This window comes from Zonotrichia leucophrys, chromosome 4 (assembly GCF_028769735.1).
Source record: "Zonotrichia leucophrys gambelii isolate GWCS_2022_RI chromosome 4, RI_Zleu_2.0, whole genome shotgun sequence".
NCBI lineage: Eukaryota > Metazoa > Chordata > Aves > Passeriformes > Passerellidae > Zonotrichia > Zonotrichia leucophrys.
This window is the reverse complement of record NC_088173.1, coordinates 66,881,674-67,017,962: the sequence shown is the minus strand read 5'-3', so window position 1 is coordinate 67,017,962 and position 136,289 is coordinate 66,881,674. Positions and strand designations below refer to the sequence as shown.

General features: G+C 45.6%; 3 protein-coding genes and 1 long non-coding RNA gene across 8 annotated transcripts; 2 read left to right on the top strand and 2 right to left on the bottom strand.

Moving 5' to 3' along the window:
* Positions 1-16,623: 16,623 nt before the first annotated feature.
* On the bottom strand, positions 16,624-35,785 carry RPIA (ribose 5-phosphate isomerase A). Its single transcript, XM_064711999.1, has 9 exons — positions 35,523-35,785; positions 29,473-29,533; positions 27,435-27,490; positions 23,296-23,355; positions 22,008-22,072; positions 21,639-21,707; positions 20,992-21,133; positions 20,424-20,523; positions 16,624-17,808 (listed from the first exon to the last, which is right to left on the bottom strand). The coding sequence occupies exons 1-9, from the start codon at positions 35,703-35,705 to the stop codon at positions 17,711-17,713; spliced, it is 834 nt and encodes a 277-aa protein (XP_064568069.1). The 5' UTR covers positions 35,706-35,785; the 3' UTR covers positions 16,624-17,710.
* A 10-nt stretch (positions 35,786-35,795) lies between these two features.
* LOC135447147 (uncharacterized) lies at positions 35,796-40,933 on the top strand. Of its 2 annotated transcripts, XR_010440009.1 has the most exons (4): positions 35,796-35,901; positions 36,333-36,501; positions 37,678-39,516; positions 40,655-40,933. It is a non-coding gene; the product is annotated as an uncharacterized LOC135447147 (long non-coding RNA). The 2 variants fall into 2 exon arrangements; XR_010440008.1 differs by having other exon boundaries at positions 37,678-40,933.
* Positions 40,934-42,393: 1,460 nt separating this feature from the next.
* EIF2AK3 (eukaryotic translation initiation factor 2 alpha kinase 3) lies at positions 42,394-86,215 on the top strand. Of its 4 annotated transcripts, none has more exons than XM_064711992.1 (17): positions 42,394-42,740; positions 50,035-50,164; positions 65,299-65,493; positions 67,715-67,845; positions 69,886-70,120; positions 70,370-70,532; positions 71,406-71,543; positions 72,084-72,206; positions 72,751-72,971; positions 73,339-73,451; positions 74,525-74,647; positions 75,847-75,996; positions 77,021-77,789; positions 81,645-81,812; positions 82,345-82,446; positions 84,714-84,776; positions 85,824-86,215. In XM_064711992.1, the coding sequence occupies exons 1-17, from the start codon at positions 42,478-42,480 to the stop codon at positions 85,998-86,000; spliced, it is 3,264 nt and encodes a 1,087-aa protein (XP_064568062.1). In that variant the 5' UTR covers positions 42,394-42,477; the 3' UTR covers positions 86,001-86,215. The 4 variants fall into 4 exon arrangements, with proteins under 4 accessions (XP_064568062.1, XP_064568064.1, XP_064568063.1 ...); XM_064711994.1 differs by lacking the exon at positions 42,394-42,740 and adding an exon at positions 48,941-49,057; XM_064711993.1 differs by lacking the exon at positions 42,394-42,740 and adding an exon at positions 49,303-49,363.
* A 1-nt stretch (position 86,216) lies between these two features.
* On the bottom strand, positions 86,217-104,360 carry LOC135447146 (probable G-protein coupled receptor No9). Its single transcript, XM_064711996.1, has 7 exons — positions 104,294-104,360; positions 103,310-103,437; positions 97,214-97,324; positions 96,826-97,107; positions 91,750-91,926; positions 88,350-90,095; positions 86,217-86,339 (listed from the first exon to the last, which is right to left on the bottom strand). Exons 3-6 carry the CDS (start codon positions 97,288-97,290, stop codon positions 89,423-89,425), a joined length of 1,209 nt encoding a protein of 402 aa, XP_064568066.1. The 5' UTR covers positions 97,291-97,324; positions 103,310-103,437; positions 104,294-104,360; the 3' UTR covers positions 86,217-86,339; positions 88,350-89,422.
* Positions 104,361-136,289: the final 31,929 nt, after the last annotated feature.

Genomic DNA, 136,289 nt, shown 5'->3' with positions numbered 1-136,289 from the left:
GGGTGAATCCAATTTGTTCTTTCCATAAGGCTCCAGGTTTGTCCAAGTTCGTGTAGCTTTTGAGTGGGAAGTTATGTGAGATAAATCCTATTACTGATGTGGGAAAAGTAGGAATAAGTTGTTCCTGGTCCTGCTCTATCCATCTGTTTGATCAGCAAAATGGGTGCAGAGATGGATCAATAGACAAATAAACGAATTACAGCAGACAGCATTTGTCTGTGCTTGGCCAGCCACCTGGCTAAATAGCAATATTGATCCTGTAAATAATGACATCCCTGAAATACCTCACTTACTCCTCAAGCAATAAATACAGGCCTTAGGGTGTGAATTTCTCCAGTGAATTTTTCTTGGAGAAGGCAGCTATCCAACACAGACTAACAGCAACATGTGGATTCTCTCTCTCACATTGGTTTTATCTTATCTATTTCTCTTAGATTAGTCAAATGAAGACTAGAAAGCATCAGGCTTTTTTTCTGCCTCATTTACTGAATATTTGGTAAAGAAAAAGCACCAGCTTTTCTTTCTGTCTCATTTACTGAATATTTGGTTTGGAGCTCCGAGTATTATTACTTATTACCCAATATTCGGTTTGGAGCTCCGAGTATTATTATTATTAGTACTCAATAAATGTTTGAGTTTTCTAAGCATTCATCAACTAAACAAAGCTTATTTTCCCCTTTGTAACCAAAATATTCCCAAACTGGATGACTGAAATAAGCTCCAAGAGCTCACATTAGGCACCTGGTGACTGCACCACTTTTGGGCAGCTGAGTGGGGGAGCTGAGTTAAAACACAGAACATCTGGAGGAAGGATCCCCTCTGTGAGCTGCCCTCATCAAGGCTTGCAGAGAAAACAGGCTCAAGGCCAAGTCAGTCCTGGTCCAGAGGGATCCAGGAGTCCAGAGGGAGGGTCTGGTGGGATCAGACCAGCCAGGGGCTCAGAGGGGAGGGCAGGGGCTGGCCTGTGCTGGGTGGTTCTGTGGTTGCTGGTGTCCCCCTTTGTGACATTGTCCTTTGTGTCCCTTTGTGACAGAGGCATGTTCCAGGGCTCTTTGTGACACAAGAGCCCTGCTGTGCCCAGAGGCCATTGTGACCTCTGGCGGGTTTTTGGGCACAAAGGCCTGGGGTGCCACTTCCCCAGAGCGCCTTTCTCAGGAGGCAGCAGTGGCCTGAGAACCTCTGCAGGACAGCACGACAGACACACCCAGCAGGGAGAACGTGAATCCCAAATCCTTGCCCACTGCTGAACCTGAGGAGGTGAAGGATGGGGCAGGATGGAGAGGCTGGTGGTGGCACAAGGCTGTGCCAAGACAGCCCCTCCACGCCATGCCTCCTCTGTCCCACAGATGGAGTCCAGGCAGCCCCAGAATGAGCAGCGCTCCCCAAATGCCCGTCCTGAGGCAGCAGCCCTGGGCGAGCCGGTGTCCTCGGCAGGGGCACGGAGCCGTGTCCCGCCCCTGCAGAGCCCCTGCTCTCCCCCAGGCCCCTCGTCTGCCCCGGCCCTCAGCGGGCCTGGCTCGGGGCTGGAAGCGCCAGAGCCCGGGGAGGGCTCCTGGTCCAGCGAGGAGGAGCAGAGGGAAGTCTGCTATCCCCTCCGGCCGTGCCCGGGGTTAAACCACATCGAGCAGGAGCTTTCCCAAGGGGAAGTCAGCAGAACCCCCAAGCCATCCCAGGGGGAAAACAACAGCAACAGAACATCCCCGCAGGAAAACCTGCGCCGGATCACGATCAGGACAATCTGGGTCAACCCCGACTTCCCGGAGCTCCTGCGGGACTTTTTCGAGGAGGAGGAGGCAACTCCTTCTACCTCCGACGAGCAGGTGCCAGCGGCAGGGACACAGAGCCCTGGCCCGGGCAGCCCCCGCTGCTCTCCCTGCTCCTCGGGGAGCCAGCTGGCGGCCCAGAGCCTGGGGCAGCTGCGGGGCATGGAGCGGCAGCCCTCCCGGCGGACTCTGCAGGCTCTCTGCACCCTGCTCTGGTGCTCCTGCCTGGAGCTGCAGCTGCATGATTAGTGCCCACTGCCAGACTCGAAGCAGTTCACTTGGGATACTTCGGTGGTCAATAAATTTTTTAATGTTTGCAAAGGGCTCTGGAGAATTGTCACTGTCTGTGGGATTCACACCTGAGAGAGGCAGTGAGAGAAGCAGAGAAAAGAATGATCAAAACAATTCTTGTCTCATTCGCTGCTCCTGTGTTGTGCCAAAGTGGAATGCAATATGGAGATTGTTTACCCAGAGTGATGGTGTTTTGTTTCCTTGGCCTGTCAGGGCCAAGCACGTGTCCAAACTGTCTGTCAGCAGACAGTCACAAGATTCTGTGCAGATTGAGCTGAGTTGGGTGCTTTGTGCAGATTCAGTTTAGATGTAATGTAATATGGTGTAATATAATATAGAATAATATAGTATAATAAAGTAATTAATTAGCTTTCTGATAATATGGAGTCCTCCTCATCATTTCTCCCTGCCACGGGGTTACCTTGTTTACTATAATTGTCCCTGGTTACTGCACAGAGACTCAAAGCACCCAACACCTTTCCTGCAGGAGCACATGCCAAGAGAAGATGCTGATTTGCCAGCAGCGCTCAGTGAGCCACCTCCGGACCCAGATGGGTTCCAGCAGCACCAGAGATTTGAAAATCAGTGTTTTCATGGTTGTTGTGTCCAAGACAGCCACCAGTCACCACCTCACCCATGAGAGCTTCTCTGGGAACAAGTGGCAAAGCACAGAGGGCACCTCTCCACATTACCTCCCTGAGATCCTCTGCCAAGTTATCATGCAGGTGTCCTGGGAATCTCCTGGACCTGTCTTTTCCCAGGTAACATCTGCCCAGTGGAACTGCCCCACAAGGACAAGGGTGGTTGGGTTGGCAGTGTCCTGAGAGTCCTAAAAGAATAATTCCAAAATGCCATGTCCTGGCTGGAACAATAATGAACAATATCCTCTGACTGGTGTCCAGGATTCTGGGCACTTGAAGTGAAGAAATGTCACTTTGAGATAAAGGAGCTTGGATGAAATATTCCCTGCTGACCTGGAATATGGGAGATGTAATCAACTTTACTTTCAGTTCACTGTCTCTAGAACATCCATGATTTTTAAGGCTCAGGTATTAGATTTACTCCAGGGAAAAACATCTCAGCTAAGTAACCAGATGGGTTTTCCTCTTCACAACTCAACACAGGCCAAGCTCAGCTGTGGAGAGGGAACATGGAACTGTGCCTGCCTGCCTGCCTGGGAGCTTAAAAACATGTCCATCTGATTTTCAAAAAAAAGAATCGTACCTTTTTATCCTTTATACATGGCCCAAAACTGATTTAGTTGAAAAACAGAAAAGGCAAAAAAGAAAAGGAAATTGCCCAGGCAGGATGGATGAAATGACACTGAACCTCTGAGCAATATTTAGATGTGATTGTGACTGTCACATGTGGCAAACCTCCAGCTGTACAATGCAATGAGCAGAGAAGATTTTTTTCCTAATGATTCCACAGCTGAGGCTGTTCAATCTGCTACAAGTTTCTTGCTGATTTGCTTTGAAAGTGATAAAAGCTCTTGGCCAGCCTTGCTGGTGCTGAGGTGTGGGATCTCAGGACCTCAGTCCTGAGGACAGGAGGACTTCACCGGGGTGAATGGTGAAGGGATTAGCTAATTAGAGGGTGAGACACAGGGTTTAGGATTTATGTACAGGGGGGTTTAGAGAAGTAAGATGGAGGAATTGGGGCGTGTCCTGTCCTTCTTCTTCTTCTTCTTCTTCTTCTTCTCCTCCATCTTCTGTGGTGATGGTGGCACTTTTGGATTGGTTATTACTAAAAGTGCACCCGACAATAAGAATAAATGGTATTGGGGAAAAATGATAAATATTGTACACGTAACAATGGGTATAAAGATAGGTGACTGTCCGGAGGGCAGCACAGTGTGCTCATGGCTGGCTGCTGAGCAGAGCTCTGTTCGGCTGAAAGAACATCTTTTAGATAAACAATTAATAAACATAAAGACCGAAAGAAGAACTGAAGCCTCTTCTCGTCCTTCGATACGCGGGCTGTCCCAAGGCCACTCCGGGCCTTTCCAGGCCCTTCAAACAGATCAGAAAAAACCCGACACTGAGGCCGCGGTGTTGGTGAGGCAGAGCATCCCAGGAACTGGAAATGAAGCCCGTTGGGCATTTGTGGGCATCAGAGGTGTGAATTACAGCAAAGCAGCTCCTTGAGCAGCTTCCAAGGATCAGATGAGGGAGCAGCAATGGCCTTGGGCTGCTGGGCAGCCTCTGGAAGGAGGCTGGGAAAGGCTGGATAGTCAGGGCTGTCACAGCAGCACATCCACAGGAAAAGCTCAGAGCCTGAGCAGGAACCCCCAGTGCAGCCCCAGAGCCCAGCCAGGGTCAGCATGTGCTGCTTGAGCTCTCAAATAAGGACGAAAGAAACGTTTCATAAATGATAAACCACAGCCCACCTGCAGAGAAAGCTGCAAGTGCCCTGTCCAAGAAGTGGTGGCTGTGGCAAAGAGGCTGAGTTTTCCCAAAGTGCTCATATGCAGCGGATCATACCCCAAAAACCCTCTCAGTAAAAAGTGTGATTATCTGCTTGCTCTTCAATTAAACAAGGTTTTGGTACATTACTTATGAGCTGTTGGATTTGACTCTTCACTCTTCCACCCCTCACTAAATTACTTATAAAAGTCAAGGAAAGAATTATAATCTCCTCTTCAAAAAATAATACTCATTTAAGGGTTAAAGGGAGGCAGGACTTGCTTTTTTTCCATGCAATAAATTAAGATAGTAAGAAAAGCATTCCAGTGTATCATCTAGATTTACAGCAGGGTTTTTCAGTTTCATTTGTCATTGCCAAATACATTACATTGGGATTAAACTGTACAGGTTATTAAATACTGATTACAAGAAGCCAGCATGCTGTGGCAGGCAAATAAAACTCGCAAGTTACTGAAATTAAGGCTTTGAAAATGTTTTAAGGGAATTAATGTTTAATTAGAGATTTTGATCTATGAGGCATTCTAGTAATAGCTTCAGTAGGAGATTACACGAACCTGTGAGACATTTATAAGTAGAAAGGATACTTGATGTAGTATTTTCTTTAATTAATCCTGCACTGGAAGACCACCATGAGGGAATTTAGGGTTTGGTGTACAATAAAAAAGATTCCAGTCAGCAGGCACTTCAGCTTCTGTAGGGTTTTTTTGCATTATCAAATTCATGTGCACATAATTTTAACAATACAGCATGAGATGAACTTTGAATTTAGTGTGATTAAGAATATTTTTAACTCTACATCCCCAAGGAAACTTGGATATTTATGTGTTAGGAGGTTTAAGATCTGAGCTATTTGGATTAATAGTCGCTTTTTTTCTCCTGCTGAATTTCATCTTTCTGTTACTGACTTCCAGAAACAACATAAATCATCAAAAGCATTTTGCTTTCCAGCATGATTGATGGTTTTATCTTTCACTCAGACATTCTTGTACAAAGTCTTCTGTTTCCACTAAAGAAAATAGTTTATGTTATTTCCTCTAGTCAAACCCAGTGACTGATCCTTTTCTGTTTTGCTCACCATATTTAATGTTGATGGTCTGACATGACTTTCACAAGGCTGGAAGTGTCATTAAGGAAGTGTAAGAGGTGTTTGTGTTGGTAGGTGTAAAAATACAAACAGAGAAGTCTCATGCTCTGAAAAAAAAATTCCTGGTCCCAGCTGCCATGGTTATGGAGTTACAGGGATGACAAAACTCCCGTTACAGTTACTGGAAGGGGAAATTAATAAAGTTCACAAGTTTTCAGTACAAAAACCCAGCAGTTTTAGGTCTTTAAGTTCATCTTTAATCTGAAATGCATCACCTTTCTGCTGATGTACTGAGTGAAATAAAGCTCCAAAGACATTTTTGAGGATTCGAAAAGCTTGACAAATTGGAAAAGTCACTTTGAAAATGAGGACATCTTTCCTTTTCCTCCTCCTTTCCAGGTGCAGCTGAACCACACACAGTGTCATTACACCATTTTTTGTTAAATCCATACAGTTAAAAAATGGATCAGGCTTTATGTTTAAAATATATTAATACATATTACAGCTTACTAATATTCCTCACAGCTAATTTTTATCACTGGTTATGCTATGCTGATTTTCTCCTCATCACTTTAGCTGTAATTGTTTGGTTTAATATCCAGAGCACACATCCTCTATGCTGCCTGCTTAATTATTTTCACCTCTTTGTGTCACATTTCTCAGATCAGTAATTATGTCAGATCATAAACCCCATCCTACAATGACTATAACTTGATAAATAGTAATACTTTCTATATAACATGGAATAAGGTGAGTTGGTTTAACAAAACCCATAATTTCTTTCTAGTTAGTTTAATTAATTTATCTTAATTATTTAACCTATTAACCACAGGTTAATGAAATCAAATCTGATGCGCTCTCTTACTATATTTATATTGCCTTTTTTTTTTTTCCTGAGTGGAACTAGTGTTTCATTACCTCAGTTGCTCATTAATTTTAGTGCTGCTGTTGCTCTTTCTTGAAACGTTTGTTTCCTCCAGGGCCAAGTTAATCCATAATTCAGAGTTAATGGTAAATCTCCCTGCATTACCCACCACGCACAGCCCGAAAGGCAACGGGAGGGTTGGCTGGATCACATCAGGTAACAGAACCCACTGCAGGAATGCACCCTGAATAGCCACCACCAGCCTGCCTTGGCTGTAAAGGGACACCTCCTCCCAGCTGCTTTTGATAGCAATTTTTATCCCAATGCCATCTTCTAAAAATATATCCCTGCTTTTCTTCCCAGGGTGCAAGGGAGCAGGGTGGGAGAGAAGTGTGAGCCTGTTCCTAAAGGCTTCTGTCGCTCTTTTGAGGAGCACCTTGAAAAGCAAAGCCCAGAGCAAATGGCACAGTGAAACCAGCCAAGGTGGAAAAATCAAATTCAGCAAACTCAGGTGCAGGAGCTCTCAGGAGCAGCTGCACTGCCTCTATCCAAGGAGGTGACAGGGAGCTGCAGTGCCTGCCCTCAGCTGGAGATCCACCACAGCATGCTCATCTATGAGCTGTTGTCTCTCCAAAAACATATTTATTAATGGTGATGTGTTGTGGTGTGTTGCAATATCCTGTTTTACCTTCTCCCTTCCCCCTCGCCCCTCGCTGAGTGTGCCCTGTCAATCAGGCTAACATACCAGCAAGGCGTCGTGTGATAGGTGTCCCTAGTACCTTGAGACCCTGCCCCTTCACCTGGTTGGTGGCTCACCTGTCCCCTCCCCTTCCCTGTCCTGAGCTTAAAATGTGAATGAGACCATGCGGCTTCATTCTGTTACCAGCAGTGGCCCAGTGCAGACGTATCTGTACTCATGGAATAAACATCTGGCTACCTTCTAGCAGAATCCATTCCCTTTCTCTCCACCATCGCCAGAAGCTCTCTCCTGAGGAGAACGGAGTCCTGTCTTGTGCCCCGCTGCACTTTGCCGCCAGCCAAGGTACCTCTGGGGTTAAACACCACAGTGCTGCCTCTGGCCAAGCAGCGAAGGTCAGAACTGGCCTAGGCACCATCTAACTGGTTATATTGGGATACTTATTCCAATATATATTGGCGTCCCTGTGGGTGGCTCGACTCTGCAGCCCGAAAAAGGACTCGCAGTTCCTCAGAGAAGCTTCTGCCAGCCGTGCATCCAGCTGAAAGGAGCCTGGCTTCAAGACTCCCAGCTAGAGACTTTGGGAATACTCCCAGAAAAAGTTTCGTGGACTGTTCGGCGCCTTTGGAAAGCCCTGCTTCATTGTGGTGAACAGATTTTCCAGAGGGAGAAAAGGGCAGCCTCTCTTGCACCCAGAGAGAGGTCCTTTTCCGGTGGAGACCTGCCTGCCTGTACCCAGCCTACAGCTTCCATTTCACGTGAGTATCTCTGCTTTCGGTAGAGCAGAAGCTCAAAAACAGACTCTGCCGCGAGTTCTGTTCCTTTTTTGCCTTTGCATTTTGGCTGCGCAGCCCCACAGACGAGAATTCATAGCGTTCTAGTTTAGCTTTCCTGCTGCGTGTTTCACTGTTTTTTAGAATTCGCGCCGGAGCGGGATCGCTCTCTGCCCTTCCCCCCCCGGCTCAGCAGCGTGTTCAGACACGTGTTAGGAGACTCTCTTTCTCTTTCTCTTTGCGGGGGAGGGGGGGGCTCTCTTTCCACGTGGCCGGGGGACCTGCGGGGTCGGGCGTGTTCTCTGCACACGCGGCGGCGGGGGGGGGGCGTCCCGGTTTCGGCTGCCACGTGGCGTGGCTGCTGCCTCTGCTCCGCGGGGGGGTTGCATTCCACGGCGGGGGAGGCTTTGTTTCTGCCTCGGTTCGGCAGGGTGTGCCGGCTCGGCAGGGCGTGCCCTGCCGCCGCTGCCCGGGAATTTTAAAAGCAGTATATACAGCTGCATTGTGAAGCTTTTGTCTGCTCGTTATCGCTTTCTATCTGTGGTTTTTTTTAGAAATTGGTAGCTGATTTTAGCTTTGTTTTTGGTCAGGCGGGATTAAGTACTTTGCTTTTTAACATGGGTTCCAAACTTAGCATTGTACAAAGGGGAGTGTATTATCATATTGTTAGCATTTTAATCAAGAGTAATGTGAAATTCTCTAAAGGAAAATTGAAACAGTTTATAAGATGGCTTTTTCTGCAGTTCCCAAACATTTCCCCTGAAGAAATCCACAATATTCAATTCTGGGATAAAGTTGGGAATGAATTGATAACCTTAGGACAATCTGGCAAATTACCCTCAGCTAAATTTGTGTTCTGGAGTTTGCAAATTCGAACAGCATTGCTCAAACAAAAGGAAATGGAGAAAAAGCCAAATGTAAAGCCATGTGCCTCTGCTCTCCCTGTTCCTCCCTCTCCCTCTAAAACCCCTAAACCTCTTTCCCCAAAAAATCCCGAGCACGTGTTAGCTTTTCGGAGAGCAGTGATGTCCAAAATGGCCCCCAGTCCCTAGGGGGTGCACAAGATGGTGGGTGCCACGTGGCATCTTCCCAAACCTGGTCTTCTTCTTCCCAAAATCCTCTTAAGCATCCCAAAATTCCTGCCCCATCCCCCTCTCCTCCTGTTCCTCGTGACACCTTCCCCCCTCCCCCGCCTTTCCTGCAGTACCCTCAGCTCCGCCCCTCTACTCCTGCCAGGGGGCGGCTGCTGACGTGATGTCACCAGGTGACCCCGCCCTCTGTTCCCACGGTATCCCCGCCCCCTGCCAGCCCCTTGACCCCGCCCCTTGTTCCCACGGTTTCCCCGCCCCTTGCCGGCTCCCTGTCCCCGCCCCCTCCCCGGGTTCCCACGGTGGGGACACACCCACTGCCTGTCCCCAAACCTGTAGCTGTGATCCCAATGCTTCTGATTCAAGGGATACAGAGCAGGGGACAGCAGACCCAATGCATGGTGCCATGTTGTCACTGGCCCCTGTTACGTTTCAGCCTGCAGCTCAAGCTGGAGCAGCCCCAACTGCTAATTGGAGTTCTTTTGGACGACAATTGATTAAAGAGATCTGTAAATCTCATAAAGAATATGGTCCACACAGTCCATATTTCCGTGGCCTTTTAAATTCTGAATTAAGTAGGACTATTGTGGTTCCACATGATTTAAAACAATTGTTTTCATGTCTCATGACATCCACGGAATTCAAATTATGGGAATCAGCATTGAAACAACTGCTAAAAGATGCTCTCCCAAGCTTACAGGCTGATCCAAACACAGCAAAAGACAACAATGGTAACCTTATTACTATTGACCACCTCTGTGGTGAGGGTCAATGGTCTTCTCCCTCAGTCCAAGCTGCTGCAATTCCTGCAGAAACACTTGAGAAAGTAAAAGAAGCAGCTGAAAAGGCATTCTTTTCCCTTCAACCTGAGGGGCCTTTTGAGCCCTATAGTAAAATCAAACAACTACCATCAGAACCTTTTGTGAAATTTGTAGAAAGGCTAACTAGAGCCATTGAAATACAAGTTAAAAAGGAAAATGCAAGGGAAGCAATTTTAGAAGAAATAGCGTTTACAAATGCAAATGAACAGTGTCGAGCAGCAATCCTGAGCCTTCCTATGGAACCTTCCCCTACATTAAAAGATATGCTTCTAGTCTGTAACAGGAAAGTGCCTCTGATGAGTGTTGCTGAAGACTCCAGACCAAGGCTGCTGCCAAGACCACCTCAGCGTGTTGCTGTTGCCAGCCCTGCACCTTCTCTTTCAGCACAGCAGTACCCTGGGCAGCAGCGGAGACCGGCAATGGTTGAGCCCACTAAACCATGCCTGCTTTGTAATAAGCTAGGACACTGGAGTAACCAGTGCCCCCTGAAAAGGGAATTTGATGAATTTAAAAATAGCAGGGGAGGAGAACTGCAAGCCCTCCCTGGGGGTCAACAACAAAAAAACGAAGAATAAAGCGCCAGCCTGCCAGGCGTGCAGACATAAAAAGAGCAGGCCAAGAGAATAAGGGTAGCAAAATAAATCAAGCGCGCAATAATATTAACATTTGTGTAAGTGAAGCAGGTGCTTCAAAGACCAAGTCTGCTAGTCCACTGTTAAATGTGAAACAAAATAACCTTTGTTATGATTTAAGTGATTCTGTATTAACCGCATCTTCTGTCAATGAGCCTTACAGGTTGCAGCTGACAGAGTCACTCCACCTGAAGGACACTGACTGGCATATTGTCTCTGTAAATCCTGAACAGAAAGGTACTTGGAACCAAATTCGTTGTAAGTACATCATCACTGGGGACAAAAACACACCACAAGAGATCGAAATTGCTCCGGGACTGACAACATCAGATCCCAAGCAATTTGTTCTCAGCCTGCACTGTTTCCACCCACCCCTGTTTCTTCCTAAGGGACAAATTGTTGCTCAAGCTATCCCTGTGCCATCTTTACCTGAAAATGTCGATAAACAAGGGCCCACAGTCGCCCGGGTCCAAGTTATTGGGACAGATAAACCCAAATTGTGGTGCAATGTCAGTGGGGGTGGGGAGTCTAAACGCATTGAAATGCTTGTAGACACAGGTGCAGACTGCACAGTGATTCCAGTACAAGACTGGCCAGCACACTGGCCTTTACAAAATGTTGCTGGTCACCTTCGAGGTGTAGGAGGTCTGCAATTGGCAAGGCAATCCAAAAGCATTATTCAATTTGAGGGTCCAAACGGACAATTGGCAAATATCCGTCCATTTGTGTTAGATTATTCAGAACCTTTGTTAGGGAGAGATTTAATGGCCCAGTGGGGTGTCACAATTAATATTCCAGACTCTCCACAGCATTTTTGTGCAGCAGTCATTAAACAACAGCGCCCCACCCAAAAACTTAAGTGGAAAACAGACGAACCAGTTGATGTGAAACAGTGGCCACTCAGTAAACAAAAAATAAAAGTGCTTGAGGAACTAGTACAAGAGCAACTAAGAAAGGGCCACATTGTGGAGACCATGTCCCCATGGAACTCTCCAGTGTTTGTCATCCAAAAAGCTGACAAAAAGAGGTGGCGACTTCTCTGTGACCTCCGACAAATTAATAATGTAATTGAAGATATGGGTTCTCCCCAGCCTGGTATGCCATCCCCAACAATGCTTCCTCAAGATTGGAAATTAGCTGTTATTGATATTAAAGATTGTTTTTTCCAAATCCCATTGCACCCTGACGATGCACCGCGTTTGGCATTCTCTGTCCCTTCTATCAATTCAGAAGCTCCTATGAAAAGGTACCATTGGACCGTTCTTCCTCAGGGCCTAAAGGTATCTCCAGCTATCTGCCAGTGGTATGTCTCTTCCCTGCTTTCCCCAGTTCGTGCAGCCGCAGAGAAGGCCATCATCTACCATTATATGGATGATATCCTTGTGTGTGCCCCCAATGATGATTTACTAACACATGCGCTTGACCTAACGATCGATGCATTGATTGTTGCAGGGTTCGAGCTCCAGGAACAGAAAATTCAAAAGATGCCACCTTGGAAGTATTTGGGCTTAGAAATTGGAAATAGGACCATTGTTCCTCAAAAACTAGAAATCAATCCAAGGATCAAGACCCTTGCGGATGTCCACAAGTTGTGTGGGTCTTTGAATTGGGTAAGACCATGGCTTGGTCTGACTAATGAAGACCTTGCCCCTCTTTTCAATTTACTGAAAGGGGGAGAGGACCCAGGTGCTCCTAGGTCTATTACCCCAGAGGCACGGAAAGCTCTAGAAAAGGTTCAGATTGCAATGTCCACAAGACAGGCCCACCGATGCCGGCCTGACCTGCCATTCAAATTTATCATCCTAGGTAAGTTGCCACACCTCCATGGAATTATTTTCCAGTGGGAGGAAAAACAAACACCTAAGGCAAAGGACACACCAAAAAAGGACCGGGACCAGAGGGACTCTCTCTTGATCATAGAATGGGTTTTCCTCAGTCACAAAAGGTCCAAGAGGCTGACAAAGCCTCAAGAGCTGATAGCAGAACTGATCCGGAAAGCAAGGACCCGGATCAGGGAGTTAGCAGGATGTGATTTTAAGTGCATTCACATTCCAGTTGAGTTAAAATCAGGTCAAAATACTATGAAAATACTGGAACAATTGTTTCAAGAAAATGAAGTGTTGCAGTTTGCTCTGGATTCCTACTCAGGACAATTTTCGGTAGCACGGCCCGCTTGCAAATTGTTTGAACAAGATGTTCAATTTACTTTAAAATTAAGAACTGCTCTAAGTAGGAGACCTTTAAAAAGGGCTCTGACTGTCTTTACAGATGCGTCCGGGAGGTCCCACAAGTCTGTTATGACTTGGAAAGATCCTCAAACCCAGCAGTGGGAGACGGACATTGCTGAGGTGGAAGGTTCACCTCAGGTTGCTGAATTGGCTGCAGTTGTTAGGGCTTTTGAAAGGTTCTCAGAACCATTTAATCTGATTACAGACTCTGCATACGTGGCAGGAGTAGTATCCAGAGCAGATCAAGCAATACTGCAAGATGTATCTAACATTGCACTTTTTGAATTGCTTTCCAAACTGGTAAAGTTAGTCACTCACCGAGAGCAACCCTTTTATGTGATGCATGTCAGGTCACACACTGACTTGCCAGGGTTTATTGCTGAAGGCAACAGAAGGGCAGATGCTCTTGCTGCGCCTGCAGTGATGGCCACTCTCCCAAATGTTTTTGAACAGGCAAAAATCAGCCACCAGCTTTTCCACCAAAATGCACCTGGCCTGGTTCGCCAGTTTAACATCGCTCGAGAACAGGCCAAAGCGATTGTGGCCACGTGCCCAAATTGCCAACAACATGCACTCCCTACAGTGAGTACGGGAGCAAACCCAAGGGGACTGAACAGTTGTGAACTGTGGCAAACAGATGTAACACACATACAGGCTTTTGGACGGCAGAAATATGTTTATGTTAGTGTAGATACCTTTTCTGGAGCGGTCTATGCTTCTGCCCACACAGGAGAATCATCTATTGATGCTATTAAGCACCTCTTACAGGCTTTTTCTTTCATGGGCATCCCCAAGGAGCTGAAAACTGATAATGGGCCTGCTTATAGATCCAAGGAATTCGGGAGCTTCCTGCAGCAATGGGGAGTAGAGCACAAAACTGGCATCCCCTACTCCCCTACAGGTCAAGCCATTGTAGAAAGAACTCACCGTGATATTAAAAGGGTCCTGGACCAGCAACAACAGGTTCTGAAGGTAGAACCTCCCCACATCCGGTTATCCAGGGCGCTATTCACAATAAATTTTCTGAATTGTTCTTTTGACAGCCTGAACCCTCCCATCCTACGCCACTTTGGGGGGAACAGTCACAGGTTGATGAAAGAAAAACCTCCAGTTTTAGTAAAGGACCCTGAGACTTGGAAAATGGTGGGACCTTACAAATTGGTTACTTGGGGACGTGGATACGCCTGTGTGTCCACCCCCTCTGGTTTAAGGTGGGTTCCTTCCAAATGGGTAAAGCCCTATGTTCCCAAAGTCTCAGAGAAATCTGCAGAAGCACCCCAGGTTGCCCACGCTGCCTGGAGAAGAAAACGCCGCGCACGTTCTCTGGAGGAAATTCCATTTAAGCCTCCTATCTGGAATAGTTTGTAATATATGTTTGTCTCAAGTTTTTGTACCAGTTTAGACCCCACTGTTCGTGTGTAGCCTCGAGACGTCATGAGACCGAGCCTGCTTCTCGTCCTACTCGTGATCATCCCACCTGCAATCTCCTACATAGTACCGCAGCCCAAACCACATATGGACTGCCTTGGCAAAGGCTCTCAGACATCAACAGAGAAACTGACAACGAGCTGAATGGACTTTTCAATGGCTGGGGACTCTCGGGCTGGTTGGGATCTATTCTGAAAACTGTAATTTTAGTGCTGTTTATTTTAGTTGTAGTTATTGTAGTTTTTAGCATTGTTTTTGGAGTAATCAGACGCATGGTTCTCAAGTTAATCTCAAACTCATCTCCCCCTCCTGAAGTCTACCATTTGGAAGCCCTCAGTGCTCCAGTGGATGACCTGGAAGCCTCAGTAGAATCATTCTGCACCATAAACACAGCCCTCTTCTTTTTAAACAAAACTAGGGGGAGATGTTGTGGTGTGTTGCAATATCCTGTTTTACCTTCTCCCTTCCCCCTCGCCCCTCGCTGAGTGTGCCCTGTCAATCAGGCTAACATACCAGCAAGGCGTCGTGTGATAGGTGTCCCTAGTACCTTGAGACCCTGCCCCTTCACCTGGTTGGTGGCTCACCTGTCCCCTCCCTTCCCCTGTCCTGAGCTTAAAATGTGAATGAGACCATGCGGCTTCATTCTGTTACCAGCAGTGGCCCAGTGCAGACGTATCTGTACTCATGGAATAAACATCTGGCTACCTTCTAGCAGAATCCATTCCCTTTCTCTCCACCATCGCCAGAAGCTCTCTCCTGAGGAGAACGGAGTCCTGTCTTGTGCCCCGCTGCACTCTGCCGCCAGCCAAGGTATCTCTGGGGTTAAACACCACAGTGCTGCCTCTGGCCAAGCAGCGAAGGTCAGAACTGGCCTAGGCACCATCTAACTGGTTATATTGGGATACTTATTCCAATAGTGATGGCCTGGAAAAGCAAGGACCAGGGACTAAACACTCTGCTGCCTGTACACTTCACCTTCTTCAAACAGGCTGGTGGCAAGGCAGTGAGCATCAGTGTAAGCAGGCTGTGCTGGTGACAGGGCAGAGGCAGGGCACAAAGGCACCCCAGGAGGGGATGGATGGACTCCCTGTGTTGGAAAAGAAATGAAATTTAGCAAAATGTTTTATTATAGTTTAGTTATGAGTTCTGTGTGAATTGGTTTGTTAAAAATAGTTTTGTAGCCGTTGATATTATGTGTTGAGTTCTGTGTAACCTTGGCAGGTAGCCTTAGGAACTTAATAAACATTAAATCAGGGTAGGAGAGTAAGAAGACTACCCGGTTTGGGGGGCAGCATACAATAGGACAAGCAGAAGATTTATGATTTTGCTTGTGAACTAGGGAATGTATTACAAGGGGTCTGTCGTTTGGCAAAGGGCCACTGTTTCTTGGAGACTTTGTTATGAATTGCATGTATATAAAAGGAAAACACCCTTGTGTGAATTTCGGGGCTCTGATTTGGAGACGCTAGTCCGCAGGCCCCCGGGCCCTTCAATAAAGCGCCGCACAAAACTTATCCGAGTTTTGTGTCCTTTATCAATCGGGCAACACCTGCACCACACCTGGATGTGCTGGCAGGTGAAGATGAGGATGCCATGACAGGTGAGGGAGCCTGGCAGCCTCCAAGGGAAAGGACACGACCATTCCCAAGAGCCCCTTAAGTCAAACCCCATCTACTGACTCTGCAAATGTCAGCAGGGGGAGCTTGCACAAGGATTCAGACTCTGAATTTTCCCCAGGGGTTTTAATTGGCCACAGACATTTTAATTCCAGCTGTGTAGTGCCCATAACCCACAGCAGCCCAAGTCCCACCCCAGCAGGGGGATCTGCTGCAAAAGCCCCCCCAGGACCCACCCCAGCCCCCAGAGCAGCCCAAGAACCAGAGCTGCCCATCTCCAGGCCATGGAGCCCCTGCTAAGCACAAAGCTGAATGAGATCACAGCTGGTCCAGGGCCAGAAGTAATGGTGCAGTAATGGGTTTATTGGCTTTTTGAGGAGGAGCTGTTTGATTTCAGGCAGAGGAGAGTCAACAGCAGCATTCACTCCTGCTAATCTCATTTGCAGCAGCACACTGAGTGAGAAGGCACTTGGGCACAAAGCTGTGCTCGATTGCTCTCTGTTTATCCAGGATTACATTAGGAGCCCAAGAGCATCTGAAAACAGCCCCCAGCCAGAGCCAGGGCTTTGCAAATGGCTTCTGGCTTGTGGGAAAAGAAATCCCAGTGTTTCCAGAGAGCTGCTGGCAGTTTGCTCAGTACAAGAGCTGGATTTATATGCACAGGTTTTAGGTGTGCAAATTGAAGACAGTGTCTGTTGAGGAAAGTATAGCAGATAAGAAGTGTTGACCAGGTAATTTGGTTCATTTTAAATAATTCATTTACCTTAAGCAAAAAGAAATCAAATGCAGAAGGGTGGGTTTGGCCAGGGTGAGGGATTCTTGCAAGGGGGAAGCTGGCAGAAGTTGGTCTGACCACAGTCTACCCCGTTATCCACAAAATAATTTACTTTGAGAACAAAATTACCACCAAGTCTGGTATAAGAGCTCTTTATTTCAGTGTCTAAAACACAAAGAGAGGGCTTGCATTTCGACATCAGAACCATGCAAAGCACCTACACACCAAAAATGAGATACTGAACGAGTGTCTCTCTCCTGCTACATGTGGAAAATTTAGGCAGGAAGACTCCATTTTCCTGTGCGTTCTGCTCTATCCTTCCACAAATAACCAGCTGAGGGGTGATAATTAACCTTCATTGCAAACCAGATCATTTGCCACTGAACACTGTTCCATGCTGTCCTAAGCTGCTAAAATATGCTCCTGTAAGTTCATCAAGCACCCAGTTCTGCTCTTGGTCTAAAAGGACAAAGTCCCAAACGTCTCCAGCTACAGGACAGACTTTAATCAGAGGTACTGAATTAAATGACAGCAGTTTGGCTCAAAGGATGAATGTCTCCTCCATACAGAAGCCCACAAAAGGCCCTTAGAAGTTTCCCAGAGAGGGGGATGTAGAGACCACCCTAGGCTCAGAGAATTGTCATGTACACAGAGGACAACCAGACATCCCGAACTATTAAAAAACAGTGGTATAGAAAAATAAAAGGCATAAAATACTGAACCAAAAAGGTTCCAAATAAGGCATCAGCAGGTCCCAACTGGATGTGCTCCTGTTACATACATCACCCTCCCAGCCAGGATAGTTAGGAACGATGCATTGGGATTGTATTTCTGACTTCCATCATTAAGTGCTATGAGCAACCAGAAGGGTTCAAGTTCTCTTTGAAAAAAAGAAAAAAAACCAACCAAACCTCCAAACACAAAACCAGGGAGTAATGTTTTTGGTTAAGTATTTCTTAGAAAAGAAAATAAAAACGTTAAAGCAATTCATTGAAATGACTCATTAAAAAAAGACAACATTCCTGTAAAGTAAAAATATATATATATATAAATAGAATCTATTTTTTCTTTGTTTGTTTTTCTTTAAAAAAAGAGACATTCAGTATCACATCAGCGGATCCTGATGGGCTTTCCCACGGGTCTCCTGCGACAGCCGCCGCTCCTTAAGGCAAACGTGGGGTTGGCACGGGTGGGACAGCCTGGTCCCCATCTGGCAGGGGCTGTCAGCAGGGCGGCTTCTCCCTCACGCTGACCGAGCCGTCCTCCATCCCAAAGTACACGCGCTGGGCCATGTCGATGAACAGCCCCGTCTCCACCACGCCTGGGGAATGAGAGGTCACTGGTTACTGCCAGAGTCACCATTCCTGTACAGCACTGATATCCTGTGCAATTACTGCCAGAGTCACCATTCCTGCATCCTGTACCTGTACAGCACTGATATCCTTTATTGTTACAGCCACAGCCACCACCCTGCACTCTGTACCTGTACAGTACTGATATCCTGTACAGTTACTGCAGAGTCACCATTCCTGCATCCTGTACCTGTACAGCACTGATATCCTTTATTGTTACAGCCTCAGCCACCACCCTCTGTACCTGAACAGTACTGATATCCTGTACAGTTACTGCCAGAGTCACCATTCCTGCATCCTGTACAGCACTGATATCCTGTATAGTTACTGCCAGAGTCACCATTCCTGCATCCTGTACCTGTACAGCACTGATATCCTGTACAGTTACTGCCAGAGTCACCATTCCTGCATCCTGTACAGTACTGATATCCTGTATAGTTACTGCCAGAGTCACCATCTGCACCTGATATCCAATACTGATATCCTTTACTGTTACACCACGCACCACCCTGCACTCTGTACCTGTAAGCCTGATATCCTGTACAATTACTGCCAGTCACCTCCTGCACTCTGTACCTGTACAGCACTGATATCCTGTATTGTTATTGCCAGAATCACCATTCCTGCATCCTGTACCTGTACAGTACTGATATCCTGTATAGTTACTGCCACAGTCACCCCCCTGCACTCTGTGACTGTACAGTACTGATATCCTGTACAGTTACTGCCAGAGTCACCATTCCTGCACTGTGATATCCCAAACTGATATCCTTTACTGTTACAACCACAGCCACCACCCTGCACTCTGTACCTGTACAGTACTGATATCCTGTATTGTTACTGCCAGTCACCATTCCTGCATCCTGTACCTGTACAGTACTGATATCCTGTATTGTTACTGCCAGAGTCACCATTCCTGCATCCTGTACCTGTACAGTACTGATATCCTTTATTGTTACAGCCACAACCACCCCTGCACTCTGTACAGTACTGATATCCTGTATTGTTACTGCCAGTCACCATTCCTGCATCCTGTACCTGTACAGTACTGATATCCTGTATTGTTACTGCCAGTCACCATTCCTGCATCCTGTACCTGTACAGTACTGATATCCTGTACAGTTACTGCAGAGTCACCCCCTGCACTGTTTACCTGGACAGTACTGATATCTTGTATAGTTACTGCCACAGGCACCACCCCTGCCTTTATACTCGCCTGAAAGACTTCCCTGTAAGAGATCACCTGCCTGACATTTGTTCAAATGTTAAAACTCAGCAGCTCTGGTGGTACCTCTGCAATTTGTAGCCCATTTGTAAATGTGCTTTTGATTGCATTTAACTATGGGGTGCTCCTAACTTCACAGTGATCACTGAAACACAGCCAGAGGCCAGGAACGTGGATAGAAACAGAGACAAGGGCTACCACAAGCACAAGGTGGCCAAAAGCCTTCTCCCAGCACTGCATTTAGGCTTTAACAGCCACACATTTGGGCTCATCCACTTCTGGGGAGGGAAGAAGCTCTTCTTCCCTGAGCAGGTCCATTTCTGAGCAGGAAACAGGTGCCATCATTTACTATTCCTTTCTCAAACAACAAGAAATGCAGGGAAGAAGCTCCTGCTGTGCAGAGCAAGCAGGCACTGTCTGCCTCTTGCACAGACACAGCTTTAATGGTACAGAGATTTGTACAGCATGGGCAGCAACTGGAATAGGATATGGAGCACTGCCCAGAGATCCCTTTCAACCCCCAAAAATTCTGTGATTCTGTGATAAGCACTACTGAGGGAAGCAAAACCACTGACCAGAGCCTCTGCCTGGCCTGGGGTTTCAGTTGTGGAGCCAGGACAATACATGGCTGCTTTGTGGGGATGCTGGCAACTCAGTTTGTGCAACAAGATCCCAACCTGTTCCTGCATGTTCTGTGAGGGCAGGACTTGAGGGACAGGCTTTGCCAAGATAACCAGAAAGACATCCAGCTGCTGCTTCCCTGAAGCTCAGAGAGTGCCAGTGCCCCTGGATGGTGCAGAGGCAGCTCTGGCCTGGGCAGCAGGTCTCATGCCAGGCAGGGGTCCTTGCAAAGAGGCTGCTTTGTTTGCAAACAGAGCACTCAGCCACTGCTGCTCGAGCCCAGCAAGAGCTTGAGTGCACTTCATCCCCACAGCAAGGCCAGCAGGGAGGGCTTCCCAATGGGAATGGGATGCAGAGCTGCAAGCAGCTCCTGGAAAATACAGTGCAAACCTTCCCTCCAGAGTGCACTGGTGTTTCCACTAAAAGTCTCTCTCTAAGTGGGCACAAGGAGAGTAAGGAAAAGGACAGGACTGTTGTGCCTAATGGGAAACAGTGTCAGCATCAACCAGCATCACCCCAGGTTTTCACCACCATGTGGGAAAAGCCCCATGGGCACAATTGTACCAACTGAGCTGACTGCTCTCTTGAGTAGAAACAAATGCAGGGACCTGCAGGGGGGCAGCAAATACACACACACACACATTCCCTCATATCCAGGAGAGAGCTGCCACAGTCCAGGTTACTATCACACACCGAGCCTCAGCCAGTTTTTGTGGCTTTTAAAACATGAGACATCACCTGGTATCATTTTGATGGCAGAGTTCACTTCGCGCCACTCGTGAACCTTGTCAAACTTCCAGTCCAGGATGAAGTTCCCATTGTCTGTCACCACAGGGCCCTGGAAGCAAACCCAGCTGTCATGGCATGAGCTCTGTGTCTCCTGATGCCAGCCAGGGACTGTCACAGCCCTCACAGTGTCCCCACTGCCGTGCTTTAGAGTCATCATTCACATAAACTGGGGCTGTCCCACACTAAACCTGTCAGTGAAACCATCACCCCCAACCTGAGACCCTCTCTGGCAGTTCAGGCTGCCCTGCAGCCCCCCAGCACCCCCAGAGCCAGGCTGGCAATCCCTCTGCTCCCTGCTCCACGATGCTTCTTTAGGAGTCACAGCCAGAGGGGCTTTCAACGAGCAGCCTGAACACATAAATACACAATCCAGCAACCAAAGTACAGTAAGGAGGAATTACACAAGATGTCACTTGTGGGACTGAAAGCCCAGGTGTCACCAGATGAAATCTGGTCCTCCCTTTGCCCCTTTGCTCAGGAGGGTCCCCAGGGAAGCAGGGCTCACAGGGACACTCACTGCTTTGTTAACAGCCATCCGCAGCTCCGCGACTCCGCCAAATTTTTTGGTCAGGGCTTTGGTGACAGGGACATAAGCCATGGGGATGACCTCGATAGGAACTCCCTTCTTCCACTGCTCCCCAAGGCTGTCAGATTTTTTCCTGAGGGCACAGTTTGAGGTGGGATTAGTGCTGGACATTACACTGCTGACACCATTAACAGCACCCAGGCCCTTGGCAAACCCCTCAGGCACAAGGCTCAGGAGCACACAGGCTCAGTCCATGAGTGCCCTGCTGCAGCCAGAGCCAGTCTAATGCACAGTGCTCCATCACTCAAAAGCCCTGTTTTGACATGCTTTGGACAAGCAGAACAGGAGTTGTTTTTTCCACAGCCCCATGGCTGGAAAATTGATCCCATGCTGACAATCACTGAGCTCAGAGAGCAGAACTGCCACTTCCCCACAAGCTCTGCTGACTCCCAAGCAGGCCTGCTGAGTTGAAAATTAGGAAAAAAAGATAAATTGAATTGCTGAAATACTGGGAGCCAGGCTCATTTCCACCCATTCCTGCTCTCCTGTAACCATTGGAATGACAATAAGGGCCTAGCACAGCACCATCTGAAACCTCCCATGGAGGAGAAAGGAATTATGAACAGTAATATCTTCACCTGTAATCAGCAATAACAATGAAGCACTTTGCAAATCCTGCCACTATCTTCTCCTGTGTCAAGCAGCCACTGCAAGGGGGGAAAAAATAAAAACAAAACCAGAAAACATCAGACTGCTCCTCACTGTGCCTAATGGCCTTGAAACCCAGTCCCCTCTAATATGTTCTTGGTGGTTTTGGTGCTGCCATTGCCCCACAGCCATCCCTCCCTTTGTGCCCCTTGTCCCTGGCCAGGAGCCATCTCCCACTGTGGGTGCACAGGATCCCCTCCAGCCCAGCCCAGAGACACCCACAGCCACACAGGCATGCTCAGAGCCCCCACCAGCACCGGGACAGACAGACAGACAGACAGACAGACAGCAAGGCTCACCCGCCACCTTTGATAAGGTTGAGGTCAGAGTCCACCTCATCTGCTCCATCGATGGCAACATCAAGCTGTGGGGAGAGGAGCAAATGGCTGTGGGAACCCCTCTGGCACAGACATCTTTTCATAAAAATCCTTTCTTTAGGATTTTTCCCCCTCCTGAGAAGCTGAGAGGCCTCAGGAACAAAATGTAAACAATGATTATCTGCTGCTGTGGAATGCAACAGGTGCATCTGGGATTGGTCTCATGTGGATGTTTGGATTTACTGACCACTCATGGCAGAGCTGTTCTTGCTTTCTGCCTGGACACAGAACTTTGTTATTCATTCCTTTTCTATTCTTAGCTTAGATAGCTTCTGAGAACTTTCTCTCTATTCTTTGTAGTATAGTCATAATGTAATATATATCATAAAATAATAAAATCAAGCCTTCTGAACATGAGGTCAAGATTCTCGCCTCTCTCTTCACCCTGAAGACCCTTGCAAGCCCTGTAACACCCCTCCCCTCATCCAGGCCCTGCTCCTGCTCAGCTCCAGGGCTGGGGTGTCCCAGGCAGCAGTGACAAATGTCACCAGAGCTGGCACTGCCTTGGTGCCAAGCCTGAGCAGACACAAGTGTGTGATGGGCCAGCCAAGGACACCCTGAGAGCACCCAAGCCCCTCCAACAACCCCAGGCATGTGAGAGGAACAGAAACCCAAACCAACTGCTGGCCTGCGAGGCACATCTCTTGAGCCTCTGGTGTTCTTTAAGGACCAGCATGAAAGATTTTCCCAGGAAAAACCTTTGACAGTTCAGCAACATTCCTGTCTCAAGCCTCATCTTCACAGACATGCCAAGCACCTGGAGGCAACACAACCCAGCAGCCTTCTGTCATCTAAAGGGACAAGAACTAAGAAACAACTTGGGGGGAAAATAAACTAAACTTGTCCAAATCATTAAGGTTAGAAAAGACCTTTAAGATCATTGAGTCCAGCCATTCAACCAACCCCACTAAACCATGTCCCTAAGCATCAAATCTACATGTTTTTTAACAATTCCAGTGATGCTGATCCCACCACTGCCCTGGGCAGCCTGTTCCAGGCTTGACCAACCTTTCAGTGCAGGAAGTTTTCCCAATATCCAATCTGAACCTCCTGTGGCACAACTTGAGGCTGTTTCCTGTTGTCCCAGCTCAAGTTCTGCAGTGTGGCTGCCCAAACTCAGCCTCAGGGAGGACTAAGGAGCCTGGACACTTTCTGAAGGACCAGGTGAGAGGAAGGTGAGCTGAGGTCTCACCTCTGTGGTCCCACTCACCTCTGGATTTCGGTCCAAGTCACTCAGGGTTAAGCCATTCTGCAGGATCAGCTGACGAGCCTGTGCACCAAGAAGAGAACAAACAGCATTTACCAGTGGCAGGACAGGAAAACAGATCCTTGGTGTCCTTCCCTGGCTGCAGCAGGAACACACAGCAAGGAGAAAATGATGTTTCCACACCAGAGCTGTTTAATCAAAAGAAAATCCTGCTGCTCATTTGAACTAAAATGCTCAGGTGGTGCAACAGAACTCCTGGGTTTGGGTGTCTCCATACTAAACTGCAGGAGGCCTTATCAGCTTGGTGGGAATCACTTGTATCTAAGCACTAAAGCAGATTTGGAATTTTGAAATCCTGTGTTGTTTCAGCTTGGACATCATTCTCCCTCACACCCATCCAGCCCTTCTTATCTCCTTCAGCTGAAAAATGGGACCAAGAAAATGAAGTATTTACACCACAGCAATGTGGAACTAACAGAGAAAATATTTTTTATATTGGAAATAAGCTGAAAAGTAAATAACAAATGCACAGCCGGTGGGAAAAGCGTGGGAAGCTGCTGACACAGCTGCTGGGTGGCTCTGACCTGCAGTGGCCATGTGATTCCCTCTAGTGGCAACACCACACAGGGCACCCCGAGTGGCTCAGTCCCTCGGGCAACCACAGAATTGTTTAGCCAGGTTTGCTAACACCAAGTCCAGCCCTTAACCCAGCACTGCCCAGGCCACTGCTAAACCATGTCCCCAAGTGTCACATGTACATGGCTTTCACATCCCTCCAGGGGTGGTGGCTCCACCACTGCCCCGGGCAGCCTGCTCAGGGCCTGACCACCTTCCCAGTGAATAAACTTTCCCTAATATCCAATCAAAACCTCTCCTGGCACAGCCTGGGGCCATTTCCTCTTGTCCTCTTATTGTCACTTGGGAGAAGAAACCAACCCTGACATGGCTGCTCCTCCTGTCAGGGGGCTGTGGAGAGGGAGGAGATTCCTTTTCTCCAGCCCCTCGGCTGCTCCTCATCACACCTGAGCTCCAGAGCCCTGCCCAGCTCCGCTCCCTCCTCTGGACCCCCTCCAGCCCCTCAGTGCCCTTCTTGTCACGAGGGACAAAACTGAACACGGGATTCAGTGTGGCCTCACCAGTGCCCAGTGCAGAGGGACAATCCCTGCCCTGGTCCTGCTGCCACTATTGCTGACACAGGCCAGGAGCCCCTGGCCTCCTTGGCCCCCTGGGCACACCATGGCTCATGTCACCAGCACCCCAGGGCCTGTCCTGCTGGGCCACTCTGCCCCCAGCCTGGAGCTCTGCAGGACGTTGTTGTGGCCAAAGTGCACACCCAGCACCTGGTCTTGCTGAAGCTCAGACCTTTGGCCTTGGTCGATCCATCCATCCATCCATCCATCCATCCACCCACCATCCATCCTTCCATCCATCCCTCCCATCCATCCATCCATCCATCCATCCATCCATCCATCCATCCATCATCCATCCATCCATCCATCCATCCATCATCCATCCATCCATCCATCCATCCATCCATCCATCCATCCATCCCATCCATCCCATCCATCCCATCCATCCATCCATCCATCCATCCATCCATCATCCATCCATCCATCCATCATCCATCCATCCATCCATCCATCCATCCACCATCTATCCATCCATCCCATCCCATCCATCCATCATCCATCCATCCATCCATCCATCCATCCATCATCATCCATCCATCCATCCATCCATCCATCATCCATCCATCCATCCATCCATCATCCATCCATCCATCCATCCATCATCCATCCATCATCCATCCATCCACCATCCATCCATCCATCCATCATCCATCCCATCCCATCCCATCCCATCCATCCATCCTGTCCAGATCCCCTGCAGATCGACACTCCCACCCAGCTTGGTGTCATCTGCACAGTCTCTAACTGGTTGAACTTTCCATGTTACAAATCATCATTCAAGTGAGATTCCCTCCTTGCACAGGCTCTGCTCAGTCTGAACTTGCTACCATGCTGCAGCTAGACCAAGAAACCCCATTTCAATAGCCTGGATCAGCTGATTCCCCTGAATTCCACCCACTAACACTAACAAAGTGCATCAGGCACAGGTACTGGCATCCCAGAAACATTAGAATTAGCAGCTGGCACTCCTGGCAATGAGATTAGAATAGTTTATCATGGCATTTCATAGCATGCAGTTTTAACACCCATGGGCTGTGGGGCCCTAAGGACTCACAAAATGATAGGAATAAAAATCAGTGGGTTGGCATTCATCACGTGGTGTCCACAAAAGGAGATTTCAGGGATCTGGGAAACTCAAAGCATTGAAAACACCGTGCTGCACATGCAGGCCAGACCCTGAACAGGCTCAGTCAGCAGTGTGGCAACAGCAGAGGTGGCTTGGCTCCCTCCAGCTCTGCTTGCAGGCACGGGGAGCAGTGGGAACCAGAAGCAGAGCTCCCATCACTGAGGGAGGAGTGGTGGGCACTGCCCAGCCCTGGACAGGAGCAGTCCCAGGGAGCACACTGAGTCCCGGTGAGAAGAGACAACGCAAGGCCAGGGACAGATACTTACCCTGCTCTAGCTTTACTGCTGGAGATGGATTAGTGCCCTGACAACAGGGGAGGGAGGAGTATAAAAGCCCACTGAAACCAACTCTTCCTTGCCATGACCTCAGGCAGCCATCTACACCTGTACAGTGAAAATAAAATGCTGTTTTGCTGAGCTGGGAACGCTCCACTCGGAATTGGTTGAGGTCTAAGGGACTGCAAGAGATCCAAGGCAGCCCCACGTTGGGAATTTTGGCTCCTGCAGGTGTACAATCCCTCTCTTCTCTTTAACAGAAACTTTTTGTTTTACTGGTAAGAAACTCCATGGTGTTAAATGAACTATGACAACATTTCAGGGCAGGACAGGCTCCAGCCCACGCTCACTACAAGAACTTTATCAATATTTTCTTTAAGAACTAATGACTGAACTCAGAGCACTTCTCCTCAATTCCAAGGGGAGGGTGGGAATCATTTGAGACAGGTCAAAGATACACTCTCACCACAGTCTATATAATCAACAGAAGTACCAATATAGGTTAATTTTCCTTTTTTTCACTTTCTGGCCTTTGCAGCACCTTGCACCATACCCCAGCCACCTGCAGCAGCTGGGAAGAGAGAGCCCTGTCACCCCCACACCCAAACAACTGCAGGATAGGAGGATGTTAGGTTTTTCTAAGATTATTTTTTAGGCTAATTCAGGTTGGTCTCTATCCATCCCACCTCCAGGTGAAAGCAGGGTCAGCTCCCAGGTTGCTCAGGGCTGTATCCACCCAGTCCCTGCCCACCTCACAGGACAGGCTCTGCCCGCCTGCCACACTGCCCTCACGGTGACAGGAGTGTGACACAAGCACAGTCCCCAGGCCCATGGGAAGGACACATGCTCCATTCCTTGCCTGGGGCATTGCCACCCAGCCCTGTAGACCCTTCAGGGGGTCCCCACTGCCCAAAAGGAGGTTCCCACCTCAGGGAGCAGAGGCAAAGAGACCAAAGCCAGTTGCCAAAGGCATGGGAGATGCTCAGAGGCTTCTCCAGCAGATCTGTATTCCACCACCAAGCCAGGCTCTCCCTCCAGCCCTCCCAACATCCAGCTTGGTATGAACCAATTCCTGCAAACAAGAGGTTAAGGCAATTTCTCTTCTGCAGTTTCTTATCAAATCCAGCTGATGCGTGTGAAGTTCCTGCTGAAAACACAAGAGTTTCCCATTATTCTTTACAGCTGTCAGGGCTGACACAGACTCAAAGGAGACAAAGTGTCTCCAGTGAGCTTTGCACGAGGAGCCTGGTTCACCACTAAGCAGCATTTTCCTGCAAGTGGGATCCAGGGGAAGCCACACACCAACCCTGGCACAACCAGCCTCACCACACTGGCTCCAAATACACCTCCCAGCCCCAGCTCAGGTCAGGGTAACACAGCACCATCACCTTCTTTCTGTAGGCTGCACCACGACTGCTCTCTCTGGTGCTTTTGGCTCACTCACAGCACTGTGACCCAGAGAAAGGCAGGGTGGCTCCCACAGCCCACGGGAGATGCCCTGCAGGACTGTTTGGAGTGGCAGGAAGCAAAGGAGGAAAGCAAAGCACTCACCTGAAAGGATGTAGGGATGCAAACAATGGTCAGGTTCTCCTCCTTGACTCGCTCAGCTGCAGGCAAAAAGCAGAAGCCTTGGTTAGTTCATTGCACAAGGCAAAACCACAGCAACTTTCTCTTTAAGAAAGCTCAGTTTTCAGCCCCCCTGATTCACTGCAATTACTTGCTTGGCTTGCAAATAACTCAGTCACGCTCAAAATGCAAACAGGTGCCCCCTCCATAGGCTGAGGCTCAGTTTCAACACAAATGTTTCAACACCAGCCCAAGTCACCATGAGCCATTAACCTTTATGTCTCCAGCAGCAGAGGAGCCCCATCAGCAAATCCTCACCTGGGAAAGGGGCCCCATCCCCTCTCTCACTCCATTAGACAGGTTTTTGCTGCTCTCCATGTAAACACAGAGCTCCAGCAGCTGTCTGAAAGGTTTGCTGGCTTGTTGCCCTGGGGACATCACATTAATTTATTATAGAACATTTAAATATATAGCAGGGAAAGAACTAATAAAGTACAGTATTCCATTAAATGGAAGGAAATATTTCCTCCCCCAGGCTAACCTCAAACGACTAAAATCTATTACTAAGATATCATTATGGATAAAATGTTATTTTAGTAATTACAATACCCAGGCACAAGAGCCAGCAAGAGCTCGTGCAGCAGAGCAAGCACATGAGCTACCTGCTCCAAGGTAGTGCTGCTGCTGGAGGGATTGAACATGCAGTTCATGAGGCTGATGTTCTTACAGGCCACATCCCAGTTCTAAAGCAATCAGGAGACATGAAAAGCCAGAATTTGCAGCCTGGAACAGCCACTCCTCTTCAAATACAATAGGCATTTATTTAGAGACTGATTCTGTGCTCAGGGAGGGAGTGGTTGCAGTACTGAGCCAAGCCCAGGAGGCTGAACAGCAGCTCCCAGACAATGAAGTGATCACACACAGAGTGGGGAAATGGTGACGAGGGGCAGCCCCAGCCCTGCTGTTATCCCTGCACAGTGAAGGGCTGGGCTGTGCTCAGAACTCAGCCTGCTCTGGGCTGCAGGACAGCTCTGCCAAGGGAGCTGGACAGGCAGAGCCACCCAGGTGGGACACACTGAACAGCGCTGCCCAGAGAAGTGGTGCAATCTTCACACGTGGAAGTGTGGATGTAACACTTTGGGAGTATGGTTTGGTGGTGACACAGTGGTGCTGTGTGGGATTTGAGGATCTTGGAGGTGTTTTCCAGCCTTGATGATTCTGTGGTTCCCCCTCTGTACCCAAGCAAGACCCCAAGAGCAACAGGGCTGATCCTGCACTCCCAACCCGCCATGGCCCCACAGCTGCTCTGCTCTGCACCCAGGGACATCCAAAGTTCAGCACCTCCACAAGCAGGGCTGGGACTGCCCTGCAAAGGAACTCTAAACCTCTGCACCCTCTGCAATGAGCAGTGACGGTGATCACCCTCACACTCACTCTGCAAAGCTGCATTTGCCTCACTTGAGTATTTTGCTGAAATTTTCTGAATCACTCCCTGAGCAAAGCCCTGCACCTGGAGCAAGCAGGTAAACCTGGCTGCAGGGTACATTAATAAAATGCAGCAGGATTTCACATTCCTCATTTTCATGACACCTCAGCAGGGCTCTCAGTGTGAATCCTGTGGCTGTGGGGAGCAAAACGAGCCCCAGGCACACGGGTTAAAGGAAGCAGAGCAGCTGCATGGCCCCGAGCCACACAGCAAGCCAGCACTGGGCAGAGCTGGCAAAGCTGGAGCCAGACCAAGGAGCTCAGCTCCAGTTTGTGGTGGGTGCCAGTGCAGAGCTTTTCCTGGCTGTCAGGAACAGCTGGCAAATCATTACCTCCTCAGGACTCCCAGGCTATAAACTTGGAGCCCAAGGCTCAGTTTTAACCTTCAGCTTCAAGCAGGACACAGCAGCCAGTGAGCAGACCCAAGGCATCAACTCTAAGTCAGCACACAGGTGATTTTAGGGTGTTTTTGAAGTAGTTGGGGCAGAAGGAAAAGGGGATTTTTGTGGTGGGAGGGACAGGAAGGGGAGCATCCTACCTAATCGCTGCACCGCGTGTACAATCGTAGATCCGCTTCCGATCCCAAGAACTTGATTGTTCTGCAAATCAAAGACAGACAGAGCAATGCTGTCACTGGAGGCTCCAGACTCCACTTCCCCAGCAAAACTGGCACCATGAGCACATGCAAGAGGAGCCTTGTCCAGGGATGCACGTGGACACAGCATCTCAGCACTCTGCAGGCAAGGCAGGGAACGCGCTGTGCCAGCGAGGGCACGGCCGCGGTCTGCGGCCAGGGGATCTTAATCAACTCTGCCTCTCATTAAAGGACCTGTGCTTGCTAATTACCAGCACAGCCCCATCTCAGGGCGTTCAATGCACTCTCACTGGTGGTTGCTGGCATTCCATGAAAGCTCTCCTGCCGGAAAGCTGTGAATTTCAGACAATACCACAGAGGAAGAAGGGGAAACAACCTCAAGATAAAATCTTCCCAAGGAAGCCACACAGTAAAAGGCTGCATTTGCTGCCAACCATATCATTAGTAAACAGCACAGATGCACCAGCAGCCAAAGCAGAGAGCACAGCAGCTGTTCCTGTGAATAATAAAGAATGTTTTCCAAAACAAGAGTGTGAAGCTGCCTATAGGGGAGTCCAGCAAAACTTGGAATGTGGGTGAGCCTGGCAGCATGTGCCAGGAAGAGGAAGAAATTTTGTGAAGAGGATGAAATTTTAACCACAGCTCCATCCTGGCCTTTCTGTGTGTACGGCCTGATTCAGAAGGATCACTGCCTGTCACCTGTAACACAGATACACTCCCAAAAGGTGCTGCAGGCTGAGGGGGGATGGGTGCTCTTGTGTTACTTGTGCAAGACATGTTCTCTGCCACGTCAGTCTCTGTTTATCATCAACTCAGTTTCCCATCCCCTGTAAGTGACCTGCAGCCTTCTGCACTTCCCATTTTCAGTGTATTTCATTTTCTTTGGATGGGATCCAAAGCTTAAATTGACTTAAAGAGGCCCAGTATCACCACAGAGACTTCAGATGAGGAACATATGCAGACAAGCAGAGATGCAGGCACGGAGCTGTTGTGCATTATCTCTTGGACATTAGACAGATCTGGAGCTCTTTCCTCGTGTGCAGCAAATCCAGAGCTGGGCAGCTGTGGAAAAAGCCACACCTGCAGCACTTCAACCAGCTAAAATCCTGCTGTCACTCAAGTTTACCTGGAAAGGTGGAGTTCAAGACAGGTCACACTCCCCTAGGATTAGTCATTTCTCTTGCTTCTGCAAGTTAAAAGCTCAAAGAAAACAGAAATTCTCCAGAACCAGAGGCTCAGTTTCCATCCCAGCCCTCACTCAGCACGGTGACTCTGCAGAAGCTGGGCACAGCAACAGGTCCCTGCATTGTGGCCAGCAGACACCGAGAGCTCCTCGTGCCCCCAGCCAGCAGGCAGAGCCAAGCAAGGCCAGCCAAGGACGGGGCAAGCCAAGCTGGGCACAGGTGGCAGGACATGGCAGTACCAGCGTTCCCAACAGACTTGTTCTGACCCGGGGAGAGGCAGTTTCTTCTCTTTGCCCTCATTTCTGTAGGGTGGGACAGCTTCTCGCAGCAGCTGGGTACCCTGAAGGGATGGGGAGAGCTTCAGCATGGGCAACTCCACTGTAATGAAGCAGGAAGAGCTCACAAGGGCCCCAGCCCATCCGTTTATCAGTGATTAGAGGTGAAGCAGCATTTTTAATCAGCCTAAACTGGTGCTGTCACACCCCCAGCCTCACATGACTCCCACTTCTCCTTCCTCAGCTCCAACCCCAGCCAGAGCAGGGGCAAAACCAACCACAAAACATTTTAAAACCAGGGGCAGGGCAAGCATTGGTGAGAAGCAGAGCACTCAGGAGCAGCACCTCATGCAAAAAAATCCACCAAACAAAACCCAGGCACTGAGCCACAGCACAGCTGAGGACCCTTTTGGGTGAAGTGGGCAGTGTTTTAACATTTCAGTAATTACAGCATTTTCCCAGCCAACCCAAGGGGCTGAAGACACTGCCCAGCACCACAGAAGGCAACACACAGGGAGCAGCACCAGCAGCACACAGCACTGGCCAGTCCCAGCGAAGCTTCCAAGGTCAGAGAGCAAAGAGCTCCATCTAAAAGCAGCAGATAAACACAGAGCAAAGCCCAAAGTTTGCTCAGTCCTCTCTGGGGCAGTAGGACACAGGGCAGTAGCTGTATTTTCATTTCTAACAGAGTGCTCACGGGGCCTGCCCTCAGAGGTGTTGTATAAAGGCAAAGCCAGCTCTCCCCAAGCAGCTTACAGCTCTAAAGCCCCAGCCTGTGCCAGCCCCACTCCCCCAGGCTGGCACAGCCCCACAGCCCGAAAATAAAATAAAATAAAATAAAATAAAATAAAATAAAATAAAATAAAAAATAAAATAAAATAAAATAAAATAAAATAAAATAAAAATAAAAAAATAATAAAATAAAATAAAAATAAAAAATAAAAAAAAAATAAAATAAAAATAAAAAAAAATAAAATAAAATAAAATACAATAAATAAAGTAAAATTAAATAAAAATAAAATAAAATAAAAATTAAAATTAAAATAAAATAAAAATAAAAATAATAAAAAATAAAATAAAATAAAAATTAAAAATAAAATAAAATATAAATAAAAGAAAAATAAAATAAAATAAATACAATAAATAAAATTAAAATAAAAATGAAATAAAAATAAAATAAAATAAAAATTAAAAAAAAATAATAAAATAAAATAAAAATAAAATAAAATAAAATTTAAAATAAAAATAAAATAAAATAAATACAATAAATAAAATAAAAATAAAATAAAATAAAAATGAAATAAAAATAAAATAAAATTAAAATTAAAATTAAAAAATAAAATAAATAAAAATAAAATAAAAACAAAATAAAACCAGTAAAGTTATCCTGTCCTAATGCCCCCTCCCACAGCCAGGTTTACATGTGGCACACAAGGAGCTGCTGTCCTGGCAAGGCAGGCATGGGTGTGAAGGTGGATCCAGTGCCAAGCCCCCAGTGCCACAGATTTATGGCACAGTTGTTAAGCAAGAGAGATTTGTCCAGCAGAACCAAACCCTGGTGTGTCCCACACATCCCTGCTGTGCAGGGGAAGCCTCAGCTTTGCTTTCAGAGGCAGCACTGCCCCCCCCCCCCGAGAGTCTAACAAGCAAACACAAACGTATCCATTGCAAACAGCAGTTTGCCAGTGCAAACTGAGGGCTGACACCATCCAGCTCCTGGGCAGTGACTCTGAGCTCCTGCTCCATTATTTCCTGAAGCCAGCTTGCACAACCATTGGGGTGTTACCCCAGACACTGCTAATTTACTTAACTGGCATCACAAGCTGGACATTGAACTTTCATTAGCTGGGAGACAGCCAGAAACATTATCCTAAATTTGCCTGGCGATAAAACAGCACAAAGGCCAGTGATTTCACTAATAAAGTCCAAAAGTACTGGTTTTACCCCAAAACAAAGGAGCCCCCATTTATGATACCTCCAAGCAACATTGGTGTCTTGGCTCCACGCTTTGTGAGAGAAGTCCTTCCTCCCATGACCCCTCAATGTACAATTTGGGGCTTCCCTTGGGTAAGAAAATGGATTTTTATGCAACTGCCAGAGCCCCCAGGCTCCCCCATCTCACAGACTGATCACTTTTGATGGTGTTGGCCTGGCAGGGCTGGGTCTCACACACCTGTGGCTGTGCTCTCAGGCAGGCACAGACTGCTCAGAGGAACGGGGCTGCAGAACAAGCAGAACTTCCATGCGACACAAGGGAAGCCATCAGCATCTGAACCTCAAAACACTACCCCAGCGAGGGGGGAGCAGGAAGGAAAAGGGATTTTTTTTTCTCCCCTAACTGCTAATATCTACACTCTTCGCAGGAACTCCTCAGCCCGATTTCAGCACTGCCATTGCGAAAGGGCTGGCACAGAAGCGATAAAGCCCTGCGTGACTGGAACCGTTGGTCGCTGAGCTCCCCAAGCAGGCTGTGCCAAACCTCGGGCAGCTCCAGCCCCAGCTGACATTCACGGGGCTGACTCAAGCCCCTGGCTGCACTGCCCTCCCTGCAGAGGACAAGGCAGAATCCCCCGGTCAGGGACTGCTGCTCCTTGCCTGGGTGCTCACAAATGGGGTGCAGCAGCAGTGCATCCTGGATTTGGAGAAAGGAGCAGCACCTGGCATTAGCCTGAACTCCCACCACAGCCCAGCAGCAGGAGGGTGCACAGTGAAAATTTGGAGGTGCAAGACATTACCCCAAATTTGGCACAGACAGTGCTGAGCTGGATCAGGCATGAAGCTGCTGCTGGGGAGGGACACACTGGGGAAGGAAAAGCTGCTTTCTCCCTTCATTTCTGCTAAAGGGAGTGAAGTCCAAAGCAAAGGAGAAAGAGGCTCAGCAGGACCCATCCATGCACCCCAGGGCCCCTCTTTGCACCCAGGACTGTTCATGCTCCAAGTGGGGGGATATTCTCAGTGCCCCCCACTGCGTCCATGAACCTCGGTGCTGCTCTGTGCACTGCAGGAGTCTGTGCCCATCCATGCCCTGGGAAGTTCAATACATTCCATGGCCATTCCATACACTGGGGAGTCCCGGCACTGCACAGCCTGTCCTGCACCTGGAGCTGCCTCACACAGCCCAGGGTCTGCCCATGCACTGGAAGGCTCCGGGCACCCCTATGTTTTGTGGCTGTGTGTTTTGTGTGTTCCCAGCACCCCAGAGTTGCTCTGTGCACCCCAGGGTCCATCCATGCACCAGAGATTCTGTGTACTCCACGGCCCCTCTGTGCATTGCGGGGTCCCAGCACCCTAAAACCTGTCCCTGCACCCAGAGCCACTCCATGAACCCAGGGCCATCCGTGCTCGGGGAGAGTCCGTGGCTGCTCTGTGCATTTGGGTGTCCCTGCACCCGGAGCCGCTCCATGAACGGCAGGGTCCGTCTGTGCTCGGGGAGAGTCCGTGGCTGCTCTGTGCTTTGGGTGTCCCTGCACCCCAGAATCGCTCCATGCGTCCCAAGGTCCGTCCGTGCACTGGGGACTCTGCACTCCCTGTGGCCGCTTCGTGCCTCGGGGAGTGCCGGCACCCCAGAGCCTCTCTCTGTGCTGGGGGATCCCGCAGCCTGTCCATGCACTGGGAAGCTCCGTGCACTTCACTGCCATTCCGTGTACCGGGGGGTCCCGGCACCCCAGAGCCTGTCCCTGCAATCCAGAGCCGCTCCATGCGCTGCGAAAATCCGCGCACCCCGCGGCCGCTCTGTGCTTTGTGAAGTCCTGACACCCCGGAGTTGCTCCGTGCACCGGGGAACTCCGTGCAACTCACGGCCCCTTCGGGAGCACCTCAGAGCCTGTCCCCGCTTCCGGAGCCGCTCCACGCAGCCCGGGACCCGTCCGTCCCTCCACACACCCCGTCTGGAGGGGGTCTCTGCACCCCGGAGTCGCTCCGTGCACCCCGAGCTCCGTCCGGGGATTAGGGAGAGGTCTCTGCACCCCAGAGTCGCTCCGTGCACCCCGAGCTCCGTCCGGGGATTAGGGAAAGGTCTCTGCACCCCAGAGCTGCTCTGTGCACCCTGAGCTCCGTCCTGCACTGGGGGCTCCCGGTACCCCGGAGCCTGTCCCTGCACTCCGGGATCTCTCAGTGTACTGAGGGCTCCGTGCACTCCAGAGCCTCTCCATGCACTGAGAAGCTCTGTGCACCCCATGGCTGCTCAGTGCACTGAGGGGTCCCGGCACAGCAGATCCTGTCCCGGCACCCCGGAGCCGCTCCGTGTACTGGGGGTGCCGGCAGCCCAGAGTTTGTCCCGGCACCCTGAAGCCGCTCCATGGCCACTGCATGCATTGGGGGACCCTGCAGCCACTCCGTGCTTTGGGGGTCCCTGCAGCCACTCTGTGTTCTGGGGGGTCCCTGCAGCCCGGAGCCCCTCCGTGCACTCCGGGTCCCGGAGGTTCCGCGCACCCCGCGGCCGCCCCGCGCTCCGGGCGCTCCGCACACCCCGCGGCCGCTCCGCGCCCCGAGGCTCCGAGGTCCCCGCGCCCCGCAGCACCCCGGGCTGCCTCACCTGGACGTGCTTGTCCACGGCGGCGAAGGCGGCCCGCTTCTTGGCCTCCTCTGCCATGGTGCCGCCGAGCCGCCCGCGGGAGAAGCCGCGCCGCGCCGCCGCCCGCCCCGTTCGGACCCTCCCTGGCGGCCGGGCAGCCAGGGGCGTGCTCCGGAGCAGGGCGAGCCGGCCGGGGAGCCGCATGCCGGCGCGGCCCGCCCCCGGGGGGCTCTTCCTCACGGGCTGCAGGCCTGGGCCGTGCCGGCTCCTCTCCTCCTCCGCCTCCACCTCCTCCACCTCTTTCTCCTCCGCCGGGAGGCTGGGACTTGTAGTGCAGCGAGAGGCGAACTACAGCTCCCACAATGCCAGACAGTGCCGGAGCCACTTGTTGCATGGATGTGTAAGTACTGAGTACTCGCTAAGTCCCGAGAAACCATTTCCAGAGGCTGGAAAGGTTCAGGCATTCCCACAAAGAGCAGAGGGATGCGCGGTGTCCCACCGGGGAGTGCTGGGAGAGGAGGGAGGATGGCGGGGAGAGCCCCTGCAGGAGGCCGGGCAGTGCACTGAGCTCAGGAGTTACTGGAACTCCGGCTGGGCTGCCCAGCTTTTAAGGAAGAGCCTTTCTTGGACTTTCACTCAAACTTTAGCACGATCTCCCTCGAAATTAGCAAGATGGACATGAAAAATGCCAGGGGTCCTCTGGGCACATGGTATCAACCAGCACTTAGTCCTTACCCCACCCTGCAGGAGGGTCAGGACAAAACCCCACGGAGATCTCCTGTCCCGAAGGACACAGAGCCAGTTTTTATTTGCCATCTTTTTTCCCTCTAGCCTGGGTTGACCTTTGATTAAGTTGCTTCTGAAACACACTAGAGAGGCAGAGCAACCTTGAAGTCTCTCTACAGCAGCATTTTCACTCCTGTGAGCCACATCAGGACCATTCACAAGTGCCTCTGTCTCTCTCCAGCTGCAATCCCACAAAGAGGGATGAGAATCGCAGGTATTTACCCCTTTACTACTCGCTCCAAGGCCAGGCCACAATTCGTAGAGAATAATCTTTTTATTTGCTCAACAGAAAAGCTGCCGCTGACTTCTCTTTTTTAATTCTGTGTATGACTGGCTCGCTTTTGCTGCCAACCTCTGATTCTGCTGTGATTTTCAAGGACTAGAAACATTTCCTTTTGTTCTCCCTGGGCCTGCTCATCAGCCCTTGAACAATGGGGTGGGATTTCAACAAAGACTCTATTATCATTGCCCGGGCTTATCTCATCTCGGTGAGGCCTTACCTTTCTGTACAGAGCAGGTGACTCGATTTCAAGAGCTGCACGTGGTTCTGTGCAGTGGTTCAGTGTTTTCTGCCAGCTGGCAACGAATTTTCCTGCAAGTTACCCATTTGAAAGGGTAAAAACACACATCTAGTGGGATATATATTCAGAGGGAATCAGACCCAAGCACTGTGCCCTTCCACGATGCAAGAAGGGTAAAACTGAAGGAGCAGCTGACTGAGCTTGGGGAGACATTGCAAGAGCAGGTAGTGACAGGACAAGGGGGAATGGCTTTAAACTGAGAGGAGGTTTAGATTAAATATTAGGGGAAGAAATTTACTGTGAGGGTGATGAAGCACTGGAACAGGTTGCCCAGAGAATCTGTGGCTGCCCCAGTGTTTAAAGCCAGATTGGAAGGAGCTCTGGGCACCTTAGTGTAGTGGAAGGTGTCTGCCCACAGCAGGGGCTTGAAACGAGATGATCTTCAAGGTGTTTTCCAACCCAGGCCACTCCATGATTCCATGATGATTCTGTTCAGTATCCTAAGTATTTGACTGAAATGAAGAACAGTCACTAGGGTTTTGTGTTGACTCAGGAACCCCAACCTGGGCTTCTCTCACATCCCACTGTTGTGGGGAGAGTCAGTGCAGAAGTGTGGGGTGATAAACCTGTTGTACCCTCAGAGCAATGGCTGATAGCTTTGGCTTGAAATACATCTTGCAGTGTCTGGGGAAACACAAACATTTCCACTTCTAGATAATGACCTTTCTGTTAGCAACTTATCTCAATCTGTTGGTGAGTTACAGCTCCAATGAAAGCAGAAAATCTTTCATTTATGCTGTGCTGAGCCTTGCCCGTGCACTAAAAATTGGTATTGGGCATTTTAGAAATGTATTTTCTGTGAATTTCAGCAACGACCAGCTCTGTTTGCAAACAGCTGCAAGTCCTTTTGTACAAGCCTGGTTTTGTCCCATGTCAAAGCTTCTCCAGGAGCCAACTCACCCTGTGTGCTTCAGTGCCAGGAGGTGTTTGAACGTGCTTTGAACAGACATTCCACCTGTCAAACAGCAACCAGGAGGTGTTAACCCTGACAAGAACCACGCTGAGGAACTGAGGAACGGAGCAGCTCAGCCCTTGCAGGCTGTCAGGGCGACTGCGTGACTCCGGGTGCTGAATTCTGCATCTGAGGCTGAAATTACACGCTAGGAAAATTACATGGTAGCTGAGATAACAGCTTGCTGTTGACAAAAAGGGAAGAGCCTGCTCTTCACTGCCTTCAGTCACCATCCACACGCAGCCTGGCTGCAGTTTATGCTGGTGCTGGCATTGCCATCACCCTGTGCTGATTCACCTTGCCATGAAGGCAAGAAAAGGCAGCTGCTTCTTGCCAGGTGAGTGAGGTTGAATTGGGTCAGCCAAACTTAATATATCTCTCTGAAAGGGAGTTTTGTAACTGGCTTAAGCTGCCCTGGTCTAAGACAGGAAAAAAAAGGAGCATTCCCACCTTATGGTCCATCACTTGCCGAGTTTTCCTGCTACTTCCATGTGTTGGCAGAGAGCTGCTCTTTCTGAAAGGCAAAGCAACCCAAAAAATCAAGGTCAGTTTTCCTTGACCTTTCCTGAGGAAGGCAGCAAGATTGATCAGCTGGGAGAGGGAAGGCTGTGGGACCACCTCCCATGGCAAGCTTAACCCAGCCTAAACCAGCTGGAAAAGTGCATTCTAACCCGAGTGAAATCCTGGTGAAGGCACAGCCCCCTGGGGGGCAGATGGGTTGATCCAATTAACTACTCCTCTCTCACTGATTAGGCATGAAACTGCTAAAATCCCAGGCCCATGAAAGTAAAACTTCACCAGCACACTGGTGAAACCAAGTGGGAGATGGAGATTTCCCAGACAAACTCTCTTTCTGGTTGGCAGCAGCACTCCAAGCCTGTCACATCCCTGCAATCTGATTTTTTATCCTGCAAACTCCACTTCAGTGACATTTCCTCTGAATGACACCTGCTTGTCTCTGGTTTGATCCATCGGGTAGAGAATGACTCGGTTTTATTTATTCTGCTTGTGAGAAGGCATCAGCAGGGGTGCCGGTATGCGAATTACAGCACATGCAGATTTTGGGAGGTCAGCATTCTCCTGGAAAAGGGAGGCGCTGGGAAGGGCCCTGGGCACAGGGCAGCCACGAGGTGGCACGCTGGGCTTTCACTGCCGCGCCTCGCTCTTCCAGGAGCGAGTTATTCGGGAAAAGCAGGCAGATCTTCAGTGGAGTTATGTAAAACACCATCCCTGCAAGAACAGGCTTTGATTTCCACACAAGTGGCTAGTTAGATCCGAAGTTATTGTCATATGACTGAAATAGATCTCTTATGTCAGTCAAAACAGAATGGAGGATGTGAGTCATGCTTTGCAAAAAGCAGGAAGTTTGGTTTTGTTGGCAAAAATTTTTAATACAGAGAGAAAATTATAGGGCTGCATCGCCACGTTTGTCATAAGGATTCGAGAATAATGTTGTCCGTCCCTTGGAGCAATGTTTCCAAAACAAAAACAAAAAACAAAAAAAAAGCTTTTTTGCATTCTGATGATTATTCATCATTCCTCGGTGCCACGGAATGTAGGAGGAGTCTGGAAGGAAACGTGTGCCCTGGTGAGAAGCGGCAGATCCTCCCCAAAATGAAAGGCTGCGATTGGGAACGCGAGGGAATGAGGTCATGCTGTGGCGTTTGGTGTGATAAACCTTCCTCACCCAGCACAGGTGCGAGTCTAGTCGTGAATATCCCGATATTCTGGAAGTTTCTGGGGTCTGTGGTTGTCTCTGAGCCCCTCAAATAGGTGCTGGGACAAGAGATAAATTACTGTAAAAAGCATGGCATGCAATCAGCTTTCCTTCATTGTCCAGGAATATAATGGAGTTTAAAATTTAACTAAATTTACCCCTCAACGTGACTGTTCAAAACATCACCATGCAAAAAAAAAAAAAAAAAATGAATTTAAATGGAGACAGGTGCAGGGGAGGGCAAGTCAGAGCAGAGAGCCAAATGTGTAAGAGAAGAATAAAAGCCTTTGGCTTGGTTTGCCCAGAGAAACAAGGAATTTGATTGCTCTTTATAAACATTTGAACGGGTAGACACTCCAGAGAGAGGAGTTATCTAAATAAAGAAAATAGTAGCACAAGAACATATGGGTACAGTAATAAAATGTCATTTAAGTTACTAAAAATGACATGTGCCATTTGGCAGGTGGCACAGGGTAAATTCTTTTGGACTTTGTTATAATGAGGGAAGTAAAAAAAACCCAAAAAAGATCCCTGGATTGCAGTTCAGGGGTTGGCTGGGGTGCAGTGTTTGTGACCTGGGTTTGCATACACCTGGTGCTCTAAAAGAGATGTATTTCCAAATCATCAGAAAATAAAGAGTGCAAGCAGGAAGAAAAAAATAGGTAGAAGTCTAAAAATTACAATTATGAGCTCTTTTTAAAGAATTCATTGGGCAACCAAAGAGCCACAACTTCAAGAGAGAAAAAACATTGACAATTCTTGTTTTATTAATGGACTGGAGAGTGTGAGTAAAATTAAAAAAAGAAATAGCCAGAATGGAGAAAGCAGGAGATAAGGAAGTGTTGGTATAAATGAGAAGCTGAGTCGTTATTGGAAGTGAAGCACATCAAAGGAAATCCATAGCTGGCAAGGCTAAATCCCAGAAAACTAGAAGTGAATGGTACAGGCCCATTACTAGATGGACATGATTAAAATGTCAATAGCAATGCAGAAGCGTTCATGGAACATTTATGATGTGTGTTTGTAAAGAAGCAGGAAGATCCATGTGTGAGGGTCACCTGACAGGGATGTGATTCATTTCAGTGCATTAGTGACCAGTGGAGCTCTTGTCTTCCAGGGATAACCGTGGCCCAGGAGGTTGGAAACAGCTGATGCAGACTTGTGTGTGGGCATTCCTCCTCAGTGAGCCTTGATTGACCAGGGCAATTCTAGGGGGCTGAAAAAGTGCCAGCTTGGTGCCTGTCTTCAGGAGAGGAGGCTGCATGATATGGAGGAAATGTAGATTTAATAACATCATATCTGTGGATAATGTTCTGGATAAACACCAAAAACGGGTGTTGTGTCACTCACATTAGTAATGCCAGTCAGAGTCTAACAGAAATCTCATTTCATGCTTCTAAAAGACACCAAATAATTCAATTTCTTCCAAAAGGAAAGAAAGCTGAAATAAACTTTTAAAAGCATTTTTACTTAGAACTGCACAATGTTTTAATTAAACAGGGTAATAAAGCATCAGTGAAGAATGCATTAAACACTGGTCACAGAGATTATTTTTTTATAAGTGGTTGTAAATCACTATTGAATAAGGCTATGTCTAATAGGACCCTCCAGGATCATATGTGCTGTACTGCACACATACGTAATCAATATTTTCATTAGTCATTTAGAAGTAAATACAAAATCAGCCCTAATGCAATTTGCAGATGACATCCTCATCAGTCGGGTGCTACCATCAGGATGACAAAGGACTGTTCTTTGAAATATGGTAAACTGGGTCTGGAAAAAACTGGGGAAAACTAACCCTGAAAAGGGCAATTAAATATCATATATATTGTTTATATCAAGTATACCATGAACAGAGACTCACAGAATGACTCGGGTTGGAAGGGACCTCAAAGACCAGCTCGTTCCAGCCCCTGCCATGGGCAAGGACACCTTCCACTATCCCGGGTTCCTCAGAGCCCCATCCAGCCTGGCCTGCAACACTTCCAGGGATGGGCCAATCACAATTTCCCAGGACAAATCTGTGAACACATGGAGGGAACAGGAGTTTAAGGTACCACAGGGGTTTTCTGGGGCTGCTACCACACCTGGCCAAAGTGCTGGGGCAGCTACCACACCTGGGGCTGTGTGTGCTGGGATTGGGGGGCACAGAAAGCCCTCACAAACGTGGGGTCACCTGGGGTCAGCACAGGGCCCATTTCGGTACCAGGGTTAGGGTTACGTGTACCGCCCAAACAGCCGCGGGGGCACCACCGAATGACAGAATCAATTCGGCTGGACAAGACCTCTGAGCTGACCGAGTCCCCGGTCTGTCCCAGGGCCCTCAGCGCCGTGTCCGCTCCGCCCTGGCCGCCCCGGGCGCTCCCTCCCTCCCGGCCCGCTTCCCGCCCGACGGTTCCATTCCGCTCCGGTCTGGGGGGAGGCGCTTTCTGCACCGCTCCCCCCGCGCCGGGTGGTGCGCGCCGCTGGCCCCGCCCTGCCGGCGCCGAGGAACAGCCACGTCTCCAGCCCGGCCGAGGAAGGGGCGGGGCCGCGCCGCCCGCGCGCCAGCCGGCAGCCAATCGGCGGGCGGGCCGGTGAATCATGCGCTCGGCGATTGGCCGGCGCGGCGGTAGAGGAGGGGGAGAGAGCAGCGTGGCTCCGATTGGCCCGGCGGGCTCTGTTGACAAACACCCAGCTCCTCCCCGCCTCCGGCCGCCGAATGCACCAATCAGAAGGAAGCGGCGGGCTGAGCGGCGTGGCGGCCGACCAATGGAGTGCGTGTCCGCCTCGCAGGGGCGGGTGCGCGCGGGGTGCCGGTACGTGGCGGGCGGGCGTGGCGCGGCGGGCAGGGCTGCGCGCGCGGCGGGCGCCCATTCTGTGGCGGCGACAGCGGTGACAGCGACAGCGGCGTTCATGTCCTAACGGGTGGCGGCGGCGGGCGAGCCGGGCCCCTCCATGCGGGGGCCGCGGGGCCGCAGCGCTCTGGCCGCCTTTGCGTTGCTGGTGCTGCTCGGGGTAGCGGCGGGCGGCCCGGAGCCGCCGCCGAGCGATGCCGCGGCTGTGGAGGCCGCGTTCGGGCTGGGGGCGGCCGCCGCTCCCGCCGCTCTGCCCGCTGGTTCCGCGGACGTGACAGTGGAGGACGATGAGGGCGGTGTGGCCCCTGCAGGGCCCGGAGAGCCGGACGCTGAGGGCAGCGGAGAGGCCCGGACCGGCAGCAGGTGAGCGGGGCAGGGCGGTGACTGGGGTGGGGAGCAGTGCCTGGGGCTGAAGGGGGGGTTCAGTGCCCGGGTGAGAGTGCGGGGTCGCTGTCTGAGGTGAGGGTCATGCCTGGGGCTGGCTGGGGAGAGTGTCGGTGCCTGGGGTGGCTGGCTGGGGGTCGGTGTGGGGCGGCTGAGGTGCGGTCAGTGCCTGGGGAGGCTGGGGAGTGTCGGGAGTCAGTGCCTGGCTCTGGTTAGGGGGAGTATCAGCGGATACAGGGATGGGGGTCAGTGTCGGGACTCTGGAAGGGTGTCTGTGACTGGGGTGGGGGTCAGTGGTCCCGGCGGGGAGGTGCTGGGGAGGGGATCGGCTCCGGTGTGGGGGTCAGCGCCTCAGGGGACAAGGGTGCCATGTCCGAGGGGACACGATTGTGTCTGGGCTGGGAATCAGCAGCTGGGGGTGTTGGGGAGGGGGCAGTGCATGGGAAAATGGCTGCAGCGTCCCGGGGGTCGTGTGTGGGGAAGGGCCCGTGCAGGAGTGGCCTTGGATGGGGATGGCGCTGGGATGGGTCGGGAGTGTTGGAGCGGGAAGAGGGGAGGAGGCAGAGTTGCGCTGTGGGGTTATCGCAGATGGAACGGTGCTTGGGAAAGCGGTGAAATGCGGGTGTCGCAGGCTGGTGCGTGGGGCTGGACTGTGGGACACGCAGGGAAGCGTCCCCGGGCCGGAGAAGGGCTGGAAGGGCTGAGTCCCGTGCTGGGGCTGCAGGAGCGCTGCAGGGATGGATGGACAGGCCGGACCGACGGGGAGGCAGTGACAATGAGGAGAGGGAACTTCGGGACCTCACCAGCGCTGAGGTGCTCGTTCTTTACGCCGTTGTTAGCAAGGAGAAAGGGTGTCTTAGTTCTTAGACAAACAAGCTGCCGGATGTCACGCTATGTGACATCTGGCCCGCCTGCTTACCCTGGTATTACCACGTTCGATCCTTCCCTTGCCTTGCTCCCATTCTGTGCCTGCGGGAAGGAGACCCTAAAGCATCTGCAGTGTAAACTCTTCCCAATGCCCGCAGCTCGCAGCTGTTCAGCGCACGCTGTCCTTTTCTGTCATCGTTTTGTTTTAAAGAAAACGCGGTTCCCCCTGAGTACTTAATTGTCTGTTCAGCGCAGCCACTGGGGTGTGCCTGAGGGGAAGCCAAACATGCCAGGCAAATTGATGAACAAGTTTCAGAATGTAAGAAAGGGAAATAAAATTCTTAATAACTGCGTGTGGCAAGAAGCTCCGGCAAAAGGAAGACTCAGATGAATGACTCAAGTGCAGAAATGTTAGTGAGCTGATTCCAGTCTGTTTCTGAATTGGCTGTTAACGAAGAGATGACAAGCCACAGCCAGAGTTTAAAGGAAGAACAGCATGACTAAATGCCTGCTGTATTTGAAAACATGAAAATGAATAGCCCAAAGCTTGTTCTTAGTATGGCCAAGCATTCACTTCAAACAAGAAACCGGCTGAAAACACCCTGCTTTCTTGCAGGACAGTCTCACCAGTTAGCAACAGGATCATTGTTTTATGTAGCAGGTGATCAAAATACCACCTGCTTTATTGCAATTCTGCTGTATTCAGTTTTTGATAGGACCCTTGTTTGTTTAGCCTAGGAAAATTTTAAAAATATATTTTCTGTTTGTCTTCTCGTGCTAAGTAGAATACACTAAAGATGTTCAATGTAGTAAATTAAGCCTGAGATTAAATGTAGCTGCTCTGTAATTGATTAGCATGTAGGAACAGATTTGCTGTCATCAAATAAAAATAGAATGGCTGCCTGGCCATAGTGTTTGTGTGCATTTCTTTTTTAATCTGTGTTTCTGAGATTTCCACTCATCTCAGCTAATTGTTCTTCAGCAATACACAGGCAACATAGAGGTCAATATAATCTGGAAAAAAAAAAGAACAAAATCAAAACCCCAACTGTCTCTGCTGTGGGCAGATGAATGTCATCATCTTGGTTTGAAGATTTTTGTTTTTCTAAAAGAAACCAGGAGGATTAGTGATTTACTGTGCTCTTTACACACAGACATGCAGGGTTTGCTGTTGGCATAGCTGCTCAGAGTGCAAGTTTAACATATTTGCCATGTCCCAATGGACTTTTGAGGGTTTGATGATCCTTCTAAACTGAAACAGGAGCAGTGGTAAATGTACCACGATGACCATGAGTTCTGCCTTGTTTTTCTAACAAAAACAACTGACTTGAATAAATGCAAAGTTTGGTGCAGTGAAAGGGTGTGGGTGAACTGAAGAATTGTTCCTCTGTCCTGTTCACAACTCCCCTTGCTATCTTGGCCCTTTTGTTGGTGAGTAAATCCCACCTTCACTTCTTTAAGGCAGAGCAGCGCTGTGCTCAGGCCTCCTGATCTCCCAGAGTGGGCTGTGACCACTGTGGGCACTCACAAAGGTTCCTTTTGTCAGTGTCTGTGGAAGTTTGCAGGAGATATTTTGCATCATTTAAAGGGGGGGGATGACATTATCACTGTCCTGGAATAGCAAGTTCCTGTCTGTGAGCAAAAGAGGATAGGAAGTGGTAAGAAAACATTTTCATTCAGCCACAGAGCTGGTTTTAGATAGTCCAGATGTGCTTTCATAGTGACAAAGTGCACATAAAACCTCACTGCACAGCACTGGCTTGTTCCCTGCCAGCTGCTCTGATTTCTGTATCTCTGCATGCTGCAGGAACTGGCCCCTTGCTTTAGTCCTGCTGTTGGCCATCTGTAAGGGCCCACAAGGATTTTCTTTTTCTCCATCACAAAACATTCTGCACCAGCAGCTCAAGGCAAGGGGAAGTGCAGGGTTTCATTATACAGATGTTCATTTTTCAGGTGAGGGATCCCAGATTTAAGTGACTGCCTCATTTTGAGTAATTTCTTTTTGTATCTTTTTTGTTCTGGTCCAGCCTTGTGGAGATCATTGAAATATAATTTTGTGGTATTGGTCATAGGTTTGTTTTTTTCCTTTCTTTAGTATCCCTGTGATGTGATTCACTCCCTGATATAGTCTTAGTGTCAACGAGGATTGACACAGCCTTGATGCTGTCTGTGTCTATCCTTTGTGTTAACATTGTGATTTTTGACCTTAAGCTGGGTAATATTTTGAGTTTTCCCTTCTCAGAAGGCAAGGGTTAGGGTTAGGTAGTGTTCTCAGAAAAGCTGTGTGTTCTAGATGATGGCATCTTTGGTCCTTCAGCTTCACCCCAGTCAGGAAGTGATGTAAATAAAGCCAGCAATAAGTTCTGTTTTTCAGAGAATAAGAGTTTATCAGGCCCAACCAAAATAGAAACTGAGTCAGGAGTTCCTTTTGCTTTCTGTTTGTCCATCAGTTGGCCCAAGGACACATCAAACACACACTTTTTGATGTAATGGAATTACAGGGATTGCAGCCCTGACAAAGGCTGGCAAACAGGTGGCTGACAGGACTCTGTTCTGCAACTGTGGCTGTTATTATTCTTGTGTTTCTAAGATTTGCTGTAAGAACTGCCATAACACACTGCAGTCAGCCACAGTGGCACTGTGGGGTGACAAAAAGCAAACCCCCGGCCTGTTTTAAAGCTCTGAAATATTTTCTTGAAGCAGTTGCCTAATTTGCTTTTATCATAATGTGTTAATTTGGTGCTTGACTAGACTACCTGAGCAACAGAAAGATCTCTTGTCACCACTTCGTGCTCCCAGTACACAAAGCTGCAAGCACTGGAAGCTCACAGAGAAAGGGAAGGGAAAATGTGACAGTGAGAAACACTAGAGAGAGTGTTGGGCACAAATTTCAGCTTTTGCACCAATCAGGGTTCAAGTGATGGGGTTTAACTTCCTGGAGTCCATCAGAGAAGAGGAAAACAGGTATTGAGATTTTAACTCCGACAAACAGAGTAAGGAATGAAGGATTTTATCAGAAGAGTGAGGAGTTTTAGCTCCTTTTTCCAGGTATGTGATATCACTGAAGAGCAAGATGAAGCTGGAACCAGAAATGTGGCTATCTAGTTGAAAATGAATCAGTTATTTAAAAAGCAGAGTGTCCTGGGTTGGCTATATGATGCTTTTATCCCCAGTCATCTCATTCTGTTTATGTTGAATAATAAGTGCATCATATAGTCAACCCAGGACACAAAGGGATGTTTCTCTTACACCTAGTTCCAGTTCTAAAGGCAGCCACACCTGAGATTTAGATCCAGCTGGGCTGGATCTGTTCTGTCTCTCATGGAAGTGTGTGCTCACAGTGAAACAAAGCCCATTCCCAGCTGGGGACTGACCCTGAGTGCCCCTGCACCCAAGAAAAGCCAGGATTTTTACACTCTGCAGAATTGGTTAAAGCAGTTCCTCCAAGTGCTGCTGCCACAAAGGTTCCCCACGCTCCCTCCTCTTTCCCAATCAGCTACACTCAAACTGCAGGGTGGTTACAGCTCCCTTTGTGTGGCTGCAGGTCAGGGGGCAGTACAGGCTCCAACACCACTGTCTGGGTGCTGCTGGAGAGCCTCAGACAGTGAGGGAACTCCTAGGGTGTCGGTTTTTCGGCTGTTTGAAGGGCCTGGAAAGGCCCGGAGTGGCCTTGGGGCAGCCCGCGTATCAAAGGACGAGAAGAGGCTTCAGTTCTTCTTTCGGTCTCTATGTTTATTAATTGTTTATCTAAAAGATTTTCTTTCAGCCCGACAGAGATCTGCTCAGCAGCCAGCCATGAGCACACTGTCCTGCCTCCGGACAGTCACGTATCTTTATACCCAAAGTTACATGTACAATATTTATCATTTTTCCCCAATACCTTTTATTCTTATTGCCCGGTGCACTTTTAGTAATGACCAATCCCAAAGTGCCACCATCACCACAGAAGATGGAGGAGAAGAAGAAGAAGAAGGAGGAGGACAGGACACGCCCCAATTCCTCCATCTTACTTCTCTAAACCCCCCTGTACAGAAATCCTAAACCCTGTTTCACTCTCTAATTAACCAATCCCTTCACCATTCACCCCGGTGAAACCCTCCTATCCTCATACAGGTGTCGTCTCCTGTGTAGGATCAAAGTGCAGCCACCAGACACTTCTGGAACATTCCAGGACTCCCGAGCCCCCCAAGGGTGGTCTCGGTGGCACCTCAGTCCTGAGGTGCTGAGATCCCACACTAGGGAAGGCTGAGGTTTGCGTCTGGTGGGGGAAGATAATACAGAAATGTGAGCTACAAAGGCATGAAACATTGCTTACTTGAGGGAGAAGTCAAAGAGGAAGAATTAGATAAAGGAAAACAATGGGAGCACACGGGAAGAAAACATTTCACAGTGTGATTTCAGGATTTGTCTTCTCTGCCAAAACTCCCTTCATTCTAGCTGCTTTTCTACCTCTTTTTATAACCTAGTTGTCAGGAGGATCAACATAAAATTTAAGTAGACCCACTTGGAATAATATTTTCTTATGCAATGCTAGAGGGTTTCAGATAAATTGCTTTACCATAAAGCAAACAGATTGTGTTAAATATGTGTCCAAGGCCTTCAGTGTGTGAGCACTTGTTTACAGTACTTGAAAATAGTCAATCTCCTGCAATCTGGTTTATTATTAACCCAGTCTACGTTTCTAGGCAGTTGGAAAAAGCGTTTGTAATCAGCTTATAAAAACTTATGTCTCCTACTGTGCAAATATTTGCACAATTGGTATTTTTCTGACAGTCTCTTAAACTTAGCTTTTTGAGGAATGTGATGTTTGGCCACCTTCAGAAGTAGGAGCTGCTGTGGCATTTTTGGAAAAGGCTAAAGATCTCTTAATTTTTCTCTTTATCAGTAGTGTAGTGCTGTAAGCATTATAAAATCCTGTAAATGCTGTGGGTTACTTTAACATGTAAACCAGCCGTGTTTTACATGACTGTTGGAGGTGATGTCATGAGCCACTCTCTCTGAACATGTTTTTGGATCATGATTTCAGTTTTTCCCTCCTTAAAGCAAACTAATAACCCCCCTCATTCCTTCCCTAAACTCTGTGATACTACACCATTAACTGTGGACAAGTGAATATATTTGGCCACAGCTCTAGACAATAATTTATTGTCCCTTATTGTTTAAAGCAAAGATTAATACACATGTCTGTGTGTGCACCACCAGCCCCCTGCCCTTTCAGCCTCACCTGAAACTGGTTAATCTCCCATCATTTATTTGCACAGTTTCTTATTCTCACTGAAATCAGTGACTCCAAAGGTCCTGCTGGGTCACTGGATCCAGCCCCCCTCAGTGCAGGCAGCCTGAAAAGTGATCAAATTCTACTCCCTGTGCCTTTGAAGATTGAGCTGCTGCAAGCCAAACTGACACAAACACAATCTCAGCTTTTTCAGGTCAGAGAGAAACAATCTTCAAGGGAAAAAAAAAAAAAAAAGCCCTTCAGAAATGCCTTGTCAGTGCTTTGTCTCTGATGTGTTGTTTATTTTGTTTGTTTGTTTATTTTAATGCTGGCGCTCTAGCCCAACCAGAAATGCTTATTTCTAATTGTACAGCTCTGCAAGGAACAAGATTTACTGAAACTGAGGAGCTTGAGGCGCTGTGGAAATCAGCAGCCAGCCTGCCATGGCCCTCTATCCCAGACACCAGGCTACTTAAAGCCCAAGCTGCAAAACCCACTTTCATTTCTTCATGCTCTGCAGGTGTTGGAAGTTTTTTGTAGTGCCCTGTGTTTGCCTTTGGAGGGACTTTTTTTATTCAGAAACTTACAAAATGTCCTAGAAATTTGATGTCTAATCCAAAATTATTGAAAATTTAGTTGCAACTTCATATTTCTTACATCCTGGTTGGTTGGATTAATAGATTTGTGTTTAGGTTGCTTTGAAAGCTCAGTTTGGAAGGGAGTGGAAGAAGTGAGATCCATACTGTTTGTATAAATATCTCCAAAAAGATGATCTCATTCAGTATTTTAGTGGGAACATTTGCATGCAGGAGCAAAAAGTCAACTGCCTTCCCCTGAATCTGAACTCTGAAAGTGTTTTACAACATGGAAATTGGGGTATGACATCCAGCATGGAAATTGGTGTGTGACATCCAGCATGGAAATTGGGGTATGACAATCCAACATGGAAATTGGTGTATGACATCCAGCATGGAAATTGGGGTATGACATCCAGCATGGAAATTGGGGTATGACATCCAGCTCTTCCACTCCATGGTTGGTCTGGGTAGAGCTACCCAGCTGAATTGCTTTTCTGCAGAATACACAGACTTAACTTAAGGGTTGGGGTTGGGTTTTACTGAGCATTAAAGGCAGCTAAAAGGAGAATTCCACCCTGCTGCAGTTGTGACTGTGAATGTTCGCACCTTGCAGGTCTCTGGTGATCATCAGCACCTTGGATGGACGGATTGCTGCTCTGGATCCAGAGAACAGTGGCAGGAAACAGTGGGATCTGGATGTGGGATCAGGCTCTCTTGTGTCATCCAGCCTCAGTAAACCAGAGGTAAGGCTTCATTTCTTTCCTGACTAAATATTTAAAAATGGAGTTGTCTGTAATAAAAGGAATGCAGCTTCCTCCCTGTTTGGTAGCTGTTAAATAATGGAACAAACACTTACAAAACTTTGTCAGTACTATTCTCAAACTTTTTTTTTCTTCAGTGCTTACATCATGTTGCCATTTCAAACTGGAGTGTGTCAGCATTTCAGCCTTGGGACTGATGTATTTGATAACTATCAAACCAGATGATGTAACTGAGTTGGGGAATTGTGTGTAATTGCTGATTGAAAACAAGTTACTTGTAATTTCAAGCAAATGAAAGGATCATCTGCCTTGTATTACTAGGCTGTGTCTTGGCAAGTACTGGCTTTTTTTTCCCTCTAGAAAAGCAAAAGTCCTTGTGACTTAATAAATGAACAAAGGATTGTTTTGGGTGTTTTATACTAGATAAGCAGGCTGCCTGTGAAATAGAATGTGTTAGCAATTAAACAGAGTGCTGAAGGTCACCCTGAAGTACTGAGTGCTGGAGGGTTGCATCACTTCTTCCTGATGAACTCTAAGTAGAAAATGTAGAGTTCAGTTTCTTGTTTGGTGCCATTGGCCACCATCAGTTTCAATAAACTAGGCTAAAAATTAGAAGGAAGTGGTTTTTTTTCCTTTTTTTCCTTTTCCTGCACTGGGAAGATCTCTGATTCATTCTCCCCTAGAATTAGGAGGAACAAAACCCCAACAAAGAGGTAATTTGGGATGATAACACAGCACAGAAATACACAGTCCTTCCCTGCCGGGGTGGTTGGGTTTGATGACCAGTCCTGCATCATCCTTTGCACAGTGAGCAGCAGAGAATGAGAGCTGAGTTCAGGGTTATTCAGGCTGCCTGTGGATTATTCATTCCTGCTTTTGTGGTTCTTTGTTGCTATCCATGGCCATGACCTCTGTTTTGGTGTAAAGGCAAAGGAAAGATGTGCACTGTTGCTGTGAGAGCTGCTGATGAATATCTCAGGTTGCAGAAGTAACACGAATTATTACTCACATTCCTTTGTTTCTGAGAGAGAATTTTATTTATGGATGCAGCTTTGTGAGATTTGTTCAGGTGTATTTTTGTGGTTTAGAAAAAACCCTGTAGGGAAGAAGAACTTTCCCCCCAAAATATATTTAAGAGCACTGAATTGTTTAAGAGAATTGAAAAGAATACAGGAGAGCTGTGAAGAGCTCTGTGAGGTGAAGATGTCAGTGACTGTGTGATCCTTCACAAATGTTGTAGATATATAAAATACTGGCCTGTTACCTGTTGCTGCAAATTTCTGCTGACCACATGAAAATAGAACCAGTGGTTATGAAATCTGTGCAAATATAACTTTGTTTTTACACTACAAGTTAAGCCACAAGCCCATGTTTTTAAAGATTTTGGGAGTGCAAGCATTTCTAATGATAGAAGTGTTTTTGCAAGTATAGATTCTGTCACTCAACTGTCTGTCCAGGGTTTTGATATTTTTCCAATATTGCATGACTGTAGAAATGAAAGGTTGGGGCTTAGACAACAAAAAAATGTAGTTTGTCCATGTGGTGTTTAATTCCCTTGTGTGATTACAAGTCAGTAGGGTGTAATTTCTTTAAAAATTACATTTTTAAAGAGCACTTGGATAGAGGAAGTTGGGCTTTCAAATAGTTTCATTTCTACAGCTGTGGCCAAAGACACTGAGGGATTTTGGCAATTGAAATGCAGAGCCTATGAGAGAGCTAATTTTGGAAGGAAAAGGTCATTTTGGCCTTTCAGAAGCTGTTAAGTGTTATGAATATGGGCCTTTTTAGACTTCTTACTGTCATGTAAACAAATGCTGTTAAGACAGAATTTAACAAGAAACATGATGAAAAGTGATGAATACTCGGAATAAACTGCATTTAAATATTTAAATATTTAATCTGCTGTCAGTAATCAGCTGAAAGACTTCATGCAGTGAATCTAGATACTTACTTGAGTAATTCACCTCATTAAAATTGCTGTGAAAATTCTGGTTTGGGTCAAAATACTGCTGTGGGTATGTGACCTGGTGAGTTTTATTCTCTCAAACTGAGTTTTGAGACTTTTCCTTCCTCTTCCAGCATTTCTGAAGTAACAAAGGTTTCTGTGCTAGCAACCACAGTGTTCATCATCAAGCAGTAACATTATGTAAGCTGTTAAATTACATCTTCTTGCAAGAAATGGCAGATGAGAAACTCTGTGTTACACTTGCAGAGACAAAGATTTGTGTTCTTTCAGAGCAAGGAAAGTGTGATGCTGGCTCGGAATTGTTTTGATGAGGGTTTTTTTTAACTATCTCAAGTGTGACTACAATGAACTGTAGTTCCAAGTCCTGGTGCAAAAGCATGAATTTCATTCCCAAGTGCCTTTTAAGAATAGACCTTAGATCTTCAAACTTGGAGTGTTTAACAGAAGTGTAGTTAACTTCCTTTACCTAACTGTAAAATGTCAACCTGGCTGTCTGGAGCTCGTGTGTTAATTAGGAAAGTGAGGCAGTGAAATTTCAAATGTTCCAGCAGCTCTGTCAAACACTTCAGATCTTGAAACTACTGCTTAAGACACTGACAAGTGAGATGTTCATCATTTGTCATATGAACCAGATCAATTAGAAAGGAAAGGCTGCTGAAGTATTAATTGTGTGTCTGGGTAAGTAAAATGCTAAAATTCTTTCCTTGGCTCTAAGCTCCAGCATCAACAAATCATGGTCAGGGTGTCAATGCTGAAAAGTTGACTCTGCAGTTCAGGCTTGTGTGTGAGAATTTAAAAACTGTTTCCCTATCCATTGTTTTAAAATGGAAAACCTTTCTCTATAAAAGCCTGGTTGCAAGTCCAAGTTTTCCTGTTACCTGCACACAAAGATTGCCTGATGAAATTCACAGTAAAGTCATGGAATCACAACTTTTCTAAAAGGGAGCTTAATTTTAATAAAAACACTTTGCTCTTTAAGATCTGGGTTTGTAATTAATACACTGTCCATACTCAGACAAGAATACTTTGGGGAGAAGCAGCGTGTTGAAATAATGATGGTTAATTATAGAGAGAGAGAGATCTGCTGCAGAAGCAGTGGGAAAGCTTCACAGCACAGTTTGTTGATGAGGATGATTAATTCTTTTACCTGCAAGCTTTATACTAAATTACTTAATGAGCACCAATCAGAGTTGTTTCAGTGCTCTGGGCAGAGGCTACACTGGGATGGACTCAATAATCACTGCTGGGCTTGGGCTGTTCCACACTAATCCCTGAGTAAGCACCTTATTTCCTTATTTGAGCCATTGAAGATCATGGGACAAAATCAGTTTCAGCTCCCAAGGCTGACATTTATAGCAGGGTAAACATACCCCTGTATCCTGGAAAAATGGAATCATTTGATTATGCCATGTCACCAAATCTGTCAACATCCTTATTCCAATAAAGACTCTTGTGACCTTTGTATTTCATATGTGTATGCATGAATATAGAGACATACAAACATAAATAGATCTTTTTATTGTGATAGCCACATAAAACCAACTTTTCTACAAACCCAGACATCTGTGTCATCTTTTTTGGACATAGAAGTGGCATATTTTTATGGAATAGCCTTGTATTATGGTTTTTTTCTCCAGAGAAATATGGAGAGGTGAAGAAGTTTTATACTGAAGTCATCTGAAAACTCATTGCATTGTTGATGAAGTGAACCCACAGGGACTTTGAGCAGATTGTTCCTTTTTTGCTTAGAGCAGTGGGTTGGAAAAGGATTTTGAAACCTCAAAAAACTCCACTAGTGACTGAATTTAATGTACAATGTGAGTGTATCTTCTTTCTTTTTCCCTCCCTTTATATGCATCATTAACTCTTCCCAGTTTTCAGTGCTTTGATTTCCCAAAAGAAATACAGAATTCTGCTGTGAGGTGTCCAGACCCCTGGGATTCACTCTGAGGTACTGACTTGCCTGCACTTTGGCTAAGGAGCCTCTGTGCCCAGACAAGGCAGGAGGAGCCCAGATCTGCCCTGGGTTGCTTTGGGAACACAAGAGGAAACTCAGCAATTCCCATCCTTTGACCTCTTACACTCTGGAATAGAAGAAAATGCAAAATCCACATTGAAATGGGTCAGGGCAAGGCAAGAGGTCAGAATGCCCTTTGAGGGGCTTGAATTGTGAATTCTGTTGTGTGCCCTCCCAGAGGTTCAGGGAGAGTAAATAATTGAACAGTGGCTTTGAAAGAATTAGGAAAGTTTCACCAACCACTTACAGCAGGATTTTATTAGTTTGAATAAAACTTATGTGTTTGTTTGGCTCATGGCTTTCTATTATAGTTATTTTTCGGTTGAGTCACTGTCTGTAAATACCATCCAAGGAAAAGCTGATAGTGTTTGTCTTGGATATGGGTGGGGAACACTTAAGACTGTCAGACACTTGAGTGTTTTCACTGAAGAGGTTATTATAGCAGCTGTTAAATGCACTGATGAATATTAGGAATTTATATTAATCCTGCATAAAATTGTTCTGACTCTGCTAACATTCACTGGCCAAACAAAAAGGAGATGCTTTTCAAACTACACAGATATTCCGAGAAAATGTCTTTGTTCTGAATTCTGCTTAAACATGCATGCCTCTATCCAGTTCACATAGTGATCTGAACTCTTAATTTTGGGTGCATCTTGAAAGATCTGGAATGGGACACACCAGCAACAGAAACAATCTTTCCTGCTTAGCACTTGGAGCAGTCTCTGCACCCCCCAGGCAGCTCACAGGAGAGTCAGACTTTCACATACATAGAATAACAGGTTGGTTCTCTGAGGTGTTAGAGTGAGTACAAAAGGGTTTTAAAGGACAGTTTTACTCAGGAAAGGATACATTTTTTAAATATATATTTGTGCTGTAAAACTACTTTCTGGCTGTAAGACGTTCTGAGCAGATGTAAAGCACTGAATTGCCACTGTTCTCCAGCAGGCAGAGTGTAAATCAGTGGTCTGGTTATTGAGGTGACTAAACTGGGGAAAATGCATTTCCTTGTAGGTAAACTGGTATCATTTTAGTTGTCTGGAAGAATATTCTAGTGTTATTACAGTGACCTTAGACGGTCACTGTGGTGAGAGAAGGACGAGAATCTTGTTTATTGATCAGAAGGCTTGATTTATTTATATAAGATATATAATACATTATAACTATACTAAAAAGAATAAGAAGAGAGGTTGCAGAGAGCAGCTCAGCTAAGAATAGAATAGAGAGAATGAATAACAAAGTTCTGTGTGCAGGGAATCTGTCCCTGAGCTGCTCCTGTGATTGGCCTCTAATGGTACACAAGGAAGATGAGCCAATCACAGGGGCACCTGCTACATTTCACAGCACTGATAACAATTGTTTACATTCTTCTTCTGGGGCCCTTTGCTTCCCAGAAGATGGACAAATGTGAAAGAAAGGATTTCTATGAAAAAATGTCTGCGACATAGTGTCCTGTAGTGACCTTTATTTTTGTGCACCACTGAGACCTGTAGAACCACCAGATGCTTCGATAGTTGGAGGTGTCATTCCTGCAGAGAAAGACTGGCACGTCAGCTGGCTCTCAGTCATACAGGTTTTCTATAACAGACACGAAATTAAACTGTGCTAAATGAAATACAAGATGTGGGCATTGATAACAGTCGTTTTGTTGTTGGAGGCTGGAGGTGACCAGTTTAAAGCTGAGAAAACTGCACTGAGATATCCCGTGACAGGGAATCAGCTGCCATCTCCCTTCCACTGCAGGGGAAGGAAATGTGATTCCCTGTTGCCTGCGGGGAGAGAGAGACAGATTAGTGTCTTAAATGGTCCTGGAAAAGCTCATCATGAATAAGAAGTGAATGTCCAGAATTGTACTTCAAAGGAAGATAAATTCTAATTGCAGTTGAGGCAGAGAAGGCTCAGAGCCATCACGGGGAGTGGAGCCTGTGTTTGCAGGAAGGAATGGATGTGACCACTCTTGAACTGCATGGGTGCATTGGAATTCCTGATGGCACAAGTGGTTCTGTGCAGTTCTGTTGCTGGAAACACACACATGTGCAAGAAGAGGTTACAGGCTTGGGAAACTTCACTAGAGACACCTGTGGATTTCTGAGTAGAGATTTTTGTTGCTTTCTTGATGAAACTAAAACATAATTTATAATTCTCCTGAAAATAAATCTCTAATGTTGTTTAGTGGACAAAAAGTCATCTGCAAAAGACTTAACTGTTTTAAAGTACCCTGAGAGCTGAAAGCTGTGCTTTTATTGGAAACACAACCAACTTTTTTTAGTAGGGAATGGTAAAGCTGAGGAAAAGGGGCATTGCTGACAGCTGCCTGAGGTGAGCTGGTGGTCAGTGTGATGCTGCACCACCACACCATTATCACCAGCAGGGCTGTTGCTTAGGCAAGTGATGTTATGTATTTATCCAAACTGCACATCTGCAGTCCTCTGGTTTGGTGTCCTGCTCAATTAAAAAGCACCAAAATCTTCCTGTATCTGCAGCTCGGTGGCTGCCTTGCTGACACCTGGAGTTAGCACAGCAAAGCCCTGAGGAGGTGCTGACACGTGTCCTGCACTGCTCTGAGGACCCTTTGGAGGGTGACAGCTTCCCTTAGGGGACACGTCAGCAGCTGCAGAGCAGGATGTTGTGGCTTGTGTGATACCAGAGCTCTCAGAGCAGCCCTCAGGTGATGCTCTGCCTTGAGCAAAGCCAGGAAAGTTTCTCACTGTGTACAACCAGCTTTCATCTCATGCTCACAGCCATGGTCAAAATGCTGCAATGTTGGAAAGGCTTTTTACCATCCCCATTGCCTTGGGTTTTTATTCTCTTTATAGTAGAATAACGGAATGGTTTAGGTTGGGATACACCTCTAAGATTACAGAATTCCAGAGTCCAAGTGTTGACCCTGCAATGCTGAGGTCACCACTAAACCACATCCTGAAGTGGCACATCCACAAAGCTTTTCCATCTCCCCAGGGATGGTGACTCCACCACTGCCCTGGGCAGCCTGTTCCAATGCTTAACCATCCCTTCAGTGAAGAAAATTTCCTTACAGCACATCCAGATCTTCCCTGATAGAACTTGAGCCCATTCCTTCTTATCCTGTTGTTTGTTTCTTGGGAAAAGAGATTGACTCCTCTCATCTGGCTAAAACTCTTCAGGGAGTTGTAGGGAGCAAAAAAAAAGGGATCCTCTTTTTTTTTTTTCCAGGCTAACTAACTGCAGTTCCCTCAGCCATTTCTTGCAAATCTTGTGGTCTGGACCCTTCACCTCCTGGGTCTAGATAAGGGCAGGAAGAGAGCTTGTAATTCAGTTGCATATGGCCCACTGCATGTTTTGTATTGGCTGTTTAAGGGTTCTGCTGTTTACAGATAATAAAATGGATCAGCTCTAGTGCCTAGACAAATAGCAGTTTCAGGTAATGGATAACTTAGTTGGAATTCAGCTGCCCAATACACAAAAAGTAATTATTCTGCCCTAGAGCCTTTTTTAACTTTCAGGCTATATCTTTATCTACATAAAGAAGGGCCCATTTTGAGGGTGAAGCGATTTGGACAGTTTAGCAAATCATTCCTCTAGCAGCACAGCCACTGACATCTCATTTCCTAATTTCTTCTGGACTTTGTGCTTCATAAGGAGGTAACTATTAATCTTTGTCAAACTCCCTGCATGACTCGTGCACTCTCTCTTTGCATCCTTGAAAGAGGAGGCTGTGATTTGCCATGTTCTGTTCTCCTCCTCTTTTGGGCTCTTTTCCTGTAGGAGTTCCTCTGTGCCTTAGTGTCTCACATGGACTCTGTGTCCTTCTCTGCAAAACCATCCTGTCCATGCAGGGCCAGGGGAGGAAACACACAGGGTGCAGCAGAGATCACTTTGAATCCTGGTCTCCTGAAGTGCCAGAAGCTTCTGCTATTGCCCCTGCATGGATGCCAGGTGCCCACCAAAGCCACTCTGTCACCTCCCTCCTCAGCTGGACAGGGGAAAGAAAAATCTGTTGGAAAGGCTCATGGGTCAAGATAAGGGCAAGGAGAGATCATTCACCAGGCACCATCATGGACAAAGCAAACTTGACTCAGGAAAACCAGTTTTATTACCAATAAAACCAGAGTAGGATAAGGAGGAATAAAACCAAATCTGAAGAACACCTTCCCCCACCCCATCCCAGGCTTAACTTCACCCTGATTTTCTCTCCCTCCGCCCCAGAGTGGTGCAGGGGGATGGGGTGTGAGGCTGCAGTAAGTTCATCACACCTTGTCTCTTGTCTCTGCCACTTCCTCCTGCTCAGGGGAGGACCCCTCACACTTTTCCCCTGCTCCAGTGTGGGGTTCTGCCCACCCCTGTAGCCCCCACCACCAAAGCCTTGCCTTGCAACCCACATACAAGTGCCAGTTGTGCCATGGTGGCTGATGGACTGTGCAGGGCCTGTTTCTGGCAAGGCAAGGCTTTGGGAAATGGGTTTTTGCACTGATCCACTCCCTTAGGTGCTCTTCGTTTCGAGGAGCTCAGTGAGGGGCTCGGCAGCAGCAGCAGTTTCTCAGTGTCTCAAAGCACTGCTCTTAAGTTTCAGAAGACTTGCAGTCTTATTAATAAAACTTGCCATGTAAAAGAGGGGGATGGAATAATGTCAAAATAAAGTCTTTCTTAAAGCACTGTGCAGTTGGGTTTTTTATTATTATTAAGGAGAACAGTTTTTAAAAGTCTGTTACCATGGCAGCAGAGCAGGCTGGCATCTCTGTATCTCAAAACCCCAAGTCTTGTTTGACTGTGATTAAAGTAACTGTGGTGTTTCAGTTTGCTTGTCTTCAGAGGCAGGGTCTGTGTGATGGCACAGCAAACAGTGTTGGGTTCCTGATCTCTTTGAAGCTGGGGTGGTCTAGCACACTGCACTTCCTCACATTTCCTTTATGGCCCTTCAGGGGAGGGCAGAGCAGCAATAATTTTTTTAAGGGCAAACTCAAGCAGAACAAGGTAAGTGTGCCCCTGACATTGGAAAGGAGAGTGTAAGTCTCAAGCTGCTGTGCTGCTGTCATCTGTTGCTTTTTATACTGTTTGTGTAAAAGACAGTTTTGTTGGGACCCTGGTGCTTACACCTGATCAGATTTAAGATTTGAAGTGTAGAATCATGACAGAGATACCAGCTCCAGGCTTTTATTAAAGTTGTCGGGAGGATGTTGCAGGTGCTGCTTTGAAGAGAGAGAAGAAAGGAGTTTTGAAATGAGTTCTCTAGTACTCATCCAGGCACAGGGTTACAGCGTCACTTCACACACTCATACAGAAAATACAGGCCCACAGAAGTTGAATTTATTACTCTTTCCTGGGTATTCATGAAAAATGAAATAGAAACTAGCAGCTTGTGGAGTATGGGGGATGATGGCAGGAGAAGAAAGACAGTAATAGATACAAACTTGTGTCATAAGGTACTTAATGCAGGCAGGAGTCAGGGACAAGGTTTTGTCACTTGCTAGATGCTGTGAACTGTTGCTGGGTGAGCTGTACAGGCTGATGGTTAAAATCAGCCTGAGCTGTGAGAAACATCTCTGCTCACTGTTGCTGTGCAGACCTGGTGTGCTCTTGCAGGCTGTCACAGCCCAGCTGAGATGAAAGCTATTTCCATGGCTCCTCTGATGTGGCGCCTCTCAGCTCTGCAGGGGAGCAAGGCCACCTAACCCCACCTCTGTAAACAGCTCAATAAATTCTGATTATCTGATGTCCAGGTGCAGCCTTTCTCACAGCCCTGAGCTCAGAGATGGTTTGGGCATGTTCAGTGCTTACCAGGCTCAGGAGGTGCTCAGGACAGGTATGCACTTCATAAACAAGTGCAGTGCTGAGATCAGAGGTAATGGTGCTCACAAGAAGGAAAAATTCTCCAGACAAACAACAACCTGTTGGTATTTCCTGCCTCAGCTTCCTCATTGCCCTTGAACATGTCTTAGGTTGTTTTACTGATCTACATCATGGACTTCCTTTCGCTGTCAGTTTGCGTTTTCCTGGCTGGTTGAACAGTCAGTGTTTTGAAGGATACTTTGCTCTTTTACCAGTGCTTTTAGGCAGTGGAATCTTTTCAAAAGATTGTGCTTGTGTCTGGGTCTTTGTTCCCTTAAGGAAGTTGGGATGTTGGGGACCTTGCAGAAGTTGGAAGACTCTGGCTGGCCCCTTCATCCCTGAGTGCTGCTGTTTGATGTGGGTTTGCCTGTCAGTGAGAGTACACTGTCATCCTTGTAGTGCCCTGTGCTTCAGGATTTCTGCAGGTCGCTGGAGGCAAAACAGATGAATCAGCATCCTGAAATCTGAGGTGAAGAGAAGAAATAACCTCTTCTATTGAAGTTACAAACCCATGTCTCTGTGCAGATAACCTTCCTGCATGCATAGCAAATAAAGAGCAGAGAATAAATCAGTTCCAGACCAGCCCAAACTAGGGACATCTCAAAAATTGTGTGTGTATGTATATCTCAATATGTATCTATATCACCTGAAAAATCTGTCAACAATTACAGTAAGAATACCTGTGTTACTGTCTATGGGTTTGTGGTTTTAATGTGTTTGTTTTTCTAATGTGGAGCATACCAGCTTGCTTTCACTTTCCCAGATTTCTTTGTGCAGACTCTTGTTTCTACCCTTCAGAATAAAGCTGCCATATGTGACTTTTAATATGTTGCCTAGATTAATTTTAAAGAGGCTTAAAAGACATAGTTCTCAGTGAGAAGTAGCTTTCTTAAGACCATGCTTGATGTTGGCTTTGATCCTGTTTATTACAGTGATCCTATTGTAGGGATAATCATAGAGGGGGGAAAAAACTGGTACCTTTATCACTTAAGATCATGTAGGTTGATCTTAGTTAATTAGTAATTGGAATGAAGCTCTTGCAGCTTATAGTAACAGCAAGATTTGAAAACTACAAGCAGAAGTGTTAGAAAAACATAAAGACATCAAATCCTATTTTAAGGAGAATATTTCACTTGTGCGTGGTTATTTCCTTGGAGTCGGTAGATAGCCCAGCCCATCTGTAAACAATAATATTGACTGTTCTGGCAGCAGACTTGGCTCAGATGTGTCTGCACGTGAGCAGCCTCGATTTTTGTTTCAGACGATAACGAGCGTTAGGAAGGGGGTAGAATGTCACGCTTGCTGTTAAACAGCTCCTGGAAGCTTTAGTACTTCAGCTTGTTTTGATCTCTGTTTACACAATTTTCCCTTTCCGTGCTTTTTCTCTTCTCTGCGCCGCTGTAAATCAGCGGCTCCCGCACGGACCGACCAAGCTGCCGTGGCACCTGGCGTACGGTGCCCTCCTTTCCAGTGAAGAGTCTAGACAGCAAATTCCCTGGAAGCGTGAGCCGCTCCGGATCGCTATGGCTTTTTGCTTTTTTGTGGAGGCTTTTTAGAAACTGCATTACCTCACCCGTCGGCCTGGAGATTGCGCAGCCCGCGGCGCTGATAGGGCTGCGGAGCCCCGCGCGGAGCCAATGGAGAACTTGCGCTGCAAACTCTTAATGAGCAAAAGAGCAGCGGCTCGTTCGGGGCGCCGTAGTTAATGTGGGGGCTTTTTTTAAGTGTTACTTCTGAAAGACGAGCCACTTAACAATTATGTGCCATATTGCTGACCGGTGAAGCTGAACAAATAGCTATTTACATTGACAGATCAGAGGAATGTGTAAGTGCATGGTGGTAACCTACATTTTCTGTGCCAAGAGATTTGCAGCTGACTGCCTGGGTGACTCACTCCTTGGATTAGGAGATGAGGTAATGCTTTTGAGATACAGGGTGATGTCATTCCTTTACCTGAGCTGCATGCCGATGCTAGTTGCTAGTACTTTCAAGGAAAGTCCCTTTTCTGCTTCTCATGTGCTAGAGAATGAGCTGCATAATTCAGACAGTTCTTGTTATTAATGTCCTTCCGAAGCCTCTGGCTGAACTGCTCTTTGAAAACGGGATGTCACCACAAGTGGCCACAAATGCCTTTTGTTACACATGTATGTGGGCACCTGCGAGTGGCACATTTGCATACCTGTCCCATTCTTCAAATAAAGCTATTTTGTTAAAAGAAGACCTTCATGGAAATCAGGTGCTACCTCTTGTCAGCACTGTGTCGTGTAATCCATTTGTAAATAAAGTCATCTTAAAAGAAGGTGGGTTTTTTTCCTCCTGTTCTGTAGTGAAATAGCTCATTTGTGATGGTGAGTAACCCAAATATCTCGCTTGCACTTAGGGTCAGATTAACCTTACCCACTCCTACTCTAGCATTGTCCTTCACTGCAGCAGCTCTTCCTGCCACCCCTGCTCCCTTTGCTGATGTGTTCGTGGACAGCAGCTGGCATTTTCTCAGCTTTTCCCTCCCAGGATGTGCTGCTCCTGTGGATGCCCTCAAGGTTGGGAGCACGGACAGGTGACCCAACAGTGTCAGCTGTCCTCTGCAGTTTATGGGCACTGAGGTTTCAACACTTGAGCAGGCAGAGAGCCACTGTCAGGGAATTCTCAAAGCCATAACCTGATTCGGTCCATATTTTGGGTGTGTGCTGCTGAGTCAGCTTCATGCACCTTGGAAATTCGGGTGTGGTTCCTAGAAATGGCCAATGTGTCTGTGTTGTTTGCTGGAGGGAAATTTCCTTCTCAGGCCCTGGGATGAGAGCCTTGGGACAGGGCAGGCGCTTGAGGTGCCGTGTGTCACACTGTCCCCAGGGCTTTCCTTGCTCAGCAGCAATTCCTGGGCACTTCACAGCCCTGTCTCCGTTCTTCACAAACTTGGAATGGTCTCCAGCCCCCGGAGCAGAGTATCTCATGCTGCCTGGGCTTTCAGACTACTTGCATGTGTATGGATCATGTGCAGATCCATTCAGAGGATTTGTTAATGCAAAGGAACAGCTGCACAGGCTAAAAGTTGTCATCAGAATTATTATGGGCTTCTGAAGGAATATATTACAGAAACGTTTTGTGGCATTACTCCTCTGTGTTGAACAGAGTTTTAACAAGGTACTTCCAGCATGGTTACAGCTGCAATTTTGGCACTGGCATTTTGGTTTTAAAAATGTGTTTTCCAAATCTTCTCAGTCTCTTGTTTCTCAAGACTACAAGATTGCTCTTGAATATGAATGTTTACATAAACCTTGTTTGCTTTATTTGTCCACCAGTCAGGTGATCTCTACAAATTACGTGCCCCACTCCTCATGGAATATTTCCTTTTTTGTTGGTTTATTTCTGTGTGTGTGTATAGGGCTGTGAGTGTTTATTTTTCCTCCCCAATGGCAGATCATAATGCAACGTTTGTGTGTCACATGCAGTGTCTTTTCCAGGAGGTTTGGCCTTTATTGCCATAAGGTAAATACCTGAGAGGGAAAGAACACACTCAGTTTTGCTTTGTAAGAGCTTCACAGCTAATCTCAGGAGCTTATTTTTACCATCTCTTCAATTACACATTGTGCTCCTGAGAGGAGTTTTATTTCAATTGTCTCTCATCATGAGGCTTTTCAAAGCTGGAAAGCATTGGTGTTGGATCTTTTAGGGACCTTAAATACCAGCAGTGTGGGGTAACTCACCTGAATTTTCTCTGGAAATGAGATGTGTTGAACAGTGTGTGAGGAGATACTGCTCATGACAGGCACACATCTACAACATCTGTCTTTCCCTCCCTGTTCAGGTGAATCCCAGCTTTCCTTAATGCTGTTTGCTCTGCTCTGACCCAGTCAGAGGAATAAAAATTCCATGTTACATGGAATTTGAATCATGCAGAAGATGTGGTTTCACATCCTCACAGTAGCTCCAGAAATACTAATAAGAAGAAACCTTCCTGCATCTTTTGTACCACTTTGTAATACACATCTGTGCCTTGGAGTCTGAGCAGGAATATTTTTTTCCAAGTGACAAATACACATGTACCAGGAACAGTCTTTAATTCCTAATGTGTCAAGTATCCAAATTTAATGTAATTATGTTGTAGGATATTGCCCAAATGGACAGAGGTTCTGAAAAAGCAGTAAAAGCTCCCATGTTAATCCATATCCTCAGAAGCTAAGATTATGTGGATTACAGTTTCTCAGTGTTCTTGATGGGCACAGCCACTGTGGCTCCACAGCATTAGTTATGGTCCATCATGCTGATAATGAGTTTCTTAATAAGTCCCTCAGTACTCACTGACAGTGACTCATGCCTCTGAACTAGGATCTCCGTGAAAATCTCTGTGTAATAGGTGAAATATTGTATCCCAGTGAAGGTTTTTTTCCTTACTTGTGTTTTTAGGGAAAAACCAGGCAATTTTTAAAGGAACAACGTGCTTAAAGATAAGAAAATCCAAGGAGAAGTCAGATTTAACTGTCTGGAGAGGCAGAGGTGAAAATGTGAGCTCTCATCTCAGTAATAATTGCTCTCTCTGTGCTTTACAGAAAGTTGGGTATTCTGAAAAAGACATTAATCATGAAAACAGCCTCAGTTGTACTTTCAAAATCACTCTGTTTTGAAACTATCCTAAATAATCTGCAAAACTTTGCACTTTAACCAGTGCCTGTCTCTTGGAGAATGCTTCAACCCACATCATGTTTTCTGCAGTTTTGGATGAAACCTGTCAACTCATCGAGCTTTCAAATGTTTTGAAGAAGTGTCACACACTGAACTGTTTTTAAACTATGAATAGAGAAACATGGGTTTGATTTGAATCCCTGAAAGTTTTCTGTCTTCACTATAACTTTGAAAAATAGGATGCTGAGATATAAAACCAATAGGACTCTGAGATACAAAACCATTGGGACACTGGAGCATAACACACTAGCCTTGCTTACACAGCATTTCTGTTGCCATTTGTGGTCTGTGTGCTTTTAAATTATGGTCATAAATAATTAAAATTGTGGTTAAATCATAGCTAACTTGCTGTAGGACGTGAAATAAAACGATGTGGACATGCAACTTTTTGAGGTAAAAAAGAGGATGTTTAATTTCTGACTCTAATATTTATTGATTTTTAAAAGTGACAGTGGATGACAGTGCTACTTCTCCAATGACACTGGACAAACCAATAGTTCATCAACTTTTTCTTCTTCTATAAAAAACCACAAAACAATAAATTATTTACATAAAGTGCGTAAGAACGTTCGTTATAAGAATGTAAACATCAGAAGGCTTCGAAAAACGTAATAAAACAACAGCTAACCTTGAATTCAATTACTTCAGGTGTTTGGAAACAAGATCATTATCCCTTCCTTGGATGGGGACCTGTTCCAGTGGGATCGGGATCGGGGCAGCATGGAGGCCGTGCCCTTCACGGTGGAGTCTCTGCTCGAGTCATCCTACAAATTCGGCGAGGACGTCGTCCTGGTTGGGGGAAAGTCTCTGACCACCTATGGGCTGAGCTCCTATTCAGGGAAGGTAAGAGCCTGAGAAGGTGTTTTGTGGCTGTGTGGTTTGAGCTGTGCCTTGCAAACAGGTTGTCGGATCTCAGGATCTCAGTCCTGAGGTGCCGAGCCACCGAGACCACCCCTGGGGGGCTCGGGAGTCCTGGAATGTTCCAGAAGTGTCTGGTGGCTGGACTTTGATCCTACACAGGAGACGACACCTGTATGAGGACAGGAGGGTTTCACCGGGGTGAATGGTGAAGGGATTAGTTAATTAGAGGGTGAGACACAGGGTTTAGGATTTCTGTACAGGGGGGTTTAGAGAAGTAAGATGGAGGAATTGGGGCGTGTCCTGTCCTTCTTCTTCTTCTTCTTCTCCTCCATCTTCTATGGTGATGGTGGCACCTTTGGATTGGTTATTACTAAAAGTGCACCCAGCAATAAGAATAAATGGTATTGGGGAAAAATGATAAATATTGTACACGTAACATTGGGTATAAAGATAGGTGGCTGCCCGGAGGGCAGCAGTGTGCTCATGGCTGGCTGCTGAGCAGAGCTCTGTCGGGCTAAAGAAAATCTTTTAGATAAACAATTAATAAACATAAAAACCGAAAGAAGAACTGAAGCCTCTTCTCGTCCTTCGATACGCGGGCTGCCCCAAGGCCACTCCGGGCCTTTCCAGGCCCTTCAAACAGCCGAAAACCGGACAACAGGTGGCTGCTGAGGTTGAACTGTGGTGCAGGGCACAAAAGGGAGAAGCTGAGCGTGGTGGGCTGCAGCAGGGTGGCATGGCCCTGCAATCCCCTCCTGCCTGGGAGCTCCTGCTCTGCCCCTGGGCTGCCTTTGACCCTTGGCTCACTGTTTGCTAACCCAGCAGAGCACTGCTCACTCTTGACTGGATTTGTTCTGTGCTGGGTTGGCTGTAGCAGGGGATCGGGGAGTGCCAGAGGCAGCCCAAGGGAAGGGACCGGAGCTTTGTCACCAGTAGGGAGAGGATAAGAGGGATGAGGGCTTCAGCTTTATCATCTGGCTCTGTTTGAAGGAGACTTTACAATTCAGCTCACTGTGTATCAATTAATGCTTTAGGTGGCACCTTTTTAAAACCTAATTTCAGATTTTCAAAACTCCTGAGAACAGTAAACAATTTGACATATGCAAAAGTGAAGGACTTATAGTTGTTGTCACTGTGCTTTCTATCAGAAGTTCTCCTTACCTTTTAAAATTATATTTAAAAGTTAAGTTACATGTCAGATGTCATTGAAGTACTTGTAAATACTTTGTGTAGTGAAGAACAGACATTTGGTAATTCAGAAACATTGCATTTTAAAGCAAGTTAAAAATAGATTCAGTTAAAAAAAAATTAAAGTTCCCAGTGTTTGTTTTCAACAAAATCAGGGTGGTTTTTTGGTTGTTTTTTTTCATTTTCACCATACATTTTAGTGTGGAAAACTTCTGTGGTGTGGTGTGAAATCATCACTATTGCTAAAGAGCACAGACCCCAAACCAGAGTTCATGAATTCCTTTTGGTTTCCTCACTGGTAGCAGAGGGCTCTGTGCACTAACAGGCTCTTCCTCCTCCTGCAGTGCTCAGAAGAGGAAATTTTCATTTCTGTTTTGATTCCTGGCTTGTGCTCACAGTAGCAAAGCTTCCTCTTAGAGGAAACAGTGCCTGACTCTTCCTTCCTAAGAGTTTGGGCAGTTTCATCTCTCTGGCATTGCCCATATAATGCAAGTTCTGTTTGAGACTGGCACTGTTGGAAACTGTGCTGTGAGAGTTTGTTGGGGTTTTCTTCGCCTTTTGATAACTGACAAGGCAAAGGGGGAGGATTTGTGGTATTTCATATAAATCAATAGTACTTCATTTGAAGCTGGTAGAGTTATGCTGAGATAAATATGACATGAAAGTAGAATTATGATGTGGGTCTTGCAGGAATGTTCTTTTGATGTCCACAGAAATAGTGGAGAAAGAGAGAGCTCAGAATTCTTTTTGTTAGAAGTACATGCAAAATATAGTCAAATGGTAGTCAAAATACCACAGACTGTAAACTTTCTAGAATCCTTTGAAAGTTTTTGTTCTGAAAAGCCGTTATCTCTTAAACCAGGCTTTTCAACATCCCTCCAGCCAAACATCTAAAGTCACGGAGTTCCAAATTGCCTGCCAGCCTAGAGCAGGCTGTAAGGATTGTTAGCTTTGAGTATTGCCGTTGATGGTGTTTGTTTTGAAGCCTCACATGTGAGCCTGCCGTGTCCCTCAGGTGAAGTACATCTGCTCGGCCGTGGGCTGCCGCCGCTGGGACGATGAGGAGAGCGAGCAGGAGGAGACGCTGCTGCTGCACCGCACCCAGAAAACCGTGCGGGCTGTGGGGCCACGCAGCGGCAACGAGAAGTGAGTCTGAGCTGCTCAGAGCGCTCCTGTAGAGCTGGGGAGGCACAAAAGATGGGAGTCAGGTCACACTGCTTCCCTCGTCCTTGCTCAGCTCTGTCGCAATAGGACACGAAATGAGCGACACGAAATGAGCGACACGAAATGAGCGACACAAAATGAGCGACACAAAATGAGCGACACTCGCGCTCTGAGATGTGTAAGGCAAAAAAAGAGCGCGTTTGTTTTTCAACTCCAATATTTACAGAATTCCAAAAGGGACCATGATTGGAGAATGAAATTGCCACCTCTCCAACCACACTGGTCAAGCCAACAGTCCATTAATTCTCTCTTCCTCCAGAAAGGACTGCAAAGCAATCATTATTTACATGAATTGCGTGTGAGAAACTCCATTACAAAAATATAAACATCAGAAGGATTAGAAAAACTTTAGAAGAACAGGGTGACACACCTCAGGAAAGTTTGTCACTGCTGTACTGCACAGGGCAAATGTCACTGTAATGTTTGTTCTAACTGCTGCTTTTGTACAAGAAGAGACAGTTTAAAAGTCTTATAATCTACTCCAAGATTCTTTACCTACTAATGGTAACTGTCACTGGGGAGGGAGGTTATACATGATGTCTTAAGTTTTCATTTTAAATTGGTTTTTTAAACCATTCTTAAATTTATGTCGTTCACTCCATAATGTAGGTGGTTTGTTCTTTCTAAGCTGTAGAAACTGATTCAATCTGTGATTTTTCTAACGCTGTCATATTGAAGTTTTAATACATCAAGATTACTGTAAAATTACAGACACGTATTTTCTGGAAAAAAAAACTCCAAACTCACTTCATAAAACAGACTTCAAAAGATGGGTTCTGTACATAGATACAAGTAACTGCCCAGCAACATAGTGGAGAATCAGTCATTGCCTGTTCCCCTGCTCCCTCTTCTGTTTGCAGCAGGATGTGACAAGTTGTGAATTTGTAGCCTATCAGAGAGAGCCTAATGAGAACTCAGTAACAGATCAGATGTCTGAGAGGATAAATCTTGGTTTCTGTGTTTCTTGGAGACAGATATTAGCCAGGAGAGGTATGTCAAAACCATAGTATTTAGTCTTGTGTCCCAGAATCCTCCTGTCTTTGTGGTGAGAACCAGAGGTGCTTTCCTGGTGACACAGAATGGGTAGGAAACATCTGGGGTTTTAATCCAGAGGAAAAAACGTTTTGTCTTTAATAAATTGAGTGTATAAAAGATGCCAAACTCTTACCATAAGGGTGTAAATTCTTTAAAGAGCCAGTTTGGGTTCCTGGTGGTTGCCAGACTGATACGAAGCTTTAGGCAACCAAATCTACTGTTCAAGAAATATTTACCCCTTCATACTGTCCAAACATGCCACCCTTTTCCTGTCTGCATCTTTGTAGGTTTATAAGAATTGGAGAGTTTTTTGCTGTGCAAGAAAACTGTGCTCCTTACACATTTCATTATACATTTGTCTTTTTTTTGGTGTTAACCTATGGGACATGAGCAGTCCTGGTTTCAAGGGATCTGTGTTAGGTTGTATGTGGGGTTAAACAAAAAAATCACAGTCCCTTTTCCAGTTTGAAAAATCTTATGTTTCCAGTTAAATCCACTTAATTAGTGAAGAGAAAAATGGTTTGTTGGAATGCTGCTTCCTAACAGCTTTGTACTTGCTGCTTTCATCAGCTACAGAATGTTTTCTTACTAGGCAGACTCAGCTCTAGTAGTTAATGATTTTTGTTTTCCCCTTCATACACTAAACCTTTAGTGCCATTGGCCCCTACTTTACCAGTTTTTTTCTCAATTCACCCATCATGTTGGAGAATATTTCTCAAAAAATTTGATTTCTCAAATATTTGATTTGTGTTCTGGATTAGCACTCCCCTCCTGGTACAGTTTTGCTCATTTGACACTCTGTGAGTTTACTGTGAAAATATGGGCCAAATTCAGGTAATGCAGTTTAGAAATCTTCTGCACAGAGGACTTGGGACTTCCTTGGAATATCAAAGCTGTTACTACAAAGGTTTTCTCTTTTTCTTTGAGGTGGAATTTCAGTGTTGGTCACTTTGAGCTGCGCTATGTCCCAGATATTGAAACTAGAGCAGGATACATTGAGAGCGATTTTAAATCAGCTATGAACAAAGAAGAAACAAAAATTATTTCAGAGGTGGATGAGCAGGAAGCTATGATGAAAGACACAGTGATAAAGGTCTCTGTGGCTGACTGGAAGGTGATGGCTTTTAACAGAAGAGGAGGACATCTGGAATGGGAATACCAGGTAGGGGGAAAGACAGAATATTAAATATCACAAAAGTAGATGTTTGAAGATGCCTTTCATCTTTGGTTTCAGGCACTGTCTTTGTAAAGGAGCACACATCTGCTTGTAATTTTTAACTGAAGTTCTGACTTTGAGCTGCTGCATCTGTTACAAAAATTTAAACAAGAAATTTAAGCACTTTGTTTTTTATTCTTATTTAATAGCTCATTAATACAACATTCATTTTCCAATTACCTCTCTCCTCTTCAGTTTTGCACTCCAATTGCTTCTGCATGGCTGCTTAAGGATGGCAAAGTAATTCCAATCAGTCTGTTTGATGACACGAGTTACACAGCAAACAACGAGGTACCAGAGGATGAAGAAGATCTTGTGGAAGCTGCCAGAGGGGCCACAGAATCCAGTGTCTATTTGGGTGAGGCACCAACTGCAGCATTTTCTGTAGTAAACATTACTCATTTCTCTGCTGAGGTTGTAGTAAAGCAAATCTTTTTGTACTGGTGGATTTCAAACCCATAAATCTTTTCCATCTTGATTCTGAAATGTGCATTGCTTTGTAGTTTCAGTACATTGGAGATGACTAAAAGTCTTGAAACTTTATAAGACAGGCTGGCAGCTAATAAAACAGCCTTACCTCCTATTGATTTGTACACTGATTGCAGTAACACACTGTGAAGAAACTTCAGATAAGATTTTACATGGCTTAGTTTTCATGCAGCTGTCAGGATCCATTGGGTGAGGTGTGGGACAGTTTGAAATAGAGTGGCTGGAGATCCTCCTCCTCAGCTGTCTGTCCCTGGGAGGTAAATGTGCTTTAGTTTCCTAAGACTTGGTTTGCCTTATGCCTTTTTCCCTAAGTCTTTTCATCTTGTAGCTTTGCAGTTAATGGTTAGAATAACAGATAAAGAATAACACTTGGAAGAAGTTACAGCCTTCCTGGTAGTGGCTGTTTTGTGCAGCATTAACAAGGGTAGGAAGTTTGAATGAGGTTTTACTTCTGCAAATCCCAAACTCCTTTATAGCTCTAAAAATGTCTGACATTTTCCTGTAGCACCAGCTTTCCAGCAGTAAAAGTGAAATGTTCTGAACTCTTGCTTTCCTAGAACAGAGGGAAGATATTACTTGAATTCATCCAGCTTAGCAATCAGAGTCAGTATCTCAGGTTCTCAGAATGAGAAGGGATATTTTCAGAAATGTTGTTAACCATGTGTTGTGACTAGACAGGGGTTTTATTCCAGGGGTGAAGAGAAACAAATCTAAAGACTAAAACTTCCTGTTTATTACTTAGGTATGTTCAGGGGCCAGTTGTACCTTCAATCATCAGTCAGAATTTATGAGAAATTCCCAACCAACCCAAAGGCTCTGGAATCCAGGAATGATAATGCAATTATTCCTCTTCCCAAAATCAAATGGAAACCTTTAATCCGTGAGTAACAATTCAGAGTTGAATTTATTACCTTAGCTCAGAAAAGACAGGGCATCTTTCTGCTTTCCTGTATGTTTCAAACTAGGCTGATGTTTCCAGCTGTAAACTACTTCAGGAACATCTCTGTGCTTTTTTAAGAGTTTATTTTTTCTAATCAAATATTTGATGTCAGTTTTCTTTTACTATGGATTTGACAGGGTCTTTGTTAGTAATTAAATGTTGGGTCTTCTTAATCAAATTTTTCAACAAAAAGAGGAAGAAGTTTTTTGCAGTGATGTGAATATGAGTGAATTGACTTATCAAGGGGGAGAATGATGAAGTAACAGTTACCTTAAAGTACCTTTCTTAATGTTTCCATCTATGAAATTTACTTCTCATTACCTGATTCCAGAGGCATTTTGTAATATTGTGCAATTTGAGTTCTCTTTAAATTAACGTGAGAACAGAATTTTACAAACAACTGACATTTTATATACTCTGCAGAATGAGCAGTCTGTTCTTGAAATGAAGCTCAGAGAATTTTGTCTTTTCTGTGCTTAGAGTCCCCTTCCAGGACCCCAGTGTTGGTGGGCTCTGATGAGTTTGATAAGTGTCTCAGCAATGACAAATATTCCCATGAGGAATACAGCAACGGAGCGCTGTCAGTTCTGCAGTACCCATATGGTAGGTGAAGTTCCAGACTTTGAAGTGTTTCAGATACCCAGCTTTTATTATCTGGGAATTTCAATGAATGACCATTAGTTAGACCTTAAATATGTGTATTTTTAAGATATTTAATGAATTAGGAAATTACTTTCCAAACTAGGATTTCCAGATTGCAGTGTAGGTGTAATTAGTGCCACATAAAGCGCAACAGAATACCAGGAATTGCCACTGGAGAGCTGTTGTGTGTGCTGTTGTTGCCACTGAGAGTTGTTTGGAGTGGAAAAATCTTGGGAATTACTTTTTCCAGGATTTACTGACAGTGCTGGAGACTCAGGATGGTTGTCATAAGTTTTCCATATGGAAGATATTCTGATTTAAAGCTAGGGAGACCTGGTTGCTGTCCACAACCTTTATTAACTGAATTTTCTTATGAGCTATTTAAATCATGGAAATAAAAACCACTCCATGCCATGTCTGTTGAGGAGACCTGTTAATGAGAGGGCAGGGTTGTTTTGTAGGTGCCTGCAGGTAACTCTGTGTTCTCTCTGTGTGTTTTATACAGATAATGGTTATTACTTACCCTACTACAAGAGGGAGAGGAACAAGCGCAGCAACCAGATCACGGTTCGGTTTTTTGACGACGCGAGTTACAAGAACATTCGCAAGAAGGATCCTGTTCTGCTGCTGCACTGGTGGAAGGAGATTGTTGGCACCATTTTGTTCTGTATCGTGGCCACCACCTTCATTGTGCGCAAACTCTTCCACCCCCACCCCTACAGCAGAGTAAGTTTGTGCAGAATCAGAGTCATTTGCAGAGTCAGAGTAATTTTTTTTCAGAATCCCAAATACAGAAGGAATTCTTTTAGCTGTTTCTTTCAGTTTGGGCTCTGCAATGAGTAGTATTAATAATTTAATAACTAATGAGATAACCAAATCAAAAGCCTAAATTTATTGTTTGATCTGTGTGTGAAGGCTGCCAGCTGCCACATACAATTTGCTTAACTGCTTCAGCAAGCAGATTAGACTGCTTCTGACGTATCTGGAAATATTTATTTAATGCCATATCTGGGGTGCAAACCAGGCTCAGGCACTCAAGGAGTTGATTTTGTTTGTTTGTTTGTTTTGTTCTTGTTTTGGAAATCCTTGTTAGCTGCGGAAGGAGTCTGAAACACAGTGTCAGACTGATTGTAAGTATGAGCCCACTTGTGGAGACATTAAAGACAACAGCTGGAGTGATGCCAAGAACTCTGGATATGTGTCAAGGTGAGGTCTGTTCAACACAACATAAACAGGGTGTTTAATCAGTGTGGCTACTAATGGTGTCTGGAGATAGAAAGAGTAGGTGTTCACCTGTTCTTACCTAGGAACTCCCAGTCCTCTGACTTCCCAGGATAACCAGCAACTGGCACAAAGGACTCTGTGACCCCATTACTCGTGGGAGATTGCAGTTAGGATTAGTCTCAGAAATTCCAGAGAGTCAACAGGTTCCATGTGATCAGAAGTATTGCTCTCATACTTCTTGCTGATAAGCAAAATGGGAGATTGATCCTTGTAGGCCTTAATCAGTGTTTACTCCATCTGTTCCTGTGTTTATGGTGTAAGGCAGAGAAAGGCAGTTGCAGATGGAAGCAGATGACATCTTATATACTCTGCAGAATAAACAGTCTAAACTTGAAATAAAACCTTTATTGGTTTTACAGAGGAGTTGGTTAAGACATAAGGCTTAATAGGGACATGCCATTGTGTCCAGAGCAAATGTGACCATTTCCTGTACATTTGTAACTCAGTGAAAGTCAGAACTGTAGTGTTTAAAATGAGGAAGAGTAAGAAGGGTAGTGATATATAAGAACAATGATATGTTTTGGATGGGATATTGTGCTGGTTTTGCATTAATTGATTTGTGGTGAGGAGGGAAAAACGTCAAGACTAGAAGGACAAGTTGCAGAAACAGTTACCTGGGGTAGGGTTAAAGGCAAATCATGATTTAGAAAATACTCATCTATAAAAACATGGGCTGTATACTCAGGATCCAGCAGGCATGCAACCTGCTATTCTGAAAAACCTTTCCAGTTTGTCTAGTGCATGCAGAATGGATCCTGCTGGCCTGTGATAGGCTCTGCATAAATACACATTTAGCAACTGTCCATTTCATAGATGGGGAATTGCTCACAGTGGGTGAGCAGGGAAAAGGAAGAAATTCTGCACATGTTTTGCCTGTACAAAACTACTTCAGTCGTGGTCATAAATGACTTTATTTTGCTATCTGTATTAATGCATTCTTCTCCTCTATCCTCCCTCCCTTCTTCTGTCCCTTCCTCACACCCCTCTCTTCCCAGATACCTGACAGATTTTGAACCAATCCAGTGTCTGGGTCGTGGAGGTTTTGGAGTGGTTTTTGAAGCCAGAAATAAAGTAGATGACTGCAACTATGCCATCAAGAGGATCCGATTGCCCAACAGGTAGTGAATGGATTTGTTGGGAATGATGAATGAGTGGTGGGATCCCATCCTACACAGAGCCATCTGCTCCTGAGCTCATTTCCCAGAGCTTTCATTAGGGTGAATGACACACTTTTAACGGGGGGCAGTCTCAGTGCTGGCACAGAGAGTTTGGCACGTGCAGTCCCAGCAGAGCTGACCTGCCTGGCTCAAACACTCCCACTGCAGATCCCTTTGTGGGGATGCTGCTCCACAGGGATCTCCTTGGTGAGTGGAGCCTTTGCTAACAGGACCAGTTATTGTAGTGCTGTTAATGTGCTTCTCTCCTTCCTCTCCTGACCTTTCTGCTCCACCTCCTCTTTCTTTTCTCTCTCCCTCACCTCCTTTTTTGACTCCATTTGCCCATTTGTTTCATTTTCTGGTCCCACAACCCCCTGCCTTTTCTCTCAGTCATAGGTGGTCAAGCCATGCTGCTGGATTACCCCACCCAGAGCTTGCAGCCCTTCTTTTAGTGGGAGATGGGAGACACTGCTGCTGAAAATCTCAAGTTAGAACAGCCAGAGGGAGGGGGTAAAGCTATGAAATCTAGAATTACTATTTTATTGAATGTGTTAAATAAGCATAACTATTTAAGATTAAAGGTTTTGTTCAGAAACTTAAGGTAGCCTAAATTCATCTTTTCCAAGCATATTCAAAGCTATTAAATAAAACCATCAGACTTTATTTGATCTTATGAAGAGAGATAAATTCCTTCAGTAAGACAGGAGGCTGCCTGCTTTCCTGTCCACAGAACAGAAATAGTCCTTATGCAGCCTCCTTACCTATTGCCAGTTAAAAAACAAATACTAAGGTATTGCTGTCTGTCTTATCTGTCAGTGTCTTCTACATCCCTGTAGAATATTGCCCTTTAAAATCTTTTTTCTATCCTTGAGAACAGTTAAGAGGAAGATGAATTTCTTCTTGTTTTTGCTGCCTGTAATTATGTGAAAAGGGAAGACAAAATATTGAGCCATTATGAGCACATTCTGCTCCTCCACACTTCTAAGCTAAAGGAGTTACTCTGGGGAATTGAAGACACATTTTAGTTTTGATGTGAAAAGCAATGCTATTGGCCTGGTGTACACTGGGGCAGCTTTGGTTGAATTCCTTTGCAGAAATGTTTGTGCTGTGCTGTTGCATTTGGTGCCCATGGCTCTTTTTCTCCTCACCCCACACCACAGGGAGCTGGCTCGGGAGAAGGTGATGAGGGAGGTCAAGGCTCTGGCTAAGCTCGAGCATCCAGGGATTGTTCGCTATTTCAATGCATGGCTGGAAGCTCCCCCTGAGAGATGGCAGGAAAAGATGGATGAGCAGTGGCTGAAAGATGAAAGGTAACTCATGGGGCTCTTTTTAACAATGAATTTGAGATTGTATGTCAGGAGAACTGGAAAACTGGTAGAGGATGCAGGAACATGGAGAGACTATCTAGAAGAGAGATGGTTGTTACTTAGCCTGCCAACTTTTCAAATGAGCAGATAAAAATATATCACTCTTCTGCATAAAGTTCTTGATTTATGGGTTCTCTCTTGTGTTAAAGTCCTTCTTTCAGCTTAGGAAACATTATGTGGTTCTTAGTTGAACTTGTGTAGCTGAACCTTGCAGTGATTGGAAGGTTGGAGCATTGCTGCTGTGATTCAGTTGCAAACTTTGGCATCTCTGCCCTCTTTGTTCCTTTCTGCTGTTTTCTTCCTCTTCATTGTCTTGAGTTAAATGGACCTGATACAGTACTCCAAGAATCCAATAAATTTATTTCGCTAGAAATACATGAGGGATAATCCGACTGAGGATTTGTGAAGCTTGGTATAGAAGTAGGTTAAAAATGGAAAATTAGATAAAGGAGAGAACGTGAAGAGAGAGGGAAAAGTGGGTGTGTGCTGGCATTTACAGAATGAGGCCTGATACAAGACTGCTGGGTGCTTTCATAATAACAACTTAGCATGCCTCACAATTTTTAGAATACAGCGACCTTTATACTTCAGGCATCAAATTAACATTTCACAGCTGTAATTCTTCCAAGGCACTTTAAATAGTCCTTGCAGTGCCTGTTCCAAAGGGCTGGATTTTTCAAACTGAAGATGAGCCTGATTGCACATTAGGAATGCAGGCAGTAGAGCTTGTTAAATATTCCTTTATCAACACTTTTGTCTCAATGAGAAAACCTTATCCTTGCTAAGACACAGATGCTAAATGCTGGTTATTGGTGATTCCCACATTGGGTAGTCACTCCTTGTTGCAGTGTGATGCAGGTGTCAGGGGTAGCAGTTGTTAAAATCTGGGCTTTCAGAAGTGCATTTCCAGTGAAATGATTGGAATCTACTACAATTTCTCTAGTATTGATCTCTGTTTGCCTTCCAGCACTGATTGGCCACTCAGTTCTCCCAGCCCAATGGATGTCCCATCATTTAAGATCACAACAGAGCCATTTTCAACAGAGGAACACATTGAAGTTACTGCAGCTTCCTCAGAGAGGGTGAGGTCTGTGGGCATACCCTGTGGTCAGTCAGATTCATCTGGAAGCCAGTTTTCCCCTCTGGAATTTTCTGACACAGACAACAAGGACTTGCAGCACTCAGAAGATCCCCTGTTAAACCTTCAGGACAGTGTCCTTACAGGCTGTGATGTAGAAGACAGCACTATCAACAGTAATGAGCTGGGACACTCCTTGGAAATTTGTCCTTCAGCTGTTCCTGTTGTGCATCTGAAGGAAGGGACCTCCTCCTCCATTGTGTTTGAGGATTCTGGCTGTGGAAATGCCTCCAGTAAGGAAGAGAAAGTTGATGTTTCACATAATGAGAGTCCTTCTGAGGATAAAGGGAAAAGTACAAAGGAATCTGATAACAAGAAATCTGCTTCAGGAAGTCCCCTCTCTGTTTCTCCTCCAAGGCCAACGAGTTTAAGCCTGGACCTTTCTAAAAACACTGCAGAAAAAGTGAAGCCCACCTCTCCAAAGGTGTATCTGTACATCCAGATGCAGCTGTGCAGGAAAGAGAACCTCAAAGACTGGATGAGCAGGAGATGCACCATAGAGGAGAGGGAAAGGACAGAGTGTCTGCAGATCTTTCTGCAGATTGCTGAAGCTGTTGACTTTCTGCACAGCAAAGGATTAATGCACAGGGATCTCAAGGTTTGTATCCATAGGTTGCTGTGTGTGGGAGGAATGTGGCACTGCAGGCAAAGCCTGCCAAAATAGCTGACTCCTCTCAGTGACCTCAGCATGGCTGTTAAAAAAGCTGAATTAATGTCTGTTCAATAATCTGGAGGTGCAGTGCTCCAGGAAATAAATATTCATCGCTTGTTACTGCAATTAAAGTCTTTCTTACAGCAAGACTTCTTGTACCTGGCACAGATCAGTGGCATTTGTCCTGTGGTATTTTGAATTCATGTTCTTTGTACAGGGTTGTTCAGTGCTGAGCTGTGTGACAAAGCTATTTTGGATCCTGTTCTACTATTTCAAGTGAAGCAGATAATTGGCAGTGTGGAGCTTGTAGTTGGACTTGATCTTAAAAGTCTTTTCCAACCTAAATAATTCTGTGATTCTAATTCTGGTATTTTCCTTCTTTCTATAGCAATACAGCCTAAAAGGAGCAGTGTAACTCTTGGTTAGAGAAAGTAAAAATTAAGCAGATTGAAATGTGAACTGTCCTGGAGCAGAATCATGAGCCAGTGCCAGCTATGACAGTGAAGCTTTCTGAAGGATTCAGTATTTTAATGTCTCACAGCATCCAGGCAGGGAGGGCTGGGAAAGGTGGTTTGCACCTCTGGTGTTCAGTGCAGCTGAAGCCAGGAGTAGCTTGTACCTTTTCTTTCATTTTGTTCATGATCCTCCCATGCTAGTGCCTGATTTTGCTCTGACTTAAAGCACTGGAAGTGTCAGTATGTGATACCAAATAAATAAATTTAATTGAAGAGCCCAGCCAAAGTTAGTTTTATTAGGCCTAGCTCTGAGAAATTGATCCCTTTTGCCAAATGTGGACAGTTCTGTTTCCCTTTGCTTGTTTGAGGAGGCATTAGTGTCCTACCTCAGTGCAGTGATTACTGAAATGATTGTGGCTTCTCAGATGGTAATGTGGCATCAGCAGAAGCAGAAGCTAAAAAATACCATGTGAGAAGTGGCAGGAAAAGGAGGTTCAGATTAAATAATCCTCAAAGGATATGTCAGAGTTAGAAAAACTTTAACAGCCCTTCCAAGTTTTTCTTTTCCCATCAGCATTAGGCAATTACCTTGAACCAGTTATCTGACAAATCTTTAGTGCTTGAGAAACTGACCATAAAAGTAATTAAATCCCTGTACTAATATGTTGCTAGACATGTTAATTAATAACCTTTCTTAACAATACTGTCAGGTGTAGCCCTCTGCAGTCTTCACTGAGCTCACTGTTCAGTAAACCTTACCTAGATCTTCTCCTAAAACTGTATTAGTCTTAATCAGGTGTGGAGTGTTTTGTTGGAACATCTTAAAAGTTCAGTGCTGGCAGCAGTTTGCACAAGAGATTTAATTTTGTTTACTTGGTATAACCAACTTGGAAACAATCTCTCTGAATGAACACCTTCCTCCTTCAGGAAACTTTCTGTGCTTGTATAGATGTTATTCTTGGATCCCAAAGTTTATTTGTCTGTTAGGTGTTAATTTGGTCAAAACAACTGCCAGTTTATTTAATTATTTTCTCTACTTTTCAGAAGCTCCTAAGAAGAGATCTCATCTAATTTTGTAATTTGTCCAGGGGGTTGGTGATGCAGCCCTGAGTTGGTGCCAGCACAATAACCTGCAAAGCTGCTTTGGCTTGGCTGCAGGCAGAGCTCAGTGATAGCAGAGGCCAGTTCTTGCTCCCATTGGCACCAACAAAAGCTGGTAGATCTGTGTGAAAATAAATTTCTGTAAAGGCAAATTAAAAGATCCAAGAAGCAATGTAAATATTTAAATTACCAGTGCACGTTAAAATGCATTAATTAGGCTCCTGCTAATCAGGGGTACTGCAATGACAAGATGACAGGAATTTATGTGGGCAAGTGAGGAGGTCAGAGTTCAAATTCTTTTGAAGAAAATGAAGTGCAGAAACAAAAGTCTGCCTGTCAAGTGAATTTACTGTTATTCCTGGGATAAGCTGTCGGTCATGCTTGGCAGCTCAAAAGAAATTATCAGTTTCACAGAACTGCAAGAACAGTCTTGGATACATTTTGCAGCATTAATTGAATTAAACAGAGTATTCCAGATGTATGAGAAGCTTATTCATGTGAAAAAATGAGAATTCTTATTCTGACTGAAGAATATGGAGAGAAATTTCTTTGTGCAGGTGGCAAGATAACCAAACTAGAGGGTGGTTGTATTTGATTGTACTCTGCTGATGATTTAAATCAAAACTGAGTGCTTCTTCCTTAGACTTTCTCTCCTCCCAAATGTGATCTTGATGGTTTCTTTTTGCTGGTATTTTGCAATAGCAGAGAGTCCATTCCCCTTATTTGTAGAAACTATGTGCAAGCCTGTTCAGAGACAGTGTCCAGCCAGAGGAGTATTAAAATAAACTTTGTTATGAGGAGTTTTTCTCCAGAAAGAAGACAAATCTTGCCTTGTATGTTTGTAGGAGGAGAATGGAGATCAAGGCAATGGGATACAAACTCCTAATGGAGATATTTGTTCCTTGAGCATTAAAATTCTTGTATCAAGACTTCTGACCATGTGGGTGTGCACTGAGGGTGGGTGCTCTGCAGATGCTTCAGCCTGGAGGCACTGTGGGTTTACAGGGCAGTGGCTTTTGTGCCCTGCATGCACTGTGACTGCAGAGGGCTGGACCTTCATTGCAGGGAGATACCGTGGGGGTAACACCTGCCTCAGAAGGCACAGGCAGATGTGGGCACTGTGGAATTGTTTCTCTAGGGCTTCCCTCAGAAAAGAATCCTTTTCTCTGCCTTGTTTCTTGTGCACACAGTGTGTTTGTCTTTAACTGAGGAAGTCAGGTGGACTTTGAAATATGGTCCTTTATCTTGTGGGAAAATATTGCCCTCTCTCTGTCTGCCTGCTCCTGCTGCAGGGCTGGTTCAGCAGAGCACAGACCTTGTTCTCCCAGCCTCGAGGGCCCAGGAGCTGAGAGGAGCTTGCCCAGCACCACCTGCTCTTCACAGCTTGGCCCTGTGCACCATCCTGCTGCTTCCTTCCCCTTGCAGGATCAGTCTGTTCTCATCCCCAAACTCTGTATTTGTAACCCAGCTGGAGTGGTTTTATTTCAAGGGAATAATCATTCTTTTGGTGGATGCTGTTCTATCAGCCAGGAAGGAAATTTCTTGAAAAACTGTCTTGGATGTGCACCACTGGCCAAGGGACAGCTCTGTTCCAGCCTCTTTTATCAGTAGGCTAAGCCAGGGATGGAGGTGTGGGCAAACAAGCTAAAGGAGAGTTAAGCCAGATCATCACTATTGCTGCCTCTATGAATTGCAAAGTTCTTAAGCTTCTATCAAAAATAAACTTTTAGTTCTGTTACACAAACAGCTGTTCCTGTGTTAAGCTGCACAGTTCCACTGAAAAGCAGACCTTGTTCCCACTGTATCTATCATTTAACACTGGGACAATGTGCTGTGGGCTGGTTAGTAATACAGCAAACTACTCTGGCACTTAGGGATTAAAATACAAAAACCCAGGAGAAGGAGCTGCAGCATGGGGTGTGAAAGTGTCAGTGTGGGCTGGGTCACTTCCCTGTGCTGTCCCCAGTGTTGGCTCTGTGTGTGCTCCTCAGCAGAGCTGTGTGCTGCTGGGAAACCTCTGCTGAGTGACAAGAAATGAGCAGTCTGAGCCTCAGGGAGAGACAGTGGTTAATGCAGGAGAAATTCCTTTGTCCTGAATAGTTGCAATTCTTAACTGCTGTTTTTCAGCTCTTTAATGATTGTTTTTAACCTTGACAGCTTTGAGTTAGAACCAAGTGCTATAACCACTGAAACACAGACATCTGTTTGTTACTTACTTTTTCTTTTCACCTCTTTGTTTTCTCAGCCTTCCAATATATTTTTCACAATGGATGACATAGTAAAGGTTGGGGATTTTGGACTGGTGACTGCTATGGACCAAGATGAGGAGGAGGAATCAGTTCTGACCCCAATGCCAGCTTATGCCAGGCACACAGGACAAGTAGGGACCAAACTCTACATGAGCCCAGAACAGGTTTGTGCTCTCTTCTCTCAAGCTGTGCTTGGCAGTGCCCAGAAGAGCCCTGAATTTTTGGGAGCTCTAAGATCAGGCATTCCTAGTAAACCATTGCAATCAAGTCACTTAAATCCTTTCTCATAAAAATAGAGTTTTGAGCTAAATTGAGTTCTAAAATGAATATTTAAAGGTATGTATTTGTTATAGCAAAACCAGTGGCTAATATTCAGACTGAATGCATTCATTTTTCTTGCTTTTAATGCAGTATAGGAAGGTAACTGTAAAAGATTCCACTTAATTGAGGAAGAACACACTCTTGTGCATGAGATTAAGAAAGGTGAAACATTTTGCTGTGCAGCACAGAGGAGCTGAGGATCAGAACCTTGCTCCCTGGTGCTCATGGCTGAAGTTCACCAACGTTCCTGTGCTGCAGCTTCCAGCTCTGCACAGGGCTGGTGACCTGCCCAGGGAACCTGCAGGGGTGGTGTTCACTTTGTGGGTAATTGCGTGCAGTGCCTTCACTGCCCTGACCCTGACTTTGCCTTCCCAGATCTGTGGCAACACCTATTCTCACAAGGTGGATATCTTCTCTCTGGGACTGATTCTCTTTGAGCTGCTCTACCCCTTCAGCACACAGATGGAGAGGGTCAAGGTATGTGTGGTGTTGGGTTATCTTCAGTTTGAGCATTTGTTTAAAACTGCTGTTTGCTTGGTGAAAGGCTGGCAAGAGGTTCCTGTCCTGTTTTCTTTGGAGAAAAGCCTTGCAGCCAGGAGCACAGCTTCTTTATCAGCCTTGTACAGACCCCCTGAATCACTGAAAATAAACTGCACTCTTCTAATGTGTGTGGTTGAATTGAGGCTTTAATTTCTTTACAAAGCTCCTCTGTTGTGAAGCCAAGAGAAACTGTTGAACTACAATATCCAAGAACTCAAGCAATAAATATAGCTTGGTTTTCACTCAAGAATTGGAGCCATGCTGTGCATTTTGATTATTTCTTCCTTCATTTGCATCTGCAGTGCTTTTTCCCCCAGAGCACTTGGTGAAAAGTGGCTGTTCCTTTTCCTCTGGTGAGTCTGAGCTGTGAGTCTCACTCAGCTTCAAGCACAGTCTTCCCATAACTGCTGCCATTCATTGCAGCAGATGTGAGTTTGGGATGTTTGATGTGAGTTTGGGATGTTTGATGTGAGTTTGGGATGTTTGATGTGAGTTTGGGATGTTTGATGTGAGTCTGGGATGTTTGATGGTGCATTACAGCTCTTGCTTGCTGGTTAAGTGTGAGATCCATCTTGCTCAGGAGCAAGTTCATGGAGAGCAGGGCCCACAGCCAGAAAGGTCTCTCCTCTGTGACCTGTGCAGGAAAGGAAGAGTCATTAAAACTTGTATTTATCATTTGAATGTGCTTGGGGGTGTTACATTCTCAGGTGGAGTGGGTTTAGCAGAGAGTGAGAAACAGCTTGAACAGCAGCCTGACCAAGTGCTTCATCTCTTGCATTCTCTTGATTAAGGTGCTCTGGCTTTTAATGGCACAAACAGTACAGTCTAGAGGAGGAATTGGTGTTTAATTTAAACCTCTGGCACTGAAATCAGTTTCAATTTCTCTAAATCAGTTTTACTGAAACAAAATACCTGGGGAAGAGCCATCCTGGATTCTCAGATCTCTTGCAGCAGTGATTACAGGCTTTGCCCTTCCAGGTTCTCTCCTAAGAACAGAAGCAAAGCACATAATCAGAATGAAGCCTAAATTCCATCTAATTCACATTTTTTACTTGAAGAGAGTGTTAAAATGAAACCTAAATTCCATCTAATTCACATTTTTTACTTGAAGAGGGTGTTAGAAGAGTGCCCTGCCTTTCCAGGATTTTCACTGTCATTTCACTCTTTTTTGCTAAAAAGGAAATTCCTGCCCTTTCATTGCTGGGTTCTGGAGTTTGGCTGCTTCAGGAGCTGTTTCTGAGTTGTTCCCCTGAGGTTTTCATTGGCCTCAGCCAAGCATTAGCACTGCTTGCTGAAGCAAAACACGCTCTGCCTGACCAAGTAACCCAGCAAATTCTAGGAATTTGTGACAACTGGCTGGAAAAATCCCCAGAGGTGGAGCGTGAGAGCAGCCTCTGTCTCAAGCTGTGAGCAGATAGTCAGTAGCAGTGCAATTTATTTCCAAGTGACATGCTGGAGAACAGATCACTAAATGCAGACTGAACTGACAGAAAAGGAGAAAAGTTTCTGAAGCATTTTAATGTCATCAAACTCAGTTCTCTTCTCTCTCATCACTATTAACTGGTCACTTGATATTTCCAGTGGAGTAATAGTGAAATGAATTATGATTTAACTTTAGAATTCTTGTATTTTGTGCTCAAATTTTTGTAAAAGGAGATCCTTCCAAGAAAATTGAAGTGCTAAATACTGAACATGGGAAAAACACTGTCACTAGATGGAGCCAGTGGCCTTTGTATGAAAGGAGCACAGAAATACCCAACACAACTGCTGATAAATCTTCTCATTCCTTCTTAGAAGTTAAACAAAGACAGGTGCTTATATTGGTAATGCAGAGACAATAATTTCATGTGTCTTAATACTGGTGTAGGCCATCCTGGAGTTATGGGTGGTGCACAGATTTGCTGATTTTGTTCAGCTAAAGTGAGAAAGTTCAGGTTCATGTATCTGACTGATTTAAAACTGCAGAAATCACAATTCTTGTAACACAACTCCTCCCAATGCAGGCTCAATACCTAGGGAAGCAGCAGCTCACCTGTTCTGCTAGGTTGTGACTTTTAACCACTAAAGCAACACTTTAAAACAAAGGGTTTTCTTTCCAGCAGGCTCATTTCTTAGTATAATTTGCATGTTTTTGAAGGGTAGGTTGATATTACTAAGGAATGATATTTTGGAAAAGTTACATGTCATTCTTCATATTTTTGCAGACTTTAAGTGATGTTCGAAATTTGAATTTTCCACCATTGTTCACTCAGAAATATGCACAAGAGGTAGGTACAGCTGATGTATTAATTATAGCCTTTTCATTAATAATTGCAGCTTTTTTCCTTTGCTTTCCAGTTGCTTTGTAGGTGAAAATGGAGAAACCAGGTAGCTTTCATGTTATTAAGGTGCATTTCCCTATCCCAGTACTTGTCTACATTTCATAGCTATAACCTTGCAATAATGGGCACAATGACACTCCTGTCCCAGGGTTCCTCCAGGAATACATTTTTACCTGGCTTCCCTTTGTCACTTACAGCCATTCATTTCACATACATCCTGTCATGGTTTCCTGCAACAAATCCATATTCCCAGAGAGAAAATGCAAAGCTTCAGGTAAAGGAGAGGCTCTAGGTAGCACCATGGCTGTGTGGGATCCCCTCCAGAACTGGACCTCCCAGGAGGGAAATCACCATGAGTGAATTGTGCTGTGTTCTCATTAGTCAGGTCTGTAAAGTGACTTGGTGGCAGATAAAGAGGAGGTGATGTCCAAAACCTCCCCAGTAAAAAGCTGAGGTGCTTTCAGGTGTTCAGGGTGGCTTCAGACCAATGGCTAAATGAGACCAGCCTTTCCTGCTTTACAGCTGAAAGCTGCCTGGGAGAGGGGCTGTGCTGTGCTCAGCTGGAGCAGGACACTAATTCTGAATAAATTTGAAACAAATATTCAGACTAGTTGTACATTTAAAGGAAAAACTCTGATTTGCCACGAGAGAAATTCAGTGTGGCTAAATATCTGATGGCTAAACATGAATCTAAAAATTACATATAAATTATGCATCATATATTTAACTTTGATTGCAAATAATGTGAAGTTTTTTATAACCCTATTAAACCTTGACTCCGATGACAGTAAAGACACTTTTAAGAGATGCACAGTGATACATTTTAAAATATTTATTGCACATCTAACTGCTGAGCCAAATAACACCCAAATCACTCAGAAAGCAGCTGGGGTTATTTTCCACTACTTCACACAGCCACAGCTGAAGCCAGGACATGAAATGAGGAGGAGTTTATGGATTGGTTCATGTAACATGTGTTGTCTTTTCTTCCAGTACACCATGGTGAAGGACATGCTCTCTCCAAGTCCCACTGAACGCCCAGAGGCTGCAGCAATCATAGAAAATCCTGTCTTTGAAGACTTGGAGCTGCCCCCCAAGCCCGTGCTCAGGCAGAGGTCACGGACAATGAGCCTATCAGGAAATAAACATTCCAGACAACCAAGCAAATAACTATCCTCAGGATCACTTCTTCCACTCGGCAGGTTTCACAGGGATTGTTCAGCAGAAGGATCCTATGATGCAGAATGTTTATCTTGGGAATAGTTTACTTCAGCTTTTTTTGCCATGTTTAATGTATAAGACATGTTGGACAGATTTCTGTTTACTTTGACAGCCAAGGAAGCCCAGTAACCAAACCTTTCACATTCCATTTTCCTTACCTTTGCTCTCCTAAGCGGACAGGTCCAGCTGCTGTGCTTGCCAATATTGTGCTCCATTATCCTTTTTTTGGGGGGTTTCTTGGGTTTTTTTGAAGCTTGTAAATGTCAGCTTGCTGGGTGAGTGAGAGATCTGTAACATGTAAATAGAATTAAAATACTGTATTTTTATAGAGCAAATTACAGTCTCTAAGCCTAGTGAGTGTCTATCCGGGTCACTTGCTCTTTGGTGAAATGAAGATGATTTTGAAATTAACTTTGACTCCATTTTTGTCCCTGGTGGGTAAACTGGGAATCTGCACTATTTTTAAAGCAAAAAAGTACCACAGTTGTACATATTGTCACTGTCCATAGCCTGTCATTAGAGGAAATCATTTCATACTTCTGCACTACAGTAGATCTTAGGGAATGCATCTTACACAGATGAAGCTGTAGAGAAGGAAAAGGAGCTTTTTGCCATTAAATGGGGGGTTTTATAGGCAGTGGTTGGAAGAGCCATAGTCAAAATTATGTACAAAAATGTTGTGATTCTGAAAATTTAAACCTAATGAAGTCATACATGTCGTATGTAATCTTGTAGATTTGTACTTTTTAAAAAAAATCAACTGGTAGGCATTTGTGTAATCTGCTAATTTAACTGCCTAATGCCATGCTTTTATTTCTCACTGTAAATATGTTAATTTTTATTTATAAAATACAGAATCAATCCATTTGGGTTGGTGGTGTACAGGATGCACTTGTTGTAATTGTTGAGTGCATTGAATTACTGTGACTTCTTTCAAGTCTAAATGATTTAATAAACTTTTTTTATTTATAAGACAAAATAGTAGTTGCTTGTGTTGGAAGCCTGCATCGGTGTGTGCTGCAGGTGGCAGCCCTGTGCAGTGGGAACAGGATGGGCTCTGCATTCCTGAAACTTCCTTTGCTTCCCTGTCTCACACTGGCCACAGCGTGTGTGATGACGCAAAAGCCAATGTGCTGCTTGGAAGGGAGACAGGAGCTGGAGAAAAAAGGGAATTGAGCTCTAAACTGGGTGGATTATGGATGCAATTGCTCACCAGAGAGGGGAGAAGGGATAATTCTTATGCTGTTACAGCTGGTCTTGTACAATTTTATTTTTCTCTTTTACAGACTTAAATCTGTTCAAGTGTGTGAGCTCAGTTTCCTAAAAAGATAATGGACTCAAATCCTCCTGGGGATTACTCTGCTGTGCTGTGACACTGTGACACCCTGCAGCTTTGTGATAAGGCAGAAGTAGATTACAATGATTGTCTTCCACATCCTCTTGGATAACTCTCCCAGATACTGGCTCGTCCAGGTGAAACCACAATGCTGCAGTGAGTGTCTGATCAGGAACAGAATTTGTGTTTGGCTGGGTTACAGCAGGAGGGTTAAGGGTGTCCTCTTCCTTGCATGTCCCTGTTTGCATCAGCAGCACAGTAAATGGCCACGTGTGGAGCCCCTGCCTTCCCTGCCAGCTCAGTGATTACAGGTGGAGCACAGGAAATGAGGATTAAGGTATTTTTAACTTGCTGTGTAGCTGGATGTGGGTAGCTGCCTATTCCAAGGGCCCTGCAGCATTTCAGTAGCAGAACTGGCTTATGTGTTCACACCAGGTGTGTCTGCATATTCTGGGATGTTACATTTGCCCTCAAAGGGGTGGATGAGTCCTCCCCTGCGGGGTCCCTGCCCAGCCACAGAAGCATCTGGCCTTGCTCAGCTCTGCCTGGTCAGTCTTTGCTTCTCTCAGCCCTAGAGTGTGTTGTCCCTGCCTTTGTCCCTCATTGCTCCAGGGTTTGACAGAGAAAGGCTCTTCCCTAACCTGGGAGGTTTTCCTCTGAATGATGTGTACTTTCCTGCCAGCTGTTTTGCACCAGAACACCCAAACTGGGGTAGCTGTGAGCTCACAGCCCTGCAGAAGGGACTTTGGCCTGGGGTTCTGCTGTGCTGTCCTGTTCTTTCACAGGATATTGCCATCCCTCAGCTCCTTTTCTCCCCCATAGCTCTTGGGGATGAAACCCCGTTCCTTCTCCTATCATATCAAAATGAGCTGGGTGGCAGCAGCAGGATTTCTGCCCTGTCACCTTTGTGCCCATGGGATGCTTCCCTCAGAAGAAGGTGTAGGTAGTTACCAGGTAATTACCATTTCCATGTTGTTGCTGGAGTTGTAGGATCTGGAACACCTCACCCTCTCCATGGAGAGTCATTTCACAGGAGAACCACTGTTGAACCCCAGGTCAGGGCTGTTTTTTCCACCAGGCTCTTGAGACAGAACTCCTGACCCTTGTGCTGGCATCTTCAGTAGCTCAGCTGCTCCAGCCAGGTCCTACTGCATTTTGTTACCCCTGCATTTTATTCCCCTGCTAGCTTTTCAGAGTAACCCTTCAGTGAGGCACTTGTGGCTTTCCTGCAGGGAACCAGTGCTGTTGGAAGTCCAGACGAGCACTTGGCAGTAGTAATAATAATCATTTCCATTTATCTTTTTTTTATGTCTCTCTGGTAGATACCACAGTGTACACACAGTAATTCCTGTTCACATCCCATCTTCAGCCACCTGTAGCTTTGAAACTGCAGTGCTTCTGCTGTTACAGCAAGTGTTTGTCATCTCCTGGGGTCTGCCACAGGGAATGTCCCCTTCCAAAATTAACAAGGAAATCCACAGATAATTCAAAGAAGGCCATGGAAAGTTCTGAATATCCAGATGTTGCAGAAGCCAGTGAGCTGAACCCTGAGCAACAGCCCAGGCTGCAGAGTGGTGCCTCTTTAGGAAGTGAGCACCTCCCTCCTCTAATTCCCATACACAGACTGGCACAGGTGGAGTTATTAAAACTGGTCAAGTCTGTAATGAAACTTCGAGGTGAGAAGCTACAGTGGCTTGACAAGAAACACTGTCCCACCTGACACAAATCACCAGGATATGCACAAATGTAGGTCACATTGTACCATACTGGTTTGGTTTTTTTAACCCAAATGAAGGCTGAATTTGTCTTAGAAAATGCTCATTAGAAAAATAATTATCCAGGAATGAATCAGTTCCATTAATATACAACAAATTGCCTCTAAAATATCTGAGTTCTTCATGTGGAAGGTGAAGAAATGCATCTTTGTTGTATTGTAATATTCCAGCCCCTGCTTCCCCTCTTTTCCTACCCTTTGTTTTTCCACTGGGATGTGCTCCAGCGCTTTCTGTATCACCGCCTCCAGCGACTGCTCCTCCTATGACTTGGGTTTGCCCTTGGGGGCGCCGTTGGGCACCGCCGCGCTGTATTCCAGCTCTGGAGCGGTCTTGGAAAAGGTGGCTATGGAAACCATGTCTTCCCCAACGTCCACCTGAGACCTGCGCCTGCACAGGAGCAGCTTCTTGAGGGCGTGCTGGAAGTCCCTGTTGAGGAAGGCGTAGAGCAGGGGGTTGATGGTGGAGTTGCAGTAGCCCAGCCAGGTGATGATCTTGAAGGTGCCGAGCAGCACGGAGCTGGTGGAGTCGCTGCCCCTGGCTGCCAGCCACACGTTCAGCACAAAGTAGGGCAGCCAGCACAGCACGAACACGGAGATGATGATGCTGATGGTCCTCGTGGCCTTGTTCTCCAGCTGCAGGTGGTTCTGCCTCTTGCTGTTGGGGTGGTAGTGGATCTCCAGCGTCTGGGACATGATGCGGGTGGCCTTGAGGCGGGAGGCTCGGTAGATGAAGAAGTACATGCTGCACATGACCATGAAGGGGAGGAAGAAGGCCAGGGCAGAAGCCACGATGGCAAAAACCCAGTTGGTGACAAAGATGCATTCCCTGCCCGCGTCAAAGTCCACCCCGGGGATCTCATTCCAGCCTTGCATGACGGGAAGGAAGGAAATGAGGGAGGAATACACCCAGACCGTGCAGGTCATCACGATGCATCTGCAAAAGGAAAGAGATGCAGAAGGGAGGGAGGGTCTGAGTAATTTTGGGCTGAGAACATGCAGTACATTTCAATCCCCATGGTAACCTGTGTGGGATATCGCTGCTGAGCAGTCCAGCAGGGCGTGCAGAAGGGAGAAAGCTGGACTATAACCAGTCCAGACTTGCATGTCTCTAACAACTGGGTAATTGGTCTGTAGTCGACAGAACTGGGGTCAGCTCAAGGAGTGCTCAGAGCTGGCTGAGAGAAGATGAGGAAAGGTTTTACAGAAGATGTTTGTTAGTATTTGAAACAACAGCATGTAGATATTTTTGCTTTCAGCTTTAGTATCTGGCCGTTATCTCACCCTCTGGGGCCTGATGAGGATGGAGCTGATGGACACCAGATGGCAGAATCTGCAAGGGGGGGACGCAGAGCCCTTTCCTCTCTTTGCCTGTGATCCACAAATCACACACTGCAAGAGTGACAGTGGGAAACACATGCCTGAACCCACCCTGTAAAGCACTCCACTGCTGCAGTGTCCTCTGCCCTCCCTCAGATGACTTTCCCACCCTGCAGTCCTCATTTCAGCCTTTCACATGAAACCCTCACGGGAGCTCAGGAACTCTCCTTGTTTTCCCTGACTATCACTTCAGAGAAGATGGTGAGTTTAAGAGAGGGAGGACTACTGCTACATGCATCCTTCTGGGTCTCCTTTCACCTAGTCCTTAGAAGTTCTTCAAAGTCCTTCCCCATCTCTGCAAATGTTTAAGGCCAAGGCTTGAGCAACCTGGTCTAGTGGAAGGTGTCCCTGCTCACAGCAGGGGGATGGAACAAGGTCATCGTTAAGGTCCCTTCCAACCCAAGCCATTCTGTGATTCTGTGAAATTCCTGACTGCACAGGGAAAAACCTGTAGGTCCGACTCAGCCCATATCACTGCTTTCTACCCCATTTTGCAACCCTTCCTTAGCTCAAAAAATATTCTCCCAGGAGCACCATCCCACCCCCTCAGCTGCATCCTCCTTGTCCTCTCCTACACCAGATTAAGCATTTTCTGCAGTTTTAAATGGTGAAAGTTCCTTTTCCTACATCACTCTGCTTCTGGGCAGCACCTGAATGATCTGAGCTCATTCCAGTCTCACATCAATGTAGGCTACTGTGGTATTTTCAGGATCCTCCAGATAGAGGAGGAATTGAGAATCTGACTCCATTATATTATATTATATTATATTATATTATATTATATTATATTATATTATATTATATTATATTATATTATATTATATTATATTATATTATTATATCATATTGTACTAAAACTATACTAAAGAATAGAGAAAGGATTCAGACAGAAGGCTAAAAGATAATAATGAAAAACTCGTAACTCGCCAGAGTCCTGACACAGCTGGATGGTGATTGGCCATTAAGTCAAAACAATTCACATGAAACCAATCAAACAATGACCAGCTGATAAACAATGTCCAAACCACATCCCAAAGCAGCAAAACACAGGAGAAGCAGATCAGATAATATTGCTTCCATTTTTCTCTGAGGCTTCCCAACTTGCCAAGACAAGTAATCCTGGCATAGGGATTTTTCAGAAAATGTGACAGGGACAGGCCATGGCCAGTGACAGCCTGGAGGGAGCCAAAAGGAGGAGCAGCTGCACTCACCTGCCCCGGGACATCCTCCTGGAGTAGTGGTAGGGGGTGACCACGGAGCAGTACCTGTCCAGGCTGATGAAGCACAGCGTGACAATGGAGGCGGTGCAGAACATGACGTCGAAGGAGATCCAGACTTTGCAGAACAGCTTCCCAAAGAGCCACATCCCTGTCACCTCGTAAATGATGCTGGGAGAGAAAACAGGTGGAAATCAGAGCTGGAGGGGCTCTTGGTGCAGCCCCTGTATGAGGCCAGGCTGGGTGAGCAACCTGCTCTAGTGGAACGTGTTCCTGCCCAGGGCTGGAACAAGATGATCTTTAAGGCTCCTTCCAACCCAAACCATTCTGTTTCTACTTCTTTGTGACTGAGGAAATGCTGTATTTTATCACACAGGTACTAAAGGTGGGCAGCTCAGACAGCAGAGATTCATCCTCCAAGCACAACCCAAAAAAAGGAGCAACCTGTGGTATTTTCAGAGTCCCCAGGATGAAGGAGGAATTGAGAATCTGATTCCATGTACTTAGAAAGTATATTATATTATATTATATTATATTATATTATATTATATTATATTATATTATATTATATTATATTATATTATATTATATTATATTATATTATATTATATTATATTATATTATATTATATTATATTATGCTATACTAAAACTATACTAAAGAATAGAGAAAGGATACAGACAGAAGGTTACAAAGAATGATAATGAAAACTCATGACTGCTTCCAGAGTCCCAACACAGCTGGCTGTGATTGGTCATTAAGTCAAAACAATTCACATGAAACCAATCAAACATCCACCTGTTGGATGAACAATCTCCAACCACATTCCAAAGCAGCAAAACACAGAGAAGCAATCAGACAATATTGTTTTCCTTTTTCTCTGAGGCTTCTCAGCTTCCCAGGAGAAAAATCCAGGGCAAGGGGATTTTTCCAGAAAATATGACAGTGACAGCGCCCCACACCTAGAGCATGACTGAACAAGAGCAAAGCTGTGCTTCTTGCAGCCTAAGTGCCTTGAGAGAGGTGCTTTGCCCCACAAAGCTCCCCGAATTTACATCTGCACAGCTTTATTTATCACAGCCTTTTCCCAGTGCCTGGCACAGCACAGTCTTTTATGATTTCTCCCCAATTCCTGGGGCATGGGACTTCTCCAAGAAACTCACTTCACACCCAATCAAATGCTTCAAAACCAGAGAGGATTTCCACTCTTGGTTAAAAAATACAAAACAACAACAGCCTAGGAGGAAGCCCATGCAGCCTGTACATTATGTGGCTCATAAATGCCTCAGCAAGGTAAACACACCAGCAAAAACAGACACAGTACCAAAAATATTCCTAACAAAGGCAAGAGGGGCCTGTGAGAAGTGAGCAGTGAAGGAAGGAGCATATGGCAGCTGTAGGAAGGCTGATGCATGTTTCTGTGGCATTCACTGAGATGCCATTTGCTTCTTTCTTTCTCCAGCTTTCTGCAGCTCCCGAGGTGCTGCTGAAATCACCATTGTCAGGGAATTTAATGGGTAACTCCCTGGTCCTGCAAAGCTTTAATTATCCTGTAACTCCCCAGCTTGCTGGTGAAACGCAGCGAGCCCAGGGCTGCTGAGCTGCTGTGCTCAGGTGTCCAGCAAGGAGGAAAGCTTCACCCTGATGGCAGAAAGCAATGCCTGAGCTACATCTCATCACACCAGCTCACTAAATTGGTTTGTGAAGGGTGCTCCGGAGCACAGCAACTGCTGTAGGTGGGGACAGTGCTGCTGAAGGGTCCCAGCCCTCAGCAGCTCTTTGTCATGTGGGATTCCATGCAAAAATCCAAAGGTACAGCAGAGCCTGTCCCTACACCACGGGCAGCATGGAGGATCCGCAGCACACTCATGGAAAGGTTTCATGGCTCTTTTACAGAGGGAAATGAGCATTAAACTGGAGCACAGGTTCAGCTCTGGACTTGGGGGCTGCTCTGCCATTGCTCAGAGCCCTCCTGACCCCCAGAGATGCTGCAGAGCTGTGGTGTGCCCTGGCCTCCCCAAAGGAGATGTGCTGCTGTGGGGACAGCCTTGCTCACAGATCCCAGGTGAGCAGGTGTCCATCAGGCTGTCTGTCTCTGCCTGGACACGGGCAGGATGGCTCTGGGACAGCCCACGCTTCAAAGGACGAGTCTGCACTCTTCAGATTTTCAGTCTTCAGATTGTTTATTATTTCTTATCTGTAGAATTTTCTTTCTGCCCAACAGAGGTCTGACCAGCAAGGCAGCCAAGGGCACTCTGCCCTCCCACTGGGCGGTTGTCTCTTTTTATACTAAAAACTATGTACATCATATTTACCTTTATTTCCCAATACCTTTCACCCATATTACCAAGTGCACCTTCACCATGGACCAATCCCAAAGTGCCAACACCACCACAGAAAATGGATGACAAGAAGAAGAAAGAAGGACAAGACACACCCTGATCCCTCCATCTTGTCTCCATAACCCCCCTGTACCAAAACCCTAAAATCTGTATTTCACTCTGTAAATACATCATTCTTACACCACTCATTCCCAAGTGACTCTCATGTCCTCAAACAGGTGGCACGTCCCTCAGAGGGTCAAAGTCAAGCCACCAGGTGCTTTTGGCAACATTCCAAGATCTCCAAGCCCCACAAGGGTTGTCTTGGTAACTCTGGACATCCAGAGTGATGTGCTGAGTTCCCACAAGCAGGTGCCCAGTGCTCACCTGCACACACCTGACCTGCAGACATCCTCACAGCACGGGGTGATGGACACCTGAGCCCTCTTCTCTGAGGTAAAAAGTCTCTGCAGCTTGGAAATGCTGCTGGAGAAGAAGGAGTTGTAAAAGCCAAAAAAGCCCCCACACAATGAAGTCACCCCTGCCTTGCCCTTCTGCTTGCAGAGGAAAAGAATAGCTGGAAATATTCAGCCTGGAAATGACAGACTGGCTGGAGTGCTCAGACAACGAGCTAAGCTCCCTCCTGCAAACCAGCCAAGACAGGAACAAAAGAAAAATCTTACTCTTATGAAATTAAGACACCAAGGACAAATTTGTTTTTCCATTCTGCCACATTTTCCTGAGCCAAACTGCCTCCTAAGATCATTTCTTTCCATTCCCTTTGGCACATAATAACCTGCCAACTGAGGAGCAAACTGAAATGCAAAGGAGCAGCACAGATGTGAAGCCAAAGCAGTGGGAAAGAGTGAAACAGCAGGAGCTGTGCTGGCCAAGGCTGATGGAGCCAGCAGGGCCCATTCCTCAGCACGGCCCCACCAGGCAGCACCAGGAGGGGCACAAAGCACCAGCCACGCTCTCATCTTTGCTCCCCCTTGTATTTTTGCTCTTTAAGTAAAACATCACTAAAAGTAGATTCAAAATAGATAGGAGGAAGAAATTTTTTACAGCGAGGATGCCCAGAGAAGCTGTGGCTGCCCCATCCCTGGGAGTGCTCAAAGCCAGGGTGGATGGAGCTCTGAACAAGCTGCTCCAGTTGCCTGTGTCCCTGCTCAGTGCAGGGTTGGGTTCAATGACCCCTAAAGGCCCCTGCCAACCCAAACCACACTATGGTTCTGTAATTTCAGAACCTGAGCTTTAAATTCAATGAACAAAGAATTTAACTTAGCAGTAATATTTTATAAGAGAATATCATTAACTGCATTTTTTTACCTGATACCATGAACTTAACTCAGTTTGTAATTGCTTGTTGGGACAATATTTTTCAGTGCCAAATTCAAAGGAATAGGCAGCCCAATGAGAACTCAAGCATAGAAAATGGAAATAATTCAGCTTCCTCATATTGCCCCATGAACTCAGGGTGCAGCTCCCTGATTTACACAAACCTCTGGCTGCTTTGCAGGACAAGACAAGCCAGGACCACAAGCCAGCTGCTTTCTGCTTTTGTTTCACTGTTTTAGCCAGGTAGTGAAGCTCCCACAAATATAAACTTCATGCAGGGACACCTGCCCTCTCCAGAGCCTCTTCCTCCATGAAAAATGGGGGAAGCCTAAATTACCCAGCTTATCCTGAATAAATTCCTTACATCCCATATGCAGGGCTGGTCCTGGGAGGGGGAGCAACGACTGGAGCTCCACATACAAAGCTGGAAATCAAGCTCAGATCAGCAGCCTTGTGTGGCCAGCAGGAAAAATCCCCTTGGAAATTGTGTCTGCATGCATGATAAGGGATTATAACACAGAGCAGAGACAGGGAAGCACACACAGCCACCAGCCCACGGCTCAGCCCTTTGGAGAGCCCAGCAGGTGAATCCCAGCCCTGCTCTGTGGTGTTTCTGAGGGGCTCCAGGACGAGGGAAGAGATGAATCTGAAGGCTGATATATTAATATTATATTTATATTATGTTATGTTATATTATATATTATGTTATACTATATTATATATTGTTATACTATATTATATTATATTATAGTATATATGATATACTATATATAATATATAACATATAGTATATATAATATATACTATATATATACTATATACTATATACTATATATAGTATATAGTATATAGTATATATATAGTATATTTATACTATATATATACACACTATATATATACTATATATATTATATTATATTATATTATATTATATTATATTATATTATATTATATTATATTATATTACATTATATTACATTATATCATATCATATATCATATCATATATCATATCATATATCATATCATACCATACCATATCATATCATTATGCTATACTAAAACTATACTAAACTATAAAGGATACATCAGAAGGCTTCACAAGAATGAATAATAAAAACCTGTGACTCCTGCCAGAGTCCTGACACAGCTGGCTGGGATTGGCCATTAATTAAAAACAATTCACATGGAACCAATCAAACATTCACCTGTGGGTAAACAATCTCCAAGCCACATTCCAAAGCAGCAAACACAGGGGCAGCAATCAGATAATTATTGCTTTCATTCCTCTCTGAGGCTTCTCAGCTTCCCAGGAGGAAATCGTGGCAAAGAGGATTTTTCAGAGAATCCCACGGTGACATTGCTCAGGGGAAAAGGACATTTGTGCTCCTGTGCTCGCAGCCATTCCTCACCTGAAGGGCATCACCAGGCAGGCCACCAGGAAATCAGCCATGGCCAGGGACATGATGAACATGTAGGTGACCGTGCGCAGCCTCTTCTCCACCACGGGGCACAGGAACACCACGGTGTTCCCCAGCAGGGTCACCACGTCGATGAGGGTGAGGACGAGCCCCACCAGCACCTCCTGGAGCCCAACCCCTCCCCGTGCCAAGGAGGAGGCAGCAGAGGAGAAATTGGAGAGCCAGGATCCGTTCCTGTCCGTCAGCATCTTCCCGCTGCTAAAATCTAAAAATCTAAAAGGGCAGAAGCACAATTTCCTCAATGATGGTTTGTAGGTGTGGGAAAGGGAGGATGGAAATAATATTTGCGCTTCATTTTCTCCAGGAAAAATCCACACACCCTGCTGTGGCTGTGTCCTGGGTTAGCAGCCCATTAGAAGTGTCAGAAATCCTGAGGGTGAGATAAATGTGAAGCATTGACTGAAGTCCTTCACAGCAATTAAAAGCCCTCCTGTGAATGAAAATGCATCATCAGATGAAGCATGAGACCAGGAAAAAAAAAATAGAAATGTACTGAGAGCAGAGAGAGGGAAAGAAAACAACTGAAATCAAAAATTAAAGCAGCTGGGCTAAATCCCACTGAACAGCATGCCAAGTCCACATAATGTGGGGGCTGGAACTAAATGATCTTTAAAGTCCTTTCCAATCTAAACCATTCTGTGGCTCTGTATTCTCATTTCCATCTTTGCCACCCCCAGAGCAGCTGGGGCTGCTTGCCCAGCCCCACTGCTCAGTCTGTGCCATGCCCTGGGTTGTCCTGGTGCTTTTCCACACTCTGAATTTTGGGGGTTTTTTAGTGCCACAGTGGGCAGCTCCATCCTCCAGCCTGAATGGCCAAGCAGGGCTGCCAGCAGCTCCAGAGGGAGCAGAATTGTGGAATCACAGAATGATTTGGGCTGGAGGATTTTCACATTGAGGTGTCTCAGGTGCAGCCCTGACCCCACAGTCAGGTTCCCTCTGTGCCCAGATGGGAGGTGATGCTCCCAATTCCTTAATTCCTTAATCCCCCTTAATGGGGATTTTTCTGTTGAGGAAATCCACGTTTGTGTCCACAGCTCAGTTCCCAGACTCTACCAAGTAGGTGGGAATGATGCCCTGCAAAAACTCCAGCAGTTCAAAGCTCACTGGTGTAGCTGAGGGAACACAAAGACAAAACTTGTGGGGAAAAGAGAGTTACAGAAATATTTCCTGATGAAAAATTGCTATATTTGAATATCATCACTTCTCCTGTCACCAGGATCTGCTTCCACAGGACCCTCAGGTGAATCCCACATTTCTGAGTGCAGTGTGAGGGTGGGCCTGGATAACATCCCTGTAGCCCAACTTGCCTCATCTCACAGGGACCAAACTTTGTCTTAGGAGGGGTGTAAGAACAAGGCAGCAAAATGTTCCCAACATCTCTCTGTCCTTCCTGCAGCCTTTGGTCCAGAATTACCTCTTAAGATGGTTTCAATGATTTCTGAATCATGAAATTGTCCTGCTTCCCCTCTGGCCCAGCAAACTTTTAGCATCCATCACCTCCTACAGCAACAACTTCCCCAGCTCAGCTCTGCACCCTGCCAAGAAACCTCCTTGTGTGGGAATCCATGAAATCAGAGGGTTTTGGGAAAGCTGCAAAAGGCAGCCTCAGACACTGCAGAACTGTGATTAGAGATAAGCAGCAGCCATGAGATTGGTCAGCAGAAAAATTATGTAAGAAGTAGAAAAGTAAGGACAATTAGAACAATGTTCTGTGTATTAGTGCTTGTCTAGAATAACTCCCTAAGCTGCAGAAAAGTTTATCTAGTGAGATATTAGGAAGTTCTAAGCTTGATAACGGAGCTCTGTGCATTGTGTTTGAAGGCTCACAAGCAGGTATTGTATTTGAAATAAGCCAGCATTGTTTTAACAAAGGTACATGTGCTTATAGTGGTTGGGTAAATCTACTGTCAATGTGCTTCTGCTTTGTGTGATTGGTCATTAAGCTTTTAAAGTGAGTCTGTAAATATCACCATTTCATGATTCACAATCTCTAGAACCCAACATATCCCAAACCCTATCCCTGTGAAGAGCATCCCTGACCTCACTGTGAAAAATGCATATTTTATTATTGGCTTTTCACAAATATTAAAATGAATATTATATGTGTTGTGTTAGAAAGTTATGCTGTATTAAGAAGTGTGTTAAATATAGTTTTATGTTATAACAAAATGTTAAAATAGAAACTATGCTATATAAGAAACTTTTTTTTAAGAAAGGACTCGCACTGAGATAGCAGCCACAGGATACCTGAATCTTTCAGAGAAAGAGAATTTATCGCTCCATTATCAGAAGAAATGAACTTCTTCCCACCTTGCTCAGCCCTGAAGATGCTGTCAGGATTCAGAGGAAGAAGCTGACACCAGACAGAATCCTGTGTTTGAATGGGATTTATGCATCATGTATGAGATGTATGAATATGCAACAGGCAATTTGAGGGTTAATCCTCTGTTAATGTGGGTCCTTTTTCAGGCTTATTTTGCCCAGAAAGAGCTACCTGGACTGTCTGTAACTCTTTGTTCTTATTGTCTCATATTGCCCCAAATTCTGATTGTCCAAATTATGATTACTCTAATTATATTACTATTTTTATAACCATTTTACTACTATTAAACTTTTAAGATTTTAAAAACGAGTGATTGGCGTTTTTCACACTCACCATGCACTTACCCCTCCTGCATGTCGCCTTTCAGACAAGTATTTTAATGTGGGAAATGGATTTGTAGATCTCTAAAAATCCATTTCCCACATTTTTTCCACACAGGGAACTTTCTTCTTAATTCAGGACTATTACATTTCCTTAAAAGCCCCCACCGTGAGGGATTATATTGAAAACCTTCCAGAATTCCTACACCACCCAGGTGTTTCTTTTCCACCTGCTGAGCTCTTCCAAGCATTCCTACACAACTGTGAGGCCGGGCTGCATTTTCTGAAAGCAATAGTGCCCTTGTTCTTGGATGTAATTATGTGCTCATGCACCAACTCATCCTTCAAAATCCTCAGCTCCATCCCCTGGCTTCTGTTTATATGCTGGATTTAGTGGTTTCTTTTCTTTCAAGTAAAAAATAAGAAAATTGAAAAACAAAATTTAGGGAAGACTCAAGCTGTCTGGAAAAGAAAAAATAAAGAAGGAAAGCTCTTTCTCACTGGAGCTGGGAGCCACTGGCTGAGACCTGAAGCTCTCCTGCTCCTCCAGCACTGAGAACAATCAGGTTTTTGGATTTTTGGACATCATCTCAGGCAGCCCCCTGGGCCAGCACTGCTCAAAGTCTGCAGGGTGTCTTAAGTACCTCAGTCCTAATGAAAATGTTCCTTGGACACCATTCCACATCCTGGTAACACCCCATAAAAATAAAATAAAATAAAAAATCCAGTCTCCAGCTCTCCCATAATTGCCAGGAGAGGGGATAATGTGTGCCATTCTTCCTAACTGCTCCACTGAGGGTGGCATCAGGCTGGAGGGGCTCCTGTGGAACAGTTGGGTTTCAATGCAGTTTCCTGGCAGAACGGATTGTTCAGGAACTGCTCTCCTTCCTGTGCGTTCCACACAGACAGCTCGGGGACTGCGGGATGGGAAATGCACATGGACACAAGCGGGAAATGCCTGGACAGGATGGAAAGTCATTCAGGACAGGGTGGGAATCCACATGGACACATAGTTGGGAATATTCACACTGGACATGTCAGTGGGGGAAATCTCCTAATGAAATGTCTGGGAACATTGCACATGGACCCCCAACAAAGAAATAAAATAAAACCCAGATTAGCACCCCATATTGGCACAGGGATGGGAATATATGTGCCCATGCTTCAAATCTCACTGTGGAACAGTTGGGAATGCACTGGACAGAAGGTGTTGGAATCCCTGACCTGTGGATTCACCAGATCGGACATGGATGGGAAATGCAATGGCAGGTGGGGAATCACAGGGACAGGTGGGAAATCCTCAGGGACACTGTTGGGAAATCCACATGGACAGGGGTGGGAAATCCACAGGGAAATGGGTGGGAAATCCACATGGACATGGGTGGGAAATGCACAGGGATATGGGTGGGAAATCCACATGGACACAACTGGGAAATCCACAGGGACAGGGGTGGGAAATGCACAGGGACAGGGATGGGAAATCCACAGGGACAGGGAGGGAAATCCACAGGGAAATGGGTGGGAAACCCACGTGGACACAGCTCATGGCCACACGGGAGCCCGGCTCCAGAACCCACCTCTCCAAGGGCCATTCCCTGCTCCACAGCCATCTTCCATCTCATCTCCCACACCTGCTGGTCTCCTCACACCTCTGGCACCTCGACAAGATCTGGAAAATGCCCTCTGACCCCACCTGGAGTTGACCCTAACCAGTTCAAACGCTTGAGCACCACCCCATGAACCAAAAGTTCTCCCAGGAGAGCATGCAGCATTAGGACAGGCTCCTGAACATGAACAGCAATACATCAGGTTTGATGAAAAATCAGTGTTTAAAAAAAACCAAAAAAACTATGTCAAAAATTAAAGTTTAAAACATTTGGTCTTCAGGTTTTAAAAATGACTGTCAAATTTTTGTTCATGGGTAGGTGAGAATGATAGATGAGAATTCTGGATTAATTATTTGGGGTTTTTTAGATGTAACACCGAGACAAGAAGGTTTTGAAGTCACACCTTCCTGCAAAGAATGACTGCTCCCACACGGTCATTAAGTTTGTATCAGCCTTAGAATGACTCTAATTAAAGCAGATCATTACTCACAGTGCTCTGTGAACACACACCACTCTCAAACTTGGAGCAGAATTAGGACACAGTTATTAGAACTCCTTTTTGCCAGCTCTTTGTGCTCCTCAAGCACCATCTCAGCCTGGGTTAAAGGTCTGCTCCAGTGAAAAACTCACAGCAGCATTGTCCTTAATGCAGGACACATCCAGGAGTGTGGCAGTGCACAAAACCACCAGACAGATGTGCTCACACTCACAAAACCCCAGAGAAACACTCTTTTGTTGTATTTTTTTTTTCTTTTTATCAAAGGCTGAGGGATTGGAAATAAGGCTGCCTTTATTTGACATCCATGTCGCCAACTATAAAACCAAGAGATGACGGATTCTTGAAACTTCATGTTTGAACCTTGAACTTTAATTCAGGGTGCAGACAACAGGATCCTGCTGCTCCTGATCCCTTTTAAAAATCCCCTGTCAGAGTCCCTGGAATCTCATCCCCAGTCCCTGTCAGAGCCAAGCAGCCCAAGGTGGGTGTCTGGATCCTTTTGCCTCTGACTGAGAATCCAACCTTTATCCAGAGTGTGCTAAATAAATAAGTTAACTAAAAAAATGCTGCTCTCAAACTGCCTGGAGAATTGTCATCACAGGGAACCCATCTTAACCTCTTTGTAGAAATTATTGGGACAAATCAGGAAATGCCATCTTTCCCCACTTCCTCAGCTTAAAATATTGGAGCTCTTAAATACTCCTGAGAGCTGCAGCAGCCCCTGGGGTTACACTGCTGAGATAGCCCAGACTCTTTCTACAACATCATTCAGTCTTTCCTGTAAGAGAAACCTTAAACCAAAGGGATAAATGCCCAGTTGTACCATGATGTGGGATCTTCCCAGTTTTCCTGGGGATCTCAGATGCTTTAGAGTTTTCACTGGTCTTTTTGTTGTTTTGGTTTTGGTTTTTTGGGGGGGTTTTTGTGGGGTTGGTTTTTTTTTTTTTTTGGATTTTTTTATTTTTGGTTTTTTTTTATATTATGGGTTTACTTCCTTTCAAAAAACTGATGGATTGGATTCTGCTCTGAGGCTGCCTGAGCAAAGCAACTCCACCATTTCTGCTCTTCTTCAATATCCAGAAAGTTTGACCTAATGTATTCAGCAGACAAATCCCAAGCTAAAGGTTAATTTCATCAGTGAAAGGCATATTTTGATGGTAAGAGAGGGAAAAAAAAAACAACCCAACTCTGCAATCTCAAGGCTGGCTGCACTTTAAAATCTTAGAGCAATGATGAAAACTGGAAATATATCAGTGGGAATTATTTTCTGCCAGGCTCTGCTGCTCTGCTGGATCAGGCACAAACCAGCAGGGAGCAATGCCTGCCCCAGGACCTCACACACCTTTCCCTCCTCCTCCTCCTCCTCCTCCTCCTCCCCATGGGAGAACCGCAGCGCTCGGTGATTGCTGGGCAGCGCCAGCGGTTTGTCCAGCTGTGGGTGGTGATGAAGGAGGGGAAATGCCTGGGGATGCTTCCACCAGAGCAGCCGTGAGCCTCTGCACTGACCCTCCTTCCCTCTGTCCAGCTTTCCCCTTGGAAGGACAGCTTTTCCCAGGGCACCATTTCTTTCCACCCCCAAACCCGCGCTCCTGCAGCCTCTCGGAGAGCCGCGGGGTTGGGAACACAATAAACCACAATAAACCACAATAAACCACAATATCCTTACCTCGGGAAGTGTCGGCTGAAGCAGCCCCGCGGTGTCCCCAGCCCGGAGCGCGTTCTCCCTGTGGCCAGCCCGGATCCCTCCCCACGGAGCTGCTCCCAAACTGGCTGCGTGGGGATGGATGGTGATTCCTGCCCCGCAGCGGGATAAAATCCTCATCCACAGCCGGCACAGCGTTTGGGATCACCCGCGGCAGACGGGACCGCTCCTGCACAGCCACGGCAGGTCTGCCCGCCCCGGGGAGACATCGCAGCAACAAAACTCGAGGCGAGGTCAAACCCGCGCTGCAAACACGGGGGTGCTCATCGTGCTCATCGGGAACTGAGCCGGGGTGCCAAAACCCCAAACCCTGAGGTGCCAAAACCCCAAACCTTGGGGTGCCAAAACCCCAAACCCTGGGCAGACAAACCCCTCACCCTCTGGGGAGCAAAACCATAAACTCCTGGAGTGTAAAAAGCCCAACCCCTTAGGTGCAAAAATCCCAACCCCCGGGATGCAAAAGCACCAAAACCTTGAGTGCAAAAGCACCAAACCCTTGAGTACACAGACACCACTGCCGGGGTGCAAATCCACAGCCCCGGGTGCCAAATCCACCCTCCCTGGAGTCAAACCTCTTGGGGAAAAGCCCCAGGGCAGCAAAACCCCGGCCCCATGTAGGGCAAAACGGCGAGGATGCTGCGGAGCATCAGCCCGGGGCAGCGGGGCTGGGGTCCTGCCCACGGAGGGGATCTGTGGTGGAGGTGGGGAAGAAGAGGGGGGAACCCTTCCCGAGGGGGGACCGTGTTCGAAGGGGGGTCCTTGGGGCAGAGGGCTCAGGACGTGCCTGGGGTGGCCACAATAGAGGGGGTCCCACCCGGAGCGGGGAGCGGCAGCGGCAGCCCTGGCCGGGGAAGGGAGTCAGGATCTGCCCGGAGATGAGGATGAGGATGGGGATGACGATGAGGATGGGATGAGGATGGGGATGGGGATTCCGCCGGCAGCACTTACCGAGGCAGGCGGAGGAGCCGCCCCCTCTCTCCTCCGCCCCGCAGCGACCGCTCCTCCCGCTCCAGCCGGGAATCCTTCCCTTCTTCCCTCTGGGAATCGGGTATCCAGCCGGGAATCCTTCCTCCTTCCCTCCGGGAAACGCTGCTCTCTGCTCTCCCGCTTCCAAACCAGCCGTCCCCACTCCCCCTCGGCAGCCGCGGGTGACCCGATGCATGAAAACAACAATAATAATAATAAAACATAAGAGGCGTTCCGTGGGTTTGGCTCCCCTGTTGCCAAACAGGGTGGTTTGCTCACAAACTAAACGGGAAAAATCTGAAAAATCCCTGGCTGGGAAAAGAACCTGTGACGCGAGGTTGGTGAGATTCACCTGGCCAGCCCTGCTGCACCACTCCACAAGGATGGGAGGGTTGGGATGCATTTTGGGAGGGTTGGGATGCATTTTGGGAGGGTTGGGATGGATTTTGGGAGGGCTGGGATGGATTCTGGGAGCTAGCAGAGGGTTCTTTAGGCTGAGCTGGTCTGGGCAGGACCAGTCCTGGTCCCAATCCCATTCCCGGTCCGGCTCTTCGGGGAGCTCAGTGGCAGAAAATGAGCCCGGCAAGATCAGGTGTAAAACTCGGGTTCTTTGGGTGCTGGGGGAATGTCACACACAAAGGAGGGCTGGTGTAACCCTGGGCCATGGCTCCTGCCCTAAAACAACCCCCAAATCCCGCTCAAAATCATCGGCTCTTCACTCTGAACTGCTGCCATCGGCATGTTGGGCTCCTTTTCCATTTGTTTTCCAAAGACTGCTGCAAAGGTTTTGAAAGCTGGCTTCACCCACCACCAAAAATGACACTGGAGATTTTTTTTTCAATGAGTTTTTCAATGGATTTTCTCTTGATCAGGGTTGCTGGAAAGCAAAGAAACTCACATTAATTGTCCTCTGCCTGGAATAGCTCAGCTCCTGGCTGGCAATCGGTCTCTCAGGTTTCAGGGTTGTCTCTGAAATTAACACCCAAACTGTGATGGAAGAGCATGTTTGGGTCATTTTGTGTCTTATTTATTGCTTTAGAAATAGGCCGTTGAACATAATAAAATCTTTAATTTAAAATACTTTAAATTATGGATTTTCTCAAGGGAAGGGAAGGGAAGGGAAGGGAAGGGAAGGGAAGGAGGGAAGGGAAGGGAAGGAAGGGAAGGGAAGGGAAGGGAAAGGGAAGGGAAGGGAAGGGGGAAGGGAAGGAGAAGGAAGGGAAGAAGGGAAGGGGGAAGGAAGGGAAGGGAAGGGAAGGGAAGGGAAGGGAGGGAGGGAAGGGAAGGGAAGGAAGGGAAGGAAGGGAAGGGAAAGGGAAGGGAAGGAAGGAAGGAAAGGAAGAGGAAGGAAGGAAGAAGGAAAGGAAGAGGAAAGGAAGGAAAGGAAAGGAAAGGAAAGGAAAGGAAAGGAAAGGAAAGGAAAGGAAAGGAAAGGAAGGAAAGGAAAGGAAAGGAAAGGAAAGAAAGGAAAAAGGAAGGAAAGGAAAGGAAAGGAAAGGAAAGAAAGAAAGAAGAAAGGAAAAAAGGAAAGGAAGAAAGAAAAAAGGGAAGAAAGAAAGGAAAGGAAAAGTGGCGGAAGGAAGGAGGAAGAAGGAAAGGAAGGAAGGAAAGGAAAGAAAGGAAAGGAAAGAAAGAAGGAAAGGAAAGAAGGAAGGAAAAGAAGGAAAGGAAGGAAAGGAAAGGAAGGAAGGAAAGGAAAGGAAAGGAAGGAAGGAAAGGAAGGAAGGAAGGAAGGAAAAGGAAGGAAGGAAGGAAGGAAGGAAGGAAGGAAGGAAGGAAGGAAGGAAGGAAGGAAGGAAGGAAGGAAGAGGAAGGAAGAAGAAAGAAGAAAGAAAGAAAGAAAAGAAAAGAAAAGAAAGGAAAGAAAGAAAGAAAGAAAGAAAGAAAGAAAGAAAGAAAGAAAGAAAGAAAGAAAGAATTATGTCACAGCCAAACATACCCTCTTCCCTGTATTTTCCTTTAATAAGAACAAAATATTTTCTATAAAGCAGGAGAAATAAGTAATGTGTGAACCAGAGTTTTCTGTGAAGTTAGATTGATTCCATTACTTTAGTCAAAATAAGCATCCATGTGTTTCTGAAAAATCAGCTTTGACAACTTTGATGCAAATATTTTAAATTATTATGTTTAAAGTTGTCTTCTAATTTACATTTAACTTTAAGAAGTTTCAATAGAACTTGAAATCTGAGCAAAATATTTTATTTCTGGTCAAAAAGAACCATTTTCAAACCTGAAGGAAAGGTTCCCCAGCCTCTTTGAAAGCTGAGCTCTTGAAGCCACTTTCTGATCTCCTTCCTCTCTCCTTTAATGCCACTGAACCAAACAGGAGCATCTGACCAGGGAAGATAAGCAAAGGGGTAGAAATTTTACCTAAAAGCTTGTACCAAGGTCTTTTATTTCTCCATTTGCTGACAGACACCAACAAATAGAATTAAAGTATATATATTTTAATATATTAATATATAATATAGTATATATAATTACTTTATATTTTCATTATTTTATATTTATAATGTAGTATATATCATTATTATACTATTAATATAGTATATATCATTTTAATATATTAATATGATACTAAATATAATTTATTTATATATATGTATATATATGTGTATATATATACATATATATAAATAAATTATATTTTGTATCATATTAATATAATAAAAGCATAATAAATATATAAATATATTAAGTATATATAATTTAATATATTTATATATAAATATATAAAATTGCAGAAACAAGAAGAAATTTGTGATTTTTAATAATATCTAGTTTGTGGTGGGTTTTGGTTTTGGTGTTTTTTGGGGGTTTTTTTGACAGAACCTTCCTGCAACCTACTTTTTCACAGGCCCGTAGAATCACAGAATGGACCTTTCAAAGTCATGTATTTCCAATCCCCCTGCCATGGACAGGGACCCCAAATCCTTTTTGTCAGGGCTGCTTTCATTCTGTTCATCCCCCAGCCTGGGCTGACAATGGGGCTGCATCCACCCAGGTTCAGCACCAGCGCCTGGCCTTGCCAAACCCCCTTCTCTTCCCCTATTTCCCTTTAACTCAGGGTAAAAAACTAGCCCCAAAACCCCAAAGGAAGCTGCCTCATTCCCTAATTAGCATTAATTGCCCATTCCTGGGGGCTGGAGGGGTCTGTGGCACCAGAGGGTGGCACAGCTGGGTCCTGGCTTTCCTCTGCTTTGTCCTCCTGGGTTCCAGGCAGGCTGTCAGGCTCCAGTAATTGAGTTTTTATAGAGTAGAGAATAAGAGCAAAGAACTGCAGCTCTTCCAAGGCATCAATCTCAAAAGAAATAACAAAGGAGAGAGAAAACAGCAAGAAGAAGTGGCCTGGACAGAGTGCTGCCAATGCTGTGTCAGCCACTCGTATTAATGTGATCAATTCACCTGCCAGCATGTCACAAACCATCAGAAAAAACCATGACAAAATTTAACATTTACTGGAAATTCAAGGATATTGTCAAGCAGGGGTTCTGGGATGTCATTTCATGGGTTCTGGGGTTCTGGTTTTACATTATATTTTCATTATATTTACATTATATTTTTAATGCTACCTGGAAAGGCAGGAATGAGGGAAAATGGAGTTTATTTAGCTTTCTGACCTTTACAACAAGGACAGTAAGAGGAAATGCACATTTTGGATCCTTTTGCATGTCAAATGCAGCTTGATCTTAAAAAATTTGAGAAGGCTGTGCCCTGTGCCAGGCTGCCCTGGCACTCTGTGCTCAGGCTGTGCCCTGTGCCAGGCTGCCCTGGCACTCTGTGCCCTGTGCCAGGCTGCCCTGGCACTCTGCACTCAGGCTGTGCCCTGTGCCAGGCTGTGCCCTGTGCCAGGCTGCCCTGGCACTTTGCACTCAGGGTGTGCCCTGTGCCAGGCTGCCCTGGCACTCTGCACTCAGGCTGTGCCCTGTGCCAGGCTGCCCTGGCACTCTGCAATGGGGCTGTGCCCTGTGCCAGGCTGCTCTGGCACTCTGTGCTGGGGCTGTGCCCTGTGCCAGGCTGCCCTGGCACTCTGCACTGGGGCTGTGCCCTGTGCCAGGCTGCCCTGGCACTCTGTGCCCTGTGCCAGGCTGCTCTGGCACTCAGCAATGGGGCTGTGCCCTGTGCCACCATCCCAGCTCTGCTCCCTGGTTGTGCTTTGCCAGTATCTCATGTCTGAGCCATTCCTTGTGCTTGATGAATTCTACCTGACAAATTCTCTCTCTCTCTCTCTTCCTTCATTATTTATATTTTCTTTTTTTCAGGTGGGATTTGTAATCTTTCTGCTTTGGCATAATCACTCCTAAAATGATTGCTCCTGCTGCCTGTGGCAGGCTCAGCTCTTCTGTGCTGCTTCCACCTGCCCCTCAAACCCTAAATGTGGTTTCTTTTCTTTCCAATGGATATCTAGGGGTTATACACTCCTAATTTTTTCTGTCTTATATTCTGGAAATAAATAGTACAGGTATTCCCACTACCTTCCAGCAATGTTTATGCTGATTCACTTTTAACCCTGCAAATGCCTCCATGTGTCTGGGTGTGCCTCAGCTGAACAGCAGCCTGTGTCACACTGCTGAAAAATCAGGATCAAGGGAGCTAGAGAGACCCAAAACATTCTTGGTGAAATCCATGGGAGTTACTGGAGGCTGAGATAGTTTATTAGATATTTATTATCATCACACCCATTAATTCGAGGCAGTAAGATGGATATGCAGTTATAGAATGATAGAAAAAAAAATCAATCCACAAAATATTGGCCAATCAGTCCAAACAATCATCACCAGAGTCCAATTAACAAGTTACTCTTGGTAAACAACCTCCATAACACATTCCACATGTGCCAAACAGGAGCAGCAGGTAGAAATAAGAATTGTTTTTTCTTCTCTCTCTGAGCTTTCTCACTGCCTTCCCCAGGAAAAATCCTGAAAAGGGGAATTATGTCTCTCTCTGTTCAAAGAGTATGTGAATACCACACTTGATGATGAAAATGAGCTCCCAAATCCTTTGTTCTGTCACTCCCCATGAGTTTCCCATCGGTGCAAAGCAGCCATGTGTGTTTTCCACAGGGACCTCTGGTCACTGTCCCCACAGCTCTGCTGACAGCCTCTAAACTGCAGGGCTGCAGGTACTGAACTGAGTTAATCAGAACTGGAGGTTTGTGTCCAAATTCTGCTCTGTCATGGATTTTCCCTTGAGCTAGAGAAGAGTTTGAGGCTCCTACGCTCTGAAATCCCATCCAGACAAGGAAATGGCCCAGCTCTGCCTCCTGACCGGCAGCGGCGGCAGCTCCCGAGTGCTCTGGAATGCCTGAGCTGTTCTTTGCAGCTTCATTTCAGCCCCACCCTGGTGTCACTGCACACAGGAGGGAGCAATTCCAGCTGAACCTTCCCCAGTGCTTGGGGAGACCTCGGGCATTGCATCCCAGAGAGGGATAATGGACCTGATACTGAGAGCACCCTTTTCTGATGGCAGCTGATAATCCAGCAGAAATATCCTGCAATGCAAGCAGAGGTATCCAGGGCTGCCAGGGAGCTGTCCCTGAGTTTACCTGAAGGCAATCATGATTTTTACAGCTGTTGGACATCTGGGAGCTCTGGGTAGCTTGCACACCTCTGCTGGGTATTCCCATGGAATTGCTTGCTCACATCTCTGAAATGGCCTGTTTATCTCCCTGTAGCTGTTGGGCAGATGACTTTTATTTGTGTGGGAGATCTCCCCAGGAATTTGATGGCACTTCCAAGCAAAGTGTTTTTCCCTGCACAGGGCATGTCCCAGGTATCAGAGGCTCAGGGTTTCACCATGGTCATGCTCCTTGCCGTGTTCACACCACGGCATTTTCACCTGAGGATTGTCATGTTGTGCAAACAGAAACCCTTTGTCCAGAAGGATCCTTGGTATTTTTATCCTCAAACTGAAACCCAGTGAGTAACATTCCCCAAAGTGCTCTCTAGTTATGGGCTCCTCCATTCCTAAGCTTCCAGACTGGGCTGGGCTTGCAGCAGGAGTGCACAGCTGAGCTTGGTGTGTGCTTTGAGCTCCAGAAAATTCAAAGACCACCAGAAAATTCAAGCCCAAGAGGTATGAAAATGCTCAAACTGAGTCATCAGAAATGAGTGGAGATTTTTTAAGCCTTCACTGCCTGCCAAAAGCTGCACAATGACTCAACATCAGGGTCTGAGGCAAAGCCTCTGGTTCTGTGTGTTACCTATTAAACCGTGTTGGATGTGAGGGATGGAGAAAATTATAAATCCAGTCAGAAATCCCACTGAGGAGACAGCAGAGATCTGCTGCACAGACCACCAAGGGGAGTTGCAAAGGCTTTTGTTGATCTTGGAAGAAAAGAAAATATTGATACACAGAACAGTGTCCTGAGAGAGAGGAGAGCACTAACACCCACACACAAAACCACTGGGGGAGAAAACTCAGGATATCCTGCATGCTCTATCAGGACACAGAATCTATCTGAATAGCTGCCATATTTTAATTGCTTCCAACAATCCCGGTTCTTGGCTCTGTTGTGTATTTCTAGCAACAGCGCTGAAATTATTGTATAACTCTGAGGAAAAAAGAGAAACTTATCAAGGGAACCACTTGTCAGGCTGAAATAAGTTGCCAAAGAAAATTTTCTTTTTCCTTTTTATTGTTCTCCAGACAAGCTGGACAGGGGCTCTTTTCTGTCATGCTGAAAAATCTAATTATATACATACATAAAAAAATAGATAGCACTAACCATTTGTCTCGCATGACTCACCACTGTCTGCAAATGTCATAAATGCTGGCAAGCAAACTGCAATCACAGAACACATTAGTGCCTCACAAGGCTGCCTGGCTTGATTACAGGCTGGCAAGGATTAGGCTGAGTAATTGGGAGAAGATGGGAGGAAGATTTCACTGGACATCTGGGGTTATTGTGTGCAGGAAGCATGGCAGGAGACAAACACCAAAGGACGATCCAGTGCCTTCAAGGGCAATCCCTGCTGCAGGCTGATACCATTTGTACAGCCCAGAAGAGATGAAGAAACAGAGCCTGTAATTTAAATAAATGGCTGTGAAATGCTTTGTTCATTTATCACTTGGGCCTAGTGTTGTAAAGAAGAGCCAGGCCAGAGGAGCCCAGGAAGATGCTCAGAGGGCTGGAGAACCTCTGCTGTGGAGACAGAGCTGGGCGTGCTCACCTGGACAGGAGAAAGCTCTGGTGTCGCAATAGGGCACGAAATGAGCTACACACACACAAACTGAGATGTTTAAGGTAAAAAGAGGGCAGTTTATTTCTGAACTCTAATATTTATAGTCTTTTAAAAGTGATTATGGATTGGAGGATGAAATTGCTACTTGTCTAGTTACAATGGTTAAACCAAGAGTCTATTAATTCTTTCTTCTTCTAGAAAGGAATGCAAAACAATCATTATTTACATGAAAAGTGCGCGAGAAACTCCATTACAAAAATGTAAACATTAGAAGACTTAGAAGAATTTAGAAGAACAGGGTGACACTCTGGGAGGACCTTAGAACCTCCTTCAGTGCCTAAAGGGCTAAAAAAGAGCTGGAAGAGGAAGTTTTGACAAGACATGGAGTGGCAGAACAAGGGGGAATGGGTTCAGACTGAGAGAAGGCAGGGTTAGATTGGGTGTTAGGAGGAAATTCTTTACTGTGAGGTTGGTGAGGCCCTGGCACAGGTTTACTGGGGATGTTGTGCCTGTCCCAACCCTGGAAGTGCCCAAGGCCAGTTTGGATGATGCTCTGAGCACCCTGGTTTATTGGAAGGTGTCCCTGCCCATGGCAGGGGTGTTGAATCTGGCTGATCTTTAAGGTCCCCTGCAACCCAAACCATTTTATGGTTCTGTGATTCTGTGCATGGCAGGGCAGATCAGAGTCACAGAGGAGCACCCTGGCCTAAGCAGATGAGATCGCAGGAGTAAATCTCAGTCTCAGAACACCAGACATGATGGATCTGCTATAGATAGGCTTTAATAAGTAGACAGCTGTTCTAGATTGCAAGGCAATGTGTATTCCATTCCCATCTGTCAGAGGTGGGGCAGTTCTCTTCTGTTCATTGGGCAGTTTTCTTTATCTCTTCCACAACCAATCCTCCCTCCAGGAGATCTCTGCTGTTCATGGGCCATTAATTATTAATTATCTTCTGTCCATGGCCAGTGAGTGTCCCTGCATGGCTGATCCAATTCCAGCATCCCATGGGGAGATGCTCCGCCCAGGGGAGGAGCCAAGCATTCCTACCTGGATCCAATCTGAGGTTTGGGACACCCCAGCAGCCTTTGCCCCCTGCATTGCCAGAGGAGCAGCTTTCTGCTGCCCTGCATGGCCAGAGGGAGCCCAGGCCCATCTGCAGCAGCCCTGGAGCTGCAGAGGAAAACTCCCCCCTTGTGCAGGATCCCTGCTGCAGCAGAGCCACAGCTGGCACTGCAGGAGGGCTGAGCCCCCTTGGATGGGGCTGGGACACCCCCTGACACACAGGGGGACAGCTCCTGTTTGACTCTGGCAGTGTTGTTTTGTATCACTGCTTTTTTTATTTTATTTTTATTTTCTTCCCTAATAAAGAGCTGTTATTCCTGCTCCAATATCTTTGCCTGGGAGCCCCCCTTAATTTCAAAATTATAACAATTCAGAGGGAGGGTGTTTACATTTTCCATTTTAGGGGAGGCTCCTGCCTTCCTTAGCACACACCTGTCTTTTCAAACCAAGACAACAACTTTTTTAAAAAACAAAGCTACTTCTAAAACCCTGGAGAACTCTGAAGAAACTCATCCTTTCACAGTGAGATGGACAGTGAATTTCTGAAACACGGGGTTTCTTAAATGCTCCTCCTCAACTTCCATGGCACTGATGCCAGGACCTGTCCCAACAAGAGCCAGTCTCACTTCAATTTTACTGTCCCGTTTGAAAATGCATCCCCTCTGTTTTATTTTTGAAGTTTAATCCCTTGATTAAACCCTTGTTTAGTCCCTGAAGCATTGCACTCAGTCCCATTCACATGCACAGCATTTCCTGGGCCAGGGGCAGCTCCTGAGCTGTGAAATATGTTTGAAATGTGCAAAATGTGTGAAATGAGCTGTGTGCATTCCCCAGCTCCTCCGATGTGCCTGGAGCACAGATTTTATCTTGCTGGATGACACCAGGGCAGTGATGCCTGATTTTCTAAGAAGTTTCACAGTTTAAAATGACAAATCAGGAGGAAATACTCATGTGGACAGCGAGATTTTGGACAGGAAAAGAGCCAGCTCTGACTGTTAAAATCTGAGGCCATCCTATGCTGCGTTGGGAAATTGTGCTCTTCTCTACAAAAAGCTGTGTTGTGCTTTTTGCATTTGACAATTAGATCTGTGGTTTATTTTTAGCTTTAATTAGGTATTCTTTCAAATGTTATCACTGCCCACCCAGAGCAAGTGGAGTGGCATAAATACAGACACGATGTAGAGTGTCTTATGCTGAAGAGCACAGCAACAGCAATTAATAATCTTTCTTTTTCCTAAGCATTTCATCTTGAATCCAGGAGAGGACTTGTTTACTGATTTGGTTCATTAGTTGAAGAATGAAATGTTGCCTGGCAAGGTTAATATTTCACATTTTATTATGGCTTTTCGCTTGAGGATCTAAAAATCTTTTACAAGACTCAAAGCTTGAACTATAAACTTTTTTTTTCTTTTTTTTTTTTTTTTGCAGCAAATTGTGGCTGCCCTTTCCCTGGCAGTACTGAAGGCAAGGTTGAATGGGGCTTTGTGCAACCTGTCTAGTGGAAGAAGTTTGGTTTGGATTTTTTTTAGAACACGATTTCCCTTCCTCCATATCCCCCATTACTTAACCTATCCAAAATTTTACATATAAAATCATAATTAGATATACAAAATACTTTACAGCTGTATAACAAAACATCCCTCACCATTATACCTTTACCAAGTTAAGCAATGTGCATCTGCATGTAAAAACCATCTCACTAAAGCTGCAAAATACCTCCCAGCTCCAGGGGTGGAAAGCTGCTCAGAGCAGCCAAAGGCTCGCTGTTCCAGCGGGAATGGGGGGATAATTGCCCGTGGTTGTGCTCAGAGCACACACCTGACCTGAATGCCTGTGGAGGAGTTTGTGGAAACGAGGATGTGCCTGGAGCAGCAGGAGGAGGAGCGGGCAGCTCCTCTGCGGTGGGGAATCACTCTCTGGAAATGCTGCTTCGCTCCGGAGATAAGGGAGCCCCAGGGGGATAAAAGAAGCATGGGTTGGAAATCAGGTGTTATTCTCCAAGGATTTTTCTCTTGGCAGGATGTGTGAATATTAAATCTGGAGATAAAATATATATCATATATCATCTATCATATATCATCTATCATATATCATATATATATATCATATATCATCTATCATATATCATCTATCATATATCATATATCACATATCATATATTGTATATATCAATATTATATTATATAATAACTAGATATATAGAATTACAATAACTATATATATAGAATATCTATAATGTATTATAGATACAATATTATATATATTATCTATAGTTATATATGGGTATATCTTATATATAATATATATTATTATATATATATTATATCTATATTATATATCGATATAATATATATTACATCTGGATCGATACAATATTATATTATATTATATTATATTATATTATATTATATTATATTATATTATATTATATTATATTATATTATATTATATTATATTATATTATATTATATTATATTATACATATATAATATAGAATCGATTATATATTATATATCATATATTATAGATTATAGATTATATATATTAAATATATCTGTATATATTATGTATCATATATATCTATCTATATTATATATACATATATAATATAAAATATAAATTATATATGTGGGTATATCTATATATACAGATTATTTGTATGTATATTATATGTATATAATGTATATATATATATATGTATATGTATGTATATATATATATATGTATATGTATCAAATAATATCTGTTATTATAGATATCCCACATTATAATTTATATTTTATATTATATATGTTATATAGTATAGATAGATATATATTCTCTGGAGAGAGGATAGAATATAATTGCAGGGCTGGGGAAGGCAGATGGAAAATTGGAATGGTTGGGGAGGCAGCAGGAATCACTGCACGTGTTGGGGTGTTGCTAAGGGCACGTGTTCATGCTGGCACCTCTGCTGGGGATGCCCAGCTGTGCCCAGCTGTGCCCTCTGCCACCCCACAACTGCACCTGCTGGGTCTCAGAAAGAGCAGGAGAGAGGGAAACTCATCTGTGGGTTGTGATATAGGAGAGGCTGAATAGAGGAAAATACAGCCTGTCTGCTAGGATGATGAACTTCTTTCAGCTGGATTACACTGCTCTTCAGGGGCAGGACAAAAATCCATCAAAAGCTCATCTTTTCTAGGAACAGATATAAAGATAGTGGGGAAGGGAATGAAAATCCTCATCATGGATGAGAACAACAGAACCTGGGGAGGGGGGTGAGAGTGTGTGCACATGGCCCTGCCAGACAGCCATGCCCACCCAGCAGCTCTCTGCACCATCTCACTGCCTTCTCATATTTGCTTTTTTGCCCTTTCCCCCCTGTTCTCACAGCTCAGTAATTCTTTCCCAGGAATTCACATCAAATGGTGCACCAGGTGCTGTACCCAGCCAATAGCTAAGAACAAAACCCAAAAATGTATTTCTGTTGACAACTGTGTCAGACTGATTCCTCAGGACCACCAAAACCCTCCTGTCCCAATAATAATTTGTCTGCTTTCCACTGCCTGCTCTGTAATACCAAAACTCATTTTTGGTTGTTCTGTTCTTCATGTCTGGCTTTGTACAAGCCACGCTATGTTTGTTTATTTGACACTGACTTGTGCTGGATAAATACAATCTATGCCAGATAAATACAGGTTGGATTCAAAGAATTGGTATCCAGGCTATTTATGTTAGCAGCTTGCCTGAATCAGTTTTAACCAAGGTAAAAAGTAAAATCTGAATATGGAAAAGGAACCAGGTAATAAATAAGAGCTGCTTTCATGGTATTTTCACAGACAGCCAAAGACTTCCCAGCTTCTGTGCTTGCCCAGTGAATGGGGCACAGCCCAGGGAGGCTCTGAGCGCTGAATTTAAAACATTTCACATCCTCTGCTCCAGGAACTGGGAGAGATAAACACCTTCCTGCAGCCCGGGGGAGAAATTCCTTCCTGCAGACAAGGTGATGGGTGATGGATGAAGGCAGGGGCACCTTCCACTGTCCCAGGTTGCTCCAAGCCCCATCCAGCCTGGCCTTGGACACTTCCAGGGTCGGGGCAGCCACAGGTCTGAAAAAAAACCCAAAAAAACAAAAACAAAAACCCAAACAAACAAACAAAACAAAAACCCCAAAAAACCCACAAAACAACCAAAAAACCCCCCACGCATTATACTAGCAACAGGTCTCTTGATGGATCAGATTTTATGTAAATTCATCAGATTTTATGTAGATTATTGCAGAAGATTAAGATGCACATGAAGGTGGTTTTTCTCTGATAATTTGGTTTTTTACTTTTTTAAAAAAATATATGTAGTTCATTTTGGACTGATGATGAAGAGCATTGATGGAGAGCACTGTATCCTGTCCCCTTTTTAATGAACACCCAGGGTGTGCCAGAAATTGCTTAATTAGAGCAATTTTTGTGCTTTCCAGCCAGGTCACTGCTTGGGAAGTGCTACTCCATTAAATAGAGCAAAAAATATCACTTAGAACCCCACCCACCCCCAAAAAACCCCAAAGAGAATATAAAAACAGTTGTTGGGGGACAGAAAACAAAAGAGTTTCTGGCAAGAGAAAAAACCTCCATGCAAATCAGAATCCTCAGCACTGCCCAGCTCAGACTTTTGCCTGTTGGTGCTGCATGGTGCTCTGTTAGAAGCCTTTATTTTTTGGTAAAAGGAAATCCTGTTTTTCTGGCTTGTGCTTGTCAGGATGGCCCCAAGGGAGCTTTAAATATTCATTTACTTTACCAGAGTTCAGAAATACTTAGCTCAAACCAATTAAGTTTTTAATTAAAATGCATTAGAAGGAGAATCTTGCATATTAAATTTCTCCTTTTCTTTTTTTTTTTAAGAGACACAGCAATCAGTAGAGTTTGGCAGCCCCTGTATTACAACAAGGAGAAGCCCAATAACATTTTTAACCTTTCCTTGTGAATTGCATGAGTCACAGAATTGAAACTCACAGAGCAGAGCCTTGCAACTCCATTTCCTTTTCCCAACGTGCTGGTTTATGTATTGACCATATTCCCCAGCTCCCTGGGACAGAAATGCTGTCATTTTAAAAAGAAGCAGGGTTTCATCTGTGGGCACCGTGCTTCTGTGCATTGCCAGGCCAATATCTGCAATTCTGTTAATGTAGGAGCTGCTGCAGTAATTGATCTGTGCCACCACTTGAATGATAAATCCATGTTTGAAACAAACTGCTCTAAAAAACTGCAGAGAGTCTGGCAAAAAAAAAAAAAATTAAGGCAAAAAATAAAGCCTGGAGAGAGCTAATAAAGAAAGATAATAAAATAAAATGAAATAAAATAAAATAAAATAAAAAGTAAAATAAAATAAAATAAAATAAAATAAAATAAAATAAAATAAAATAAAATAAAATAAAATAAAATAAAATAAAATAAAATAAAATAAAATAAAATAAAATAAACTGTTGCAGAGCCTCCTCTGTGCAGCGTCTTGGGAGGGGAGTTTTGTATGGGGTGTCTAGAAGAGGTGAACAATGGTATTGATTTAAAAAAAAATAAATTAATTTCAGTCTTATTGTTTTGTGCTTACCCAAAACACACAAAATCCCATACTGGGACAGCAGGATACAGAAAACATTGCTATTAGTGGGATGAGTCTGAAATTCAGCTTTTTGTGCTCGTTATTAGAGATAGGAAAACTTATTTGCAGTCTTCATAAACTTGATTTAGTGTAAGGATTTTGATAGAAAATGAAAAATGCCACTAAAACACAAAAATACTTTTAGCTCTGTTGGAAAACAAATTGTGCACAGTGAAAAACAACCATCTCCAAAGTAAGGATGGGAATATTTTATCAAGATACATTAATCTCAGGTGATCTTCTGGTGAAATTGCTTTTCTGTAAGGCCAAAACTGTAAGAACAAAAATAAAGGGAAAATTTAGTGCTCGTATCTTCTGGAAGGAGAAAAATGTCTGTATTTGAACATTTTCTAGACTCCTCAGATGGAGGCACCTGGCAGCACCTCCTCACTGGCTCCTGGTGTAACATAAAATAATGAAAATATCTCACTGCAGGGGCAGAAATGTGTCCTCAGAGGTGGGGATGAGCAGCAGAACTCACCCAAAACACAACCCCAAGGGGCCCAGGAGAGCTTTCCATCAAAATAGAAAATGGATTGAGTGGCTTTGAGTCCAGGATTAAAGCAGCAGCAGTTCCCCATGTAGGAGAATTACATTTAGAACAAAGAATGTTTTTAATGTGACTGCCTTCTAGGAAAGGGAATTTCAAGACAGCCCTGGACAATTTCCCAAGAGGTTTCTGTCATTGCCATGCTCTCTGGGGTACAGAAACTGGCAGAGCACAAAGTTCCTTTGAAAGCCAGACTACTGAGGAGTTGCAAAGTGATTACCTGAGACTGTGAAATAAATTAATTAACAAAGAAAAAAAATCACTGCTTAATAAAAAGTTCCATATTTAAGGTGTCTTCCAGGTGTGCTTTGCTTTCAGTGCTATTTTTCTCCCCACAGCAGGGAACAGAATTTCCCATTATAATCAGGAATACTGCTGGCACTTCATGCCTGAATGGGGGACCAAACACAAATTACAAAGTCATCAATCTCTTCAAACTTTTGTGAAGGGTTTCTCCTCTCACCTTGCACTCAAAATGCTATTTTAGCATTAGTGGAAGTATCAGCTGTTCCTTTTTCAGTTTTGTTGGGCTGGCCCACTGTCCTGTGGCCCCTTATTCAGAAATTCTCCATTTGTAGGTTACAGAGGCAGAGTCACCCTTGGCTGCTCCTGTGATTCACCCTCATCCCTGGCAGGGATAAATGTGGAATAAAACACTGAGGCAAGAGGCAGTCTGCATTCTTCATTTCACACTCTGACACATAAAACAGAGCCTGTGTCAACTCAGTGCTTGGGTTTTAAATTTACTCATCCAGCTCTGTGTTTAGGCAAAAAAAGCCTGTTTGCTTTTTAAATGTTTAGTTTTCTGTTGTTCACCATCCTTTGTCCCTTTAAAGTTACCCATTGGTAACTTTTCCAAGTTGGCAAGAAGACTGAGAAATACAAAACCTGAAGACATTTTTATTTCTAAATTGGGAATATATTAAAAAATATTTAAAACATATATAAAAATATTTGTTTATATATTTATATAAAAATAAATGTTTTCTTTTTTTTTATCTGGTAGCACCTAGAAACTTGGTTTTGGTGAACAAATGGACAGAGTTAACTTTTCAAATGCTTTTCCATAACTATCCAAGTGTCATCTCCTCCCAACCATGGCCCTCAGCACCAGATCCCAGCATCAGGAGCCAGCCCTGGCTGAGCTGGAAAAGGAAAAGATCAGGACAAGGAATGGGAGGGAAAATGCAGATTTCATGAGTTGCTGTTGGAACCCTGGCTAAGTAATATTGTGTAATTAAATAAAAAACCCCACATTGCGGGCCACGAGTAGTTCATTATTGAGTTAAAAGTAAAAACTATATAAGTGTCATTTCTTAATTAGACAATTTATCCTTAAAAAGGCTTAGAGAGAGACAGAGAGGGATAAAGCTCCCATTTTTAGTTTGTTAAAGTACTATGAAACTCACAGTTTGTAAAAATATAATATAAATGAAAATGAATGAACATCCGAGTCCAAACAAAAAATATCATCTCACATATTTAATCCTGCCCCAAACAAAAAAACAAACAAACAAACAAAAAAAAAAACACCAAAAAAAAACACACACACAAAAAAAAAACCAAAAACAAAAACAAAAACAAAAACAAACCAAAAAAACAAACAACCAAGAAGAAAACCACACTAAAAACAAAAAACTCCACAAGTTGCCTGTAAGAGTGAAATGGGGGATGCAGGACTCCAGGCAGCTCTCTAAAATGCCGTTTATTACATCCAAGGTGTTACAGCAGTCATGGGTGACAGAGCTGTGCCCACAGCTGTCAGCTCCAGCTGCAGGCAGCCCTGCAGACCCTGAGTTTAGGTTACAATGCATTATAGACTTTTCTTTGCTGAGCATCTTCATACAGCAGAACCAATCTATACCTTAACTTTTATCTACAGCCTATCATAACTGCTATAATTACCATATTCATGTTACTGTTCTCCAATCACTAAAAGTCAGTGCATTACAGTTTAAGCTGGAAGTTGTTTTTCAGTTTTCTTGCAGTGGAAAATTCTGAGACCTTTTTTCTACTTGCACCCTTTGCTGCCTTGTTTGCCTGTGCTCTCTTTCTGCTTGGTAAAAACATCTTCTTGTTTGGGGTGGGTTTATCCTTTGCTCTAAGTCATAAAAACCCCTTCTCACTAACACAGCCTTTGCCTCCTTGGTTATCCAGTAAGGCTGGCTCAGCAATTCTTTTCTTCTATTATCAAAACTTGCTTCCATCTCTATTCCTTCATCAGACTCTATCTACATTTAAAAATCTGCTAAGCACACACATATCTGTGAGACTTTCTTGTCAAACTTTCATCCCTCCCAACAGTTGCCAGTGGAGATTTGTGTTCCCTGTTACAGCTCTGAGCTTTCCTGCCCAGAGCAGAGCAGTTCTTGTCACAGCAGGCTCCTGGCATTGATGGATCTCATCAGTCCCCATTTGGGAATGCAGCAGTTCCATGTGCTCCGTGCCATGCTGTGTCACACATGTTCTCATCCTTTCTCAGCTCTGCTGCCAGAAAAACAGGCTGGAGAGATGGGTGTTTGTTATTTTTAAACCATAAACAACATTAAATAAATCTCTGAATAAATATCTGAGAGTATCAAAGCGGGCAGAGATTGGCAAGAGGTGCTGTACAGAGTGAGGTGTGCAGCCAGGAGGTGCCAAGCATTCAAACTTGAATTCCCAAAGCAGAGCTCTGCCAGGAGCTGGCTTGCGTGTTAAGCAAAGAGGTAAAAACTTGAATTAATGAATGAATTGTGACAGAAGAATGGCTGATGGAGGTCTGGCATGATGCACAAGGGATTGGGTAGTGTCGCTATAGGACACGAAAGAACACGAGCTCACACCGCTGTTCTCAAGGTGAAGGAAAAAGGGAAGTTTATTTTCTGACTCCAACATTTATAGTTTTCCAAAAGTGACAGCGGATTGGAGGGTGACAGTGCCACCTCTCCAATGACACTGGTCAAGCCAACAGTCCATCAAATTTCTCCTCCTCCACAAAGGAATGCAAAACAATCAGTTATTTACAGAAAGTGTGTGAGAAAGTTCACTACAAGAATGTCAACACCAGAAGGCTTAGAAAACCTTAAAAAACCAGGGTGACAGGTTAGGATTTGGGATGTTGGGTTTCTGGCACGTGGGGTGCATGAGCTGCTCTTCCTGCAGACACAGAGCTGTGCCTGGGATCAGGCTGGGACACACACAGGTGCACACTCACACACTCACAGAGGCACTTCCACACAGTGCAAAACAAAAACATGCTCAAAGCCAACCCCTGGCCACAGGGCTGGGCAGCCAGATCTGGCGTTCATCCGCACCAGTTGTCACTAATCCTCTACAGCAGCTTTGTCTTGCTGAGTCGTGGGCTGAGCACAAATTCAGATACTTGGACCACTCTGTTCCAGTGCTTCAGCTGATTTCCCTGGCCCTCTGATTCAGCATCACAGAAGAGCCTTCAGGATTCCTTTCAAACTCACTCTCCATAGTCTGGTTTAATGTGGAAACAATACAATAAATAAAGATAATAAAAACCCAACACAAAACAAAACAACCCCCAAGAAACAGCTTTCAGTGCTATCCCCCAGACAATATTATTTATTATACATATTGCTCAAAGTTTTGAGTGATCAACAAATGAAGGACTGGGTTGCTGCCTTCTCAGAGGAGAAAACACCCCAACAAGCAGTGTTTGAATAGGAAAACATCTATTACAGGATGTGCAGCAACCGTGGAAAATGTGAATCCAGGAGCAGCTTTATGAGGGCTGACTCAGACATTGGTCATCCCCAGAAGAGCGGTCAAAACAGCGAGGGGAGAGTGGCAGGAAAGCACCTGCATTGCAGAGCTGAGTGACTCATGGAGAGTTTCATCTCCAGCCTCACACATTTCTGTCCTGTTGTGCAAGTCCCATCCTCAGAAGCATCCCAAATCCATCCATCTGTCTTCCCATACCAGCTGCAGGCCTGGGAGTTTGGGGCTCACACTCAGGATCTTTTCCCTTCCTTCCCAGAGGTGAAATTTGGTGGGGAGAGTGGTTCCCCTTCCATGCAGTTTTCATTCAGGATGGAAAAAATGTTTTGGCCACAAAACTATTTGAAAATTCAGGTGGGTTTCACCAAAAACTCCCTGCGAACATGGTCCACTCAGCAAGACAGTCAGAGGCACCCTGCCTGCCCCCAGGGTTAGTATTATGTTGATTAAAGGGATGGCTGATTCTGCTCTGGGAAAGGTGGATAACCAAATTAGATTGAAATTGAATGGGAAACTTGTTACAAATTTCTAAAAGTCCAAGTATAGTGTTTTCTCCAGTTTCTCTGTTTTTCAACCTTCTTCAAGAGCTAGAAATGTGCCAGTGAAAGGAGAAGGCCTGGCTCAGTTCAGACTATTCCCACACTTCTGTTAACCTTGAGCAACTTGCTCCTGAAACCACAGGACTGCCCAGCCTTGCCCTCACCTGACACCCCAGACCTCATCCCAGCCAGGGTGGGATGGGCTGGTTCCCACACCCTGCACCCCTTCCCCTCTCCTGGGCAGCTCCAAGCTCTCCATCCACAGAGCCACAGCACCAATGCTCTCCCTGTCTCACCAGGGTGGCCTCCAGAGAGCACTGGAGTCAGATATTAGTGTTCTCTAAGAACTGCAGAAATGTTGCTGGGATGTTTTTCGTCAAAGCAACAGAAATAAATGGGATCAGAAAGAACTGTATGAAAAACCAAAGAATCGGAGCTGGCGTTTCTCCATCTGGCTTGCACAGCTCCGTTTGGAGTTTTAAAAGCCCATTTATTTGGTATTAGGCAAACAGGGAACTGGTACAAAGCAACACTGGGTACCAACCACCTCTTGTATGTGCACTGGCTGGGTTCCAGTGTTCCTGATTCCCCAAGCACATCAGCTGCTGCTCAACTCTTCTGCTTTGCACCACTTCTTGATTTCTCTGCTAGTCTTGAAGCAATTTTCCCCACCTCTCAAGATTCACACTCCTCCAAAAGCCTCAGTGCAAAGGTTTGGGGCTCTGTTTTGGGCCAGTGCCCCAATTTTGGGGGTTCTGTTATTGTGCCATCTTTACTGCCCTGTCACACCTGGCCCTCAGCACCAGTCTGGGCAGCAGCACCATGTGAGCAAGGGTAACTCAGCCCCAGCTCCTTGCACAGCCAGGCTAAGGCAGAATTAAAGCCTGCACGCTGGTATTTGTAGCAGCAAGATTGGGTTTGCTGATTTTATGGCAGGAAGCTCTGACCACTGCCAGAAACAGTGCAAGGGAGGCAATGGGGAAAGTGAGCACTGTCAGCTGTGGGACTGCAAAATGCCACATCAGGGGGCTCCTCTCTCTGATTTTTATTAAATTCACTTCTATTTTTTTTCATTATTTATTTTCTATAAAGCCCAAGCCTCTGGAAATAACTGGAAAATTTTCCACGGAACCCAACAGGCTTTGGATGCAGTTTTCAGGGTGTGTGAGCCCACCACCAGCACAGTGAGAGATGCAATGGGATTTTGGGAGCTCCTCTGTCACCTGCAGTGCAAACACAGCTGATCTGGCTCTCTTACTCTACCAGGTAAGGCAGGTTTTTGTCACAGCTCAATTGAAGAAGGTGCAGGTGATTGCAAAGGTGTCACATCAATCACAGCCTGAATCTGCTTTTGAGGCAGTGGGATTGAAATAAAACGCTGAAGTGCTTGTTTTCAGTTTTTGTCGTTATTTATGTCTTTCACACACACATTCCTTGGATCAATCCAGTGGAATCTCACAGTGGGAGCAGTGATGGAAAGCAGGAGCAGCTGGCAGAGGAAGGAGCAGCTCCCAGCCTGGAATACCCTCACATGCTGATTAGAGCAGGAGCTTCCTAATGGGACTGTTTGCCCTGCTGACCTGCTTAATTAATTGATTCATTATCATCAGCTCCCCCAGGAGCCATCAAACATCACCCATGAGAATATTTTCCCCAGATATCCATCCCACAGAGAAATAAAATCTACTTATTTTTCACATTTCTCTGGCATATCATTTTCCTGCTGAGTAACACACACAGCTGGATGTTTCCATGGAAGGATGAGAACTGAATTTGCAAATATTGCAGTATGTTTCCATTTAAAAATTGCTTTTAAAAAAAAGGAAATATGTTATATAGGCTTAGCTCCATGTAAGAGGGGCTCCTCCTAAAGGGGATAGGCCTGGCTGGATGTCACCACTGCTCACAGGGAGAGAGCAATGCTCAGGTCTGCAAAGGCCACATGATCCCACAACTCCTGAGATGTGTCCAAGAATGAGCTCCAAGGTAAAGGAAAGGCTCAGGCCACCCAAAAACCAATTTTTTTCAATGTCTTGTGACCAAGGAGATGAAGAGAAAAGTAAAATATGTGGGTCAGCATCAGCCTGGGTCGAAACATTTTGTTTTGAACTCATGGAAGGAGAAGGGAAAAATATGGGCAAAATCAAAACGTATTACAGATTATGTTGCTGGTGATTTGACAACAAAAATTAAAGTAGTATTAGTGGAAAATTCTAACAGTTTTACCAGGTTTATATTTGATGGAGGCAAATCCATCAAGCAGCTTTCAAGCTGACCACAGAATAAACTGAGTTGGGAGGGACCCCAAAGAACCATCCAGTCCAGCTCCCGGCCTCTTGGGGTCTCTGCTGGTCACAGTGACCCCAAGATGCATTAGAAAGTCTCTTTTTCCAGCCTGGTGCTCGAAGAAGGAGTCAGAGCTCTTCATTTCTCAATCTCAAGGTTGTTTATTGTATCTTATCTATGAAATTCTTTCTCCTGTCTCGCCAAGGTCCGCTCAGCAGGACAGTCAGAGACACTCTGCTCGCCTCAGAGGTGGTGTTATATTTTTATACTAAAAACTACATGTACAATATTTACAATTACTTCCCAATACCTATCACCTGTGTTAGACAGTGAGGTTCTACTCTAAACCAATTTAAAAGTGCCAACATCGCAGCAGAAGTTGGAGGCCAAGAAGAGGAAGGAGAAAGGCTGGACATGCCCAGATTCCTCCATCTTGCCTCCTGAACCCACATTCTAAAAACCCCAAAAAATCTATTTTCTACCCTGTGATAAATTCACTATCATTCTACTGAAACTTTTGTGGCTTGTAATCCTTCATACAAAGGTTGGTAATTGTTTTTCCAAGGGCTAAACCAAAGGCACAGGGGTCCTGGGCTCTGTGCCAAGGTCTCTGAGCCCCCTGGGCAGGGGTTCCAGCCCTCCAGGGCAGCCAAAGGAATTTCCTGGGTTCCGATACTGGCCCTGCACAGCCCCATGCCCAGAGTCACCCCCTGTGCCCAGAGCATTGTCCAAACACCCCTGAGCTCTGCCAGGCTGGTGCTGTGCCCACTGCCCTGGGGAGCCTGGGCAGGGGCAGAACCTTTTCCTGATATCCCACACAAACCTCCCCTGACACAGCTTCAGGCCATCCCTCAGGCCCTGACAGCAGGAGTGGGGTTCCTTCCAGAAGGAGGAGATCTGAGGAGGCAAAGCCCTTGGAAGCACCTCTGAGCTGGGCACAGGTGATGCAGAGGACTTGTCATCCTCATGGAGTCATTTATAGCTGCAGTCACTTATAGCTGTAAACTCACTTTTATCTTGCAGCAGCATCAGATGGATCTGTCCACCATAAATGGAGCCATCCCATCCAGCAATACATCCTCTTTCACTTTCTATTGATGATTCATGTGGCTTTTAACCAAAGCAAAGAAACCCTCTTCACCTAAGCAAGCTCAATAAAGGCAGTGAAGAACTTTAATGGTTTATGAAGGTTGTGTCCCAACTTTTAATGGTTTGTGAACTTCTATGGAGGTTGTGTCCCAAATTCAAGCCCAGCAGACTGTTCCCAAGCACTGACAGCACCTGAGCTGCCACAGAAACAGCACAGAAACAGTGTGGAAACAGGCATGAGGCCAGCTGAGTCTGGTTGGAAAGCAAAAGACCTGGGTTTAGGGAAAATGGGAGGAGTGGCTGGCACTTGCTTTTGTTCTGGACTGCTAAGCCATCACAATAAACCTTTCACACTTCTCTCTGTTTCTCTCAGTCTCTTTTGAACTCCATCATTTGCCCAAGGAAGTACCATTAAAACTCCACCACTCAAAAAGAGTTGTTTGACCACCATCTCCTGACCAAAATCAGTTTTGTAAAACGTGTTGATTGGCAAATTTGGTTATAATTTCTGCTCAGGGTGGTGGCTGAGCCAAGGGCAGGGCTGACCTGGCTGCAGCAGGTGTGGATTTGCATCATTAACTCCTTCTCTGCTACCATGAAGCATTTGCTGAATGATTTATTGCACAATTGTGAGTTGGGTGGCGGGCATGGGAAGAGTTTTGTCCAAAACAGGAGGAAAAGTTGATTGCTCAGTGATGGGGCTGAGGATCACCTCTTGAATGTCCTTGCAGCCTTCAAAGATGTGGTGGCATTCATGGACAGTGCTTTTGAGAAGGTGACCAAGCATTTACTGCAGGTGCTTCTCTTTTATAAATGTCACATCATGAAACCACAATGTTTTGTTCTGCTGGGCCAAAATAAATCCTCTCATTGCATTTGTAACAACACCTCTGGAAATTTGTGCCTGTTACAACACAAATCAGCAGTTCTTCCCAAGCAGGCTCCTCCAAGGGAGCTGCTGTGGGATTTCTGCCTGTTCCCATGCAGGGTGCAGGCAGCATCAAACACATCTGAGGGTTCAGTCATTCCTTGGTGAAGTGGATGCTCTGTAGTGGTGGCCAGAATGACCACAGACATATTTTAGCCTGTCTTTCAGCACTGTGAAATCCATTTAGCCATTCTGTGAGGATGTTTTGCGCCTCTGATGTACAATGGGATAATTTGTGGAGAGTTCTAGAAAGACTCAAAGTAGAGAAAGTCATCAATGGATTAACCCATGATAATTTTGAATTAATTTCTCCATAAAGGAGTCATGAAGTAAGTTTAGAGTTCAGTCAGTGCTTCCATGCTGGGAAATAAAAAGGACAAAATTAAAGATGGAAAATGCTACTTCAATGTGACAGTGTTCACAGGGGTCTTAGGATGAGGGAAGAGACGAGGATCTGACTCCATGTTTCAGAAGACTTGATTTATTATTTTATGAAATATATCACATTAAATTTATACTAAAAGAATAGAAGAAAGGATTTCATCAGAAGGGTAGCTAAGAATAGAATAGGAAGGAATGATAACAAAAGCTTCTGTCTAGGACTCTCTGTCCGAGCCAGCTGACTGTGATTGGCCATTAATTAGAAACAACCACATGAGGCCAATCACAGATGCACCTGTTGCATTCCACAGCAGCAGATAACCATTGTTTGCATTTTGTTCCTGAGGCCTCTCAGCTTTTTAGGAGGAAAAATCCTAAGGAATGGATTTTTCATAAAAGATGTCTGTGACAGTTCAATATTTGTGATGAAGATGAGGGATGAACCCAGAGCATCCTTTTCCCTGCACAGACATCTCCATTATGAATCCCAGGGAAGACAATTCTTTAGCAGCTCAGCAGGACCAGGCAGGGTGTGGGATCCTGATGCCAGTTGGGATTCTAATGGCTGAACAGCCAAGGGAGTTCAATTCCACTTCCAAAATGAGAATTTCCCCTTCTACCCAGGAGGTGGCACTAAGGCATTCAGGTAAAAAGCATCACTTCAACCTTACTAAAAACCTGGTTTTTTCTGAAGCTGGAAGCTGGGAGGGAAAAGCTGCAAATTTTACATTGACTGGGTTATGTTTCTTGTGATGGGACCAACTGAGTGTCCTGAGAGGGAACAGATTGTCCTTCTCATGGCTCCAGTGATTCTCCCCAGAGCAGAGCAGCCTCCATCCAGGGATGTTCCTCTGTTTTGGACACAGGGAAGCACCAAATACTCTGAAGAAATATGTCTCAGCCATAGCAGTAATGAGGCAACAGGATCCTGGAAAACATCTCCTAATCCCCCCCAGCCACTTCCTGACCCATGCCCAGCTTGTTTTCTGGGTTGTTTCAGGGGTTTTCTCTTGGATTTTGTTACTTCTGTAAAACCTGCCTGCATTACTTTTGGAACCCTGTAGAGCTCATGGCTGATGTCATCTTGGTGCTGGAGAAAAGGGACTGGAAATGGATGTTGTTAGCCAGGTATTATCTAGAGCTTCTCACCTCTTTTTGGCCCCAGTGCTCTTCAGTGTTAACCCTGTGTCACTCACATGAACAGGATCCATCCACTGAAAAGCCTTGGAGCCTTTAATTTGAACATGAAAATTGAAAACCTGATTCTGTGTCTGCTCCCTTCTGCCATCTGGTGTGAGGGTGTTCACAGGGGTCCCAGGATGAGGGAAGAGACGAGGATCTGACTCCATGTTTCAGAAGGCTGATTTATTATTTTATTATCTATATTACATTAAAACTATACTAAAAGAATAGAAGAAAGGATTTCATCAGAAGGCTGGCTAAGAATAGAATCAGAAAGAATGATAACAAAAGCTTGTGGCTCAGACAGAGAGTCCGAGCCAGCTGACTGTGATTGGTCATTAATTAGAAACAACCACATGAGACCAATCACAGATGCACCTGTTGCATTCCACAGCAGCAGATAATCAATGTTTGCATTTTGTTCCTGAGGCCTCTCAGCTTTTTAGGAGGAAAAACCCTAAGGAAAGGATTTTTCTTAAAAATATGTCTGTGACAATCTGGATCTATTTGCACACAGCCTGAATGTCCCCTGCGTGCAGCAGTGACTCCTGGGGAGGTGTGGGAGCCTTTTGGTGTGTTTGAACTGCCTTGGGACCATCACAATTCCCATTCCCAGGGAGCTGGGGTGGGGTAAAAGCACTAACAACAATCACTGCCATGACACACAGACCTGTGTTTGGAAGGGGCAATGAGGGCTGGAGAAACCGAGGTTTGAAAGACCTTGCTTTTTGGGAGGAGGAATGGCAGGAGATGAGGATGCAACAGGCTGGATCCTTTGTGGGGACTGAGCTTCCAAAAGCTGCATCTCTAAGCCTGGTCTCCAAATCTGGGAAGCACCAGCCAGGATGCTGCCAGGAAAAGCAGGAAGGGCATTTATCTCCAACACCAGCAGCTTCCTTCCCTCTCCCTGGCACAAACTTAAGGACCCCTTCAGCAAACCCAGCATCCACCTGCCTGATTGAACATCCTCATTACTGCTCCTGACAGCACAAACCCAATGTTTTATCCAGCCATTTTTTCACTGTGGTTGTGATTACAATTTAGCAATATGCTTTTTCCTAGTGATATTACCTTGTATATGTGCTCTGAGAACTTTATATAGACACAGCCCCCATCAGTGCAGCAAAACCCAGCAGAGCAGGGTGGAGATCAGTTTGAGGAGCCCAACTCCAGCATGGGGAGACAGGAAAATGATGCTTTTTTTATTAAAGTTATCAGTAAGGCCACAGGGTAAATTTTAAGTGGTGTAAAAGCACATATTGCCCTTGAGAGCATCTCAGTTCTCGTGGTCTCATTTTCCTCAAAGAAGTCGAACTCTGTCTCCTCTCCAATCTAAGCAAGTATTTCCCCCCTATTTTTTAGGTTAAAGTTAGTTTCATTGTTTCTGCCCTCCAAAATTGCCACCAGTCCAGTACACTCAGCTACAGAGGAAATCCCAAATGCTGCCTGAGCTGTGGTCAGCAATGCCCCACACCAGAGCAGCTCTGAGAAACGCCGGCCCATTCTACTCCCTGTATCGTCAACTTGTCTGCCAGACATTATTTTGCTAAATCCTGCAAATTTAGATTATGAACTCCTTGGGGCAGGGACCAGTGTGCTGCTGTGTCTACACAGATCCTGTCACCAACAGGTCTGGGGATAGTTGATTTCACTGTAAAATAAGCCATTTGTTCTCATTATTTTTGACACTTTAGCTGTTTATCTTGCTTATCCCTCAGTACTGCAAGGATGCCCTTTGAAAGGAATAACTTTCAGGTGTCAGGGAGTGGTTTCTCTACCCCACCTAGTCTGGGATAATTTTGGCATCAATTTAGAAGACCCATTCAGGTCACTAAAGGCACAGCAGAAGAGCTGTCAGCCCTTTCCAGGTCTGGGTTCAGCAGCTCTCCATTGCCATCTTCAGGCTGGGAGCAGCCTTGAACCCTCCAGAAACCTAAAATTCCCGAATGGACACGGCAAACTCAATTCCCGTTTGCCCAGCATTAGCTGAAATTGATGGTCAAAAATCGGAATAAGTTGTTAAATGTAAAGGAGGGGAAGGAGCTCTGCAAGGCTGGTACTCAGCTGCCCTGGAAAACATGGGATATTTCCCTCCCTGTAAGTGCACAAGGTTTAGAGAGTAAATTAACACCAACAATGCTGTTTAACACACACTATTTCTTGCTGGGAGTCAAAGTTTTATCATCAAGTTCTCTTTAAAGTGGCAATTTTAGCTCTGTAACCTCCACTGTCCCCTCAAAAAAAAAAAAAACATTTCCTGACAATGATAAAAGCTGAGATTCATGGGAGATTTTAATCATAATTTGCACTTAAAGAAGTCTTTGCCAAGCATTTCACATCTGACAGACACGTGGTGGGTTTGGTAGTGATGAGGTTTCCAAGGCTTTCGGGGTCTCTGATGAGCAGGATCACACAGGCAGCTTGGAGGGCCAAAGAGCTGTAATCACAGAACAACATAGGTAACACATCCTAAAAGAAATCAGAAAAATGTGCAATAATGTGGGTGTCCTGGTCCAACAGCCCAGATGAGGCTCCTCAGACCCAGCATTGTCACCCAGTGAACATCTCCAGGCCATTTCCCACCTCTCCACTCTCCAGAGAGTGTCTGACCACCCTCACAGTGAAAAACATCCTCCTAATTAGATCTGGTTGGAAAATCACTTTCTAGGAGCCCAGAACATCATGGAATGGTTTTGGTTGGAAGGGACCTTTGAAGTTATCTCATATCCAACCCTCCTGCACTGAGCTGGGACAGAACAAAATCATAGAATGGTTTTAGATGGAAGGGAGCTTTGAAGGTCATCTCTCATCTAACCCTACTGCACTGAGCTGGGACAGAACAAAATCATAGAATGGTTTTGGATGGGACCTTTGAAGGTCATCTCTCACCCAACTCTCCTGCACTGAGCTGGGACAGAACAAAATCATGGAATGGTTTTGGTTGCAAGGAACCTTTGAAGTTATCTCATCCAACCCTCTTGCACTGAGCTGGGACACAACAAAATCATAGAATGGTTTTGGTTGCAAGGAACCTTTGAAGTTATCTCATCCAACCCTCTTGCACTGAGCTGGGACACAACAAAATCATAGAATGGTTTTGGTTGGAAGGGAGCTTTGAAGGTCATCTCTCACCCAACCCTCCTGCACTGAGCTGGGACAGAACAAAATCATGGAATGGTTTTGGTTGGGACCTTTGAAGGTTATCTCTCACCCAACCCTCCTGCACTCAGCTGGGACAAATGCCGCTGCTCAGAACATTCCAGCAGCCAAACTCTCAGCTCTCATGGTAGTTTGTACCAGCTCCCAGGACTGTTTATACTTTTCCCCACCGAAACCCCAGCCCTGAGGGCCAGCGGATGGTGCTGGTGCTCACCACAGCCACCCTGGCAGCGCTCAGTTCCCGATCAGTTTCCACCGCGGCGTCCATCGCGCGTCCTTCCCGAAGGGCAGCCACTGGGCAGAGATGGGAGAGGACCAGTCCAGGTTCTTCAGGAAGATGCTGTAGCTGTCTCCATACTCAGTCACCCAGCGGTTCCTGCAGAGGACACGGAGAAGGGCATGAGGAGAGCACCTCCACACTGTGATTCGTGTGCCAGGATAAGGGATCTGCCTCCCCTCCTGCCTCCCCTCACCAACAGGTCTGGGGATGGTTGATTCCACTGTAAAATAAGCCATTTGTTCTCATTATTTTTGACATTTTAGCTGTTTATCTTGCTTATCACTCAATACTGCAAGGATGCCCTCTAAAAGGAATGACTTTTAGGTGTCAGAGAGAGGTTTCTCTACACCACCTACTCTGGGGTAATTTTGGCATCAATTTAGTAAGACCCATTCAGGACTTTGGCCACCCAGCCAGGAATCTGTGTGGGGCAAACAAAAGCACATTCAGGTGGGATGGGGGAGAGGGGAACAGCCTGTGTCCATCAGGAATGGGCAGATGCTGCAACACACATGGCTGTCACCAGGATCCATCTCCCACCCGGACCAACCATTACACAGGCACAGTCTCTACCCCACATACAACTCCAGGATCACAGATTAAAATCTGCAGTGCAGAGCTGAAATATTTGTGTGTTTGGGGGAGGTGGGGGGCATGAGGCAGCGGGGAGGAATGGCCTTTCCAGTGAGAAATGAGAGCTGAGGAGCAGTTTATGCCTGCTTGGTTCATAGTGTGCAGATGAGTCATGTTGCAAACAGCTCCTGCCCTGTTTGATTTGGGAGAGCCTTTCCCAGGGGAAGCCTGGCCATGGAAATGATGAGACATGTCTCCTGCCCCAGCCCCATGGGGATCTTCTTTCCACAGGGATGAGGCTGTCCCAGGAGTTGTCTCCCCACTCCTATCAACCCCACTTCTAAATTTTCTAAGAAAAGGCTGATCAGGCTTTGGGAGTGGATTTGTCCCCGAGGGAATTTCCTTGGGCTCATTGCATAACACGGACAAGGAGAAATACATTTGAGAAACACCTTCCAATGCCAAGCAGCTCCAAAACCTCCCTGAGCTACTCCCAGCCCGTCCCCCAGTCCCAGCAGGCACCCTCTCCTCCTATCCCACCTCTCCCTTACTCATTGAAGCGGAGATCTTCAGGGAAAATGGGAGAAGGCCTTATCTCCTCTGTGTACAGTCCAGCATGGATCCCTCTCCGGGGCTCAAAATCTTGCTTGTAGATACTTTTCCAGTCAAGGTCAGAGCAGTCTAGTGAAAGAGAGTCCAAATAATTTAAAGACTTTTTGGAATTCTGTCTCCTATATTGCATAGTCTGAGTGTTCCCCCTTCCCCTGAGCTCCATTGGCTGTTTGTGCTTCCAGCTCTCCTGTTGGAGTTAGCATGATGAAGGGATTAACCAAGGGAAAATGGAGGAATTGCTTCCCTGGTGTAGATAAGGTCATTTAGATAAGATTATTCAGCCTTTATTTTCTATAGCCTGTGTGAGGGAAGCCACACAAGGCAGACCTGGAAATGACATCTTGTCATCTTCCTGTCTGGATATTGACTTGGCACCTGGTATACATTTTCCCATACTGTCTATTTTCTTTTCCATCCTGCCACTCATCGGGGACTAAACCAAGGAGGAGATTCATGGCTCACTTAACCCCTAATTGAGGACCGTCACATCTGCTGTGATATCTTCCCCAAAATCCCTGTGGGAGCTGGTTTGAAGAGGCACCATCTCCCACCAGACTCTCCAGAGATGTCTCATCTGTGTGTGAACAGTGTGTCCTTCTGATCAAGCTATCTGGGGATAAACATGCAGGGAGGACACACAAAGAAGAGCCACCCATTGCAGAGAGGTTTTCTGGGTGTTTTAAAAGTGACTGATTCCCATAGTGAGTAATTAGTGGAGTATTTTTGTTGTTTTCACTGAGGCTGAGGTTTCAGGTGTCTCACATGTGCATGGCCATGTCAGGCTGTTATACAACTCAGCTCCTGTTTTATGACATTATTTCCAGGGAGGCCACACTGAGCTGTGGTCCATGGGATGTGGTCCATGGCTGTCTGGAAACTGGGGTGAAAGAAACACCCTTTACAACACTCCAACCTCTTCTAGAGGATAACTGTTTTTCTCTGCCCTGCTTCCTCCCCACCCATGGGCAGATGGTTACAGGGGATCTGTGAACCCTTCCTGTGTCACTCATTTTCCCTTCACCCTCCTCAGTCTCTTCTGGAATTATATTAAAAACCATAAAACCAGGCTGAAGGCCACCAGTTGTTCACATGGGGCAGTTTCCACAGCCTCCATCCACTGACCTTGCAGTAGGACACATGACCTCGTATTCTTGGTTTTGTATTTATCAGCATTGGACAGCACCTCCTTGTACAAATCCTGGGCAAACTGCTGGTAGGTGACCACGTTAGCAGGTGGTGGTGGCTCCCTTGGCTCCAACACCCCTGAGACTGGGAGGAGAAGAAGGTGAATTAGCCAGGAATCACCATCAATAACTGACCCAGATCCTGCCCTTTGGATAGGGTAATTGGGGTCCCAGCTGGCAAAAATCAGGGGAGACCCAGTCACTTCAGCAGAGCTTTGCTGGGGTGCATCAATTTTGGTGGTTCCTGACTCAAGTAGGGGAAGGATTTATGTTGGTGCAAAGCAAGGAGAAGGAGCCCACTGCCTCCACATTGCTAAAAGGAGACCCTCTGCAGCAGGTCTGTGTGTGAGAGGGGGAAAAACTGCACTGCTGGGTACACAGGGGAGAGCAGGAAGGGAAAAGCCCACAGAGATTTTGTCATTAGCATAAGGCTCCTTCAATGGGCTTGGCAAGGAGATCTTTGCAGCCCTCAGGGTAAGTGGAGTCCATATGGAGACACCTCTGTCTGAGCTGCTTGTCCAGACTCTCCTTCTATTGAGTGGAGAGGGAAAAGCCACCAGGGCTCCCTTCACCTCTCTGTCAGGGTGGCATTAAGCCACAGGAGGTGGCTGTGTCTTTGCTCCCTGTGATCATGGAAGGATCCAGAGATCCAGGCATCCACACTGGGAGGGATCAGCTCAGGGAGCAGAGAGGACATCCCTGGCCATGTCTCCTGTTTGCTTCTGAGCACTGCTGAGCAATGACACCTCTTCCCTCTCGAGCAGGAACTCAGAGAAAAATCTTTGGCTGAGCATGTCAGAATGATGCTTGGTGACCACTCCTTTTGTTTTCCTGAGTATTTTAATCCATGCAAGCAAGCTGTTAAACGGTGTGGCTGAGGGCTGGCCACCAGCACATTTGCTGTACCCTTAGCAGAAGGGTTTTCTGAACCACACAAACCCCTCACACCCAACCAGAGCCCTTTTCCCTCCCTGCAATGTGGGCTTGGGTGCATCTCCCTCCATCCCAGCAGAGCTGTGAAGATAAAACCCTTTGAGACCCTTGCTGGAAGGGGCTCTTCATGCACCAAGATGTTTCTAAAACCTCAGCTCCCCACACCCATGCTTTGGGCTGGCCTGGTGTCAGAACTCAGCACATCCCTCTGGGTGTCCAGAGTTGCTGAGGAACCCTCTGGGGGACTCAGAGACCCTGGCATGCTGCTCAGAACACCTGGGGATTTGATTTTGACCCCTGGAGCAAGTTACCAACTTTGTATGAGGACATGAAAGTCACACAGGTTTGAATGGTGTAATAACAAAATAACCACAGGGTGAAAATGTAGATTTTAGGAATTTTGGTAAGGGGGTTATGGGGACAAGATGGAGGAATTTGGGTGTGTCCAGCCTTTCTCCTTCTTCTTCTTGTTCTCCATTTCTGGCAGTGATGTTGGCACTTTGGGATTGGTTCAGAGTAGGAGTGCACTGTCTAACATAGGTGATGGGTATTGGGAATTAAATGTAAATATGATATACATCGTTTGTAGTATAAAAGGACAACACAGAGTGCCTGTGGCTGCCCTGCTGAGCAGATCTCAGCTGGGCAGAAAGAAAATTTTATAGATAAGAATTA

Bases quoted from the DNA above. Each gene is read 5' to 3' on its own strand.
- LOC135447146 (XM_064711996.1), bottom strand. From the start codon at position 97,290: ATGCTTCACATTTATCTCACCCTCAGGATTTCTGACACTTCTAATGGG. The intron at 91,927-96,825 runs GTGAGGAATGGC...TTTCTCTCCCAG, and splicing joins TGCCTGGTGATGCCCTTCAG to CATCATTTACGAGGTGACAG. The intron at 90,096-91,749 runs GTGAGTGCAGCT...TTCCTTTTGCAG, and splicing joins AGGAGGATGTCCCGGGGCAG to ATGCATCGTGATGACCTGCA.
- RPIA (XM_064711999.1), bottom strand. From the start codon at position 35,705: ATGCGGCTCCCCGGCCGGCTCGCCCTGCTCCGGAGCACGCCCCTGGCT. The intron at 27,491-29,472 runs GTAGGATGCTCC...TTTTGCCTGCAG, and splicing joins ACACGCGGTGCAGCGATTAG to CTGAGCGAGTCAAGGAGGAG. The intron at 22,073-23,295 runs GTGAGTGGGACC...CTCTCCCCACAG, and splicing joins ACTTGGACCGAAATCCAGAG to CTTGATGTTGCCATCGATGG.
- EIF2AK3 (XM_064711992.1), top strand. From the start codon at position 42,478: ATGCGGGGGCCGCGGGGCCGCAGCGCTCTGGCCGCCTTTGCGTTGCTG. The intron at 50,165-65,298 runs GTAAGGCTTCAT...CAATTACTTCAG, and splicing joins CCAGCCTCAGTAAACCAGAG to GTGTTTGGAAACAAGATCAT. The intron at 70,121-70,369 runs GTAGGGGGAAAG...TCTCCTCTTCAG, and splicing joins ATCTGGAATGGGAATACCAG to TTTTGCACTCCAATTGCTTC.